A 122,516-nucleotide genomic window follows, 5' to 3' on the forward strand; every position below is an offset into this window, starting at 1 on the left:
CTGAGGGACGAGGCCTCGGATTCATCTTACCCTAACATCTGTCTCGGGTTCTGAAGCAGAAGCTTCTGAGACTGGTCCCCCGCCCCGCCCCACCCCCCTGGCCCCAGGAATAACCGAGAAATAAGGGTCTCCTGCCCTGTGTCTCCATGGTGCTCTGGACTCTTCCCATCCGGAGGGGGACCGGAGCCCCTCCCTTGACCTTTGTTCCTGCAGCTTCCACTCCCCTCTGTGGCCTCACTCCTGTCAAGCTGGTCCAGCTGCACTTTTGATAACTGAAGCTGCTTCCTCAGATGGCCCGTCTCGTCAGCCAGCCTGTGCGGAGCCAAAACTGTTTTCTGGCTCTGGGGCCTTCTCTTTTCTCTTCAGAATCTTCCGGATCTGTGGGGGGTATGACGCCAGTGAGTTCTGGGTCTCAAACTTAGTTTTAGGTCCACCTTCACCCCTCCCCCATGGGCCGTTCCAACCAGGAGATGGCTTTCCATGGAGGGTTCCGCACAGGCCTTGATCTATCTACCTGTGTCCCCTGGTTGTACCCCACCCTGTGCTGGGTCACCTTTCCAGCCTCCCATGTTCTCCCAGCATGAGGCTCCCCACCTACAATCACCACGTGGCCTTGGCACCTTTCCTGTCTCAAGCCCGCCTGATCACCAGCCAAGGGGGCCACCCTGACTGCTACCACCCACCGTGGCTTTAGGGCCCTCCCAGTGGGACCTGTTGCTGCTCCCTAAGGAAGACATCTCACCCGCTCTCTGACCTACTGCCTCTTCCACTGAGGAAGCTCTCTGGGATCTGTCCCAGAACAGACAGTCTGTTGGAGAACAAACAGATCCAACCTTCTAATCCCCTCTCTGCAGAGGTCAGGAGCGATCCGCCTCCTCCTCTCTCTTTCAGCTTTGTCTCCACATCCTTGATCTTTCTCTTAAGGACACCGGACACCCTTCCTCCCTCCAGCCCAATCACTGTGTCTTCCTTCATGTAGCTTTTTATTTTTCCATGGCTCTCGTCTTTTAAATTAGTCCCATTTTTTTCCCTTGAGCCTTTAAATAAAACTTTTTTTTTAAACGATTATAGTTATTTATCCATTTGAGAGAGAGAGAAAGAGTGTGCACAAGTGCAAGTAGGGGGGTGGGGCCGATGGGGACAGGGAGGGACAGACTCCTTGCTGTCCTTGCTGAGTGGAGCCCAATGAAGGCTCGATCCCATGACCCTGAAATCATGACCTGAGCCAAAATCCAGTGGTTGCTCTACCGACTGAGCCACCCAGGTGCTCCCGAATGAAATTTTTTTAAAAAGAACTTTTTGGGGGAGCACCTGGGTGGCTCAGTCGGTTGAGCCTCTGACTCCTGGTTTCAGCTCAGGTCATGATCTCAGGGTCATGGGATTGAGCCCCAAATTGGCTTCCACACTTAGCATGGAGTCTGGGACTCTCTCCACCTCTCTCTCTCTGCTCTGCCCCCCTCTTCCCTCGCTCTCAAATAAATAAATAAACCTTTAAAAAATAAATAAAAATAAAAGAACTTCTTATTTCTTAAATAGGTTCCATGCCCAACATGGAACCCAGTGCAGGGCTTGAACTCACAACCCTGAGCTCAAGACCTGAACTGAGATCGAGTCGGATGCTTAACCAGCTGAACCACCCAGGCGCCCCTTAAAAGAACATTTTGACTGAGGTATAGTGGAGACACAGTCACATGTGCAAAAGTTACAGAACTTAAGTATACAGCTCCGGGAATGTTCACCTGTGTACACATTCATGTAGCCTCCCCCACATCAAGTTAGAGAACATTCCCAGCATGCGGAGAGCTCCCTCCTGCTGTCTGCCAATACCCACCACCCTGGGAGCGAACCCTGTGCCGAGCTCTCCCACCTCGGACTGATTTCAGGCACACGGCATTTGAATTCCCTTTTAGTCTTCAGATTATGGACATTCCACTGAGTTTTCAGTCTCAAATTAATAAGAGACAACTTGTAACAACTTACGTCCTCTATACTCAGGGCTCTAATGCTTTTTTGTCTGATCATTATAAAGCCCTTTTCTACCCCTTTGCCGGTGAGATGTACGAGTAAGCACCTCGAGGGACCCTGAGACCAGTCCTTCCCATGGTAGGGGGCCAGCTCCTCCCAGCTTGCCCAGAACTCTGAGCAGCCCCCAGGCTCTCGGCATCCCCTCCATCCTGGGCAAACCGTGAGCAGGACCATCCCAAACCCTGTTCTCTCCTTGGCCCCAGCCATAGTTCAGGGTAGACATGAGGAGCAGAGTTCGAGGCTGTTGACCCAGCACCGTTCTCCTGGGCCTGACCTAACCATTTGAAGGCCCCCAAATGTCCCACTCATTCTTTGTAGCTTGCATGAAACTTGCCTGTCTTTGTATTTGAGAGCTTGGCCTCCAGTCCTGAAGGAGCGACAAGATGGGAGGAAGCGTGTTTTAATAAGGAGGAAAAATTCTTCCGGATTTGTTATTCCCTGCTCAGCATTCCAGAATGCCCCCCGCCCCGGCCCACCCAGGAAATCTCAGCTAGGACTCCCTCCAGCTCAGTGATGCTCAACCCAGACCCGTGCGTCAGAGCTGCCAGGCAGCCAGGTGATTCTAGCAGCAAGCAGGCGACACAACCCTGTGCCCATGGGGCTGAGAATAAAGCTGTCCGCATGGGCAGAGTCCTGGGGGGCCTTGCCTGACCCCAGGAAGTAGGTCTCCCTGCCTGGACAGGACGAGAGCCTAGACAAAGGCAGTCGTGACTCCCACAATTCATCTCTTTTCTGGCTAATCACGGCATCAGCCTTGTGCCTGTGAATCCAGCCGAAGCCACTCAGCACGTAGAGGCAAGGCCACATCTGTGGCCACGTACCAGCTGCTGAGGCCACGCAGACCAAGGGCCTTTTCTCTCTCCTTCAATGATCTCATTGACTCCCGTGGCTTTAGTGTCATTTATAGGCTGGTGACTTGCAAGTTTATGGTCCCCATCGCTCACAGCTGCAGACTCCTGCACATGCCCCCTCCCCTGACACTGCGGCAGCTCAGGGTCATGTCCGCATGGCAGCCTGAGCCTTGCAGGCTTTCCTACCTCTGGAAGGAAGGAAGGCGCCACTCTGTACCTGACACGGGCTGCACGACCCAGGGCCCGATGTCTTCGGGCTGAGACTGAACCAGCCTCCCCTACTCCCTCTGTCTACCCCTGCTCCCCTCGGTCCGTTCTCTACTCGGAAACCAGAAAAGTCTTAAAAACAAAAAACCAAAAAACCTCAGCTTTATCGGGACATAATGTTTGTGTCATAAAGCTCACCCACTAAAAGTGTACAATTTGTGTTTTGTAATGTACTCACAGATTTGTACAACCATCACCATAATGTCCTTTTAAAAACATTTATACCCCCGAAAGAAGCCTGTGCCCGTTAACAACCACTCCCTACCCCCATTCCAGAGCCAGGCAACCAGGAATCTACTTCCTGGCTCTGGACTGGCCTTACTGGACCTGCCACACTCATGGAATCCTACAGTAGGTGTGTGGTCTCTGTGCAGCTTCTTTGTTCCAGTGTGATGTCCCTGACACTTGTCCATGTCGTTGTAGGTCACAGGGCCTCGTTCTACCTTATTGCCCCGAAACCTCCACCATGTGGATCGGCCACATTCTGTTCATCCACTCGCCAGTGGAGACTGGGGGTTATCTCTCCTTTTTGGCTATTGGAAAGTTCTGTTTGAAGACACATCAGATAACTACACCGGAATTAAAATAAAAGCTTAATTTAAAAAAGTAATAAAAATAAAAACAAAGGACACATCCCTACCCTGTTTAAAAGCCTCCCATAGTTTCCATGGTATCCACTGGCAGCTTGTTGCGTGGCCTGCACCGTCCTTGGGACCCCGGCCCGCGCTCTCCCGCCGACCCTTCCGGTTCCTCCACACAGCCCGCCCTGCCGTCCTCACGTTTCCTGAACACATGGAGTTTGTTTCCTCTTCAGGACCTCTGTGCTGGCCCCTGGGCCTGGGAGGCCCTCCCTTCTGCTCTCCGGGAGCTGGCCTCTTCTTTGCTTTTCATCCCAGTGGCTGTGGACATGCTACATCCTCGGGAAGCTGCCTGACCCTCCCTGTCTCACCCCTTCACAGTCACCATTATCCGAAATCCATCTTCTTTGCAGGTATATCACCTCTCTCTTCCTGCTAGAATATTCAGCTCCAAAAGAGGAAGTACCTCGTCTGTCTTCACACTGTGTGCCAGGACCTTAGACTAGTTCCGGGCACACAGTAGGACCTGAGCTTGCAGGGAGACGCCCGTGGTCCAGGCAGCTAAAGCCTCCCCTTTCCCAAGTGACATTTTGCTCCCAAATGCTGGTCCTGTGATTGGGCAGCAACAGGTCATGGGTTGGGGTCTGGGAAAAAAACCCTCTACCTATCCAGGTTCCTAGAGCTGGAGGAAAAGCACAAAACCCAGCAGCAGTTGGCTTTTCTCCTCCTGTAACCCCAGGTCATTATCTTCCTAGAGCTGGAGTCGAAAACCCTAATTTGCGGGGCACCTGAGTGACTGAGGTCATGATCTCAGGATCCTGGGATCGAGCCCCGCATCGGGCTCTCTGCTTGGCAGGGAGCCTGCTTCCCTTCCTCTCTCTCTGCCTGCCTCTCTGCCTCCTTGTGATTTCTGTCAGTCAAATAAATAAATAAAATCTTTAAAAAAAAAAAAAAAAAGAGAAAAAAAGAAACCTTAATTTGCTCTTCTCCCTGGAGAGCAGCAGGGGCCCCTCCCCAGCAAGTCTGGCCCAGTGAAACAGCAAGAGGAAAAGAAGATGCTACTGGAGGGCAGGCAGGGGTGTGTGTGCACGTGTGTGTGTGTGTGTGTGTGTGTGTGTGTGTGTGAGTGAGAGAGAGAGAGAGAGAGAGAGAGAACAGGCGAGGGTGCGAGGCAGTGCCCCCGGCCCTGCCTTGTCTTCCTGCAGGTGGATGGAGCGCCCGGGGTGTCTGTCCCAGTGGCCGCTAGTGGACACAATAGGGAGGGGAAGGACCCACCTCCGTAGCCGGAAGGGCACCTCTGTGGCTAGATGTCCTGCTCTCCAGATGACTCTGTTGTCTTGAGGATAAAGTCCAAGCTTTCCACCAGTTGCCTGGAGTCCCAGCTTGTCTCTCCTGCCCCGTCTCCCTTCACATACCCTTGTGGCTCCCTGCTCAAACCCTCATCATGCCAGAGACGTGCCATTGATGTTCATGCCGCCAGGCCTTTGCCTCTGCTCTTCCTGCCCCTGGAATGAACCTCCCCTGGTGCTCTGACTGGCGACCTCCTGAACTCAGGCCTGGCTGGCCTTCCACTCTGAGGCCTCTTCTGGCCCCTCTAGACCCTCCCAGGCCCCCTCCTCTGCATACATCCCTCTCTCAGATCACTTACCTCTGGGGACAGTGGGGGTGGGGGAGTCATAGACCCCACCGACTTGTCTACAACAGCAGAGAGTCCATTTTTCTTCTCTGATGGACCCCATTGCCCAGAATCAACCATAGGAGACCCTCCATAAGTATGTGTTGAGCAGATGTAAGAATGATTTTCTGGCTCACCTGGGAGCCCCTCAAGGACATAGCCAGCATGCTACTTACCGTGATTCATTTCCATTTGCCGCTACCCCCGAATACCACCCTTGCCCACTCAGGGCTCAGAGACAAGGTGCCAAAAGGCCCTGCAGCGCCACCGCTGATGGGAGCGACCCTCCTGGCCCAATCTCTCAAGGCCTGGCCTTGCCCAAGGTTTTTGGAGTCAAGCCTCCTGGGAAGGATGCCACCGGAGGGACACCAAGTCCGGCTCCAATGCCAAAGCCCAGAGCTGTCTTCCCAGAGCTGGGTCCCAACAGGGATCCTTTTGCCGGAGGCTCACTGACTTAAGTCAAGTCTTGAAAACCCACGTTCCTCCAGCGCCCTCCCAATCCCAGCAACCCATCTCCCCAGCCCTGGACCACAGAGATCAGTGGGGTGTCTGTGTCTTTAATAAGAACTAAGTGTAATGAATAAGTGTTCTGGCAAAGAAAACTTCCCTCATTTATTTTCCAGGGGCCCTGGCTCATCAATCTTCCCCTCCTAACCTGCTTTGTGCTCTGTTAGCTTTGCTTCCTGATAGAGCAGAATTTGGTTTTCTAATAGCATCTGTTGTATGCAGGGTGTCCCCAAACATTAGCAGTAATGAGTTGGAAGTAGCACGGTCTGAAGCCTTCAGAAGCCAACAGCAGATGTCAGGCCCTCCGTGGGTCCCCTTGAGGCTTTGGGGCCAGAGCTCTGGGCAGAAGCTAGGTCCAGAGCCCACAAGTCTCAGTCCCTGGGAGTCATCCATCCAAAAGACATTGGAGTGCCTACCATGTGTCAGGTCCCGCGTGGGCTCTGGGAAGCTGGGGCCCCGCCCACAAGGGGCTGTCATGGCTGGTTATCCATGAAGGACAAAAGTGGTGGTAGAAGAAAGTCCTCTCCCCCAATCCTTCCGCTGGGCCATCTCCTGGGAGGCAGCTGGGCAGGAGTAACGGACTCAGACCTGGGTGGGCAAACAGTCCTCACCTCACCGGGTTGCTTGAGAACAAATAAGAGCATGAAGCTCCCAACACCAGGTCCAGCACACAGTGGTCCCTCCAACATCCGGGACCTGGCAGGTGCACATGGACTAGGGTTGGCAGGGGTCTCCAAGGATGGTGGCTGCTCCCCTGAGGCCAGGGTTGTCTAGAGAGAGGCTTAAGCGTTGCTGCCGTCTCCTGGGAAAGACAGGGCCATCCCCTAGCTCCTGGAGACCTTGGATTGATGGAAGAGGTCCCCAGGGGAACCAAGGCTTCTGGAGACAGGAACCAAATGTATTGGCAGATCCTAAAGTGTTTCTTCAAACTCCATCCACCCGCATCCCCAAGGTCCTCCTCCAGGCACGCCAAGAGTTGTTCTCTGGAGAAATCTCTCCTGCCATGGTGCCACTTCCAGCAGAGGAGAGGTAGCTGGTAAGTTACAGTCCGGCCTTGCCTGTGCCAAGGGGCTGCCAGCCCAGCCCCATCAACCCAGGCATTTCTTTCACACCACAATCCACAGGGAGGGCCTCTTTTGACACCCCCCCACCCCATAGGTGAGGACACTCTGGCCCCTCAGGTGAGGGGTTTCAGGGCCGCAGCACCTGCGTGTGGCCCTCAGGTAGCCGCCCCGCCCCCCACAAATGTGCAGTGGTCGCCGTCCAGCTGGACCCTGAAGGGAATGGACTAGGGGTAGAACTTTCTTTGTAAAGTTTTTATTTTCTGGAGGACTGAAGACGGTTTAGAAAGCAGGTGGGGTAAGGGTGGAGGGTGGGGTTCCCCCCCATGGCCTCCCTCACATCTGCCAACGAAGCCTGGTGGCCCTGAGTCCCCTCCCCCGCAAGCTTCGGAGGTGGCGGACAACTCCCCCACCCTCCCGTTCCTCTCCTCGCGCCCCGCCGCCTCCCAGGCCTCTGCGGGGCTGAACCGGACGCTGAGGCCCGCTCTTACTGCGAGCCGGGTTGCAGGAAGGGCTGGAGGGCGGGCGGCAGGGAGTCCCCGGCGCTCCTGCACGGACGCCCCGGGCGCCCCCGGAAACCTCCCAGCCCGCGCCCGCGCCCGCCCCGCGGCCGGGAGGCCGCCCCGCCCCGTCGCCGCCGCCGCCGCCGCCGCCGCCGCCAGTCCGCCGCTCTGCCGCCGCCATGGGCCGGGCCCCGCGGGGTGAACGCGAGCCGTCCGGCCCACGGCCCGGCCCTGACCCCGCCGCGGCGCCGCCCGCACCCCGCCGCGCCCGCGCCCTGGCGCTGCTCGGGGCCCTGCTCGCCGCCGCCGCCGCCGCCGCCGCTGCCCGAGCCTACGCCCGCCACAACGAGGCCCAGGCGGCCGCGCGGCAGGTCCGGCCCCGGGGTGGGAAGGGCGGGCGCGGGGCGCGCGGGGGGTCCTGGGCTCGGGGGGTGGGGGGGGGTCGGGTCCCAGGGTGGGCACTGGGAGGAGGCGGGGGAAGGGGTCCGGAGGGGGTGGGGGTGTCGGAGGGGGCGGTGGGGGGACTCCGAGGGAGGGGGGAGGGGACCGGGAGGCCGGGTTGGGGGAAGGGGCGGGATGGAAAGTAGGGAGCGATGGGCCGGGGAGGGTGGCATGAAAGGGCGGGACAAGGGGTGTCGAGCTGACTTGGGAGGACTGTGCAGAAAGGCCAGAACACTGGCCCAGCGTGAGGCAGGGCCTGGGACAGACCCGAGGGGCGGTCCCAGCAGTGGCTTGGACAGCGGGAGTGAAGCTGGGACTGGGGAGAGTCTGGCGGTGGCCCGGGCAATGCTGGGGGAACAGGGGAGGACACTGGTGGAAGAATGTGACAAGGGGACGGGGCAGATAGAAGGAGACTAGCACAGCCTTGGGCCTAGTGGATAGTGGATGAAGGAGCAGAGTGAAGCAAGGCCCAGCAGGGACCGGGAGGTGGCTGCGGCCCCGGGTCGGTGCAGAGGTGACATTAGGAAGGGTGGACTGGGAAGTGTTGGGAGAACTGAGGAAGATGGTGCTGGGCACTGCGTACTGCCCCCTCCGTCTATTTGGGACCCCAGCTGGGTATCCAAATGGTGCTCAATGGAGCCCCTTCCTCTGAAGCAGGAGTCCGCGCTGAAGGCCCTGGGGACAGAAGGCCTCTTTCTCTTTTCCTCCTTGGACACAGACCAGGATATGTACATCAGCCCCGAGGAGTTCAAGCCCATTGCTGAGAAGCTGACAGGTACCAGGAGGGGCTGGGCCCTGGGGAGGGGGGCACCTGAGTCATGGCCCTCAGCTTCTTGGCCACTGTGTCTGCTCTGAGCAGGAAGGCTACCTGGAAAGGGAGATGAGGGACCCTGGCAGCCCTGGGGTCCTCTCTGCTCTGACCCTTCCCAGCTGGTGGTTCAGGCGAGCTGCCCTGGCGCCACCTGAGCCCATCTCAAGGGCAAATACTAGTTAACACCCCCTGACCGCTTCTAGACGTGACCTGAAGCCCTTCACGTGAGTTCTCTCTTTAATCTTTGCAGTGTCCTGGGAAATAGCTACTGTCCTAATTCCCCTGTTTACAGCTGGGGAGACTGAGGCACAGGGAGGTGCAGAGCCGGGATTAGAACCGGGGCCATCTGGCTCCAGGTCTTGCACCAGTTCACAGGTTTGAGGATTAGAGAGAAAATGTGCAGAGTGACCAGTAGACAGTAGCTGCTCAGTAGACAGGAAGGAGCTCTTCCCAGTATTATTAATGACTAAACTCTTGCTTCAGTGTTGGATTTCTAGCCTGTCCCGGTGAAAACATTTTTATCTAGTTATAATCAGTGTTTGTTTGTTTGTTGTTTTTTTTTTAAAGATGAGGTGCTGAAATAATCTCACAAATTATTAAATGTTTCTCTCATGGTATCACCAACACCCCAACCTCTGTGTCCATTTCTCTCCAACGTCTTATGACATCTCTTGAATTTGGGATCTTGTTATCTGAGTAGCTGGGTGTAAGTAGGTCAATAGATGGGAAAGGCAAGGAGGAGATGCCCAGAGGCCAGTGATGGGCCTTCTGTGTCTCAGGGTGGGGGTTGGGTAGGTTGGCCACTTGTTGGTCCAGTGACCAGTCCCTGCCAGAAGAGGAGGCTCAGATGAAAAATGCAAATTTGCTGGAGCAGATGTGGGTCAGTGACTCTCAGTGGCATTGAGTTTGGCAGTGAAGGCAGATGGGCAGGTAAACAGGTCAGCCTCACGTGCCTTGGCCTTGACCTCTTATTCTGCAAACACTTCGTAGAACATCTACTCAGCCACCTCCTTGTCCTCTTTTGTGGACAGAGGGAGTGAGTTCCCTCAAAATGACATGTTGGCTCGAAGGCACTAGTAATTTTTTTCACATAAATCTTTGTTTCCCTCCCTTACCACCTCGGCCGCTAGGAGTACAAGACTGGACCAAGTTTTGAGAAAAGAAAACATAAAATAAAAAAGCCCAAAACTTCAAATCTATGTGGGAAACAGAAGCAGCTTGTCTGGTTGGCACAGTTATGAGTGTGTTTAATTTTCTTTCTATCTTAAAAGTTTTATGAATTGTCTGTGATGAGTTACTTAGAAGTCAGGAAATAAAACTTTATGAAAAAAACTAAAAGGCCATAACATGCTGGACATGGGTATTAATAATTATCTGTGATAAGAGTAAAATATTTGAAAAAGCAAGGCAGAAGAATAAGCTTGCACATTCTAACTGTTCCCTTCCTCTGAGGTTTCCAGATTGCTCTTTGGCAGGTTTTGCAACATCAGCTTACAAATGTAGAAATAACTGTGATTTCTTCAGAAAAGGGCTTTGCATGAGGAGCTGTTGGGGTGTGCTGACTAAAAGCACAGCTTCCTGACTCTAGCCCCTTAGGATTCTGACTCAGTAGGTTTGAGGAGGATTCTGGGCGTATGCAGTTTAGAAAGGCATCCCAAAGGATTCTGATGATTCCTATTTAAGAATCTTTCTGAATGCTCCCAGGGGGCCTGTCAGTCAGTTTGCCAGAAGATGGCAGGCAACATTTTTGTCCCACCGACCTGCCCGGGGACAGCAGCCATGACAAGCATTGCCACTATCTTGCCCCTTAGAGGTGTCTGGGTCTCTTCCCTCCCACCAGTCAGCCCTTGGGAAAGAGGCTTCTTTTCTCCCCAAACCTTCATCAGGACTCCCTCCACACTTCCTCCAAACTGGGCATACCTCGGGCCAGAAAAGGCCTGAGAAATCAAGGTCATCCCCTTCTTGATGGCGTTGCTGTCTCTCTCAGAGCTTAATAACACCAAGACAGTTCTGTTCCTTGCTTTCATTTGTTCTCTGTGGCTTTCTTCTCTTCAAGAGGCCCCCAGAACAGGGACGTGCAGGGCAGCATGGCCTTGATTGCCCATGTAGGAAAACCAGAGGGGCTGACGGATTTACCCCAGAAACGGAGCTGACCTCGGCCTGGAGCAGAGCAGATGAGGCCCAGCCTGTGCCTTCTCTTCTCCACACCCCAGGCAGTAGCTTCTCTTTGGCGCTGGGACCCCAGCCACTGGGAGAGGCAGCCGCCTTGCCCAGGTGCTGCCCTTGGTGGGCTCAGCACCAAGTTCATCTCGGACTCAGTTCATAGAACGTAGGGAACCGGGCCAACCAGCCAGCCTGGCCCGGGGTGAAGTCAGAAGAATTTGGTTTGAGCCCTGGCTCCACGGCCTCCTAACCCTGAATCCTCTGGTAGTAGTTGACACAGCTCAAGTTTATTATGGGTTCACTCTCTACCAAACCTGGTGCTAACAACATGCGGATTATCTCATCCAATCCTCGGAACAAGCCACTGGCCAAATCGCACAGCTGGTGAATGGCTGTGTCCCTCACAGGACCGAGATCATCTGGATCCTGAGCCTTTAAGGAAGCGGAGTCTCTGAGATCACAATGCCCTCAGAAGAGGGTCATGGTTGATCGTGGGTTTAGAGGAAAACAAGCCTGGGTTTGAATCCCGACCCCCCACCCCCACCCCACTCCCTAGCTGTGTGACCTTTGGGAAGTGACTTCACCTCTCTGAGCCTCCACTCTCTCATGTGTAAAACGGTCTTGGTAATGATGTTATTGTTTGCCTCTCGGGACTACTATGAAACTAAAATGTGATACTTACTGGTTGTTACTTTGGTCATCGTTACCCATTACTCCAGCTCTAAGCCTGCCTGGCTCCCTTAAATCACTTTCCGGTGCAGGTGGGGGCGGGAGGGTGGACTTCTGCAGAGAAGAGAGGGCCTGCAGCTGGAGGGCCGGACCCCTCTCCAGCAACTGTGCCTCCCAGGGTCAACGCCTGCGGCCAGCTATGAAGACGAGGAGCTGCCCCTTGACCCCAGCGAGGAGACGCTCACCATAGAAGCCCGATTCCAGCCTCTGATCCCGGAGTCCATGACCAAGAGCAAAGACGGGTTCCTGGGGGTGAGTGTGAGTGGGGGGCGGTGGAGGCTGCCCGCAGGTGGGACCGCAGACACAGGACCATCTGCGCGCCCTCACCTCCTGAGAATAGGCTCTGCTTCTCTTTGCCTCTTCCCTGCCTGCCTTTATTAGCTGCCCTCTGTGCCCCCAGTGTGCCAGACCCTGGGGGGTCCAGAAATGGTGTGATGCTGACCCTGGGGTTTGAGACACAGTCTGGTGCAGGAGGGATAAGCATGAGCCCCGGAAGAAGAGATCCCGACTGGCTTCCTGGAGGCAGTGCCATGTGGTAGAGACATGGCAGGAGGAGGGGGCCCGGGGAGGCAGAGGCAGAAGAGGAGGCAGCGCAGGCCCTGGAGGCAGGATTGAGGCAGGAGCCTCAAGTAGGGTCATTACTTTCCTCAAGTCGGTCTGGCCCCCACCCCAACCCCGCCCCAGGCTGTGAGTTTCTTGAGGGCGAGGCCTGTGACGCATAACCTCTGTGTTTCTGTGCTTCCTCAGCAACGCCCCCCCACAACCTGAAGGGGGCTATGCTGATCTCTGATGAACCAAACCAGAGGTTCAGCCCCAGCAGGGGGTCGTGGGATGGGGGAGGGTGCCTGACAAAAGCTCTCCTGAGTGGCTCTGCCCCCACCTGAGACCTCCTGGCCAAGGTCTCAAGCCCATCCTGGCCCCGAGGCACCCCACACCCTGCCTGCCTTCCCCGCCCTCCCCTCAGCTTGCTCCGTTCCAGCCCCTCCAGATGTCCAGGCTTTCTTCCAGCTGTGGGCCTTCTCGGATGCTGTTCCCTCTCCCAGGAGCAACTTTTCTGCTTAGTCCAGCCCACACCTACTCACTTTTGGTCTCCCGTGAAAGGCCACCTTGGCATGAGCAGAGATCTGGTGCCGGGCCAGTCGCCTGCGGACAGAGAACTGGTGCGGCTGGACCCAGAGCCCATGGGACACAGGCAGGGGCGTCCTGTCAGTGGGGCTGGACGAGAAGTCGCCAGACTGCAAAGGGCCTTCGTTGCCTGACTTTGGCCTTCATTCTGTAGCAGCAAATTACCAAAGCAGATTTTGAAATAGGAGGGCTCCCTCGTTAGCTGCTCGGATGCTCCGCAGCCTGGGGAGAAATGGGGGCAAGAAGACTGGTTCTCAGCGGGGAGGAGGAGGCAGTGGGGGGAGGCAGTGGTGATTCCTAGGATAGCCTAGAGGATGCTGGCAAAGGAAGGAAGACAGGGCATGGCTACTAATGGAAAGCAGGGGAGGGAAGTGGAGGGGGAACTCAGGCTTCTGGGATGGTGACCAAGCACAGGGTGGGCCATTTGCCCCATGGGGACCAGAGGAGGGAATGGGTCTGGTGGGGAGCGAATGAGCTCAGTCTGGACACACTGAAGTCGAGGCGCCTGGGGCTGTCCAGGGGGACAGTCCAGTAAGTGAGGTTGGAAACACAGGTTTGGTTTCCCACAGAGCATCTGGGGAGGGAAGGCTGGCAGGGAGACTTGGTGGTAGAAGTTGTCCGAATAGATGAGTCCCCCCCCCCCCCGCGCCCCACCAGAGCCGTGAGGACAGGGCGGGACTGGTGGGGTGCCAGGGCACAGCTGCACTTAGAGATGGGTCAGGAGCAGCTCTCCATAGAGCGCAGCCCCCCTTTGTGGGCAGCTCTCCTGTGGGGTGGCAGGATCCCATGGGTAAGGCGGCTCCCCCTGGTGCAGCACAGCCTGCCCAGCTTGGAGACCCCCCGCCTGTTCAGTCTTCTTGGGGGTAGCTCCAAGGACCTCCCTCCTCCAGGCCGGCCAGGCCCCCCACCACCATGAAGGCAGGGAAGGGAGAGGGAGCCTCATGCCCTCGGACACCTGGCAGCTCCCTGGTGGCGGAGCATCCCTGAAGGGGCCCAGAACATGCTGTCCTCCCGGCTGACGCCTTCGCCACCCCCGCCGGCATCCTGCCTGTGGCGGCAAGAGGTGCTGAAGGGGCAGCTGCCAGCTTAGGATGTGCCCTGGGACCTGCCTTGGTGGCCCAGAGGTGGGGACAGATGGGCCTGTCCCGCGCTTCAGCTCCCCTGATGGTGACGGGGCCTTCCTGACAGGGAAACAGCTGAGGGACGCCGGGCATGCCAGGTGCCCAGCCGCGTGGTACAGGGCACTCTCCAGGGGAGACCTTCCTTCCCCTTCTCGGCAGGCGCATCCTGTTCCTTATCCCACAGATTTTCCCCAAAAGGTGGTATCCACCTCACCCCTCAGACTTCTCTCCAAAGCCTCCTCAGTGGGATATGAGCCCCAGGAGGAGACTTGGAGAGAAGGCCAGGGAGAAGGCAAGGCTGTGGAGGGGGTGGCAGGCGGTGGCACTCAGGCCAGCTGGCACAGAGGCAGGAGGCAGGACCATGTGTCCGTGAGGCCTGGAACCGTGGGACTGGGCTTGACGAGGGAGGGAAGAGGCCAGCAGGACCCCTGCACAGAGCCTCCGCCTCCTGTGCCTCCCCCTACGCCAGTCCCAGCTGGCCCTGTCGCTCTGGCCTGGGCTGTGCCTGAGGCGGCCAAGGGGGTGCTGCTGGGGGCCGGGGAGCTGAGGGGAGCCAGGGCTCTGGCAGGACAGTGCCCGGCCTTTGGCCATCCCCAGGACGAAAGCATCCCTGGGTCTCACGCCTCCCTTCACTTGTGGGCTGGCTCAGGGCTTCAGGGAGACCGCCCGCATGCATGGTGCGGGGACCCCCCCCCCCCGTTGTGGTTCTCGGCACCCCAGAGCTCTGACTTTTCCCCACCCCAGGTCTCCCGCCTGGCCCTGTCCGGCCTCCGCAACTGGACGACTGCAGCCTTACCAAGTGCGGTGTTCGCCGCCCGCCACTTCCGGCCCTTCCTGCCCCCCCGGGGCCAGGTGGAGCTTGGGGAGCCCTGGTGGATCATCCCCAGCGAGCTGAGTGTCTTCACCGGCTACTTGTCCAATAACCGCTTCTACCCACCACCGCCCAAAGGCAAAGAGGTGAGGGCCGCCCACAGTGAGCCCTGGCGGGTGGGGGGTTCCCCCAATGCTGCAGCCCCAGCTAGGCACAACCCCCTCTGTCTCTGCCCCGCACCGGCTCAGCGCCTGGACCCCGGCCCCCTCTCAGGGCCCCTGGCCTGCAGGCCCAGAGCGCCCCTGGGGGATCCGGACCCAGCCAGCTGACACGGGTCTTCACTGCACCCCCCGCCCCCCAGGTCATCATCCACCGGCTCCTGAGCATGTTCCACCCGCGGCCTTTCGTGAAGACGCGCTTTGCCCCTCAGGGTGCCGTGGCCTGCCTGACGGCCATCAGCGACTTCTACTACACTGTGATGTTCCGGTGTGTAGCCCTTGGACACCCCTCCTGGCCTCTCAGCCAGGCTGGGGACCCCAGCGAAGCATGGAAGGGCAGGGCCCCGTGAGGGCAGGCCCCGTCCAGAAGTCCCCAGGGCCACCACGTCCCACACTCTGGCCTTGGGCAAGCGAAGTTGGCTCTCTGGGCCTCGGTTTCCTCATCTGTGGATGGGGGGGTGGCCTCCTCCTGGGGGCAGGGGAAAGCTTGGGACATGCTTAGCAGGAAGCTGGCAGCCCTGATTGTTATCCACCCAGAAGGGGGCATGTAGGCGCTGTGACACCCGCACGCACACAGCCTGGGAGCTGTGAGGCCTCAGAGGAGGGCTGGTCAAGTGAGGCCGGCGGGGAAGGCTGCGTGTGACCCGGTCCCTGAGGATGGGCAGCGCTTGGAAGGCCTCGTGGCTTCTCCCTGCCCCACACATTCTCCCTCCTACCCTGCCCAGCCCCGTCCTCCCCTGGAGAGTCTGGCCAAGGGCTCCCCAGCTTGGGCACCTAAGCAGCAAGGTGGGCCGTGGCTCAGCAGGGGCTGCTCCCAGCCAGGCTCCTTTACCCCCCAGGATCCACGCCGAGTTCCAGCTCAGCGAGCCGCCTGACTTCCCCTTCTGGTTCTCACCTGGCCAGTTCACGGGCCACATCATTCTCTCCAAAGATGCCACTCACATCCGAGACTTCCGGCTCTTCGTGCCCAACCACAGGTGGGAGCCTTGGCCCCAAACCAGCCCTGCACCCCACTGTAGTTGGCTCCACTCTCCCCCTCTCCCAGCTCCAGGAGCTCAGGTGCAGGGGCCCAGAGGCCCCCTCCGTCTCTTCCCTCGCTTTGCTTCCCAGAGGCACCTCTCTTGGAAGGGGCCTAGAGCTGACCCAGGAGCAGGCAGCTTGAGGCGAGGGGAGGTGGGTCATTCGGTCATCTGGCAACCATGTCCCAGTTGGCCTGGATGGCCTGGATGGCCAGCTCTGTGCCTGGGACCCAGTGCAGCAGACTGTCCCCCAAGCAGGAGCCTAACACCCTCACACTGGTGACAGACTTCCCACAGACCCATGACCACAGCCTGTGCACAGCCCCTGAGTGCTGGCAGCTGGGCAGGGACTAGAGTCCAGGAAGCCTTCCCAGAGGAAGAGACATGGAAGTAGAGACCTGGATGAGGCAGGAGAGGGGGGTGAGGAGGGTTTAGCCAGGCAACGGGAGCAGCGCATGTGGTCCTGGGGGCAGGCCCTGACTGCCTGCAGTTGCTCCCACAGGCCCCGGGGGTGGAGGGAAGGGCCTTTCGGGAGGGCTCCATGCCAGCCACCTGCCTGCGTGCCCTGCCGGCTTAGGGTCAGCCTCTTGTCCGGCGAGCATGGGACCAGAAGGCCTGGCTTCATGTCTTTCCAGATTCCTCCCTGATAGCAAGTGGCTGCCTAGTGGGTCTGAGTGACCCAGGACAGGGACAAGAGCTTGGCTGGGAGCTGAGAGCCCCAAAGTTAAGTCTCCACTGTGGCATGGCTGTGGGCAGGGCCCTGGCCTTCTCTGGGCCTGTTTCCTCATCTGCTAGATAGGAGAATGGCTCCTGGGCACGAATGAAGGGATTGTTGGCAGAGCCTGGGAAGAGAAAGTTACCCCCAGGAGCAGGAGTGGTTTCCTTCCCCTTCCTCAGCAAGCAAGTCCCCCTCCCCACCTCGACTGCACAGGCTCAGCCCGGAGGACATCTGCCTGCACCCCAGGAGTGGAGGTGGGGGTCCTGTTTTGATGAAACAGAGCAGGGGCAAATGACCAGCCCCAGGACCGGCTGCTCCTGAGCCTGTCTCCAGGACCACGCGGCTGCCGACCTCCTCCCGCACCTGCTCATCCCACCCCAGGAGGTCGGCTGTCGGTCCTGGGGCGCCCTCATGTGGCCAATCTGCAGATGGCATGTGGTGGGGCCAGACTTCAGCCCGGGAGGCCGGCTCAGGGAGGCAGGCACCAGGCTCTCATGCCTGACCCTCTGTGTGTCCTAGGGGAGACACTGATGATGTTTCCACTTCAAAAAGCCATAGGCAGCATGTGAGACACGGCTGTGAAAGCCCTTTGTGAACTTTAAGGGGTTGGGCCCGCTGAGCGTGGTGTGGCTACTGTGCTTCCAAAGAGGCAGCCCAGGGACAGAAGAAGGCCCAGGCTCTGCGGTCAGAGTCCCAATGGCCCCAAGACCTTGGGTTCATCTTATCAAGCCTCAGTGTTCTCATCTGTAAAATGGGGAGGGTTGTGTGCTCTCAGAGAAGGTTGACGTGGCCCTTGGTGATGAAGGTGTTCTTCCCCCTCCCCACCTCCCTGCCAGGTCTCTGAACGTGGACATGGAGTGGCTGTATGGGGCCAGTGAGAGCAGCAACATGGAGGTGGACATTGGCTACATCCCCCAGGTGAGCACACAAAGGGCCCTGACCCAGGTCCGCAGGGCTGGGGGCCACAGGCAGTCCGGGTAAAGGATAGAGCTCCTGCTGGGCTGAGGCCAGCTGTCCCCAAAGCAGGTTTCTGGGACTCCACCTGATCTACATGTTGGCACAGAAAAGCCAGCAGCTGCCATCAGCCCTCATGTGGCCTCATGCGGTCGAAGGAGCCCTGGACAGACCCTGAATCTGTCCCAGACTCACCGCAGCCCGGCGGCGGCCCTGCCCTGGGCCTCAGTTCCTCCACTTTTGCCTTAAGTGGGGTATCTTTGAGATGCCCTCACTGATGGCACCCTCTCCTGATCCGGGACCTAGATGGAGCTGGAGGCCCTGGGCCCGTCGGTGCCCTCCATGATCCTGGACGAGGATGGCAACATGATCGACAGCCGGCCGCCCTCAGGGGAGCCCCTCCAGTTTGTGTTTGAGGAGATCAAGTGGCAGCAGGAGCTGAGCTGGGAGGAGGCCGCCCGGCGCCTGGAGGTGGCCATGTACCCCTTCAAGAAGGTGGGCCTGGATGGGAGTGTGGCCGGAGCTGGGGGAACAGTGGGGGGGGCACCCCATTCCAGGCTGGGTACACGGCTTGCTGCTGGACCACCGCCCTGCCTGGCCCAGCCTGTACAGTGGCGCCTCTTTTTTGCCATTCCAGACTTGGCAGGAGGCGTCTCCTGGCCCAGCCCATTTCTTTCTCTCTCACTTTCACACACACATGCACACACACACACACATACACACAGAGTTTGTAGCACGCACAGTTATACACTCACACCACAAACACACATGTCCCACACAGCTCCTGAGGAGGAACCTAGCTGCACACAGTAGCTTCTCTGTGTTTCCCTTTGGCCCCAGGTCACCTATCTGCCATTCACTGAGGCCTTCGACCAAGCCAAGGCCAAGAACAAGCTGGTGCACTCCATTCTGCTGTGGGGGGCCCTGGATGACCAGTCCTGCTGAGGTGAGGGAGACCCCGCCAGGCTGAGAGAGTGGGGGAGACATCACACCTGGTAGGATACAGGAGGCTCCGAGACCAACGGGGCTGTCCCATCGGGGGATGGGGGCCTTGGGGACTACACAGGGCAGGGGTGTGGGGGTCTTCTGCGCTGAGCTCAGAAGAAGCGGCCATTCACAGTAGGAAGAGCCCCACTCAGCCATCTGCAGCGCAGAGACCTTGGCCGAGTGGTTTCCCCACCCTGAGCCTTAGTTTTCTAGAGCTAATACGCTTACCCCCCAGAGTTGTGAAAATGGGCATAAGAGCGCCTGTGCTCCGTGAAGTGTTGCACACAAATAAGAGAGAAAACAGTGCCAGAGGCTGGCCATGCGTTCACTTATTCAGAAGATGCACCCAAGAATCTATGGGATGCAGAGATTGGGGGTGTCTGACAGCGGGTACAAAGAAGAGTAAGACCGTGCCCCTGCCTGTATCCAGTCGGTCCACAAACACTCCAGGGACCCCCTGTGCCAGGCCCATCGGCTGGGTGCTAGGAGTCATGTCAGAAGTGGTCCCTGTCCTTGGAGAGCCATGTGTGTAGAAGATGGGTGTCGAATGAGGACAAGCGTGGTGAGCGTCACACGGGGCAAGGTCCAGGGTGGCACAAGACCGGGGAGGCGTCTCAGAGACAGTGACCGTAGCTGAGATTTCCGAGGAGGAGCAGAAGTTTATCAAGAGGCAGGAGGAAAGGAGTTTTAGGTAGAATAACCTAGGCAGAGGCCTTGGGTCCTAAAGTTTAGTGAATTTAAGAAGCTGTCACTGTCTGCAGGTCCCTGGGCTGAGGCTGCTGTCCGTCTGTCTGCCTCCCCTCAGTCCCCCCACCACCCCATCTCAGCCCAGGACGCCCCAATGTCGCTGACTGTAATCACAGCGACCCTCTACTTAGCACCTACCCTGCGGCAGGCTCTTTGAATCTGTTACTTTACTGGGACAGCCCTACAGCCCATGAGCGTTGTTGCTTTTGGAAAACCCAGTAAGGCCCATGGGATGGCCTCACCCTTCTGGCCTTGCTGTTCCCCTGAAAAGGTTCAGGGCGGACTCTCCGGGAGACTGTCCTGGAAAGTTCGCCCATCATCGCCCTCCTCAACGAGAGCTTCATCAGCACTTGGTCCCTGGTGAGGGAGCTGGAAGACCTGCAGGTCAGTGGCAGGGGGGTGGGAACAGCCCCACGGGAGCCCCGGGGACAGGGCCCGCAGCGGAAGCATCAGGAGTGTGCCACGTGTCCCCACAGGACAGCCAGGAGAACCCATCCCACAAGAAGCTAGCTGACCTGCACCTGGAGAAGTACAGCTTCCCTGTGGAAATGATGATCTGTCTGCCCAACGGCACCGTGGTAGGCCGCCCCCGGTACCTTCCCCCAGTCGGGCCAGGCCACGTGGGGCAGGGGAAGCCGCAAGCCAGTCAGGGACATGGACTTAGAGACTTCAGGCTTCCCGGCTGGCTCCCCCGCTTCCTGCTGTTCTAGCCGGTCTGAGCCTCCCTTGTGCCCACCTGTAAAATAGGAATTGTCACACCCACTCTGCCTGCCTCATACAGGGGTTGAGACACTGCCATGAGAAGGGGGACCTCTACAGCCCTTTGGGGACTGGGAAGCCAGGAGCACAGGCTAGCAGCAGAATGGATAGGAACGTGGCATGGGAGGGAAAGCTCACCCTGGACCACTGTGGCCAGCTCTGGGATGGAAGGACAGAGGGGCCAGGCCTCGTGACAAGCAGAGAGGACCAAGGGGCCCCAGGCTAAGCCAAGCCGCAAGACCCTACCTCTCCCCAGGGGCCCCGAGAAGCTCTCACACACAGCCTTTCACTGGGGTCTCATGCCGCTTTGGGAGAGGAAAGATCACAGGTGCCCATTTTACAAACAAGGAAACTGAGGCTCAAGAAGGTCCAGAGACTTGGTGGAAGTTGAACGTTTAAGAAGTGCAGCTGGTTTTGAAGCCGGGCCTGCATGTGAGCCTCAGTCTCCTGCCCCTTACCCTTTGAGTCCCGAGGGACAGTTAGTGTGGGACTGAAGGCCGTGCGAGGGTCATCAGCTTCCCCAGGCTCTCAACAGGGGGAGCAAGAGTTGAGGCTGGCCGGGAAGAGGGCCACTGGCTCACTGGCGCTCAGCCTGGTGGGGCCCGGCCCTGGCAGAGCCCCGGCATCATGGAGCCGGGCCGGACAGAACTCAGCCTGGGGACCGCGCTGTCCCGCTTGTCCACTTGTTTCTTGGCTCGTGTGCCGGGCACCTGCCCTTAAGGAGCTGGCCAGCCAGGGTGAGAGGCAGCGGGGGAAGCAGGCACACAGAGCAGGGGAATTTTGGCGGAAGGGAGTGTGGAGTTCAGGGTCACAGGAGCAGAGGAGAAGAGGGGGTGGGGGGTGGGGTGGGGGAAGGGGAGAGGTGTTAGGTTCTCGGCAGTAGAAGGGGTGTGGGAGAGCTTGCAGAGTTTGTGTGCCCAGATATGGCAGGGGGGAAGGGCCAGACCCCTCGCTCTCCTCACCCAGCCCCTCTCCCAGGTCCACCACATTAATGCCAACTACTTCTTGGACATCACCTCCATGAAGCCCGAGGATGTTGAGAACAACATCTTCAGCTTCTCGTCCACCTTTGAAGACCCGTCCACAGCCACCTATATGCAGTTCCTGAAGGAGGGCCTTCGGCGTGGCCTGCCCCTCCTCCAGCCCTAATGCGCCCTCAGGCCATGGAAGACCAGGCGGGAGAGCGGGGAGCTGATAGAAAGGCTTCCAGTGCTGAAGCCAGGCCCCTCCGGCCCGGAGCCCGTGGTCCTCGCACTCCCACCCCTGCCACTCCCAGGCTGTCCATGGGACCTGAGGTCAATGAAGGGGAGACAGGGGGGCGCCTGGGCTGACTGGACGGGTGAGCCTCTGGCTCCAGATGCCACCATTAGCCCTTTACTACCCTCATGGTTCCAGAAGCTGCTCAGGATACCGGAAACAGGGCCTTGGGTCATCTCCCTGGACATCACCCGCTTAGGCACATAGTCCAGGTCTTTGTGGGGTGAAGATCAGGGAGGAGTGGTGCTAGGAAGACTGGGCCACCTCTCTCTCCTTACAGCCCCCACCTCCCAGAAGAAACATCAGGGGACCCTGGCCTGGGGGCTAAGGAAAGTTTGCCCGGGAAGCACTCTTGTTTGGAGCCTCCTTCCTGGCTGTCTTCCTCTGCCTGGTGTCCCCCAGTGGGGTGAGTTTGAGTTGGAGACAGCCTTCTGGAGGTTCAGGGCAAAGCCATCCTTCAGAAGGAAAATCCGCTGTACCCAGGACCTCAGCTGCCCACACACTCAGTCCAACCTAATGATAGGAACCCAGCCCCTACTTTGGGACTTGCTGGAGGCCGGCTGTCTGGAGAGGGTCACTGTGAAGTAAGCTTCTGCTCTTAGCAAGGGAGGCCATTGAGGGGTTCCTGAGGCCCAGGGCCAAGGCACCCCCAAGTGCCTACCCCAGCAAGGGTCACAGTGGGACGATGGAGCCCGCATCCCGCCCCTCAGACTCTGGCTCCACAGAAGTATAGCTCAGCCAAAGAACACAGCCCACCCCACCCCCACCCCAGCTGGTGCTGCCCCAGCTGTCGGGGCAGCCCAGACCAGCCCAGACCAGCTTGTCCACCACCGAGTGGCCACTGACCCTCCTTGGCCTCTCTTAAGGACTTGGTCTACATCCCAACCAACTGACCACAGCCAGTCTTTTTTATATGTGCGGAAAAGTGTTTTTATGTGAAATTTCTCACAGTTTGTAGGTATTTTTGATAACCCCAATGCTGAGGAGAAAGAAGGGGGCCATGTCTTCCCGCAGCAGCAGCTCCATGATGGCTGGATCTGAAATCCTAGATGGGTCCAGCTTGATGTCTTTGCAGCTGCACCTCCAGGAAGAAACAGTCCTCTCTTCCTTTTCTTCCAGCTTTTTAAAAAAGGTCAATGTACCCCCCAACTCTATCCTTGTCCCCCATTCAGGCCCATGAGTGCTCCTTGGGCTTTCATTAAAGCCTTGGAGCCATGCCTCTCCCCAGCACGTGCCCCCACAGAGGCTCACTCTTAAACCTGGAAGAGGAAGGCAGACATCTCCTCAGACACACTCCCAGGCCTGCCCTCCGCTGAGTTCTCCCGTCTGCCCCCTGAAGTGTCCATTCCGGGCCTTCTCCAGCGGGGGCACTCTGTTAACATGACTCATGTTTTCTCATTTAATGCTCCCCAAAAAACTGTGAGGCAGATATTAATTGTTCCCCTGTTGCAGATGAAGAAACTGAGTCTCAGGGAAGTGAAGGGACGTGCCCAAGGTCACCGAGAGGAAGAGATGAGACTCAGCCTGTCTCGATTTTGGAGGGTTTTGTTTTGCACAGCAGCCAACCTCTCCCCCCTGCCCATCTTCACTGAGGTGAAAAAGAAAGCCTCTCAGACCAAAATGTCTCACTCCCCTCTGATCTCTAGACCCGAAGAGGCAGGAGCCAGCAAGCTCAACCAAGTTGTGTCCTTCCGGGAGGCAGTGCTCCCATGCCCCTTACAGGGAGGGGGGCACCGGAGTCTGTCTGCCAGCTTCCAGGCCTGGGTGGCATAACCAGGCCCATGAGCCACCCAGTGTCAGCAGAGACTCAGCCTCACCGCCCAGTAGGCTCTTCCCCTTGTGCGGGTCCAGGAGGGCCCGCCGCACACTGAGCAATCCTTGTCCCATATAAGGCACTGATTGCCTTGGCTTTTTGATCTTCATCTCAAGCCTCTTCCTGACACCCCCCGACCCCCACCGCCACCACAACTGTATCTTGAAGCTTATGGTAGGGGAGGGCCCCCAGCTCACTCCTGTCACCTGTCACTTCCCTCCCCTCCTCACACGTCCTATAATAAAATTGGAGAGACCAGGGTGGTTCTAAGTGCCTTTCCTTTCAATGGGATATTGGTCAGTTCTATCCTTGGTCTGACTCTTCTGTGGGGTTGGCTTGGCAGATGGGCAAGGGTACATGACTGAAATGCCTTTGGGGACTATCTTCTGTCACTGAACATCACTCAAGTGATGTTCTTAAAGTGAGTTTGTGATAGACCTAGTAGTAGAACTTAGTACTGTTTTTAGAATCTGATGAGAAAGATTCTGAAGTTAATTACCCATTTCTTAGAAACAGAGCCTAAGGTAGGCCTTAGGTAATTTTTTATTTTTATTTTTTAAAGGGAGTACGCTTCAGGAAAAAAAACCTGTATAAGAAGAGGTGAAAAAGGGGAGCCTAGCTGGCTCAGTTGCAGGAGCATGTGACTCTTGATCTCAAGCTTGTGAGTTCAAGACCCATGTTGGGTATAAAACTTACTTAAAAAAAAAAATCTCTTTTTAAAAAGCCTTAAATTTTTTTTTTTTTTTAATTAAAAGAAAGGAGTAATGAAGAATGGGGGAAGGAAAGATGCTAAGCAGGAATAGAGTCTCAAATCTTAGCCTGGGCATGATCACGGGGGAAGGGTTCTGGAATATAAGCCTCACCACAGAGTGCAACCTGTCTTTGGTACTCTGTGTCAGTCAGTCATTGACTTGGGAGGTGGAGTAAATTCCCAGGTTAGGGCCTATGGGCTCCCTGTTGTAAGTGCAATTTTCCAGAGAAGGGGGCAGCTGTGTGAAGCCCGCACAGCAGCCGGAAGGTGGGTTCGCTGGGAGGGTAGAGGTGATCTGGATGGATCACCAAGGCAGCATCTAGCACCCTCAGGAAAGGGTGATCTGCAAGATCCGCCTTGAGATCAAGAGTCACATGTTCCTGCAACTGAGGAGAATCAATGATTAAACAACAATTTGCCATCCTGGAAAGAAGGCTGGACCTGGAAGTCAGCCCGCGTCATTTGAAATATGGTAAGGATCAGGGTGGACCACTGAGGTCCCTGGCTAGGACAGCTATGTAATTTGCAGGATCTAGTGCAAACTGAAAACTGCAGGGCCCCTTGTTAATTTAGACACACACACATTAAAGAGGGCAACAGCAGAGTGTTAAAGCAAGTGCGGAGTTCTGAGCAAGAGGTCCTGTGTGGACTGCCCGACCCTGTCCCCGCTGTGAAGCCAGCCTGTCCGCCCGCAGCTGGGATTGCAGGCTTTGAGACCGGGAGCCAGGCACAGCCGTATGCAGAGGGCAGAGGAGAGCACGTGACCCAGGCCTGGAAGCCAGGGAGACCAGAATTAGGACCAGGACGGGGGTGGTGGGGGTGGGGGGCTGTTGTCTAAGCGGGAAGATGGAGTGGGTGAGTGAGCCTGGAAGGAATGTGGGTCTCTGTCCCAGTACCTCTGGCGTCTTGCCCATCGATCTACTATCTCACTGAATCTACCGTGTGTGTGTGTGAGAGAGAGAGAGAGAGCGAGCGAGAGAGCGAGCAAGCTGCGAAGAGCTAAAGGGCAGTAGTCACAGGGGAGAGAGGCTTCTTGTTGGACAGAAGACTGTAGAGGATCTTGACTGGGAAGCTAGAAGTGTGAAAAGCGGACAGGCGAGATGAGGCGAGGCAAGACGGAGGTCCGGAGGGCCTGGAACGCCAGAGGAAGGATTCTCAAGTGTGCCTAAGCGGAGGGACAGCAGACGCCACACAATTTCGGGTGCGGGCAGAGATGTAGCCAGGCCTCCGCCGCTAGAGGTCGGATCAGGACTACCCTAGAAGAAGAGCAAGGAGGCGGAGACCAGTGGCGGAAGCGGCCAATTAGGCCGCGGGGATCTCCAAGCGCCGTCAACTTTTCCCAAGGCCTGAGCCAGTGCAGGCGTGGTCTTGGGGGTGGGCGTGTCCCCTTCCTCGGGATTCCCGCGTGAGGCCGCCCGCAGCCCCGCCCCGCCCCCGCCGAAGCCTCTGTCCGCCTTCCGAGGGCGCGCGGGGCTCGCCGCTCGGTGCGCAGGCGCAATGGATCGCTTCCGGGGGCGGGTCAGCGGAAGTGAGGGCGGCTGAGGCTGGGCGGCCCGCTGAGGTAGGAGGGGCCGTGAGGTGAGTGAGTCCCGGAGCCGGAGTCTGAGGTGAGACTAGGTCCGAGTGCCGCTTCGGAGGCGGGAGCGCGGTCTCCCAGCCCGACTGTCGACGCGGCCTAGTGTGGAGCCCGCGGCTCCTCTTCCCGCGCCAGTTCTCGCGGGAGCCCGTGTTGTCCGCCTCGCTCGGCTGAGGGTGGGAGGACTCTGCCCTGGGGGTAGTTGCTCGCCCGAGTCACCCAGCTTCGCTGGCTGTGCTACAGCAGAAGCTTATCGTTTCGGCTGCGCTCCTCGGCCAGCCAGGCCATTTCGGCCTCCTCGCTTCTTCGGGACCCGGACCCGGACCCGGGCCCGTGGGTCCGAGGGCCACCAGGGCCGGCGGCGAGAACTTGGCCGACCTTGGCCCTTTGGGGTCGGACCGTTACGGAGGAGGGGAGGCGGGTCCCCCCGTGCAGCCGCTTGGGGCTCACGCGGACTGTCCCTCGCCAAGTTCTACCGAGTGCGGCGACCTCGGTGGTGTGCTTGGTGCCGGGGTGATGAGAGCAAACCCTGCCCCGGGGGAGCCCCAAGTCTAATGCGGGAGAGCGTGTGTGAACAGGCCATGACAGCGGCCTGGAAAGGGGTCGTGGGAACGTAGGGGTGCTGAGAACCAACCTGCGTTGCCAGCGAACTGGGGGAAGTCTTCTAGCGGATGACACTTGGGGCGGGGAGGGAGGTGAAGGCTAAGCCAGAGTTCTCCTTCGTTCGTGAGCGAACGTTGACGTGCTCACTGGGGACTAGGCAGGCACTGTGCTGTGCCTGGGGAAGCTCCTGCCCTGCGACAGACAGCTGATTACGCGGGCTCTAATTACTACTGTGAGAGAACTGGGAAGGAAACGTGGGGTGCTGGGGGAGGGGAGGTGATGCTTGAGCTCTGAAGAATGAGCTTGGTGAAGAAGATGCTGGTGTTTCTGGCAGATTGGATCTGTGGAGAGGAGCTGAGAGGTGGTCAGCATGGCTGAAGGGCAAGGGGAACATGGGAGGTGTGGCTGTCAAGTGTATAGGGGCCCAGTTGTAGGCCTTGGAGTTTGGTCTAGTTAGGTTGGGCCTGATTGTGGAGGACCCTGCAGGCCATCCCGTCTAGATGTTGGCTCTAGTGGGGCGGGGTGGGGAGTGGGGTTAAACATAGGAGCAATGTGTCCTAGAAAGATCCCTCTGGCCTGAGTCTTTGGAGGTAAGTTTGGAGAGGAAGTGGTTGTAATGTCTAGAGTGAGAAACACAGGGAAGCACTGTTGTGTGAAACTCGTGGCAGGCGGTGATATTTAGCACAGAGCCTGGCACACAGAGGAACTCTGATAAAAGGCTTGAACTGCATGGAGCTGAGCCCATGCAGAAGGCAGCAGAATCTGGATCAGACTTGAAGTGCTTTCTATTGGCATGGCCACTGAGTAACCTTAAGACACTTCCTCTCTCCAGCTTCCTTTCCGCATTTGTATTGTAATGTGAGTGACTACTCCTCTCCCACAGGTGAAGGAGAAATCCTGCAAGGGAGATTTCAGCCCATCCCCTGCTCAGAGCCTGTCCTTTGTTCCCCAGTGACTTCCCTGAGCATTCCCAGCCCTCATGACTTGACCCCCAGTATACCTGTGCTATTCTTTACGCCTCTCTCGCTGTCCTGTCCTGGACCTGTGCTTTTGTTGTTGTTTTTCATCCCTTCCTACCCTCTCTGAACTCACCATGAGGCCTTGGGGTCAGGGGCCTGCATTCACCTGGCCACCTGCTCAGTGTACCTTTCTTAAGAGTGATATTCAGCGTTTGCTAGACTTGGGTATTCAAGTCTTAATAGCTCTTCATATTGTGTGTTCCTTGAGAGCACGAATGTGTCCTACCCCTTCCGTAGCCCCTGCAGTGCCCAGCACAGGGCCTGACACAGAGCAGGTATTATTATGTTTGATGAACAAGGGAGTGAGTTCATTGATTGCATCTGCTCACCATGTCAGAGCAGCTGCGAAGAACACAATCAGGAGTGATTCCATCCATCTGTGTTGTGTTGTAACAGTTAATTCAGCACTTTAAAATCTTAACCTATTTCACTGATTGATCTTTAAGGTAATCTAGGATGGCTGCTCTTGTACTCTTTTTACATATGGAAAAAACCAACATTCAGAAAAGTTATGGGACTTTTCATAAGGCTACAAGACCAGTAGATGGCTAAACAGGATGAAAATTGTTAGCTCTCTTCCCTGTAGCCCAGTAGATGGGAGACTGACAAGAGCTGGTGTTTTATTCTTCTTTTGTTTACTTTACCTCTCCCCCTTGCCAAGACTCAGCAGTGCTAGGCTTCGTGGCACATGCTGGGGCTTTTACACCCTATCTTCAAGAATGAATGCTGGGTTTGAGCGGTACCTACAGTTTGGCTTTTAAACTACCGAGAAAGTTCTGTTTATATCTCTGTAAGTAATGCCTCAGGAAACCCAAGGGATCTGGAAGATCCCAGCGTTGGCCAAGCTCATGCCACAGGTCTGGGACAGAACCTTCAAGGGTCTGGATTTGGAGCCACTCTTTGGGGAGGGCAGCCTCTTGGGTTGTTTTTCTTCCCTGTGAAACATCAGAGAAACCTTGGTGTTGGTCATGGCTCTGCAAGGACCTGGTTTTTGTGGGGCTTGTGTGGTGGCCATTGAGTCTCCACTGTGGGGGTTGTTTCACAGGAAGGGAAATCTGGTGTTCCTTAAAGATGGCCTGATATGAAGAAATCACGCCTCCAGCCTCCCCAAGCCCCCAGAGCTGCCCTGTGGCTGCCTTGTCCTTCAAGTGCAGGAGCTGGTTGAAATGTCCGGGATGGAAGCCAATGTGGTAAGGGGCATTCCCAGGGCAGGGCTGTGGTAGGGAAGGGTTGAGCACTGGGTCTCCTGAAATTCTGTAGGAAATTCTGAGACTCTCCAGTTAATTCTTCCTTTCCCCTGGAGGCGACTCTTCCACATACCCCCACCGCCTGCTCCCAACAGGCAAAACTGAGTGTGGTCTTGGGGGCAGTTAAGAAGTCAATGTGTTTCTGCCTTTCTGGGTGGAGGGAAGGGAGGGAAACCTCTATGATTCCTACACTCAACTAATTCCTCTCACTTTCACTGGATCCTTTTACCATGCCTTGACAGCAGCAGATGTTCCCTTAAATGGCTGACAACTGGGGAACCTGCCCTCACTTATACTGAGACTTAACTCATACACAGTGCCCTGTCCCTGGGATTGGGGATTTCAGTCTCCCTTCTAAAAGGGAAGGGGTAGAATGGAACAGTAGTTGGACCTGACTCTCTGAGACTCATCTCTCTCCTTTAGACCATCCCAATCTGGCAAAACAAGCCACATGGGGCTGCTCGCAGTGTAGTGAGAAGAATTGGGACCAACCTGCCCCTGAAGCCATGTCCCCGGGCATCCTTCGAGGTAAGTGTACTGAAAGGGCAGGGTAAGTAGAGGCTCAGAGGCTATGGGAGAATGTTGCTGCTCTGTGCCCCACAGTTTGGTGCTGCTAAGGCAGGTGGCTTTCCTGATTACTTTTTCATTTTGTCAGGAAATATTTATTAAGTACATATAATGGATACTGGTCACTGTGCCTTCCTGATTGCACACAACACTCTGACCACAACAGACTTCCAGTCTGTTCATAAAAATCTTACATCTTTGGTGCCACTAAGTGACTAAGATCTCATCAGGCTCCTGCAATCCAGTTCATCAGCGTAGGCCAAAGGCCCTTGCCAAGCCACATTCCCAGAGTAGCCATGTCTCTGCCCTGAGGTGTTTGCCTGCAACCCTGGCAGGTCTCTCCGTGGGACACTGAGTGCAGTGTGACTGAGTCAGACTCTCTTTTCTTACCAGCCCCAAGACTTGACTGCTTAGCCACCTATTTTTATGTATCCCTGAGGCCATTACTCCCCATCCTTTTCTTTCTGGCTCAGTCTAGCCACTCCTTTACCAGAGCACTTAAGGCTTATCTCTGTGTCTAGGGCCATTAGCACCCACTCACAGCAGATTCTTGCTGGCACATGTCTGAGCCCTCCACCCACTTCTGCAGTGGAAAGCTAAGTAGCAGTTATTAGTCCCAGCTACCTCCCTCTAAGAACTAGTCATTAAGAACCAGCTGCAGGCTAGATGCTTAAGATGTGTTTGGGGAACTGGGACGCAAGAGAAGTACCAGCTTTCTGCCTACACAGAGGAAACAGAAATATATGCCTGAAAAAACATGGGCCCAGTGGAAACAAATGAAGGAGGCAGAGTATATCAGATGCTGAGCTGTGAAATCATAGAAACTCATCCTGGAGTCAGAAATGGTGTCAGGGCTGGTATCAGAATCAGGAATAGGGTTGGAAGTATGTGGTATGGGGTGGCTATGCTGTGACCCAGATTGCCAGTTATCTAGAATTTGCCTAAAGGGCATGGTGGGATGTGGTCCTTGCTGCCTCAAGCATCAGAAACAAAGGGAAGCACAGCTAGAAGTGTGAGGGACTTGATGGATGTTGCCCCCACGCTTGGCCATCACCTGTTCAGTCCTCTGGCCAGATGCTGCTGGGCAGGGACAGTAAGGGCAGGAGTATGCATGAATAGTATTAATAATGCTAGCTAACGCTTACTGAGCACATACTGTGTGCCAGGCACTGTGCTAAATCCCTTATATGTGTTAACTCATTTAATTTTCTATAGGGGAGCAACATTCTGAAAAGGAAAACAAATGGAGGCTTCCCCTAAATGACCCATTTCAGCAGTTAACTTCTGGGTCAGTGGAAGTCCTTTCCTGTGTAACCCTGGAGCATCACATTGCTCCTTTGAGACTCAGGTTCCCTGTCTAAAAACTATTAACTTTTGATCTACCTACCTGTCTATAGCAGAAACATCTGAATTTAACTCATGTGTAGATGGGTTTTTGAGAAATTGTCCCTGGATTTCTGTTGAAAATTAATTACCTTAATTATTTAAGGCAATCTTGCAGATTTTTTTTTAATTAACCCATATAAAAATACTAAATTATGAAAAGTGAAAAATAGGAAGTCATATATAATCATGTACTCATCACACAAAATAGTTAAGAATTTTTAAAATATTTTATTTATTTGAGAGAAAGAGCATGAGAGGGGAGAAGTCGGAGGCAGAAGCAGATTCCCCACTGAGCAGGGAGCCCAATGTGGGACTTGATCCTGGGACTTCAGGATCATGACCTGCACTGAAGGCAGTTGCTTAACTGAGTTGCCAACTCAGTTGCCAACTGAGCCACCCAGGTGCCTGTTAATATTTTGGTATAGTTACTTTCCATCTTTTTCTAAATGCATGTGGGTGTTTTTTGTTTTTGTTTTTTTACTTTATTACAATCATAGCATGATTGAATCTTCCTGATCTTTCATTTAACAGAAAGTCACTCAGCCTTGTCTGTTGCCTGGTTGTTTTGTTATCTAGTTTGAGAGGCTACTTTAAGGAATCCTCTTATTCTTTTGATATAATTAATCATCTTTTTACTTAAATCCAAATAATAAAATGATGAAGTTTGCTTAAAACAGCGTTGCTGTAACAGTGTAGATCCCAATTAGCTATGGAGGAGTTGTAAAGAGCTAGCCCAAGAAACTTTGCGTTGATGTCCTTGTACCTGTATTTTCATAGCTGGAGAAAACAAGGTGCTCTTAGTGGCCATCTCTGTTGAAAGGTAACTCTTACCAGTCCCACTGAAGACATCTTTATTCCAACCAGGGGTCAGCAAATGTTTTTAAGAGTCCAGATAGTAAATGTTTTGTGTGGGGGCCATAACTGCTGTTAAAACTACTCACTTCTGCAGCTGCAGCTTAAAAAATACCACAGACGATATAGAAATGAATGGGTGTAACTTTCCAATAAAACTTTATATGTAAAAAGAGGCCCCAATCCTGCTGTAGGCCACCATGTTTTGCTTGGAAGATATAACAGCCTCACAATGGATACCTTCACTCTTATGCAGGTTCCACACAGCAACCAGAGTAATCTTTCAAAATCTGATTCTTACTTAAAATCTTCCAGTAGCTTATTATTGGTCTTAGAATCAAAGTTTTTAATTCGCTTTCCTGCCTGTTGCAAACCACCCTGTACCCTCAGCTCTGTCTAGGTGTGCTGAACTACTTTTAATCTCTTCTGTCCTTCCAACCAGGAACTGTCTTCTCCCCTCTCTAGGAAGCCTTCCTGATACTTAGGTGCCCCTCCCATGTGTTTTGGAGTCTTTGATAGTCTCTTGATGTCAACAAATGTTTTTTGATGACTTGCTTCCCTGTAGACCCTGCCTAACATCTCTGATCTGTGTCTGAGGGATGTACCCCCAGTCCCTACTCTGGCTGACATCGCCTGGATTGCTGCAGATGAAGAGGAGACATATGCCCGGGTCAGGTAGCTGAGGCAGTAGCTGGTCTGGGAAAGGGGGAGCTCCTTCTCACATGAGGTGGCAGCCAGTAGGGGGAGTGCTTATGGAGGGCTGAGGGCAGTAGGAACAAAAGCTGTGGGCTGAGTTGGGAGCAGAAGTTTTAGAAGGAACGCAGTGGCAGGCTGTCTCTGACATACTTGTTTTCCCTGATCCAGAAGTGACACACGGCCCCTGAGGCATACCTGGAAACCCAGCCCTTTGATTGTCATGCAGCGCAATGCCTCAGTGCCCAACCTGCGTGGGTCCGAGGAGAGGCTTCTGGCCTTGAAGAAGCCAGCCCTGCCAGCCCTAACCCGCACCACAGAGCTGCAGGATGAGCTGAGCCACCTGCGCAGCCAGATTGCTAAGATAGTGGCAGCTGATGCAGGTAGGAGCCCCGGAGTCAGCGCCAGAATTTAGCAGGCTGTTCCTTTCTCCCTGGCTTTTGGTACAGGAGAAGGGTAGGAAAATGGTGGTCCTTGGTTCAGGGAGACAGGCCCGGGGCTCTGCAGTTGTCCCGAGGACTCGCTGGCCTATAGTACTCCTTGGATTGTTTCCATTAGCCATTTTAGGCTGACTGGTTTGATTAGGAACAAAATCTTGACTTAACCTGTGACAACACCCACCCGCCCCCCTCCCCTGCAGATTCCCTCCCTTGGCTACAAAAACCAATACTCTCTATCAGGTGTCTTTAAGATTACATCTTCCACGTGAGTCTTAAGCAGCTTCCTTTTTCAGTGAGAAATAAGGACCCCCCCCCCCCAATTAAGAGAGAGAGAGATCCCTTTAAGCTGTCTTCCTATCTACATATCTTCCCTTTCCTTGTTCTCCCAGAGACTGCCTCTCCATCCTTCTACCTGTCTGTCTGCAGTTAAGGCAGAACCACCACTAGAAATAGATGGGAGTCTGCCTTGACCCAGTACATGAAACAGGAACATTGGCTCTTTCCCAAGCTTCCTGTTCCTTCTATACATTCTCACTTTTTTGCTTCTTGTCAACTTAAAGTCATAGCTCCCAAATCTTACCTCTTGGTAAAAAACATGAAAATCATGGTGGTGTTTGCAGTTCTTATATATTTAATTCACTTATATGGCAGTTTAATAGAAGCATTGCACTTGAATTTTCCATTTATGTATTGGCTGCATTTTTGTCATCCTGAAAAATGAAACTAAGAATTTTTTGTTTTGGAAATTCTTTCAAGATTTGATAAACTAGGAGGACTATCACTATTTTATTTTTGCAGTTTCTTCTAGTCACAGATAGGAACACAGAAGCACTAGGCCAATTAGAGAACCTTGGTTCTGTCACTGTTGCTTTGGTAGACATAGGGCTATCCAAAGGCTCCTGCAGAATGGAGCTTTTAGAAGACTAAGCCTTTATGTGGTGGGTTTTTCCACACTCCCAAAAGACTGGACGTGCTCAGTGCTTTCCCATTTTTAGATCCTGAGAGGGGAGGGTAATGGAGGAATCCTCCACTAGCTTACAGATAGCATCCTGGGCTCTCCCAGAATGTGACGTCAAGCCCAGGAAATAAATGTCTGATAGGCACTGCTTGTGGGGAGAAGGTATTACTGCTGTATTCTAGTCCCAATGTCCATCCATGCCTATTGTTTTCTCTTTCAGCTTCGGCTTCATTAACGCCAGATTTCTTATCTCCAGGAAGTTCAAATGTCTCTTCTCCCTTACCTTGTTTTGGATCCTCATTCCACTCTACAACTTCCTTTGTCATTAGTGACATCACCGAGGAGACCGAGGTAGAGGTCCCTGAGCTTCCATCAGTCCCCCTGCTTTGTTCTGCCAGCCCTGAATGTTGCAAACCAGAACACAAAGCTACCTGCAGCTCGTCTGAAGAGGATGACTGTGTCTCTCTGTCCAAGGCCAGCAGCTTTGCAGATATGATGGGGATCCTAAAGGACTTTCACCGGATGAAACAGAGCCAAGATCTGTAAGTATGTGATAAGGAGGTCTGGTAGGGTGTTCACTGTTTAGGTCACTTGTGGCCAGTGATCTTATAGAAAGAATTTACAAAGTCCTCAGTAGTAGTTATGAACTACTTCATTCACAAAGCTTGCCTGCTTAATCACACCTGGGGCTCCAATTTGAGAAAAGAATATTTTACATTTGGTTTGTGTGATCTCAGCCAATCATCAGTAGAAGTTTTACAAGAAGCCTCATCTAATTTAACTTTTGTCCTGGGGCAAAGTCGGGGGGTTGCTTTACCACTTCAGTTCTTAAACTGCTAGTGACAAGTATTCCCATGTGCCACCCTTCAAAATGGGGTTACATGATAATTATTTTAGCATCTCAAAATGATACTTTTTTTTTGATGGAGAATTTCATAAAGTTGGGGTGTCTGCTTTAAAATACAGTGGTCCCTTATGCAAACCAACTCTCCAGATCCAGACATATTTAAGACTCTAAACCTGGCTGTTTAGCAGAATTGCTAAGATTTGTTATAAATACACCTTAAACTTACTAAAGCAGAACCCACAAAGGAGTGGAGCCTTATGTCTGGGGATCTTTTCTCCTTTGTTAATGGAAAGAGCTGGGTTGATGACTAAAAATGAGAAAGTAGCACCATCAGCAGAGATTCAGAAATGTGACAGATTGATCTTATCAATCACTAGAATTTAAAGCACCTATTTTCCAGATATCTAGGACACTCTTTTTTGATGTATTTATTAGATGACTCAAACCTATCCCAATCTGGAGTTAGTTTTGTTCCCATGATTCCCTTGTGATGTGAACGTTTTACTACGAATTCTAGATCTCTCATAAAAACCTCTGGAAAAAAATCTTAATAACAGATAAGTAATCTGCCTGATAAAGATAATTCAAAGTAAAGGTCATAAAGATGCTCACCAAACCAGGAAGAATGGATGAACAAAGAACTTCAAAAAAGAGATGGAAAATACACTGAAGTACTAAATAGAAGTCACGGAGCTGATGAACCCAATTAACCAAACTACAAAGTTCATCTATTTGCCCTGAACCCCTCTAGTGAAATAGAAGAAAGGATAAGTAAACTCAAACACAAAGCAGTAGAACTCCCCCAAACAGAGCAGCAAGTAGAAAAAATGGAACCCCCCCCCCCAAAAGTAAAGATAGCTTAAGGAACTTATAGGACAACATCAAATGGACTAATGTACTCATTATAGGGCTCCCAAAATAAGAGAAAGGTACAGAAATCTTATTTGAAAGTAGAATGGGCTGAGAGGCACCTGGGTGACTTAGTTAAGTGTCTGCCTTTGGCTCATGTCATGATCCCAGGGTCCTAGGATTGAGCCTTGCTGCTTTTCCCTCTGTCCCTCCCCCAACTTGTGCTTGCACTTTCTCTCACTCTTAAATAAATAAAATCTTTTCTCAAGAAAATAGAATGGTTGAAAATGTCCCTAATGTGGGGAAGCAAACAGACATCCAGATCCAGGAGGCCCAGAGAGTTGCAAATAAAACAAACCCAAAGAGACCCTAAACTAAAAGGAGCAAGTGAAAAATAACATATGTAAAAGGGAACCCCCATAAGACTGTCAGCATGTTTTTCTTTCTTTCTTTCTTCCTTTTTTTTTTTTTTAAGATTTTTATTTATTTGACAGAGATCACAAGTAGGCAGAAAGGCAGAGAGAGAGAGGGAGAGGAGGAAGCAGGCTCCCCACCGAGCAGAGAGCCCGATGCGGGGCTCGATCCCAGGACTCTGGGATCATGACCCGAGCCAAAGGCAGAGGCTTTAACCCACTGAGCCACCCAGGCACCCCTGTCAGCATGTTTTTCAACAGATACTTTGCAGGCCAGAAGGGAGTAACATAATATATTCAAGATGCTGAAAGAAGAAAACTTCTTATCTAGCAAAGTTACTCAGAACTAAAGAGTTTTCCAGATGGAAAATTCCAAAGGAATTTATCACCACTAAATCAGCTTTACCAGAAATGTTAAAATGACCTCTTTTTAAGCTGAAAAGAGCACTAGTCAGTAACAGGAACACATAACAAATAGTAAATCTCACTGGAAAGATAAATAATAAATAGTGGCTTCATCACTTATTGTTAAGGTTAAAAAGACAAAAGTAGTAAAAATAACTGATTACAATAATTAAGGGATACACAAGTTAAAAAGAAACAAAATGTGACATCAAAAACACGGGGGTAAAAATGAGCTTTAGAATGTGATTAATCTTAAATTGGCAACTATTTCATCTTAAAATAGATTAACAGATACAAGTTGTTATACTTAAAAGCTAATCTTATCCACAAAACAAAACCCTACAGTAAATATACAAAACATAAGAAGGAATATAAGCGTACCACTAGAGAATGTCATTAAACCACAAAGGAAGAGAGCAAAAGAAAGGAACAGAGAACTACAGAAATAGCCAGAAAACAACTAATGAAATGGCAATAAGATACTTAACAGTAATTCTACTTTAATATAAATGGACTAAATACTCTGATCAAAAGACAAGAGTGGCTAAATGAATTAAAAAACAAAACCTATATGCTGCCTACAAGAGACTCTCTTAGATGTAAAAACAAAGTGAAGGGATAGAAAAAAATACTCCGTATAAATAGAAACAAAAAGCAAGCTGGGGTGTCTATACTTTTATCAGAAAAAGTCAACTTGAAAACAAAGACTATAACAAGATAGCATTATATAATGCTAAAAGGGCCAATCCAACAAGAGATGATATAAGATTTGTAAATACTTATGAATCTATAAAGCAAATGAATCCCTAAGTTAGTAGAAGGAAGGCAGTAACATGGATTAGAGAAGAAATAAATGAAATAGAAAATAAAAAGCAATAGAAAAGATGAAAGTAATTGATGGGTCTTTGAAAAGGTAAACAAAATTGACAAACCTCTAGTTAGAATCACCAAAAAAAAAAAGCGGAGGGGGGAGGATCCAAAATCAGAAATGACATGCTATAGTACCACAGATATCATAGGATAAGAGACTAATGTGAAAATTATATATACGCCAACAAATGGACAACTTAAAAGAAATGGATAAATTCCTAGAAACATACAATCTACCAAGACTAAATCGTAAAGAAATATAAAATCTAAACAGACTAATTACTTATAGTAGGGAGATTAAATCAGTAATCAAAAACCTCCCAATGAATGAACAAAAATCTAGGACCATATAGATGGCTTCACTGGGTGAATTCTACCAAACATTCAAAGAATACCAGTACTTCCCAAACTTCCAAAAGCCAGTATTTCTCACACTCGTCCAAAAAAGAGAAGACGAGGGAACTTTTTCAAACTCATTTTACAAGGCCAACATCCTCACACCAAAACCATACAGTGACACTAGCAGAAAATAAAATTCTAGGCCAATATTCCTGATGAACATACATGCAAAAATCCTCAACAAAATATTAGCAGACTGAATTCAACAACACCTTAAAAGGATCATACACCATGATCAAGTGGGGTTTATTCAGGGATGCAAAGATAGTCCCAACATCTGCAAATGGATATGATACACCACATTAATAAAGGATAAGAGCCATATATTCATCTCAGTAGATGCAGAAAATATTCAAGAAAATAAAACATCCATTTGTGATAAAAACCTTCACACCTGGGTGGCTCAGTTGTTAAGCATCTGTGTTTGGCTTAGGTCATGGTCCCAGGGTCCTGGGATCGAGCCCCACATCGGGCTCCCTGCTTAGCGGGAAGACTGCTTCTCCCTTTCCCACTTACCCTGCTTATGTTCCCTTTCACACTGTCTCTCTGTCTGTCAAATAAATAAAATCTTAAAAAAAAATTTTTTTTTCAACAAGGCAAGTATAGAAAGAACATACCTCAACATAATAAAAAAGGCCAGATATGACAAACCCACAACTAACATAACACTCAGCAGTAAAAGCTGAAAGCTTTTCCTCTAGGATGAAGAATAAGAAAAAGATGCCCATTTACCACTTCAGTCAACATAATATTGGAAGTCCTAGCCTGAGCAATTAGACAAAAGGAAAAGAAAAAAAAAAAAGCAGGGCACCTGGGTGGCTCAGTGGGTTAAGCCGCTGCCTTCAGGTCATGATCTCAGGGTCCTGGGATCAAGTCCCACATCAGGCTCTCTGCTCAGCAGGGAGCCTGCTTCCTCCTCTCTCTCTGCCTGCCTCTCTGCCTACTTGTGATCTCTCTCTGTCAAATAAATAAAATCTTAAAAAAAAAAAAAAAAGCAAAAAACCACAAAGCATCCAAATTGGAAAGAAAGAAGTAAAACTCACTATTTGTGGATGACATATTATACCCTAATAGAATACCTTAATAGCCCTAAAAACTCAATTGTTAGAATAAACAAATTCAGTAATGTTGCAGGATACAAAATCAGAAGGAAAAATCTGTTGTGTTTCTATACACTAATGACAATCAGAGAAATTAGCAACCCAAATTAAAATTGCATCAAAAGAACAGAATACCTAGAATAAAAATTAATCAGGGAGGTGAAAGAGTTGTATACTGAAAACTACAAGACATCAAGGAAAGAAGGAAACACAAATGGGGAGCCTAGGTGGCTCAAGTCGTTGAGCATATGCCTTCAGTTCAGGTTGTGATCCCAGGATCTTGGGATCGAGCCCTTCATTGGGCTCCCTGCTTCCTCTCCCACTCCCCCTGCTTGTTTTCCCTCTCTCGCTATGTCTCTCTCTGTCAAATAAATTTTTTTTTTTTAAAAGGAAACAAATGCTTCCTGCTGATGGATTGTAATAATGTTAAAATATCGATACTACCCAAAGCAATCTACAGATTCAATGCAATTGCTATCACAAGTCCAATGGCATTCTTTACAGAACTAGAAGTATCCTAAAATTTGTATGGAAACCCAAAGACCCCAAATAGCCAAAGCAGTCTTGAGAAAGAACAACACTGAAGGCATCACGCTCCCTGATTTCAAACGCTATTACAAAACTGTAGTAATTAAAGTAATATGTTATTGGCCTAAAAACAAATCAGTGGAGAACAGACCCCAGAAATAAACCCACACATATATGGTCAATTTACAACACAGGACCCAGGAACATGGAATAGGGAAAAGACAGTCTTCCACAAATAGTGTGGGGAAGCAGGACAGCCACATACCAGTGAATGAAATTCAACCACTATTTTATACCATATGCAAAAATTAATTCAAAATATACTAAAGACTTGAATGTTTGGGCCTGAAACCATAAAACCCCTAGGAGAAAACACAAGCAGTAAGCTCCTTGACACAAGTCATGGCAATGATAGATTTTCAACCAGACACTAAAAGTAAAAGTAACAAAAGCAAAAATAAACAAGTGGGATTATATCAAAGTAAAAAGCTTCTGCAAAGCAAAGGAAACCAACAAAATGAAAAGGCAACCTATTGCATGGGAGAAAATATTTGTAAATCATATAATAAGGGTTAATATCCAAAATATATAAAGAACTCATACAACTCAATAGCAAGAAAGGAAAAGACAAGACCAAAAACACAGTCTGATTAAAAAATGGGCAGAGGACTCTAACACATTTTTTCAGAGAAGACGTATAGATGACCAATGGGCACATGAAAAGATGTTCAGCATCCCTAATTGTCAGAGAAATGCAAATCAAAACCCCAAATTTTACCTCACACCCGTTAGACTTATATCAAAAAGATATTGGCAAGGATGTGGAGAAAAGGGAACCCTTGTTAACTATAGGTAGGATGTAAATTGGTACACATGGGGCGTCTGGGTGGCTCAGTGGGTTAATGCCTCTGCCTTCGGCTCAGATCATGATCCCGGGGTCCTGGGATCGAGCCCCGCATTAGTCTCTCTGCTCGGCAGGGAGCTTGCTACCCTTCCTCTCTCTCTGCCTGCCTCTCTGCCTACTTGTGATCTCTGTCAAATAAATAAAACCTTAAAAAAAATTGGTACACACATTATGGAAAACAGTATGCAGAAAATTAAATAGAACTACCACATGGGGGTGCCTGGGTGGCTCAGTCAGTTAAGTGTCTCAGCTCTTGACTCTTGATTTCAGGTCAGGTCATGATTTCAGGGTCTTCAAATTGGGCATGAAGCCTGCTTAAGAATCTCTTTCTCCTTCTCACTAGTGCCCCCTCAAAACCTACCTAATGATCCAGCAATTCCACTTCTGGGTATTATTTAATTAAAAAAAAAAAACCACTTGAGAAGATGTATATGCACCCCCATATTCACTGCAACATTATTTACAATAGCTGGGATATGAAAAAAACTAAGTGTCCACCAGTGGATGAATGGATAAAGAAATTGTGGTATATATACAGATTGGAGTATTATTCAGCCTTTAAAAAAAGATTGAAATCTTGCCATTTGCCTCTCTCTCTCTCCCCCTCTCTAAAAAATATGGTGGCGGTGGGGGGTGCCTGGGTGGCTCAGTGGGTTAAGCGTATGACTCTTGATCTCAGCTCAGGTCATGATCTCAGGGTTGTGAGCCCTGTGTTGGGCTCTGTGCTGGGTATGGGGCCTGCCTGAGTCTCTCTCTTTCCCTTTCCCTCTGTCCTTTTCCCCCTATCTCTTAAAAAAAAAAAAAAAAAAAGGAAAAGAAAAAGAAATAAGGATCTTACCATCTGCAACAATTTAATGCCTTGAGGGCATTATGCTAAGCAAAACAAGCCAGACAGAAAACTATATGATCACGTATATGGGAATATAAATTAAAAATTAAAACCCAAAAAAACAAAAAAACCAAGACAAAGAACAGATTGGTGCTTGCCAGAGGCTCAGGGTAGGGACGGAAAAAATAGGTGAAGGGTGTCAAAGGTAAAAAAGAAATTGAAAACATTTTTTTAATTATAAAAAAATTATACCTATAGGTGACAGTAATGTATTATATACACTTAGAAGTTTGTTAAGAGGGTAGAAATCATGTTAAGTGTTCTTTCCAATTAAAAACATCTCAGTGTTCCCCTGGTGAGCAGGCAGGGTTATAGGAAATCCTCAGCACACCTTTCCCCCATAACTAATAAAGGTCAGAATAGTCAAGTCCGTAGTCACTTCCCCTGCTAACCGGGGGAAATGCTACTAAGAAAAGACAGCACCAGAAGGTGGGTGGAGAAGCTTTAGCCACCATAGGCCAACCCAACCAGTTGACAGTCATTTACTTTTGCCCACATTTTTATAGCCATTTCAGGAAATAGTAAAGCATTCTAGTTAAGAAACCAGTTAGCTTGGTTTCGGACTCTGGATTTGCTATTGCTACTTACTGGCTGAGTGCCTAGTGACTTTGGGCAGACTCTAGAACCCTTCTGTTTCAGTTTCCTCATCTGAAAAGACTTCTTTTTGTAAGATTGTTGTGAGAACTAAATGAGATAATGTATTCAAAGACACAAAACACTGCCTAAGACCAAGTACTTAATAAATATAAGCTGTTATTTCATCTCCAGGAACCGGAGTTTATTGAAGGAGGAAGACCCTGCTGTCCTTATCTCTGAGGTCCTAAGGAGGAAGTTTGCTCTGAAGGAAGAAGATATTAGTAGAAAAGGAAACTGACAGAACTCAGCTCTGCAAATTCAGTCTCATGCTCCTGGAATTCCTTCAATAGCTGCCTTCCTCACCACAGACCTTTATGCCTCTCAGTTAGAAATCTTTTGCAACAGTCTTGCCGAAAGCTAGAGCTTGGACTGAAAGAGAAGAGTTGGATCTTGCTTCCTTTGCTTTAAACCTTAGCAGAAGCTAAGGGCTGTTTTGCACCAAGACACTTGTTACAGGTAAATGTATAGTTCGGAATGTCTCAGTCTAAAGGGTGAGACGGAAGTTTGGTTTTTCCTTGCCTCTGTGTGAAAATAGGTCCTAAATGAATGGCTTACTTCACTGCATTAGACCCCATAACTGGTCTCCCCAGACACTTTGTGCCCAGCTGTCACTCTCAGCAGCTTCCTTGCAGCAGAGCAGGGCTGAGGGTGAGGGGCTATGAATGTTTGTATGTTTGACAGGGCAGGGAAAATCTTATGCTGCTCCATCATAAACGGACACCAGTGCCCAGCAATCACATTCTCCCTCTTTCCTGTCCCTAGATGTAGAGGTCGGACCTCTGGACCAGCTGACACTTGGGCTACTGCTGGGAGGCCTGGGTTGTTTTTTTCTTAAATATATTTTGTAATACTATACAACCAAATCTATCCTCCCAGGCCCTGGGACCTCATGGGTTCCACTGATTGAAAACCCTTTCTCTTCCATGGACTTTAGTTTAAGCCCAGTAGGAAAGAGAAATGGGAAGGAGAAACAGTACCATCCTTCTTCCAGGCCCTTGACTGCTCCTTTGCACTGGGCCAAGGTTTGTACCTACCACACCATGCATGACTCAGATGCCCTCAGGTCCCTTTCTCTATGGTATGTATCCTGTGTGTTTGGGTTGAAGCACTACCTGATATTAAATGAAGGATATGGAGAGATACTGCATGTGCTCTTTGTCTCTGTGTTGTAACCACCTGGTATCCCTCATGAGTATAGGATTCCTACTAATTTTAAGGGTATGTGAACTTTCATGAACAGGTTCCTGGCTTTCCCTCTTTCTTTACAAAGTCCTGCCTATATAGGAGAAAACTTCCATAGGGAGCCTCTTGTCCCCTTCTGTAGGGATTGACCCTAAACTCTTAAAGTAGTTCCATCTTAGAACTTGCACACTTGCCCTGTAGAGGGTGTTTAAGCCTCCTAAGGTAGCTAGCACACCTGTGACATGAGAAACCGCCACCTGGTGGATAACATCTTGGTTAGAACATGGGTGTTGAGATGGGATCCATGAAAATGATAGAACATATAACTATTAAAAGTTGCTTTTTCAGAAATAAAATGGTTATGTTTTAGTTACCATTAGAGTCAAGTTTGTAAACAGCTTTATTTGGATTCATAATTTTATAAAGGGAATTCTCTTATACCTTGTGTAGCAGAGTGATATCATTGCTATGTAGCCTCAGGCTTTTTTTAATAGCACAGGCTTCAAAATTTTTTATTTTTTAAAAGATTTTATTTATTTATTTGAGAGAGAAAGAAAGCAAAAGGTGGGGGGGGGGGGGTAAGTAGGGGCAGAGGGAGAGGGAGACTGTCCACTAAGCAGGGAGTCCGATGTGGGGCTTTATCCCAGGACCCAGAGATCATGAAGGCAGACGCTTAACTGACTGAGCCACCCAGGTGCCCCAGCACAGGCTTTTTTTAGAGAGATGTTTAAACATAGAATATAAAACTTTAAAATGCTATAAAGTCCCCACAAAAAAACAAAAACAAAAAACAAAAAGAAAAACTACCATTGGGGTGTTTGGGTGGCTCAGTCAGTTAAGCATCTGACTGGATCTCAGCTCAAGTCTTTAAGGTCATGAATTTAAGCCCTGTATTAGGCTACACACTGGGCGTGGAGCCTACTTTAAAACAAAAACACCCTACCATCATTCTACTATTTATCTCTCTATCCTCCCTGCCCCCATACCCCTGGACCCAGGAAATATGCCTTATAACTCAAAACGGTGTCAGGAATAATGGTCCCAAGGCTGCATGGGTAAGATAACAGCCAGAGATTAGAACACATTCGTAAGAAGCAATGTCCTAGTCAGGCATCTGAAAGGGCAAAGAGGGGGCTATGCAGGCTGAGTAAGGGCTCTTTTGTAGAAGGATAAGTACCTGCCCTACCTCCTCTCAGTGCTCATCACAGACTTGGCCAAGGTTACCAGCCACCTCTTCCCGGGGAGACGCACCACGCCAAACATACAGTCTCAACAAGTGGCACCACCTGGTTTATTTACACAAAGAAATGCTCAGTAACTTCATCCCTTGCCTCCCTCCGCTGCCCTCCCACCCAATATTTTCCTATAGCTCTGTCATTTCAAGGTACGTCTAGAACCAAACCATCATAGAGGTATTTAGACTTGGTGCCTGATAACTTGATTACCTTCAGAGTCCTGGGTAAAGAGCAAATCACGCTGCAGATTTAAATAAGTTGGCCTCTCCTGGCACTGAGCCCAAGAGCTATTGTGCAACTGCCCTAAGTCCCGATTCTGATTGTTCGTTACATCTCGGAAAGGAGCTCTAGAGTTGTGGGCAATGACCCGCTGGCCCTGAGAATCCTCAGTGAAAAGCTGACTCCAGGAGTCATTCTTTTCACTGTCCCAGGAAAACGCAGGGACAGGACTAGGGCTTTGTTTCACTAAGTCTGTGTTTTCTCCGTTCTGGAAATGTAATGTTTGAAGGAGGATGGGGTCCTGCCTGGTTTCTTGGGCAGACACCTTTCCCAATTTAATCTTGTTCAAGGAGTGAAGGCCCTTGCCCCAGGGTGGTTGAATGTGTCTCTCCACATCCTGATAGTTTTTTTCCTTAGATCCATGAAGCCATTCCCTTTTCCAGAAAGAGTCTTTATCTCCTTCCTTTTGGTCCAGCAAGTAAGAACTTTCCAAGTTCTGAGTGAAGGAACAAGAGAACGAGGCTTTGCTCTTTCCAGCACAGACCAAGGTGTCAGGCTGGGGCAAAGACAGCATAGTCAAAAATGGAGTTCCCATTCTGTGGTGGTCAGAAGCCTGGAGGGAATGAAGAGAAAGTCCAGCTTCCTGGGTATCTGCAGGGGTTGAAGTGGCTAATGGGGATGACATGCACTCGTCCTCCAAGCCCTGGAACACATGATCTAGATGGGCTGCATCTTTCTCAGACTCTTTGTTGATCTGACTTTCTATATGAGACGAAACACTCCTCTGGTCACCACCATTTGTCTTTCCTAGCAAAATAGATGTGAATAATTATTCTGCAGGAAATCTCTGCCCTGAGCAGGATTTAGCTGGCTTTTTCTGAAATCTGTATCGGCTACTATCATCATCTAGCACAGGGGTCTTAGTTAGACTCATCACACACATTTACAGCTGATCTTCCTGTTTTCTTTCTTTCTTTTTTTTTAAAAGGTTTTATTTATTTGAGAGAGAGAAAGAAATGGGAAGGGGGCAGAAAGGGAGAAGCAGACTCCCCACTCAGCAGGGAGCCCAACACGGGGCATCAGTCCCAGGATCCAGAGATCATGGCCTGAGCTGGAGTCAGACATTTAACCGACTGAGCCACCCAGGAACCCCATGATCTTCCTGCTTTTAATCTCTGCTTTCGCCAGAATGATCCTTCTAAACCTCAGACCTTATATTCCACTACTCAAATAGATGATGCTTCTAATGACCTACTCAAGTCAAACGTGGTAGGTATACTCAGACTACAGCCTACTGTGTTTTAGGATATGGGGTTTAACAGGGCACATGAGTTTTGCCTTTGTTTTTTATTTAATATGGTTTCTGTTAAATAGTGATCTTGGCCAAATACATATTCCTGGATATTATCCTTTGAGAAATATGCACTTAGATCACATTAACCATCCAACTCTAAACTTTCTGGTGACAGTACAAATAACATTAGGGCTTCTACTCTGCAAATATGGCTTGGGAAGGGGAATAAAGACAATTAGATGCTAAGTCAACCAGTTAGATGAACAATAATAAACGACTGCTAGTGTCCAGCTTGTCCATTTCATCAGGCATGGAATGGATACTGTTCTGTCTTAAGGATGAATAACATGGACTACCTTTCCCCTAAATTATACCAAGATCTAATTACAAAGCTGAATGATTTCCTTTTTCCTTCTCCAACAAGAATTATACTGCAGAAACTGTTTTGTGAAAGATTTCTCAACTTTGCCTAAAAATTCAAGAGATTATAAATATACCAGAATTCTGAAACACCGGGGGATGACTGGGAGGCTCAGACTATTAAGCATCCAGCTCTTGATCTCAGCTCAAGTCTTAATCTTGGGGTCGTAAGTTCAAGCCTCATGTTGGGCTCCATGCTGGGCATGGAACCTACTTAAAAATAATTAATTAATAAAAAAAAAAAAAAAGAAATCAGAGGTGTCCTTGAAAGAAATCTGCCCTTGTTACTTAAAGCCAAGGGTGCTTATTTTAAGTTTCTCTTTGGGGCAGGGACAGTGAATTTTGAAGATTTGTATAAAGCAATTCTGGGAATCACATCAGGAGTTAGAGCTCTCCTCTCAAAACCCTCCAATTGGCAGACACCCTGCTCTGAAGCAGCCCGTCACCTGGAAAGGGACATGTAAGCAAAAAACTCCCAAAGGATAATGAGACAACTTTATGCCAACCATTCTAAGAAAAAAAAGCATCTTTGAACTCTGAATGTTGAGAAGCATTATACAGAAATATCTGTTGTCAAGTAATCATATGTACACTGCTCATTATGGCCAATCCAAGACATTTACCTAACTAGGGCAGATCAGCTCCCCTGCACACCCCAACTCCCCAAGCATACCTTTCTCCTCGCTGCTCTGTCAGGGAATACAAATATTTAATATTAGACTGAGCACACAGAATGAGAAAATGTTAGTAAAAGCACATTTATAATGCTTAGCAGAAGGGATGCTTTGTTGTTTGATATATCCTCTTCTAATGAGTCAGCCAAGTTTAACACAATGCACTGGTGTTGCCACCTCTCCTAAATTTTCCAGCATGGAAAAACGCACACACTCCTTTTTGCTCCCCGGGTATTCCCAGGCGGGTCATCATACCTGGCTGCAGGGTGAGGAAGGAAGCAATGCTGGTCTGCCGAATGCCCGTAGGTGGAATTCTTTGAGTAAGAGAAATCTTAGCCTTTTTCTCTCCAGGAAAGGTTGTTAACATTTTGGTGTTTGGCTTCATTAAATGTGTCTGAGAAGGGGGAGAAAAAAAATAATAGAACCTATTAATACCAAAACAGCTGCCAGACAGGAGAGATTCAATAAATACCCGTGACCTTCATGGAACCACACTGGGCCCTTTGGACTCCACTATTCTGCTACTTTCTGCTTAGTTTTTGCTGTACATCATCATCTACTATTTCCTGTCACACTGATGATGTTTGGTTTTTTTAGGAAATCACATATTCCAACTATAGCCCAATCTTTCTGCTTCCCCACAGAACTCAGTCACACTGACTAAACAAGATTTACTGACGTGATTCCAAGAATGATACTCTCTCTTACACTTAAAGATAACTAATGATTCTACCTCAGCAGCAGTTGACACATTTTTAGTGGTTTTCAAATACTTACATACAGTTGAGAGCATGGCTCACACAGCTAGGGTTCAAGTCAATTCCAATTCTGCCACAGCTACTTAGTACTGTGTAACCCTATGCAAGTGCTTGATCTAGGTCTCATTTTCATGTGTGAAATGAGCACAGTGAAATACCTATCCCATAGGGCTGTTACAAAGATTTGGTGAGTTAATTCACATAAAAGGCTTACACAGTTTCTCAAGTTCAATACTAATTGGTTATTACTAGGAGGACAAGCAGGGAAACAGCCAGTCTTATACACTCTCAGCCCCTTTGTACGTTATAGTATCAATTTGTACCAGAAAGGGTTAGGGAAGTAAGTTTTGTCAACTAACTATAAATAAAACCTCATCTTTATTTAGTATGATTTGGTTTTGTTTCCACTTGCTTGTTATGGAATGCCTGAGAAGTAACCCTGAGAAGAGCATAATTTATATTCAATTCAGTTTGCATGAAAACCAAAGAAACAAGATTTGCCGATTTTCATGTTGTAAGCTGGAGATAGGTCTGAGATGAAATTAAATTATTATTTCTAGCCCAAAGTTGACTTCATTTTTACATTTGGAAACTAAAATGTACCTTAAGTGGATAAAAGAAGAATGAAATCCTTGGTGTAAAACTCATACTGTAACTTGCAATACTGGTGTGGAACTTTCCCCTCCAACATACAAAACTAGAAAACTGAATAAAATACATGAAACAACTGATAATAGATGGTGGACAAAAGGAATTGCATTGGACTGTGAGCTCCGAGAGAAGGAAAACAAATGAGGTGAGCCCTATGATGACTCTAGCTTTATGCCTGGAATCACTTGCCAGACCAAAATATATAAAGTACACAGGCACTGCATTCTGGATTAATTGAATACATTCAGACTGGAATTTGGAGAAGCTGCCACTCCTCAAGTTGCAAAGTTCATATTCCTTCACCTTGAACTTGGGAAGAATTTTGTGACTGACCAATAAAGTATGATAGAAATAACACTACATTTTTTCCAAAAATAGGTCATAAAAATGCCATGCACTCTGTCTTGCTGTCTTGAGATCCTCCCTCTTAGAACCTGGCTACCATGCTATGAGGAAGCCCAAAGAAGCACATGGCTCTCTAAATTTTATATCAGAAACATCCTAGATATGTGAAACTATGAGAGAGAGTATGCCAACAAGTGTTTTAGCACCTATATGCTAGTACTGGGAATATACTGAGGAATAAAACAGATTGTTTCTGCTCTGGTAAAGCTTAAACCTTACGGGAAAAGACAGACCAATAATATATAGTTATTTAAATAACTACAAGAATACTAAGTCCTACAACACAAATACAAAGGATTGTAAGGTAATGTTATGAAAAATTATATGCCAACAAATTGGACAACCTAGAAAAATGAATAAATTCCTAGAAACATATAACCTCCCAAAACTGAATCAGGAAAAAATAGAAAATATGAACAGACCGACTACCAGCAATGAAATTGAATCAGTAATTAAAAAAAAAAACAAACTCCCAACAATCAAAAGTCCAGGACAAAACAGCTTCACAGATTAATTCTACCAAATATTCCATCCCACAAAGTTGTAGCAATCAGAACAATATGGTACTCGCATAAATAGATACATAGATCAATGGAACAAAACAGAAAACTCAGAAATAAACCCACAATTATATGGTCAATTAATCTTCAACAAAGGAGGCAAGAATATGCAATGGGGAAAAGTCTCTTCAACAAATGGTGTCAGGAAAACTGGACAGCTACATGCAAAAGAATGAAGCCAGACCACTTGATTACACCATACACAAAAATAAACTCAAAATGGATTAAGGGCCAGGCACCCAGGTGGCTTAGTAGGTTAAGCATCTGCCTTTGGCTCAGGTAATGATCCCAGGGTCCTGGGATCAAGGCCCGAGTTGGGCTCCCTGCTCTGTGGGGAGTCTGCTTCTCCCCCTACTCTGACTCTCTCCACCCTACCTTCCTCCGGCCTTGTGTGCTCTCTCGTGTGCCCTCTTTTCTCTCTCAAATCAATAAAATCTTTTTTTAAAAGTGCTTTAAGGACCTAAATGTGAGACCTGAAATGGTAAAAATCCTAGGAGAGCACAGGCAGTAATTTCTCTGAAACGGGCCATTAACATTTTTCTAGATATGTCTCCTGAGACAGGGGAAACAAAAGCAAAAATAAACTATAGAGACATCAAAATAAAATATTCTTCATAGCAAAGGAAACTATCAACAAAACTAAAACACAGCCTACTGAAGAGGAGAAGATATTTGCAAATGATATATCTGATAAAGGATTAATAGACAAAAAATATAAAGAACTTCCACAATACAACAACAACCCCCCCCCCCAAATAATCCAAATAAAAAATGGGCAGAGACATGAACAGGGGTGCCTGAGTAGCTCAGTTGGTTAAATGTCCAACTCTTGATCTTGGCTCAGGTCTTGATCTCAGGGTCATGGGTTTATGCCCCACAATGGGCTCCATATTGTGTACCGAGCCTACTTTAAAAAAAAAAAAAAAAAAAAGACATAAACAGACGTATCTCCAAAGAAGACATACAAATGCCCAGCAGACCCAGGAAGATGCTCAACATCACTCATCATCAGGGAGATGCAAATCAAAACTACAATGTCATATCATTTCATACCTGTCAGATGACTAAAATCAAAAACACAAGAAACAATAGGTGTTGGCGAGGATGTGGAGAAAAACGAACCCTCATGCACTGTTAGCGGGAATGTAAACTGGTATAGCCACTGAGTTTCCTCAAAAAATTAAAAATAGAACTATCATATGATCCAATAATCACACTACTGGGTATTTACCCAAAGAGTACAAAAACACTAGAGGTGCCTGGGTGGCGCAGTCGGTTAAGCTTCTGAAACCTGGTTTTGGGTGGGACTGCAATCTCTGGGTCAGGAGATTGAGCCCCACATTGGGCTCTACACTTGGTGTGGAGTCTGCTTGAGATTTTTTTCCGTTCTCCCTCTGCCCCTCCTGCTTGTGCACTCTCTCTCTAATAAATAGATCTTTTAAAAAAAATACAAAAACATTAATTCAAAAAGGATATATGCACCCCTATCTTTATTACAGCATTATTTACAATAGCCAAATTATGGAAGCAGCCCAAGTGTCCATTGATAGACGAATGGATAAAGAAAATGTACTGTACTACACACACACACACTGTGGAATATTGTTCAGCCATAAAAAAGAATGAAATCGGGGCGCCTGGGTGGCTCAGTGGTTAAGCCGCTGCCTTCGGCTCAGGTCATGATCTCAGGGTCCTGGGATCGAGTCCCGCATCGGGCTCTCTGCTCAGCGGGGAGCCTGCTTCCTCCTCTCTCTCTCTGCCTGCCTCTCTGCTTACTTGTGATCTCTGTCAAATACATAAATAAATAAAATCTTTAAAAAAAAAAAAAAAAAAAAAAAAAAGAATGAAATCTTGCCATCTGCAACACGGATGGATCTAAAGAGTATAAAGCTAATAAGCAAAACAAGTCAGAAAAAGACAAATACCATAAGATTTCACTCATATGTGGGATCTAAGAAACCAAACAAATGAAAAAAAGAGACAAATGGGAAAACAGACTCAGACTCTTAATTATAGAGAACAGATGGTTACTAAAGGGGAGGCGGGTGGGTGATGAGTGAAAGAGGTGAAGGGGGTTAAGAGTATACTTATCTTAATGAGCACTGAGTAATATATGAAATGGTTAATCACTGAAACTAATTTAACACTGTATTTTAATTATATTGGACTTAAAATAAAATTTAAAAAACATACCAAGTCCTCTAAAAAGACTTATACATGGCACCTAGGTGCTCAGTCAGTTAATGTCTTCCTTAAGCTCAGATCATGATCTGAGAGTCCTGGGATCAAGCTCTGCACTGGGCTCTCTAGTCGGTGGGGATCTGCCTCTCCCTGTCCCTCTGTCCTCCCCCAAAAGCTCGAGCTCACTCTCTCTCAAAAAAATAAATAAAATCTTTAAAAAAAAAAAAGACATACAAACTAAATAATATCAGAAAACAGTAAGACCTCAGTTAATAGAACATCAGGAACAAAGTTTTTCACCAAGTTGGCCATCTTAGCCAAGAGTAAGATAATTCCTTACTTAGGTCAAAGCAGTGTCAAGAGTGATACTGCTTCTCAGTTATAGCTCCCTTAGAAGAGTTTAGCTTTAAGGAACTATGTTTATCTCAGTGGAATGTTTAGACTCTGAGTGAGAATAGGTCATCTGGAACTGAAGGGACCCAGGTAGTCCTTCAGCTAAATATTCTTACCTCAAAATAAAGGCAGCCTATGTGTGTGTATCACATAGTATAAGAAAGCCTGTCTAAAAAAACATAGGGTTCCTACAGGACAAAACACCTTGGTAAGCCACAGCCTAGGTACTAACAATTCTTACCCTGTAAGAATGCCTCAAAAAATCTACCTTCAAGAAATACATTCCCTCCAAACCAAAGAATCTCTAGTACCTCAGTATATCATATTCATGTTCCTATCAAGTTTTCTTCCTTCAGAATGGTAGAAGGAAAAACTGACTTCCTACAATCACGGTGCTCCTACTTTCTTGCTATCACAAGGATGACCTGTGGTGTATTCCTACAGAGAACAACACCTCTCATGGCTGCAAGTCACCCCAAGAGTCTGGCCCTTTCCTAAACACCACAACTCTATTATCAAAGCAGACCTGGGTTCATACAATTCACCCTTACTACTAGGAAATGTTTTCATGATTTCATGGCATTTAAATTCAGTTTAGCGGGCGCCTGGGTGGCTCAGTGGGTTAAGCCGCTGCCTTCGGCTCAGGTCATGATCTCGGGGTCCTGGGATCGAGTCCCGCATCGGGCTGTCTGCTCAGCAGGAGCCTGCTTCCTCCTCTCTCTCTCTCTCTGCCTGCCTCTCTGCCTACTTGTGATCTCTGTCAAATAAATAAATAAAATCTTAAAAAAAAAAAAAAAAAAACTATTAAAAAAAAAAAAAATAAATTCAGTTTAGCTCTCATTCTATCTTTATGTCTTCTGATAATTTACCTGCAAGTTTGTCTTAAATTTCTGCTTTCAACCCATTTTAATTCCCCTTTTTTATTATTCATATGGCCTTCAAGTCTAGCATATAATTTGATTCAACTTACTTTTCTGATTAGGGTCACTGGCCTTGAATTTATGAACGAAATCTCATTATCCTTACATATTGACATAGCTTCAGAAAACATAAGTGTATGTGTTTAATTTTTTTTGCTATGTTACTTCTTCTTTTATGCTTCTGAGGTCCCATACTCATCTCTTCCCACTTCTCCAACTCCCCACCTCCACTCTCATAGAAAACCTTTTCCAATCAGCCGCTATCATGCCTTATCAAGCCATGCTAAAAGGACACTACCTAATAAGGATACTCTAAGGAGGACTGTTTAAGAAGTCTGACCAAAAACAGCTGATGGAGGCATCTGGGTGGCTCAGTTGGTTAAGCATCTGTCTTTGGCTCAGGTCATGATCCTGGAGTCCCTAGATCGAGTCCCACATCAGGCTTCCTGCTCAGTGAGGAGCCTGCTTTTCCGTCTCCTTCTGCTCCTCCCCCACTCATGCTCACACCGCACTCTCTCAAATAAATAAAATTTAAAAAAAAAAAAAAAAGATCAGTCTATTCTGGACCTTTCACACATCACACAGTATCTGGTCTTTGTGACCAGCTTCTCTCACTGAGCACCTTTTGGAGGTCCATCCACACTGTAGCATGTCAGATACTTCAATCCCTTTTTATTGCCAAGTAACATTCCACTGTTTAGATATACTATTTTATCTACTCATTCATCATTTGGGGGCATTTTGGTTGTTTCCACTCTTTAGCTGTTATGAGAAATGCTGCTACAAACATTCAAACATTCGTTCACTGGTGTACAAGTTTTAGTGTGGACTATCTTTTCATATCTTGGGTCTATACTGAAAAAAAAGCAGAAGTGCTGGGTCATAGGATAAGCATGCTGAACATTTTGAGGAACTGCCAAACTGTTCCGCAAACTGTCTATACCACTGTATGCATGCACCATGTAATACAAGAGGTTTCCAATTTCTCCACATCCTTGCCAACACTTGGTATTATCTTCTTGATTATAACCATCCTAGTGGATGTGAAGTGGTATCTGCTTGTGGTTTGAATTTGCATTTCCCTAGTGACTAATAATGACATTCTTTCCATGAGTGTATCTGAATGGACTTATAACAAGAGATTAAATTAGCAATTTTAAAACTTCCTGCAAAGAAAAATCCACTGTGTACCACCTGAAGAAGCTGAGAATTTTCAAAACCAGCAAGTCTAGGTTCTTTTTTGTTTAACTGGCCTTCCTTCAGCTTCTCTCGATCCTCTGGCACTTTGCTATATCAGTGAGAAGAAACCGGTAGCCCTTCTGCCCTGCCTGTTAACCCCCTTAGCTACATCACATTGCCCAGTTCCTCAGGTACATTCTCTGTCTTCCACCTTACTACAACCAACAGGAGTTGAAGGCAACTTTCTGTGACCACATAACAAGGATTCCCTTTCCTCTAGTTTCCAGTAAACTAGTTTCCTTTAAACCCTTACCCACAAGTCTCCTCAAAGGCCATCCCAGTTCTAGAAATAGTTTCTTACAAGCTCTTCAAGCTTTCACTAGCACTCTCTCCAAAGTCCTTCCAGCTGCCACCCATTGCCCCATGCCAAAGCCACTCCCCCATTTTAGGTTTTCGTTAGGTGGTACTCCACTGCAAAAACCAAATCTGTATTATCTTTCTGTTGCTGCATTAACACATTGCCACAAAATTTAGCAGCTTAAAACAACATTTATTATCTCACAACTTCTATGCATCAGGAATTGAAAAGCAGCCTATCTGCATGGTTCTGGCTCACAGTCATTAGGTGGCATTTAAGGTATCAAGCAGTGTTGCAATATGCATTTTCAAGGAGGCTCACTCACACAACTGCTAGCAAATTCAATAAGGTTCCTCACCACATGGAGGTCTCCATAGAGCTGCCTGCATGTCTACACAACGTGAGAGCTGACTTCCCCTAAAGGCAGAAGAAGGCTGAAGCTGCAATGCTGTTTATGACCTAACCTCAGAACTCGAACACTTCCATCACCTTCTAGTCAACAGAGTCACTAAGTACGTCCCACACTTGGTGGGGGAAGAGGGGATTTAACATCCACCTGTTAAAGAGAGAGGTATCAAAGAATTTGTGGACATATTTTAAAACCACCAGCCCTCCACCTGTAATAAAACGTAATCTCTTCCTTCTCTAAATGCTTAGAATTTCCTTATGCCTCTAACTTACTGTCTTACTGTCTGTCTGACGGTTATTTGCGTTCCTACCATATTCCATGCTGCCAGGGTTAGAACTACCTTATTCATTATTCACCTTTTTATCATCTGAGGACACCTTATACATTATGGAAAAAAAAAAAACCCACATTGGAACAAGAGTCAGAAGACCTGGAATCAAGCCATAGAGCTGCACATACTCTGATGTGATCTGAAGCAAATCTCTATCTGAACTTCAATTTCTTCATTTGCAAGATGGAGATAATCTCACCTCCCTCACAAAGCTACTGAGGAAGTGGTGAAACAATACGTGTAAAAAAACGTTTACAAACCATAAGCCATTACATAAAGGTCATACTGATAAATATTTGTCAAGTTACATTCACAGATCCTTTTCAGTCTTACAGCACCGACCCCAACAGTGTTGCTACCACAGACTTCAGTATTATTATTAAGCTTATTCAGTTTCAATGACATACTTTCCTCCTCTATTTTTGTTTTTCTTTTTTCAGCATTTCAGTAAGTATCACAGAGGGTTTTTTTGTTGTTGTTAGGTCCACACTTTTTCTTTTTAAGATTTATTTATTTGAGAGTGGGGAGGCAGAGAGGAAGAGAGAATCTCAAGGCGGACTACCGTCTGCTGAGCACAGAGTCCAGTGCAGGGCTTCATCTCACGACCGTGAGATCATGACCTGAGCCGAAATGAAGACTCAAAGGCTCAACTAACCGAGAAACCCAGGTACTCCTGTTAAGTACACACTTTAACTGCCATTTTACTGGAGGCGTTCTCCCATCCATCTCTGCTCTAAAAAACTCAAAGTCCTCCTACTTATCTTCTCATCAGAGAAAGAAAGAATGAGCAACTATGACCATATCTAAAAGGTTTTCTGAAAGCAAAGCTCAGATGGATTGATTCGCTCATTCAGCAAATTTGTAGTGAGAACCTACCATGTGCCACTGTTTGAAGGACTGCCTAATGGAAATTTCATTCTAGTAGGGGAAGATCATAAATGAAAAGTAAATACACAGTATATAGTGTATCTAATGGTAAAGGGCTATGGAGATAAACAAAGCAAGACTAAGGTGTTAGGGAGTAGGGGATAAGGGAAAGGCGTTTTTATGGTTAAGAAATGGGACTCAATAAGCTGACAAACTAACAAATGAAAGAACATGTGGTATTTTAATCCCTATGCATTTCAAGGTGTACAAAACTCTCTGCAGAGGTATACTTGGCTTGAAGGCCAGCAAGAAGGCCCATATGACTACAACAGAGTCAGGCAGAGAAAAGAGTAGTAGATGAGGTCTAAAATGTAGGAGAAGGCAAACATACATGGCCAAGCCATGCCTTGTAGGCCCCTCAGAGATTCTGGGTTTTACCAGAAGATAGCAAACCACTAGATGGTTTTAAAATTAACAGTGAGCAAAAGGTCACAATCATACTGGATCAGGTAGCAGTGGTAGAAATAGTAGGAAATTATGAGATTCTGAACATATGAAGGCAGAGTCCAGAGAATTTGCTGATGGACTGAATGTTAGTGAAGCTACAGACTGTCACAGTGGCATTCCGTGTTCCACCAAGGCAGTCAGAAACCACTGATGACTCAGCCAAGATTTCTGTTATCTTCGCATTTCTGTCCCCTTCTTAGGCTCACTTCTCCTTCTCTGCTACATATATTTCAAGGGCAAGAAAGTATGCTGCATTACAGATGAAGAAGAATGAGAAAACACCTACAAGATAGCAAATATACAAAATACATACTAAATCTTTTTAACTCTTTATTGTGGGAGAAACCTTTCAGAAATATTTCTCCGTGTTTTAATAAAGAGGTAACAAAGTTAAAATACAAAATTTGAAAATCATGTAAATTTAAATGGCCTTTTGATGGGGCGTCTGGGTGGCTTAGTTGTTAAGCATCTGCCTTCAGCTCAGATCATGATCCTGGGGTCCTGGGATGGAGCCCCACAGTGGACTCCTGAGATCGAGTCTCACATTGGGCTCCCTGCTCAGCCGGAAGCCTGCTTCTCCCTCTCCCGCTTCCCCTGCTTGTATTCCCTCTCTCACGGTCTCTCTCTGTCAAATAAATAAATGAAATCTTTTAAAAAATAAAATAAAAAGTCCTTTTGAAAAATTCATACTAAAACTCATGTCTCACATGGAAAGTTCTCCATATATTTTGTGAAAGGTGAGTATGTTTGAAATAATCTCTTTTGTGGGGAAAACATATTTATACACATAGAAACTATCTCAAAGAATACCAATTGTTAAAAGCAGCTACCACCAGTGAAGTTTTGTTTTTTACTTAATTCTATACTGATTTTTTTTAACAAACATATATTACTTTCACAATAAAAAAAATGAAATGAAGACAAATACAGTATCCTCCATATCAAGGCCTAAGTAATGAGGCCAAGCTTATCATGCTTTTGTGGGACCAAGAGAGAAGCAAACTCACTCCAAACATAGGCATTTATTTTCTGGCAAAATTATGAACCACCCCATTAGTTGCCCCCAAATAGCAGTTTGTTGAGGGATCAGGTGGGAAGGAGCAGATTTTCTAAAACACTGGTCATGAGCAACTGTCTATTAATGACTGACATTAAAACTCAAACAAATGGGGACGCCTGGGTGGCTCAGTTGGTTAAGCAGCTGCCTTCGGCTCAGGTCATGATCCCAGGGTCCTGGGATCGAGTCCCACATCGGGCTCCTTGCTCAGCGGGGAGCCTGCTTCTCCCTCTGCCTCTGCCTGCCATTCTGTCTGCCTGTGCTCGCTCTCTCCCCCCCTTCTCTCTGATAAATAAATAAAATCTTTAAAGAAAAAAAAAAAGAATATTTAAAACTCAAACAAATGTATGCCTATTGATAGCTACTCTAGGAAAAGGCAGGTTTCTACATCCTGTGAAAGGGAATCTTTAGTACTCTGCTCTGGAGTGGAGGTCTTAAAAAGTCAAAGAACTAGTTTCTAACAAAGTTTAAAAAATTGTTTTTAAGATTTATTTATTCATTTGAGAGAGAAAGAGCATGAGTGGGAGAGGAAGAGGGAAAGAGAATCTCAAGCAGACTCTAAGTGAAGAGCCCGATATAGGGATCAATCTCACGACCCTGAAATCATGATCTGAGCTGAAACCGAGTCAGATGCTTAACCCATTGCGCCACTCAGGTGCCCACCCCCTAAATTTTTAACACATCTCTCACCACACACACATGTACCAACAAAAGTTCATCTGAGCACACGGGGAGAAGGCAGCTCACTGTCTGCAAGCCAAAAAGAAAGTCGTTACTGGAACTTGACCATGGCAGCACTCTGATCTTGGACTTCCAGTTTCCAGAACTGTGAGAAAATGAATTCTGTTGTTTAAGCCACCCAGTCTATACTATTTTGTTATTGTCAGCTTGAGTAGACCAAGGCAATACTATTGCATATAATGGATACTATTCCATATAATGGAATAGTATCAAGTCTTTAAAAAGAAGAAAGCAGCTACCTGCTCAGCAGGGGTAGGGGTGGGGGAGGCAGTTGTTGGTGTTTCTTTCTCCTCCTCTGCCTCTCTCTTCCACTTGTGTTCTAATAAACAAATGAAATCTTTTTTTTTTTTTTAAGAAAAAGAATAAAGCAGCTCTTGGTGGATGCATATGAAATGATACATAAGATGCAATAGGTGAGAAAAAGCAAGTTGCAGAACAATGTAGAACATGCTACTATTTACAAGAAAGAATAGATACTGTTTGCTTGTGCGTATATAGAATATGTGTAGAAGAATGTGCAAGAAAGTTGTGGCCTCTGAGATGGGCCAAGGATGGTTAAAAGTATTAGGGAGTTATTTCACTGCCTAACACTGCCATACGTTTTAAATTATGTACCAGATGAACATACCTACCTCATTTTTAAGAAAAAAAAAAAAAATTAAAGGAACAGGTGGTTCATTTGTTATTTCTCAAAAAATGACTTTAGTTGTATGATGCTTTTTAACAGCCCTTAATTTGTTCAGGAGACTGTAGCCACTGCAAGGGAGCAAAATTTGCCACCCCAAAATGTGTCTCTTTGGCATATGTACTATTTTAGGCTGATTATTTTTAAGGAACAGAAGGCTTAGGAATAATTGCTGACCTTCCCCCAACTATTTAAAAGAATTTAGAGGACCTGCCCCAGGAAGGGAGCTATTACCATAAACAGCTATTCAACTACGGGTGCATTTCTACACACTATAATGAGCTATCATGGAAATTAAGAAAATAATCCCATTTACAGCTGCATCAAAAAGAATAAAATATCTAGGAATAAATTTATCCAAACAGGTGCAAGACTTGTACTCTGAAGATTGCGGGACATGGAAGAAAGAAACTGACGATGATAAAAATAAATGGGAAGATATATTCTGCTCATGGACTGACAAATTAATATTGTTAAAATATTAGTACTTCCCAATGCAATCTACAAATTCAATACAATCCATCAAAATACAATTTTCCACAAAACTAGAAAAAAGTACTCCTAAAATCTGTATGGGACCACAAACAGACAAAGCAATCTTGATAAAGATCAAAGCTATAAATATCATGCTGATTTCAAACTATTCTACAAAGTTATAGTAATCAAAACAGTATGGCACTGACACAAAGACACACATAGATCAACAGAATAGAACAGAGAGCCCTTAAATAAACCTACATGTATATGGAAAATTAATCTACTACAAAGGAGAAAAGAATATACAATGGGGAAAAGAGAGTCTCTTCAATAAATGGTGCTAGGAAATCTGGACAAGCTACATGCAAAAGAATGAAACTAGACCACTATCTTACACCATATATAAAAATAAATTCAAAATGGATTAAAGACTTGAATGTTAAGACCTGAAGACATAAAACTCTTGGAAGAAAAAGAAAGATGGGCAGCAAGCTCTTTGACATCAGTCTCAGTAGGATTTCTTTGAACCAATCTCCTCAGACAAGGGCAACAAAAGCTAAAATAGCAAATAGGATTACATTAAACTAAAAAGCTTCTACAGAGCAAAGGAAACCATCAACAAAACAGAACTGCACCCTACTGAATGGGAGAAGGTATTTGCAAAACATACATCTGATAAAGGGTTAACATCCAAAATATAGAATTACACAACACTTAAAAAAAAAAAAAAAGATTAGGGGTACCTGGGTGGCTCAGTGGGTTAAGCCTCTGCCTTCATTCAGCTCAGGTCATGATCTCAGGGTCCTGGGATCAAGTCCCACATCCGGCTCTCTGCTAGGCAGGGAGCCTGCTTCCTCTTTCTCTGCCTGCCTCTCTGCCTACTTGTGATCTTTCTCTGTCGAATAAATAAATAAATTCTTTAAAAAAAAAAATTAAACAATGGGCAGAATTGCACAGCAAAGGAAACAGTTAACAAAACCAAAAGACAACTGACAGAATGGGAGAAGATATCAGATAAAGGGCTAGTATCCAAAATCTATAAAGAGCTTAGCAAACTCAACACCCAAAGATCAAATAACCCAATCAAGAAATGGGCAGAGGACATGAACAGACATTTCTGCAAAGAAGACATCCAGATGGCCAACAGAAACATGAAAAAGTGCTCCACATCACTCGGCATCAGGGGAATACAAATCAAAACCACAATGAGATACCACCTCACACCAGTCAGAATGGCTAAAATTAACAAGTCAGGAAATGACAGATGCTGGCAAGGATGCGGAGAAAGGGGAACCCTCCTACACTGTTGGTGGGAATGCAAGCTGGTGCAACCACTCTGGAAAACAGCATGGAGTTTCCTCAAAAAGTTGAAAATAGAGCTACCTTACGACCCAGCAATTGCACTACTGGGTATTTACCCTAAACATACAAACGTAGTGATCCGAAGGGGCATGTGCACCCGAATGTTTATGGCAGCAATGTCCGTAATAGCCAAACTTTGGAAGAACCTAGATGTCCATCAACAGATGAAAGGATAAAGAAGATGTGGTATATATATACAACGCAGCCATCAAAAGAAATGAAATCTTTCCATTTGCGACGACATGGATGGAACTAGAGGGTATTATGCTTAGCGAAATAAGTCAATAGGAGAAAGACAACCATCACATGATCTCCCTGATATGAGGAAGTGGAGATGCAATGTTGGGGGTTTGAGGGGGTAGGAAAAGAATAAATGAAACAAGATGGGATTGGGAGGGAGACAAACCATAAGAGACTCTTAATGTCACAAAACAAACTGAGGGGGCCGGGGGAAGGGGGGTAGAGAGAGGGTGGTAGGGTTATGGACACTGGTGGGGGGGTATGTGCTAAGGTGATTCCTGTGAAGTGTGTAAACCTGGCGATTCACAGACCTGTACCCCTGGGGCTAATAATACATTTTATTTAAAAAATCTTTAAAAAAGATAAAACAAAAAAATGTGCAGAAGACTTGAAAAGCCTATTGTCAAAGATTACACACAGATGCCCAACAGACACAAGAAAAGGTGCTCAACATCATTAATTAACCATCAGGAAAATGAAAATATGAGATATTACCTCAAACTTGTTAGAATAGCAATTATCAAAAAGACAAAAAAGAAAAAAGGACGAAAAAATAACAAGTGTTGGAGAGGATGCAGACAGTGTAGAGAGGTTGTGGAGAAAAGGGAACTTTCATGCACTGTTGCTGGGAATGTAAATTGGTGCAGCTACTTATGGAAAACAATATGGAAGAACCTTAAAAAATTAAAAGTAGAATTACAATCCAGTAATTCCAGTTCCGGGTATTCATCTGAAGAGAATGAAAACACCAAATGAAAGAAATATATGCACCCCTATAATCATTGCAGTATTATTTACAACAGCCAAGATATGGACACAACCCAAGCGTCCATCAATCGATAAATGGGTAAAGATGTGTCAAATATATACAATGAAGTATTACACAGCCACAAAGAATGAAATCTTGCCATTCTCGACAGCATGGAAGGACCTAGTATTATGGTATTATGCTAAGTGAACTAAGTTATACAGAGAATGACAAATATATACAACTTCTCCTGTATGTGGAATCTAAATAACAAAACAAAACAGAAACTGACTCACAGGTATAAGGAAACAAACTGTTAGTTACCAGAGGGGGGAGGGGTTGTGGAGCAGAAGGAAGAGGATTAAGAGGCACAAACTTCCAGTTATAAAATATATAAGTCATGGGGAGGTGAAGCACTGCCTAGGTTATATCGTTAATAATATTGTAGTAACTTTGTAATGGTGACCATGGCAACCAGACTTCTCCTGTGGCATTCTTTGTGTATAAAAATATCGAATAAGTATCACGTGCACCTGAAACTAACTAGATATTGAATGTCAAGTATAGTTCCATTAAAAAGCAGAAACAGGGGCACCTGAGTGGCTCAGTGGGTTAAGCCTCTGCCTTCGGCCCAGATCATGATCCCAGGGTCCTGGCATCGAGCCCCGCGTCGGGCTCTCTGCTCAGCAGGGAGCCTGCTTCCCTTCCTCTCTCTCTGCCTGCCTCTCTGCCTACTTGTGATCTCTGTCTGTCAAATAAATAAATAAAATCTTTTTTAAAAAAAACAAAACAGAAACAACAGTCCTCACAGCACATTTTCTCTCCACCCTCTCACCACACCTCGAAGCCTTATTTTCCCAGTCTCTTCCTCACCCACCCACAGCCTGCCTGCCTTCCGCCCCATTTCCTCTCCACTCTTCACAAACCCCGTTTTTCACCCTTCTGCAGGCTCCAATCCTTCTAGCCTCAGAATTCCCAAAGCTGTTTCTTTCTCGGACCCCGACTAGACTTCCACCGCCTCCCTTCTCCCTCAGGCTGGTCCAGGCCTCTCACCCCTCCTCCAACACCCTCTCACGCCCCCACATCCCACCTGCACTCTCCGCCGCTTCAGCGCGGCCGCGTCCAGCCACACACCGCAGGCCTCCTCCTCATGGCCTCTCCGCCTCATGGCCGCTGCCGACACCCAGCCAGCAGGACGCCCGACTCTGGCTCCAGCTGCCTCTCAGAATGGCTCTAACGGCCTCCACCGACGTTCGGATCTCGCGCCAACGCCGGGGGCGGAGCTACGCCGCAGCCGCCGACGCAAGCACCGCCCCAGCATCAGCCCCGCCCCGGCCCTAGCACCGCCCCTTTCTCTCCGCCCGGGGCTTCACAGGGTCGTCTGGTGGGTGGAGCGCTTTTCGGTTTACCAAGACCTTCGCGCGCTTTGTGATCTTTTAATTCGAGTTGCCTTCCTGCGACTGGGCTGCTTGAACGTGTTCGCGACATTGCACAAGGAATATGCATTTCTTTTCGCTAAATTAGTTGCCCTTTCTTGCGGTAAACATAACAACCCCGGGCTCAGGGTTTTCCAGTCTCAACAGCTGCATCCTCCTGGTCATCCCAAAAGGAAGGGTAGTGCCGAGGCTGCGGTCAGCCAGTTCCAAAGCCGGTGTCCCCGGCACTACCTTACGTGGTAACCACACACTCGAGTTTATGAATTACTTCTGAAATTTAAAAAAAAAAAATCCAAGCATAACTATGAAACCACATGGGAAAGGATCTAGAAAACATTAAAAAGGGGGCGCCTGGGTGGCTCAGTGGGTTAAGCCTCTGCCTTTGGAACTCAGGTCATGATCTCAGGGTCTTGGGATGGAGCCCTGCATTAAGCTCTCTGCTCAGCAGAGAGCCTGCTTCTCCCTCTCTCTCTGCCTACTTGTGATCTGTCAAATAAATAAATAAATAAATCTTTATTTAAAAGGAGTGGGGGCGCCTGGGTGGCTCAGCGGGTAAGAGTCTGCCTTCCGCTGGGCCATGATCCCAGGGTCCGGGAATCGAGCCCCAGCTCCGACTCTCTGCTCAGCGGGGGAATCTGTGTCTCCCTTTCTCTCTCTCTCTCTCAAATAAATAAAATTTTTTTAAACAGTGCGGTGAGGGGCAGCTGGGTGGCTCAGTGGGTTGGGGCCTCTGCCTTCAGCTTGGGTCGTGATCTTTAAAAAAAAAAGGGGGGTGGGTGGGGGCGCCTGGGTCATGATCTCAGGGTCCTGCAATGGAGCCCACCATTGGGCTCTCTGCTCGCCAGGGAGCCTGCTTCCCCATCTCTCTCTCTGCCTGTCTCTCTGCCTACTTGTGATCTCTGTCAAATAAATAAATAAAAATCTTTAAAAAAAAAAAAAAAGAGGGGTGTGGTGCCTGGGTGGCCCATTCGGTTAAGTGTCTGCCTTCAGCTCAGGTCATGATCCCTGGGTCCTGGGATCCATCCCTGTGTTGGGAATCCCTGCTCAGCAGGGACCTTGCTTCTTTCCCTCCCCTTGCAGCTCCCCCTGCTTGTGCTCTCGCTCAGTCAAAATCTTTTTTGAAAAAATGAAACTAAAAATATAAAAAATGAAAGCTAAAAATTTGGAGTCCCAGGCTTGTCAGCTCCAGAACTATCTCCTAGTCCTGCCTTTACAGCTTAAGGGTGACCTTGAGTTTTAAAGAGGATCAAGTGAGGTAATATTTGTGAAAGCACTTTGCAGATTGTGAAAGTTCCTCAGAAATTCAGAAGTGCTGGCATCCCACTCATTCTTCCATCCCTAACCAGTCCCCATAGACATTCTTTTTTTTTTTTTTTTAAAGATTTTATTTATTTATTTGTCAGAGAGCGCGAGCGAAAGCGAGCACAGGCAGACAGAGTGGAAGGCAGAGTCAGAGGGAGAAGCAGGCTCCCTGCGGAGCAAGGAGCCCGATGTGGGACTCGATCCCAGGATGCTGGGATCATGACCTGAGCCGAAGGCAGCTGCTTAACCAACTGAGCCACCCAGGCGTCCCCCCATAGACATTCTTTTATTTTATTTTATTTTATTTTATTTATTTGACAGAGATAGACACAGGGACAGGGGGAACACAAGCAGGGGGAGTGGGAGAGGAAGAAGCAGGCTTTCCACTGAGCAGAGAGCCGGATGAGGGGCTGGATCCCAGGACCCAGGGACCATGACCTGAGCCAAAGGCAGACTCTTAATGACTGAACCATCCAGGAGCCCCTAAACAGGATCTTTAAAAAAAAAAAAAAAAAAAAAAAAAAAAAAAAAGATTTATTTGAGAGAGAGAGAGAGAGAGTGGGAGAAGGAGCAGAGAGAGAATCTCAAGCAGACTCCCCGCTGAGCATGGAGTCCCATGTAGTGCGCAATCTTGCAACCCTGAGATCACAACCTGAGCCAAAATCAAGAGTCCAGGTGGCTCAGTTGGTTAAGCAGCTGCCTTTGGTTCAGGTCATGATCCCAGGGTCCTGGGATTGAGCCCCGCATGGGGCTCCCTGCTCAACCGAGACCCTGCTTCTCCCTCTCCCCTCTGTCTGCAGCTCTGCCTGCTGGTGCTCTCTCTCTCTGTCAAATAAATAAAATCTTTAAAAAAAAAAATCAAGAGTCCAACATGCTTAACTGAGCCACGCAGGCACCCCTATAAACAAGATACTTTAGCAATAGAGTGGTTTTTTAAAGATTTTACTTATTTGTCAGCAAGAGAAAGGGCACACAAGCAGGGGGAGCAGCAGGCTGAGGGAGGAACAACTCTCCGCTGAGCAGGCAGCCTGGTGTAGGACTCCATCCCAGGACCTGGGGATCATGACCTGAGCTGAAGGCAGACGCTTAACCAACTAAGCTACCCAGGCACCCAGCGGAGTGAAATTTTTTATTCACTTGGGCTTTTTTTTTTTTTTTTAAATCAGGACTTCCTAATTTTCCTTCACTGTGCTGTGGAAAACTATTATAAACTATATTTTTAGTTTACTCCTTTAGAAAAGGAGTATTATAAAAGTTAACATATAAAATCCTTCCTGATTGAAGGAAAGACCAAAAAATGAAATCTTTATCAAATTATTAAGTAGGATTATTTAAAACTTCACACATTCCTTTAACTTCTAAAACTTATTTAGTAATACAACTTCCCCCCTTCCCTGCCAAAAAGAAAGAGTTCATATATATAGCATAAAGGCCCCAATCACGCCTAGGCAAAGAAAAAAGCATCCACTACTTTTGTCTTCCCTGTTTCCACCCCTGGGGACCCCAGCCACTCCCTGGAAAACCTCTTCAACATGTTGGGCAGGTCCATGGGGGCCCCAGGGCCCCGTTCCCAAGACAGGAGGCAAAAAGCAAAGAGGCTGCTGTTATTGGTCACTTTATTGAATCCAGGACATATCAGAGTCCAGATCACCCCTACCTCCAGCTCCGCTGAACTCCCTTCAGTACCTCTTTGGTCTTTGTAGAGGCTTTACCCTCTGCCTGGAATGCCCTCCTTCATCTGCAAACTCCTATTCACCCCTCCCAACCCTTGACCTTGAGTGGGGCAGCAGACAGCACCGATTATTCCTCCCCGTGCTTCCCCTGACAGGTCACTCGCATATTAAAGCTCTCATCATCCTGCATGGATCCAAAGGACCCAGAGGTTGCCCAGGAAACGTTGAATGGATAACTGAATCATGAACAAGGAAACCAGGAGAAAGGCTGGGAACAGGATGTGTGGGTCACAGAGCTAAGAAAGGCTGGGGCTCACTGTAGGGGATGGTGACAAAGGATGTATGGGCCCTGGGTGGGATCCATTTCTACCTGCCACAATCTTCTACCTTTGGAGACTCTGTGGAACTCCAAAGCTCCAGGCCGGAGCTCAAGGAATGATAAGATCCTACATATATTCGGGGCCTGCTCCTTCCCTATCCACCAGTGAAATCTGCCTCTGGCCTAAATTCTATCTTCACCCCCCCTCAGATAATCTGGAAGCTCCCAACTGGGGTCCTGGCCCCAGCTGACCCCTGATCCTCACCCTTAGTGAGAGACAATGGAAAGAGGCAAGCCTGGTTGGCCCTCATCTTTATCTCTTTTCCTCTCCCAGGGCAAGGGGCTGGGGTAGGCCCAGGAGTGGACCCCCCAGCTGCTCCGGGCCAATCCCCAAATCTAAGGACAGGCCAGTACCGCCTTTGGCAGCTGAAGCGTTCACAGAAAGTCATCGCAGGCCAGACACAAACAACTTTACCAGGCCTTGTTCCCCTCTGGAGCCAAGCCCTGATCCCCGGGCTCTCACTCTACCTCCCTCCCTACCAGCCCCCATCCTCTTCCTCCCCCTCACTGGGTCTTCCGGTCAAGTTTGCGCCGAACCAGCTGGCTCAGGAGGAAGGCGGTCAGCACACTGCTGCCCACCGTGAGCAGGAAGAGGCCAGAGAAGTTGTGGGGCCAGAGGGTGTGCAGAGGCTCATAGATGGGCCGCCGGGCCTCATAGTCCAGGGCCACAGCCTCCAGCTGAGCCAGCGTGCACAGCACCAAGAACACGTGGAAGAGCTGGTGGCCTTGGCCGAAGAGGTGGCAGCTGCCGGGAAACCAGCGCTCCGGCATGAAGGCTGAGAAGAAAGCCGCGGCCAAAAGGAAGAAGACCACTTGGCACTTGTGGTAGAGAAGAGCGGGGTCATCTGCGGTCCGGTCGGGGGACACCAGGATGCGGTGCACCACGGGGCTGATGTCCAGCGCGTAGGCCAGCGCCGACGGCACCTCCTGGCAGGTGCGGCCCAGCAGGCCTGGCTTCTGGCTGTACTTGTTGTAGCAGGAGCCGGTGCAAGAAAGCCAGGCGAGAAAGGCGGCCGTGGGCAGGAAGATGGCCTGCACCCGGGCATGCCAGGCAGGCTCGATGGTGTAGTAGAAGTGCGCCAGGGCGCTGCCGAACTGGTACACGGCCACGCCCACGTAGTCCAGGAAGAAGAAGCTGTAGTGCCAGAACTCGGACTTGGCCTGCAGGAGGTGAGCCAAGGCGCTGAGGGACAGGTAGGTGAAGGAGGCAAGGATAATGATGAAGAGGGGCAGGGCATGGGGGTCTCCCCAGAAGTCCACGGTCCCCGCAAAGATGGCCAGCCGCAGCAGCAGCACTAGCGCCGCCAGCAGGTGGGTCCAGACGTTCACCGCCTCATTGTGCTGCTGGAACAGTGTGCGGAAGTAGAAGCGCCACGTCTGATGCAGCGGCCGGTAGCCCACGTAGATGTACGGCTTCCAGAAGAGGGGCGGCACCTCGGCTCGGTCCACCGTGAACACGGGCTCTGGCCGTCCGGATGGCTGCGGCTCCCGGTGGGCCTGCCGCAAAGTGGGCAGGAGATGGCTGAGCTTCTGGGCCACCATCGTGGCCATGGCTGTGGGCCAGGCAGCAAACTGGGAGAAGGGCAGAGCAGAGTCAGGGCACCCTGGCCCTCCATGAGCAGCAGCTGGGAGGCTCTGGAGCCGGGCTTTTATTCCCTCCTTCCCTTCCCCTTTATTCCTACTCTGAGTTTCTGAAGAGAGGAGTCATCCTAAGGAAGATCATGGCTCTGCCCCTACCACTGTTCTGGGCCCTGATGTATCCCAAGTACCTAGAACAGTGCCTGGTGTGCCATATGGGGCTCAGTCAATGCTTGAGAAATGAATGGAGGTGGCTCACTACCTCAGCCACTTCCATTCCAGTCCAGGTCCACACAGCAGCCCTTCTGCTTTCTCCTGTGTTCATGATGACATCTGTGTTCACCTGCTGGTGACAGTGACCTTGCTAACAACAGGCCCACAGTCTCTTCCTTTAGCCCCTTCAGAGTGGCAGGTCTCCCACTGACCCTCCATCAAATTCCATGATCTGGTCCCTGCTATCTTTTCCTGTCCTGTTGCTCAGCCACAATGTACTACCAACCCAGCTACAGCCTCACCACACCCCTGAGCCTGTTTCATGTGTCCAGAGGTTTACACAAGCTGTTCCCTCTGCCTGAGTTGTCTTCCTCATCTTGCCTACCTGATAAACTCCTACTCATCCCTCAAAACCCATATCTTCTGTGATACTTTCCCTGGCCCCCAGATCTCTGATGATGACCTCTCGAGTGTCTACCATAAGATACCCATCTTTTGACCATTTTAACATTTCTCATGGGTATTAAAATCATTAATGTGAGCTCACGAAGGGTAGGCAGTTAGCCTCATTGTTTTGTGAACCTGTGGGGCTTTGGAGGTAGCTGACACTTAGTGTTTGTTGAATCAAAGAGCGTAACAGCATCCTGGTAACACTTCATACCCTTAGTCCCCAACTCAAAAAGCCACTTTTTCCCCCTGAAAGTCCCCAGTTAAAAACTGATTCTATAGGGACGCCTGGGTGGCTCAGTCTGTTAAGCATCTGCTTTTGGCTCAAGTCATGATCCCAGGGTCCTGGGTTTGAGTCCTACATCGGGCTCCTTGCTCAGCAGGGAGCCTGCTTCTCCCTCTGCCTGCCACTCCCGCTGCTTGTGCTCTCTCCCTCTCTCTTTCTCTGACAAATGAAAAAATAAAAACTTAAAAAAAAAAATCTGATTCCCTTTCCCTTAGCCATAGTTCCACTCAAAAGGTCCTCCTCCTCCAGCCTTTCCACTCCCATCCACGGCTGCTAATTCTAAAGGGATCAAATCTAACCCTTCACCCTGCCATTCAAGACCCTGCTCCTACCCTTATTTCCCACCTAACCCAAATATCACACCCTGTGCCAACTTCCTTTCTTTCCACTAAAATCCATCAGGGCCAGTTCTACCTACCACCTCCAGGGGGCCTCCTTACTTCACCCCCCCCCTCGCCACCCCTCCCCATCTACTATTCCTGTGTCTGTTATATAATATACCATATAAAACATATTCACTCTTCATCTGGTCATTTAGCAAACAATTACTGAGTCCCTTCTCTGCCTCAGGTCCTGTGCTGGGTCCCAGGGAGGGCAGAGAGGAAAAAGATCTAATCCCTGCCCCCTGGGAACTTCACAGTATGTGGAGATTATCAAAAGGAAAATAAGTCATAGCAAATGCTTATACAGTACCCGCTTTGTGTCAGACACTGTTTTAAATACTTTATATATAATTGACTCCTTGATACTTCATAACATCCTGTGAGTAGGTACTATCATTAGTACCATTTTGCAGATAAGGAACTGAGGCAAGGAGACATGAAGGACCCTGCCCACACAACTAGCTAGGAGGTGGCAGAGGCACGGTCTGGACTCATTTTGCAATCGCAACCACTACCCTGAACTGCCCTTTGTAAGACAAGGTGGCAAGTGCCATTAATCATTTCATAGTTAAATATTCTCTTTATAGTTTGGCCTGAAACCAGTTGCTTAATTCAGGCTTATCTTCATTCGCTGTGTCAGTCATTAAGTCAAATATCTACTGAAACACTAGCACCTGCCCCACAACTCCCATCCCTCCGATGAGCTTATTGGACTCAGCGCCCTGGTCTTCTGTCCGTCTTTCATCACATATTTATTGCAACTACCTTTGCACCAGTCATTGTAAGAGGCAAGGAGATCCAGGTAGGATAAAGCTCTCATGTTTCTGCCACCAACAGCACCTCAATCACCCCCCAAAGCTCCCCAGTAATTAACACACAGTCCAATAAATGCAGGGAGCTTGCTATGTGAAGGCAGTATCAAGACAAGCCCCCAACCACCCTCCTCCTCACCCTAGCCTGACCTGCATCCCTAAGTGCCCCCTACATGACATGTCTCAAGTCAGCTCTGGTCACTGGCCTCTCCTAGTCCAGTGAGGAGGCAGGAGTTAAACAACTCACTACAATACTGCACAAGGGGTGCTTCTGACAGGGGAGCGCAGGACTCTCCCACTTCCCATTCCCCAGACAGCATGGCACAGGTCAGGTTTAGGAAGCCGACCTTGCTGGCCGCTTCCATCCATGAGAACCCCTTCCCAACTCCACCCCACGCTGGCCTGCCTTGCTAGTGGAGGAGCCAGCACTGGAGGCGGGTCTCCTCCCCAAGAGTCTGGGCTTCAGCCTCTACCCTTGTCTACCACTTTGGCTTTCCAACTCAGAACCTCAGGAAGCCCGAAAAGGCCTCTGAAAATGTCTTATGCAGCACCTTTGTTTTACACTGAGGAAACAAGAGCCCAGAGACAGGCAGGCTTTCCCCAGAGCTGCCCAATCCAGCCAAGTTTCCATTCCCCCACAAGGGAGAAGACCAAGAAATGATAATATCCGATGGAGGCCTAGTTCCTGGGTCCCTGTGATCCATTAAATCTAGTCCATGGCTCCATATCCCACTGAGAACTTTCTAAGTCATAACAGCCTATTAAAGGCTCTAAGAAGTCCTGCAGCATAGATGTCAGCTTTGCTTTGTTGAACCTCCATTTGTCAAGACTGCCTGACCAAAGATTCTTTTCCTAGTAATAATTACATTGTAGAGCCAGCTGAAATGTGTGCTTACTGCATTCTCACTCTTTATAACCTTGTTGCAGTTAATTCCCATAACTAGACTGGTGAGGTAGGTATTATGCCCATTTTCTTTCTTTTTTTTTTATAAAAAGATTTTATTTATTTATTTGACAGAGAGAGAGAGAGGTCACAAGTAGGCAGAGAGGCATGCAGAGAGAGAGGGTGGGGGGAAGCAGGCTCCCCGCTCAGCAGAGAGCCCGAGGCGGGGCTCGATCCCAGGACCCTGAGATCATGACCTGAGCTGAAGGCAGAGGCTTAACCCACTGAGCCACCCAGGCGCCCCCCCCCCCCCGCATTTTCTTTTTGAGGCTAGTGAAACTCAGAGAGGTTAGGAGCTCTTCCCCAAGTGCACATGCTCACATTCATACATGTGTGTACACACACACACACACAGAGGCTACCCTGCCTCCTGTCACTGTCAATCTGCATTCCACAGAACTACTTTATAAAATAATGGTCTAAAGCAGGTAGCCAAGGCCTTTCCCATAAATTATTTCCTTAGTCTGCTAGCAACTGACACGGATCCAGGGTCGTCCGTCCCCTCCCACCAGCCACCCATTGGCTCTACACCAGTGAAGCCCTAGCTCACAGCCACCTCCTCAGGTTGTCATAGCTCCCGCAGGGCCCTCTTCCTCCACCAGCCATGGTGGGGCCTAAGCATGGTGGGGCCTAACCCAGAGGTTACATACTAGGATAAAGAGATCTTGCTCCCTACTTCCTTTAGACCTCACCCACAGGCCCGATTCCAGCTGGATCTGTCTATTTTTAGAATTAGTTCCCATCTCCTGACTCCATGGAAAGGGGTCCCCACATCCAGGGGAAAGGTGCAGGAGCAGGGGTCTAGCATGAGTTGGAAGGAGGAGGGCAGGTATCCAGAGACCACCCTCAGAGAATCCTCAGAGTCATCTGCCCACCAGGCTGTCAAGACCTGCTTGTTTCGGGCCACCCTCCACCACCCTCCGCCAAAGCCTAGGTTACCTAGGGGTTTTCCTGGAGCCTGGGGGCCGATGGCTTCCGCTGTGGGACTGGGCAATTTCACCAGATGCCAGGCACTGGGTGGCACTTCCACAGGTGAGGGTCACTAGGGGCGGGGCTTCCAAGGACTGGAGGTGTCTTGTGTGATGTCACCAGAGGGTGGGGCTAAAGGAAACCTCCACCTCTCCCTTCCCCCAACCAACACCATGCCCACACTGGTCAAATCCCAGTTAAATGTAGCCCTCCTAGCCAGGCCTCAGCTGCAGAAAGAAAGTCAGCATCACCCTCCACATGAAATGTCTGGGGAAACCCAGGGCTAGCTAAAAAGTTGGGACTTACCCAAGATTCACACAGCAAGATGGGCAAAGCTGGGCTGAGACCAGGTAACCAGGGACTGGTCGATGGATGTCAGGCACACTTGACCAGCTTCTGTCCCCTACTCACCAGGAATCATAACAGAAAGAAGTTAGAAATAAAGGAGAAAGGAGACACCATAAAGGCTCATGAAGGAGATGGACTTCAGATTCAGAAAAAACAGGTTTGACGCCTGCTTCCATTACATACAAGCTGTGTGACTTAAGACAAGTGATTCGCCTTCTCTGAGCCTTAGCGCCCTCACAGGAATTATACTATTATCTCTAGCATAGATGGCTGTAAAGATTAAACTCATTAGAATAAAGTTGTAGCACAGTTGAGGGACTTAATAAATGATTGTTATTATTATTAATTATAAATAGTAGTAGTAACTCATTGTTATTAATAGTAGTATTATTTTAATTATCCCCAGCCTGAGTCGTAGTATTTGAAATATCCCCAGCCCTAGAGATTCGCTTGGCATCGTCTAAAAAAAACTGTCCTCTTTTAACCCTCTTTTTACCCAGAAGCAAAACAGATGACAAACTTGTAGGGATGGGGCAATAAATGGGCTTCAAAGTGGGAGAGCCCCAGGTTTTACCCATCCCACTGAATTCAGTGCACATGGCAGGCCAAAGGCTACAGGGCTGGGGCACAGGGTGAAGGAAGCATACAGACTCCCTGCCCAGACAGGGCTCTCCCACACAAATGAAATGCCTAGAGGCTGAGGAAAGTCCAACTGGAGAGAGGGCACGTGGGTGGTGACCGTGCAGCACTGGAGACAGCTGACTCTCCAAGGGAGGGTGTCTACCACTTGCCTCAGGCCAGCTATTTCAGAGAGAAGCCAGGTCCCTATTTTCACGTGAGAGTGGGATTTCAAATCTGACACTCATCGGCTGTGTAACTTCGCTTTTTAAGTCCTTACCCTCTCTAAACCTATTTTCTCATTCATAATCAAAGGATAGTAACAGCCACCCCTTGGGCTCTTGTGAAAGCAAAACAAAGTTATAGATGCAAGCTGTTGGCTCCAGCAAAGCCTGACTCTGTCTGCGCTTTTTGTTGGGTTTGAGTCCTGGCTCAGCCATTCAATCCCTATGGGATCCTGGACAAGTCCATTCCCCTCTCGGCCCCGTTTCTCCAAATGTCAAAGGAGAGAGTGAATTTACTGGTAACATCAAAGGGCGCTTCAGGCCCTGAGATGTTCCAATATTTGTTCCAAGCCGAGTGTGTGCCAGGGTCTAGAGATTCAGCGGTGAACAAAGCAGTTAAGACACTTTCCTCATGGAACCAACAGCCCTGCAAGTAACAGCTAAGGGCAAGAACTAAGGGTATTAATACCCTGCCCTCTTGGAGCTTAATAGCCTAACTAAAAAATGCCTATTACGAGTATTAATCAGTTATAACTCTACTTTCTCTCTCGCCTCCATCTTGGCATGCAAAATATTCATTGTTGCTTCTCTGGGACCTGATTATTCAGCACATTCCCTTAAAGACAGCTTTATCTTGCCATAGAAGACAAAGTCTAACCTCAGATAAAAAATAATAGAAAGGCAGGGGGGACGTCTGGCTGGCTCAGTAGGTAGAGCATGAGATTCTTGATCTGAGGGTCGTGAGTTCAAGCTGCGTGTTAGGCCTGGGCCCACTTAAATAATAATAAATAATAAATAATAAATTAATAAATTATTTTTATAATAATTATAAATAATAAAATAATAATAATAATAATAATTGTTATTTTATAATAATTTTAATTTATTAATAAATTAATAAATAATCATAATAATAATAGTAAGGTCTGGCCCATATTAACACAAGAGTTGTTAGAGGTAAATGTTCTTGAAGGGTCCTGACAAGCATGATTTATAAGAGCCCAAATATTATCAATAAGATTAGATGCTAACATTAATAATTACAGTGGCTTGCTGTTTACAAAGAACTTTCACATATATTTCAAGTCTCCCTCAAAGCAACTCTGGTCCTCCATGTAAGCTGCTGTCACAGCTCAGGAGGCAGGATGGCCGGGCACAACATCTGACTCCCAAACCAGTGCTCTTGACTTTCATCCACTGTAGTCAACTCCCAGGCATCCGGTGGGTGGCCACAGATTACACAAGCAAAGTTTTCGTCCCTGGCTGGCCTCCCGATCTCCCAGCAACTGGGTCACCTCCCTCAATGCAAACCAATTCCCCAACTCGGCAGAATGTGTTTAAGAAAAAGTCTTCCATTTCTTCCAAAACTGAACAAAAATCATTTTTTTGTTTTTTTGTAACCACACCTGGGCCACGATTTCTGATTAGAATAGAATAAGTAAGTCAAAGGAATTCTGTGGAACTCAGACTCACTAATGCTCTGAGGACAGGGAAGAACCTGTAGGAAGAAGGCAGGCTCAGAGAGGTTGGGTGAGCTGGCTATAGTCACCCAGCAAGGGATGGAAGAGGGACCCAACTTTCACCTCTGTCCAGCAAGGGCCCGTCTAGTCAGGGAAACTGAGGCTGGAGTGGGGCTGCCTCTTCCCAAGGGCTCTGAGGTGGCACAAACCCCTTGAAGTGAGGCTGGAACCCTCTCCCACAGGAGCTAAAACGTAAGGTCCTGGGCCATCCAATCAGGTGCAGCCAGGCTCTGGGACTCCATCAAACTCTCAAACTCTCCAGCTGTGGCCTAGCCAGGCCCCTCACTCAGGCCAGGCCGGCATGGGCTGCCCCAGGGAAACCTCCGGGGGTCTTCAAAGCCTGCATGCTTGGAGCAAATGCTATGGGGTGGTGTGGGGCTCCTTCCTCTTCCCCTCACTGGGTAGGGAAACCTCTATGCTTTCCTGACACCAAGACAGGCTTCCCCATCCCAACCAGCCTAGATGGCCCCCAAGTGCGACCCTCTCACATCATCATCCAGTTCCAGGTAGTCGCACCCCTTTTGCCCCTGGAGTCTCCCTACATTCTCCCGCGGGAGCAGCGAACCCCTGGCCTCTCCTCTTCCTGGCCACCGCGGCCGTGCCCACTCTCTCAGATGCGTCCATTCCAGCGGGTCCCCCAGCGTCCTCCCGCTCTCACCCTGGGGAGCCCCGGCTCCGGCTCCGCCCCCTGCGCGCGGGATCGCCGCCCCCGGGAGCAGCCCCTGCGCCAGCCGCCGGTCCCCCTCTCTCCAGCCCCGTACCTGCTGCGGGCCGGAGCTTGGCGGGGAGCCAGGTCGCCTAGGACCCGCGGCCCTCGGCGTCCCCGGCGACCTGCAGGCAGATAAAGGGGCGGCCGGTGGCCCCGCCCCGAGGCGGTCGGGGGGCGGGGCGGCGGCGGCGGGCGGGAGGGGAGCGGCGGCACCGCGGGCCTCCCCGCCCCCCGCCGCGCCCACTTGTTGCCCGCGGAGGCGGGGAGGCGGGGAGGGCTCCCCGACCCCGGCAACCACGGAGTCGTGGGTGTTCCTATGGCCATCGTGTAGAAAGATGGGTAGACACAGGCCCGGAGGGCAGAAGGGGTTGCCCAAGTCCCCCAGCTAGGCGGCGGCGCTGTGGAGGCTCCAGCCGAGCGGGTCCCGCTTCCGCCAACGGGAAGCACCAGCTCTGGAGTCTGGACGACCGACTGGCGGGCACCGGGCGAATTGTAGCAGGAGCGCGGACAGGTTTGCCAGCGAGAGCCCGCCGCCCAGCCCCGAAGCCACCAGGATCTCCACACTTGCCCCGCGCACTTCTGGTCTCGATGGGCCCGGCCTTCCCCATTTTCCTCTCTCTGCTCCGGGAGCCCCACACTGGCTCTGCACCCCTGTCTTACTCAAGATTCCACCTCAGCCCTCTCCGTGGGCCGCTTCCCCTGGGCGGCCGGCCCAAGGCATGGTATTTTAACCTCTGTTAAAACACCACTTCCTACCCTCTAGTGTAACATCTCCCCGCAGAAGTGGGAGCCCCCAAAGGGTGAGGGATCCCTGCATAGAGAAGGCCCTCAGCAAAGACTGACTCCTCTGGACCTGGACCAGACAGAGTGGGGAGACACCTCCACCCCCATCTGGGGGGCACACAGCCTGATGGATGCCGAGCTAAGAGGGGACAGTCTGAGAGGGGACACTGCTCCGCCCTTGGGGAGCTCCACCCTCGGGGAGTCCCACGTGTGGGGCATGGGCATGATGACTGGATTCAAGTCCTGGTGCTACCCCCAACTCACCATGTGACCTTGGGCAAGTCTTTTTCTGGGCCTCAAGTTTACTACCTGTGAAATGGAAGTAATAATACCTGACAGGTTGTTAGGAGGATTAATAAAACAGTGGGTATGAAGGTTCTTTGTCAACTGCAATGAATACTAGAGGAATGTATATTTCCTTGCTATATTATAACAAAACATGCATAATCGTAATCATAATAACCCTAAGAATTAGTTAAATCTCTATTATCCATGTGCATAGAAAAGGTGGCATAGAAGAGTCAATCATTTAGAGCAGGTACGGTATGGGAAATGAAAACCAGTAAGGACATTATGGAAATTATAGTCTATATGATGGAATATATTCTATCATAGTGAATACAAATTTAAAGCTTGGAAGGTGACTTAGACTCCTCTCGCAGTTTTTGAACACCCGCTCTGTAATGGACATGTTTTTAAAGCTACAGTTAAAAAATATAAAAATAAAAAAATTAAGTTACAGTCTTTTAAACTCTTGCTATGTGTACTAAATAGTTGTCAAGTTATCTCCTTTGAGCCAGACAACCCTATTAACCCCTTTACAAACTGGGAAACTAAGGATTAGAAAAGGGACATGGGACTGTTATATTATCTCATTTAACCTCATCTTTTCCTAGAAATTGAGTGTTAGGACCCCCATTTTACAGACAGAAAAACTGAGGCCAGGAGGGGAGAAATTATATATTCCAGGTCACGTAGCTCCCGATGTACTTAGGCTCTGAGAAATGGATCTAGAGGTGTGCCTAGCAGAGAGAAAAGTCACTTGAACCTGAAACTCGGCTATGGATATTTGGGAGCTGAATGATAAAAATTTTTAAAAGTAGGAATAGTGATCAGGTATGGAGCACTTGGCATGTGCCCGGCCTAAGGCAAAGCCCCTTCCTTGCACAGTAAGCCCATAAGGGTGTGGTTTCCTTGTCTCATTTCATGGATGGGGAAACTGGTTCCGAAAGATACTACTTGCCCAAGGCCACCCAGTTGGCTAGAGGCAGGCCTGGATCCCAGCCTTGCTCTTATCTGCTAGACAGTACTGGTAACAAGGAGTGAAGCTGTAGGGCCAGGACAATTCCTTCCCTACCCAGCTGTGCCCCATTTCATTTTCCAGCCCAGGGCTGCCCTTCCCCAGCTCAGACACCTGAGTGAGGCCAAGTGACTCCGTGGCTCCAAGAGCCCAGAGCTCTGAAATCCTTTGAGTCCAGACCCTAGAAGAGGAAGGAAGGTGGGTAACCTGTGCAGTAAGCTGTGTGTCATCCAGCTGCCCTCCCAGATGCTGGGTTCAGCTGTTGGAGGAACAGGGTCTCCAGGGAGACTAGATTCCTGGGAGGCCCTAAAGAGTCAAAAGGCCTCAGAAGTCAGGCTCTGAGCTAAGAGACTATCAGAAAGGGCTTCAGTGCACCTAAAGAAAGAAAATATGTGAGGCCTGACTGTCCTGAACACATTGTTTTATTTTCCCCCAAACAAGGGTATCCATTCATGGTGGGGGGGGGGCAGCAAAGCAGTGAAGCACATGAGTGCATTGTGCCTGGGTTCACACCTTAGCTCAGCCACTTACCCCAGGCAAGTTATGTAGCCTCTCTGGATATCTGGTTCATTCATCCTAAAACAGGTCAGCGCCCTCCATTTAGAGTTGGCATGAAGAGTAAAGGAAATCACATACAGTACTCATGGCACCAGATGTATCGTGCTATTGCTCTAGCTCGGTTCCTTTCTCCCCCTCTTTGCCAATAAGGGAGCAAAATAAAGGCTTTGTTGTCTGCCCCCAGTGTTAAGGTGGTTTGGTACACAGCATTATTGAAGCAATTCCTGACTCATACGCACAGCAGAGCCAGCATGCAAAGGCAGGGGTATGACCCAAGACCACAATTTCAGTTGTGTGTGGTGCAGGGGGGGGACATGGCGCTAGGGACACCGACTGCCGACAGAAATTCTCTGCCTGAGGTCCACTTGGAGTGAGCCTTACAGGATGAGGAAGGGTTCTCCGAGCCATGAGGAGGGAAAGAACTTTCCAGACAGTGGGAACAGTATGTGCAAATGTATGGAGGTGTGAATGGTGAAGTAGGTTTAGGGAAGGAGCCATCATGTTCTAGGGCTGGAGAAGAGGGAGCCTGGGGGCAGCAAGTGACATTAGAAAGGTAGGGAGAGGGGGCGCCTGGGTGGCTCAGTGGGTTAAGCCTCTGCCTTCGGCTCAGGTCATGATCCTAGGGTCCTGGGATTGAGCCCCGTACCGGGCTCTCTGCTCAGCAGCGACCCCGCTTCCCTCTCTCTCTCTCTCTCTGCCTGCCTCTCTGCCTACTTGTGATCTCTGTCTGTCAAATAAATAAATAAAATCTTAAAAGAAAGAAAGAAAGAAATGTAGGGAGAGGTTAGAAGGAAGAGAGTCTTGCCCAGGTGAGAGGGCTTTATCCTGAAGGCCATGCGGAGATTGGAGGCAGAGATTAGAGAGAGGAGTGGGAAGGGGTGAGGGGGCTTCAAGGAGAGCAGTCAGAAAGGTAGAGGTATCCTCTGGCACTCGTGGCTGGGTATCAGACTCTTGACCAAGAATCCCAAAGGGGAAGGGTTGGCAATAGCAGCAGACCACAGTGGTGGGAGGAGCGGACTGGGTTTGCAGGGATGCTGGCCGTAGGTGTGTGCTGCCCGCAGGTCGGGACTGTGTGGCAGGAGAGAGACAGACTTCGATCCTGCCCAAGAACATCTCCTGTGGGGGCTGGAAGGGTCCTGGGATTGGGGGAAGCCATCATAAACAGCTGGCCTTCCTTAAGGGACCCCCAGATGAGGGCCTCATGATGACTGTCCCCGGCAAGGCAAACACACGAGACTGGCCCATCAGATTACAGCTTCAGCAGGGGTGGGCAGCCCCACACATGCCTACCGCAGCCCCCCTCCAAGCTTCTGCCAGGCAGGCCTCCACTTTCCAGCCTCTGGGCTCTCCTGGAAGTTGTAGCTCAGCAGTTCAGGCACTTAGCGCCCTGACAACGGCCCAGCCCTCGTGGAAGCTGCTGGAGAAAGCCCCAGCCTCCTGTTCCGAATAAAACTCTGGGAGGCATTTGGTCTGCATTAGGCCTTCTGGAATCCAGGCTCCATCACCCAAAGCAGCAATCTGGAAGATACAATCCATCCTCCTTTGGGCTTTGCCTACTTCCTTGTCTCCCCACTCCCATCCTTCTGCTCTCCGGGGTTGTCTCCCAAACAAACTACTCACACCTAAGTCTCTGCCTCGGGCTCTGCTTTGGGGGAAAACCAAGCAAAGACTACTGGGACCCCTTCCTACACCCCCCAAGAAAGAGAGTCAGCTTTAAACACCTGCCAAGCCCAGAATGCTCAAGACAAGTAGGGGGTAAGGCAGAACTTTCCTGAACCTGAAACTTCACCACCTTTCCTGTTCCCTCCTGGGCAGCCCTGGAGAGGTCAGTGAGAAGCAGGGGAGGAGGCTCAAAGGGCAGAAATAGAGAACAAGCCAACCATGGACTTCCCTCCTACTCCAGACTTCAAGTTGACCTTTCCACTGGCTATGCCTTCTGCCTGGAACTCACTTTGCCCCAGATAGGACTGGCGTAATTTCTGAGGTCCTGTACAAAATGAGAATGCAAAGCTTTGTTCAAAAATTGAGAATTTCAATATAATGAGAACAGAACATGAAACCAAGCGCGGGGACCCTCCTGACCCAAGTTCCTATGTGACAGCATGGGTCACATGGCCAGGAAGCTGGTTGTGGCTCCCATCAGCAGAACTTCTGTCTGCTGTTCCACTGCCTTCAGATGCCTCTTTCAATGTCCCCTTACACAATGGGGCACCCGGATGGCTCAGTCAATAGAGTGTGTGACTCTTGATCTTGGGGTTGTAAGTTTGAGCCCCATATTGGGTGTAGAGATTACTTAAAAATAAAATCTTGGGGTGCCTGGGTGGCTCAGTCGGTTAAGCATCTGCCTTCGGCTCAGGTCATGATCCCAGTGTCCTGAGATCAAGCCCTGCATTGGGCTCCTTGCTCAGCAGGGACCCTGCTTCTTCCTCTGCCTCTGCCCTCCCCCTGCTTGTGTTCTCAATCTCTCTCTCTGACAAATAAATAAATAAAATCATTTAAAAAGAAAAAAGGCTTATGAATCACTGAACTCTACCTCTTAAAACAATAATACATGATATGTTAATTAATTACATTTAAATTAAATAAATACAACCATAAAGTGGGGGGAAAACATGCCTGTTTCCCTCAATAATGGACTGTGGTATCAAAGTTTTTGATTTTTGCCAATTGGGTGAAAAATGGAATCTCAGTCTTCTTTTCAAATTTCTCCTATTATGGGTGAGGCTGCATATTCACTAAAACACATTGTGTTGTTGTGATTTATTGTAAGAAATATATACTTGGTCTCCACCTCTGTGGCACACAGCTCCTGAAGCCTTGTAATTTTCTAAGTGGTACGAGCACTAAGAGCATCTGTTGTTCGGAAGCAACTTGGTGGGTTCCTGGGTGGCTCCTAGGTGGGGGCAAGCCACCAGAAATTCCAAACCATTAGAAGCTTGGAATTTTTAGCCCCCACCCCCTGCTTCTCCAGAGAGGGGAGAGAGCTAGAAATGGAGTTAATAATTGATCAAGACTACATGAAGTCTCCATAAAATCCCAATAGTATGGGGTTTGGAGTACTTTCAGTTGGATGAACCCAGCCACACCTGGAGGATGATGTACCCTAACTCCATGCGCAACGAAGCTCCCGGGTTCGGGACCTTCCCGCACCTTGCCCTGTGTATCTCTGTATCTGGGTGTTCATCTGTATCTTTCGATAAACTGCTAAATATAAGTAGGGGTTTCCCTGCATTCTGTGAGCCACTGAGAAATTAACCAAAGCGAAGGAAGGGGCCATTGGAGCCTCTGATCACTGGGCATCTGGTCAGAAGCAGGAATCATGACTGGGGTTTGTGACCAGTATCTGAAGTGGGGGAGGAAGCTGTCTCATTAGAACCTGTGAGATCTAATGCTCTCGCTCTGGGTCCATAGCAGGTTGAAGTCTCAACCGCCTGCAGATGTCTGAGAATTGTTTGGGCTTGTGGGGAAGTCCCTCCCACGCCCAGACACTGGAATCGGATCCAAGAACCCAAAAGAGCTGGTGGTGGTGAAGCGGAATTTGCTAGGACATCCCTGGATCGTAGAAAGATGTGATTTGGGAAGAGAAAGATGAAAATCTGGGGATGAAAAACCTTTGATTCCTGGGTGGCCACGTGGATCTGTATGATCGGGTTCCTGAGGAAGCTTTACTGGATGGATTGTGAATGTACCTAATCTCAGGGCAGCATCTGTGGCTTGAATGCTGCAGAGGGGAAGGGCATGTCGGGTTTATGCAGCCGCCTCAGCTCACTCTGGAACAATCACAGACGGCTATACGCAACCCAGACACACCAGGGGGTTGTTCCCGAGGGAAGGGCTAACAAGTGGACTGGGTACAAACTGCTGTAAGGTCTGTTTACCCTGAGGAGGGAGACTGTCCGTCTTCCCCCATAAATGTCTGTGAAACACCCTAGATGAAGCAGCTGCTGGCTTCATGTGCAAATCATTTGGGAACGGCTTATGACCACCTGGATATTTACCCACTGACCATGCCCATTACCCAAGTCACGGGGAACGCTGTGGCTAAGGGGGCTCCTTTCATATATATATGTATGTATATGTACGTATATATATATGTATGTATACATGCACACGCACGTGCACACACCCACACACACACACACACACACACATAACCTATATAACCTTATTGCTGAAAAACCAAAAAAACAGTTCATAAAACCTTATCACATTTGCTGTCTCAGCTTCCCCTCAGGGGTCTTCTGGATGCTAACAAAAACATTAGGTTATAAGAAGATGAGAAGAGCCAAAGGGAAAGTCAAGGGACTCTTCCCAACAAGATGGAAATTTTTAGACTTTTATTAAGAAATAAGGTGAATCAGAGCGCCTGGGTGGCTCAGTCAGTCAAACATCAGACTCTTGGTTTCAGCTCAGGTCATGATCTCAAGGTCCTGGGGCGAAGTCCTGAGTCAGGCACTGCACTCAGCGGGGAGTCGGCTTGAGATTCTCTCTCTCTCTCCCTCTACCCTTCTCCCCACTCACACTTTCTCTCTCTCAATAAACAAACAAATCTTTAAAAAAAGAAAGAAAGGAGTGAATAAAGTGAATATTGGTAGAAGCAAAATGAAGGGGAAACAGAGAGGGGAGAGTCACAAGACTTGTCCACGGGGTGGGAATCTCTGGACGGTTCTTAACAAATGGGGTGAATAAAATGGACACTGATGGGGTTGAAACAAAGCTTTTAGGTTGGGTGGGCCAAAGGACCTCTTACTGATCCCTCATTATTAAAGTACTTCGAGTCCAATCTATCCCAGTTTAGAAAAATATTAAAAGCTTGAAGGCAGAGATTATAGTGCCAGACCTGATGAGGAATCGTGTGTGCTTAGCAGCTGTAGCCAAGCAGATTAATCAAGTTAAAGATTAAAAAAAAAAAAAAAAAAAAGCTAAAGATTGACCAAAGGGCCAGGGTCCCCTGGCTCAATCCCTCATGAGGGACCCAAAGTCTTTTGCACAAAAAGTGGGCAAAATGCTCAGAGGGGTGGCGAAGAAAACTTATCAGGGCTCCTTGACACAGGAGCTCTACGCACTGTGGTATGGAAGCCGTGGCATGGGGTCTATTTTGGTTGAGAGACATAAAAATGGGAGAGCCAATAAAACTATGAAAATTGGAATGTTTAAAGGATTTAGGTAGAATGTCTTTCTCACCTGACTCTACTCTGGGGATGGGCACTGCGTCTGGCTGGGGCATATGTCCCTTACCTGATATTGTGAAACAGAAAGGCGTATAAATCTGCTCTTTGAGCAATATTCATTAGTTACGATAAATGAGAATCAGTAAGACCGCCTGAGCCCACATGGTGTAGAATGCTCCGGAATGCTCATAAGAACAAATTCTTTTTGTGATTGCCCTGTGTGGTGCCCCGCCTGGGACTTAGGTCCAAAGCTTGTGGGCACCTCCCAGCAATGACTACTGGGGACTTTGGATAAGAGAATTTTCATTTGAGGGATATTTACAACCTTGCTATCAATCATTAATTAAAGACCAAAGGACATCAATAATAAGATAATAGATAAGATAACCCTGAAACTTGAGACACCCATACTGTCTGGGTGATGTCGGGTCAGACAAACACTCTAAAAAGGAGACAGCGCCCAGAAGAATTCCGTAATAAAGTGGAAATGGTTTCTACAGGAGCATGCCAATGGGGGGATGCAAGGAGGCACACACTGCAGGTGCCAGGACATAGCCTCTTTTCCCCCAGGACCAACTTGGGAACCACCTTCCCGGAACCTGTTGCCACATGGACCCTACACTACAAACAGCTCTCGATTAAACAACGACATGTTGCTTGGCTTGTGGATGGCAGCTCCATGGAGAAAGCACAGCCTCCTGTTTGGAAGGCTGCGGCATTCAGACCAGCAGATAGAAAGACCCTGATGGAGGAAGGAATCAGCTCCATGGCCTGAACCACGTGCTATGGTCCCAGCAGTGAGGGAAGCATCGGGGAGATGAGCAGAGGAAAACCAGACTGCTGGGGGAATGCCCACAGCGGGGCAGCCCCATGTAAATCACTCTGGGAATTTACAAGGCCCCCCGAAGTAGGACATGTCGATACCCATCAGAAAAGCCCCCTTCCAGGTTCAAAAAGTGATTAGAAAAACCAAGTGGCTCTTTTGGTACATCCCCTTAAAGTGACCATCTGGATCCTTGATGTCAGTGGGCATGGGGGAGCTGGAGCAATGCAGAGACAGGCTCAGTCTCACACACTCCCTTTGCATCCTCTGAGGCACATGGTCTGTGTGCTGGTCTGTCCATGGACAAAAGAGACAGAGATGGCCGATGGCCACGCGGCGGACTCCCTGGGCTGGCAAGGGAGGCGCTGCCCAGAGCCTGGCTAGGGGCTGGAGCCGGGGGGGCTGCAAGTGGGTCCTGACAGGGGCTAGATGCTTCTGATGAGTGAGGCTTTGCTGACTGGAGGTAGATGCAAATGCTCAGAATACAGTAAAAGAACCGGAACAGAAGGCAGTGACCCCATTTGGTGGCAGATCACCATTTCTTCGGACCAAGGAACACACTTTACAGCGCATAATGTCCACCAAGAGGCAGAGAGAGATTCTCATCAGAGTTCCAGTTTGATAGAGAATTGGGATGGGCTGTTGCAAGATTGGTTATGAAATGGGGGCGGCTTCCATGAAGGGCTGGCTTACACACCCTCGTGAGTGTGTGCTCACACTCAATATGAGAGGGACCCACGGAGTGTCCGCACTGCATAGATGTCTCTGTTTTTCTGATGGGTCTGGGCAAGAGGGGGTGGGGAAGGAGCGGGTGTTCTTTTTCCCACATCACCTCCGCCGTTTTCTCCCCCTATTTGATGCAGTGGTCTGAGGACCAGGGCTGTGACTACTAGAGCCGGAAGGAGGGATGATTCCTAAGCGAGAAACTGACTGTGCTTCAAATCTGATGTCAGAATTCCTAAAGGCCTGAATGGGCAGGACACCCTTCACCCCATTTGCCAAATGCAGCCGAATCGCCATGTGGTTTCGAGCCTGGGAGACCTGAGTCTGTGTGAACGGGACCCAGCTGAGGGGATGCGTTCCCTAGACGAGTCTTGCTGTCCTGCATTTGGAACCTGACCAGATGGAACTGGAAGCCTGCGAACCTGAGTGGCATCACCCTGGGATACACTGTCATGTGATATGACAATGTACTGGGTCCAGGAGCCCAAAAGACACATTTAAAAGAGAAGTAAGGGACGCCTGGGTGGCTCAGTTGGTTGGACGACTGCCTTCGGCTCAGGTCATGATCCCGGAGTCCCGGGATCGAGTCCCACATCGGGCTCCCAGCTGCATGGGGAGTCTGCTTCTCCCTCTGACCTTCTCCTCGCTCATGCTCTCTCTCACTGTCTCTCTCTCAAATAAATAAATAAAATCTTAAAAAAAAATAAAATAAAAGAGAAGTAATTTGGGGTACCTGAGATCCACACTCAGTGAAGCCACCCAACTCTTAGCTTCTGCTCAGGTCATGATCTGGTGGTTGTGAGATGGAGTCCTGCATCGGTGGAATTTGCTTAAGATTCTGTCTCTCCCTCTCCCTCTGCCCCTCCCACTTGTGCTCTCTCTCTCTCTCTCAAATAAAAAAATAAATCTTAAAAAACAAAAAGGGTTTGGGGCATCTGGGGCTCAATCGTTAGATGTCTACCTTCTGCTCAGGTCATGATCTCACGGTCCTGGGATCGAGCCCCAAATTGGGCTCCCTGCTCAGTGGGAGGCCTGCTTCTCCCTCACCCACTCCCCATTGCTTCTGTTCCCTCTCTCACTGTCTCTTTCCCTGTCAAATAAATAAATAAAATCTTTTTTTAAAAGGTTAAAAGAGAAACAATTCACCCACAACCTCCTCTTCCCACACTCTAGCAGGCTTTAATTTCCTCAAATGTACAGCCCACGGGGTGCCTGGGTGGCTCAGTGGGTTAAGCCTCTGCCTTCAGCTCAGGTCATGATCTCAGGGTCCTGGGATCAAGCCCCACATCGGGCTCTCTGCTCAGCGGGGAGTCTGCTTCCTCCCCTCTCTCTCTGCTTGCCTCTCTGCCTACTTGCGATCTCTCTCTCTGTCAAATAGATAAAGTCTTTTAAAAATAATAATAAATAATAAAAAATAATTTTAAAATGTACAGCCCATATTCAGGCATTGTTTTCCATAGTTTCAATCAGAGAAGACAGAATTTCACGTTCTACTCTTTAGTTTCATTTATGCTTACACTAGTCAGAATGAGATTGGCCAGGTTATGCTACAGTAACAAACACCACCCATCTCTCAGGGGTTTAAATCCATTTGTAATTCACATTCACTGTACTTGTCATCCTAACTCCAGGCCCCACATGCCTGTAGCCACATCTGCCGGGGCTAAGAGGATGGGAGTTTGCACACAGGCTCCTACGGCTTCTGCTCAGGAGTGATGTTTCATTGGTTAAACAAGCCTTGGGGCCACAGCTCACTTCAAGGAGTGGAGAAGTACAGTGGGAGAAGGAACAAAGTATTCGGTGGCCAGCACTGAGAGCTATTTCATGGAGCACACAGTCTAGCTCAGCCATCTGCTCTCTCCTGGGAAAAGGGAGTTGATGTGATATTGTCCCTATCATCAACATTCTCCATGGTCCTACATGATCAGAGTGATCTTTCTGGGGGAAACACATAGCAATCACTTTTAAGAGCTCCAGAATATCCCATCAATGGAACAGATCACGCTTTGATAATTTCTCAAATGTTGCATATTCAGGATATTTTTATTTTTATTTTGTTCTCTTTTTTCCATATTAAAATAACATTGCAAAAGCCTATCATTGCACAGAATCACCTCAAAAGAAGTGAATACTGAGGAATTAGATCATAGAAGACTTTTATTTTTTTTAAAGATTTTATTTATTTATTTGACATTGATCACAAGTAGGCAGAGAGGCAGGCAGAGAGAGAGAGGAGGAAGGGCTCCCCGCGGAGCAGAGAGCCCGATGCAGGGCTCGGTCTCAGGACTCCGGGATCATGACCTGAGCCAAAGGCAGAGGCTTCAATCCACTGAGCCATCCATGTGTCCCCATAGAAGACTTTTAGAATAAAATTACCAAATATTACTGAAAGAAATTTTAAAAGGTGTAAGTATATGGAGAGACAGTCTATGTTCATGGATTGGAAGACTCAATATCATATATCTATTCAATTCCTATCAAACTCTTAAGAGACATTTTTTGTTAAAATTGACAATCTGATCCTAAAATGTATATGAAAATGCAAAGGAGCCAAAATAGTCAAAACAATTCTGAAAAAGAAGAACAAAGTAGAGGACTTCCTGATTTCAGAATATACTGTCAAACTATTCAAGCAAAACACTATGTTACTGGCATAAAAGTAGATACATAAATCAATGGACTAGAACCGAGGGTAAAGAAATAACCCTCACATTTATGATAAGTCAACTAAAAGAAAAACAAAAACAAAAAAAGATAAGTCAGACTGGGAGAAACTATTTGAAAATATATCTACTAAAGGATTTGAATTATCTAGGATATATAAAGAACTCACACTCAGTAAAATGATAATTCAATTTAAAAATGGGGCAAAAGATTTGTTTTTTAAGATTTATTTATGTTTTGAGAGAGAGAGAGCACATTCAAGCAGGAGGAGGGGCAGAGGGAGAGGGAGAGAGAATAACAAGCGGGCACCCCAGGGGGCAAAGGATTTGAACTAACATTCTGTCAAAGAGGATGTTGAAAAGGGGGCACTAGGGTGGCTCAGTCAGTTAAGCATGCAACTCTTGGTTTCCGCTCAGGTCATGATCTCAGGGGTATGGGATCAAGCCCTGCCTCTAGCTCTGCACTCAGCTTGGAGTCTGCTGAAGATTCTCTCCCTCCTCCTTTACCCCTCCCCCCAACTTCATGTGCTCTAATAAATAAATACATACATACATACATAAATAAATAATGGGGAGCCTGGGTGGCTCAGTGGGTTAAGCCTGTGCCTTTGGCTCAGGTCATGATCTCAGGGACCTGGGATCAAGCCCCTCATCGGGCTCTCTGCTCGGCGGGGAGCCTGCTTGCCCCCCTCTCTCTCTGCCTGCCTCTCTGCCTACTTGTGATCTGTCTGTCAAATAAATAAATAAATAAAATCTTTTTAAAAATAAATAAGTAAATAAACTGAAATATATATCTGCACAAAGAATTCTGCACAAATGTTTGTAGAAGCATTATTCATAATAAACCCCCAACTGTGGGAACAACCCTAACCTACATCAACAAGAAATAGATAGCTACAATGTGGTATATCCATTCAATAGCATAATCTTTGGCCATAAAAAAGAAGGAAGTATGATTCATGCTACACCATGGACGAACCTCAGAAACTATGCTCAGTGAAAGAAGCCAGATGCAAGAACCATAATGCATGGTTCTATTTACACGAGATGTCCGGAAAAGGGGAATCGCGAAGGCAGAAGGTAGCTTAGTGGTTGCCAGGAGCGGGGGTGGGAACAGGCATGAGAGATCTCTTTGGGATGATGGGATTTTCTCAGATTAGACTGTGGTGATGGTTATACAAGTCTGAAAACTCACTAAAAGTCACAGAATTGTATATGCAGAAGAGGTAAATTTTATAGTATGTAAACTATGTCTGCATGAAACTGTTAAGAATGACATTGCAATTCACATCTTTAAACAACAAATTCAAAAAACTTTTTATTTTCTCACCACACAGAGATCATTTTTTCAGGCTTGCTGCCTGATTTCAGACTCGTTGTCTGACTGGTCTCCTGAGGCCTATTAGAGCTTATTTCAGGCTTTGGGCTCAGGATGCATTTAATTTTCCCACTTGGAACCGAGAGACTACAGATCTTTTTACAGACCAAGAAATTCGGGAAGGGCCCTTGAAAAAGAGAGGCATTTCACAGATAGAAAAACTGAGGCCCAGAGAAAGGACCTTGTCAAGGCTGAATGGGCATTTGGCAGCAGCCCGGTCCATGCCCGGCACAGATGGGCTTCACCAGACAGCCTCCAGGGGAAGCAGTCATGGAACGAGCTAGACTTAGTGTGGCACAGGCAGCCCTTTGATTCTTTCTCCCCAGAGCTCTGTTGGATTCTCTGGAGACACTTGCTCCTGCCTGAGATGCTCCTGTGGCTTCTCCAACCTGGGGGTTCACAGGACAAGCACAGGCTCATCTTCCATGTATTAAAAAGTCTGGTCCTGGGGCACCTGGGTGGCTTAGTTGGTGAAGCGACTGCCTTTGGCTCAGGTCATGATCCTGGAGTCCCGGGATCAAATCCTGCATTGGGCTCCCTGCTCAGCAGGGAGTCTGCTTCTCCCTCTGACCTTCCCCGCCTCTCACGCTTTCTCTCATTCTCTCTCTCTCTCAAATAAATAAATAGATAAAATCTTAAAAAAAAAAAAAAAGTCTGGGGGCGCCTGGGTGGCTCAGTGGGTTAAAGCCTCTGCCTTCGGCTCAGGTCATGATCCCAGGGTCCTGGGATAGAGCCCCGCATCGGGCTCTCTGCTCCGCAGGGAGCCTGCTTCCTCCCCTCTCTCTCTGCCTGCCTCTCTGCCCACTTGTGATCTCTGTCTGTCAAATAAATAAATAAAATCTTAAAAAACAAAAAAATTCTGGTCCTGTTTGTTCTCAATGTTTGTGTTCTATTCAGTCTCAAGCTTCCCCTCCCTGAGAGCTCCGAGGAAGAGACAGGCGCAGGAGAATTCTTTGCTGGCGGGGCTGTAATTAGGACTTAGCACCTCTGGGCGTGGCAGACACCCAAATGCTGGTTCTGTCCCCACAGGGCACTTTGGTGGGTTCCCAAGGGAACCTCCCTCCAGGGACCTCACCCCACCCTCCCATGCAGGGTGGTGGTACTCCCTAGCTGATCTCTCCTGACCCCCATCCCTTAGCTTCCGTACCCCCGCCCATTCACTACTCTGCTGCAGTTGCCCTAGAAGACACCCCGTGGGCAAGGTCCTCATCAGAAGGCTCACAGCAACTTTCCTTCCTACCCATGGAAGCAGTCACCGTTCCCCAAGGTCAAGGCCAGAGCAGCCGGCTCCCAGAGAGGCTGGTTGGTGAGCTGCTGGGCCCTCTGCGACAAACTACAAGACAGGCATTTTCACCCACCTCCCTGCCCCATCTGCCTTCACAAATGAGAAAACCGAGGCCCAGACAGCAAGCAGAACTGGCTGGTATTAGAATCCAAGTTTTCCTGACCCCAAAGCCTTTTCCTTCTTTCATGCCAAGGATCCTCTTGGCCAGACTGAGGTCATTACCACCATTAACAGCAAATATTTAGTGAACACCTAGCGATGGCGAGGCAGGTCAGCTCAGGCAATCTAGGCAGCCTGGAGGCCCGGGTTTAGGCAAAGGGCCAGAGCAAGGAGGGACACAGGACTGCTAGTGGAACCCATGAATCTGAAGAGTAAACCTGGATCAGGGCAGGGGTAGGTAGAAAGAGGTTCTAGGTGGTCTGCAGCGGTGTAGCTGGGGACCCTGGTATCATTAATCAAGGCTAAAACAGAGGTTCCCCAACCCTGCTGCAAGTGAAAACTCCCAGGGGTCTATAAAATATACTAGTACCCGTACATCACCCCAAGACTTTCCGATCTCATCAGTACGGGGAGCAAAGTGGGCATCGTGAGCTGTAACGGTGTAGCAGGATCATGGCCAGGACGAGGTGAGGGGAAGCCAGCAGCTCTGATCATCTGATCCGAGTGGCACTGACCTGGTCTGATGGAGCCTAAGGCTGCAGGGCAGGGAGCTCGGGGCTGAGGGCAGCGGGCTGGCCCCAAGTGGCCCTGGGGCAAGGTTAGTTGGAGAACTGGGGGGGGGGGGGCAGGAGGGCAAGAATGGAAGAGAAGAAGAGAAGCCGCACCCCAGGCGGTGCCATGAGTGTGAGTCCTTTGTCTGTCACTAACTTTCTGTGTGACCAGGGACAAATTGCTTCCCCTCTCTGGGCCTCAGTACCTCCACCCGAAAAAAGGAGGGGATTGAACTTAATGATGGCTCGAGATCCTTCCGGCTCCAGGGTTGGAGGGTGGGCCAGACCAGGCCCTAGCAGGCGGGACCTCCTGGCGGGCAGTAAACCCAGATGGCCTTCCTGATCTGCACCTCTGGAAACAGACCGTGTGCGGCCCGTCCCCGGACTCCCAGGCCGCTTCATCATGCTGCCAAACACGGTTTGTGGAAATTTCCTCTCAGCCCAGCTGGGGAGGGCGGCTGTCCTTCCAGCTTCCGGTGGAAATTTCCACTCTCGCCCTGACAGCCGGAGGAAGAGCAGTGCCTCAGAGCAGAGGCAGGCAGAGCTCACAGCCATGGGGTGGGGGTGGGGGTGGGGGGGTGCCTAGTGACAGGGCACACGGTGTGGGGATTGGCAGGGATCTGGGGGTGCCGAGCACCTCACCTCCTGGGTGCTGGCCCCTATTCCAGGTGCCAGGGACTCAGGAGAAGAGGGTCTCTGGCCTTGGGAGGCTTGTCTCCTTGTGGGGAGAAGAGGTACACGTGAATGCTGTGGGTGCTAGGAGGCAGGGTGGGGACATAGGACGTGCTGGAGGCGGAGTGATCAGGGAAGGCCTGGCGGCAGGTGAGGCCACACTGTGTGGTTTCCACAGGTTACAGCAAGGACACTGGCCCTGAGCAGGGCCTCCGCGGGGCAGCTGAGGACAGCAGGGGGATGAGCCGAAGTCCTGAGATCAGAGTGTTTGGGGGTGCTTCTGATGGTCAGGACTTTGGATTTCATGCTTAGTGCCCTGGGAGCCCACAGCAGGTTTCTGAGCAGAGGCACTATCTGACTTATATTCTATTAGCTTGTTTGTGTGTTTGTTTTATTATTTTACAACCCAGGACTGATATTTACTTCACGATCAGAGGCACAAGTGCCTAAGCTGGACCAGGGCAGCTTCTTCCTGCGTTAGACACCATGCACTTACATCATCTAGAGCATCCAAGGTCAACTTCTGACAGCATTTAGGGACAGTGAGAAGCACAGGCTTGCTGCTCTGGGAACCCCTGTGAGTTTGATGTCTTTCTCACCGTTTCCTAGGCCTTGGGTAAGCTCCTCTTGGTCTGAGCTCTGCTCCTTTTGTGTTGAGCTCCTGAGCCAATCAGCTTTTGAGCCCAGGGTTCACGAGTCTGTCTGGACAGACAGGAGGCTCTAACACCATGTCAGTCCTTGGCCCTTGGTTCAGTCTGCAGTTCTCCAGTTGTGTGGAATCGCTTTCCCCAGTTCCAGTCCGCAGTCTCCATTTACTGGAGTCTGCTGGTTTCATCTAGACTGGGAATTGCGGGTAGCACATACAGGGCCTTCTGTTGGCCAGTCCACAGGAAGTTCTAAACCCCAGATTCCACTCTGGGAACTGCTGATGGCAGCTCTGGCTCTCCATTCACTGGGAACCAGTCCAACAGCCTCCATTCTTTGAGGTCTGCTGGCTCAATCCTTTCCCCAGTGCCCAGATCTCTGGTTACTGGCAGGGTCCACACTTCCATTCCCTGGGTTACTGTTGGTTTCCGTCAATGTGTGCATGGGGTAAGGGCTTAGCTAAAAGAAAAAGAAAAATAATAATAATAATATGCGATCTTTGAAGTCTAAAGAGTTAAACACACCACCTTCCAGCACACCTGTTTATTTCATAACCAAGATCTATGGTCCTGAAAGCTATACATATCTTGGAAGGGGAAAAAAAAAAGAGCAAAATATTACTAAGCTTGTTTTGTGTCCTGAAGAACTTGGTAACCATCAGGTTGGGAGCCCCAAAACACAGCCAGAAAGACAGGGGAGCTCCCCTCCCCCCATCTGTGGCTAGACATGGCAGGGCAGAAATATGGATTAAAGTCCATTTTTGGCTCAGGTTCTACCAAACTGCTATCAGCCCTCTGGGAACTTACAACCTAGAATTGCAATGGTCCTTATGAAGAGAGTTCCAGTTAAATAAGATCGCTAAGAAGTGCACTTAAAAGCAAAGGCCTCAAAGATTGCAAAAAGTTCAACTCCATTGAAAGTTTAACTGCAAAAAGCTGATGAAAAATTAAAAGACACAAGAGGGACCTTATACGTAGGATGGACATCCTTCTTACTGCTTCCTCCAACACTTCTGTGTTTGAACATCCATTCCGGTTGTCCTCTGTCTGAACTGCCTTTACACAAAAGTCTGCCAAGCTGATGATCTAACAGATACCCCCATATCATCCTTCAAAGAAGAACCCTTGGTGAGCCCTTCCCAGAGGTGATGAGACTAGAGGATTTTCTGGTAAAGTGCTATGTTATTTCTTGAAGCAGCTAAGGGAAAAAGTAAAAGTAAAAATAAAAAAAAAATTCCAACATAGATTAATTCTTTAATAGCGAGGCTATAGTCCAAATCTTTGAGGGATTAAAAGCAACTGTCCTTATCTTACAAATCTTTATAGAACCAGAAATGCGGTTCTAGGGGTGCCTAGGTGGCTCAGTGGGTTAAGCCTTTGCCTTCGGCTCAGGTCATGATCTCAGGGTCCTGGGATCGAGCCCCACTTTGGGGTCTCTGCTCAGCTGGGAGACTGCTTCCCTTCCTCTGTCTCTGCCTTCCTCTCTGCTTACTTGTGATCTCTCTCTGTGAGTCAAATAAATAAATAAAATCTTAAAAAAAAAAAAAAACAGAAATGTGGCTCTAGAGGCAATTCAGAGTTCACTTATCCTTCCACGAATCCCAAAACCTCCTCTATTTATCCCAAAAGCCTTGTAAATTATGAGTCTTATGAAACCTAAGTCTTTCTTGGAGAAAATGGCATTCTTAACCTATGTCTTTGAGATGAAAATATTTAAAGTAGGAACCCTTTATTAGAAGTAAATCATAAGGGGAAAAGGTCATTTGAAATTTAAACAAATGAGGATGCCTGGGTGGCTCAGATGGTTAAGTGTTTGCCTTTGGCTCAGGTTATGATCCCGGAGTCCTGGGATGGAGTCCTGCATTGGGTTCCCTACTCAGCAGGGAGCCTGTGTCTCCTTCTGTCTCTCTCTCACAAAAAAAATTTAAAAAATCTTAAAAAAAAAAAAAAACTTAAGAAAAAAAATAAATTTAGACAAATAAAAAAATCATTCGGGGGCACCTGGGTAGCTCAGTGGGTTAAAGCCTCTGCCTTTGGCTCAGGTCATGATCCCAGGGTCCTGGGATCCAGCCCCACATCGGGCTCTCTGCTCAGTGGGGAGCCTGCTTCCTCCTCTCTCTCTCCCTGCCTCTCTGCCTACTTGTGATCTCTGTCAAATAAATAAATAAAATCTTATAAAAAATAAATCATTAGTCTTCTCCACAGATACTAGTAGACAAAACTTTAGCCATCTGAGCAGGTAACTTTAACTCATTCCATTTCACAGAAAATCAGTTTGGATCCAACTGTTCTTTTATAAACTAGTGAGTTTTTTGCTTATCTCATGGCTAAAAAAAATTTTTTTTTAGATTTTTTTTTTAAAAGATTTTATTTATTTGACAGAGACAGTACAAGCAGGGGGAGCAGCAAGGAGAGGGAAAAGCAAGCTCCCACTGAGCAGAGAGCCCATGGCGGGCCCAATCCCAGGACCCTGGGATTATGACTTGAGCTGAAGGCAGATGCTTAACAGAATGAGCCACCCAGGCAACCCTATTCACTAAAGTTTCTGAACGCTCCAGACTGTGATCTGTGACCATGGCACACATGTATAAGTCCTCAAGTCCAAGTTTGGGACAAGGATAGCCAAATTATAAGGCAAAGCTAATTATGTTTAGTTGACTTGGGACTCCCACCTGTGTCCCTGGTCCATCAGCCCTGTGCCATCCTCAAGCGAGACCAGGGTGACATGGACAGCAGGATGAGAGGGTAACAGCTATAGAACCACAAGGTTATAGTAGAGAGAGAGGCCTCAAAACGCTCAGTGATTTGCCTTAGGTCACAGAACAAGCTAGTCACAGAGCTCAGACTGTCACTTATCCAGATTTTCCTTATTACATGTGGTCATAAAGCGTTTGCATAAATATTTAAAGATACAACCATTCGGTTTTTAGTTCATTAATTATAAGTCACAAAGAAAGCAAGTTTTTTTTTAATTTTTTGTTTTAAGATTATATTTATTTATTTGACAGAGATCACAAGTAGGCAGAGAGGCAGACAGAGAGAGAGAGGAGGAAGCAGGCTCCCCGCTGAGCAGAGAGCCCGATGCGGGGCTCGATCCCAGGACCCTGAGATCATGACCTGAGCCGAAGGCAGAGGCTTAACCCATTGAGCCACCCAGGCACCCCAAGAAAGCAAGTTTTAACATAAAACCAATTATTTAGATAACATATGCCCTAAATATAAGGATTTATCCCACTTAAATGGCAACAGAACTCTACTGACTTACTTCGATATACAAATCACAACAATAACAAACATTTGAGAAGTCACTATATGTCAGGCACTGTTCTAATCATCTGACAGGTGTTATTTCATTGAATCCTTGCCCCAGCCCCAGCCCCAGGAGAAGCTGTTATGATCCCCCTCCCAGAAATGAGAGTGTTGCAGAGTGGACACCCAGTCGGCTGTGTGCAGGGACTCAGATCTAGAGGTCTGGTGTCTGAGGCGGAGCTCTAACTCCTAGCTTAAACACGTCCACTCTAACAAAACGGATATTAAGCATATATATTAGCACTTGAAAGTAAATATCAGTTGTGTTGATTGCTAAACTATACAACTGTAACTTACTACTGTTTTCCATATTCCCTTTCACTTCCTCATGATCATTTTTTTATGATTACATATTCTTTTTTAATTTTTATTTTTAAAATTTTATTTTCAGAAAAAAAAATTTATTTTCAGTACCATTAACATAGCGTTATATTAGTTTCAGGTGTACGATATAGTGATTCAATAATTCTATACATTACTCAGTGCTCATCGTGGTAAGTGTACTCTTAATCCCCTTCACCTTTTTCACCCATCCCCCCACCCACCTTCCCTAACCACATTCTCCCTTTCTATTTTTTTTATTTTTTCAAAAGATTTTACTTATTGGGGCACCTGGGTGGCTCAGTGGGTTAAGGCCTCTGCCTTCGGCTCAGGTCATGATTCCAGTGTCCTGGAATCGAGCCCCGCATCTGGCTCTCTGCCCAGGGGGGAGCCTGCTTCCCGCCAGCCACCACCCCCTCCCGCCCCCCCGCGCCCGCCTCTCTGCCTATTTGTGATCTCTGCTTGTCAAACAAATAAATAAAATCTTTAGGGGCGCCTGGGTGGTTCAATTGGTTGAGCAACTGCCTTTGGCTCAGGTCATGATCCCGGAGTCCCAGGATGGAGTCCCACCTAGGGCTCCCCTGCTCAGCAGGCAGTCTGCTTCTCCAGGCAGTCTGCTTCTCCCGCTGACATTTCTCCTCTCATACTCTCTCTCTCTCTCTCTCAAATGAATAAAGAAAATCTTTTAAAAAAATTAAATAAGGGGCACCTGGGTGGCTCAGTGGGTTAAAGCCTCTGCCTTCGGCTCGGGTCATGATCCCGGAGTCCTGAGATCAAGCCCGGAGTCGGGCTCTCTGCTCAGCGGGGAGCCTGCTTCCCTCTCTCTCTCTGCTCTCTGCCTGCATCCCTGCCTACTTGTGATCTCTCTCTGTCAAATAAATAAATGAAATCTTTAAAAAAAAATTTAAATAAAATCTTTTTAAAAAGATTTTATTTATTTATCTGACAGAGAGATAGATCACGACCTAAGCAGAAGGCAGAGACCTTAACCCACTGAGTCATCCAGGCATTCCAAATTTTCCCTTTGCAGAACACATCTTTGCTCTATCAGTAAGCCTATTCAGCCAGATTTACATGACCTTATGAATTATGTCTAAAGAAATTTTGCTTACTATTGGGTACCTTTCATTTGCATTGAGATCTGCAGTAAGGTGAGAAATTACTGTCACCATGTGATATCCCACTTAAGGAAGTTTTTAAAAAAGTATTAAATTGGGGTGCCTGGGTGGCTCAGTGGGTTAAGCCTCTGCCTTCAGCTCACATCATGATCCCAGGGTCCTGGGATCGAGCTGTGCTCCGCAGGGAGCCTGCTTCCTCCTCTCTCTCTCTGCCTACTTGTGATCTCTGTCTGTCAAATAAATAAATAAAATCTTAAAAAAAAAAAGTATTACATTAAGGGGGAACCTGGATGGCTCAGCTGGTAGAGCTTGAGACTCTCCAAAAATTAAAATTAATTGGTAAAGAGCTCTATTTATTTAGCTTAAAGAAAATCAAGCACTTATATGAATTTAGTATTCATAAAAATTCTCAAAAATAAAAATTTAATTCAAATGAATTTCAGATTCAGGTAATCTGGGAAAATATTCTGTATCAAAACTAGTTTAAAAGTTGCCAGTTTACTTAAAATGGACATGTCTTAGAGTTATCGACATTGAATATAATGCAAACATACAACCTTTTATTTTACCTAGTTTTACTAATCAAATAAGTTCATGTTATGTTGCAAAATCTGCTAGCAAGAAAATAACAGAATAAGTTATTGTTATAAGTTATATAGTCTAATGTCTCACAAAGCTTTCCTGGATAATCTAAACATAACTGTTAAGAATAAGTAAATTTCAGGTGCCTGGGTGGCTCAGTCACTTGAGGGTCAGACTTTTGGTTTTGGCTGAGGTTGTGATCGCAGGTCAAGGGATTGAACCTGCAATCCAGCTTCCCGGTCACTATGGAGTTGTCGTAGACAGTTTATAGAGAAAGAATCTTTAAGAAGAAATTTTAGTGTGTAGTAAGTTGGCTAAGATTAAAATTCATTCAAGAATAAGCTTTAGGGGCACCTGAGTGGCTCAGTGGGTTAAGCATCTGCCTTCAGCTCAGGTCATGATCTCAGGGTCATGGGATGGAGCCCCACATGGGGCTACCTACTGAGCAGGAGCCTGCTTCCCCCTCTGCCCTTCCCCCTGCTTTTGCTCTCTCTCTCGAATAAATAAATAAAATCTTAAAAAAAAAAAAAGAAGAAGAAGAAGAAGAAGCTTTAGGGGCACCTGGTTGGCTCAGTTGTTAACTGTCTGCTACTGGCTCAGGTCATGATCCAGGGGTCCTGGGATCAAGGCCTGGTTGGGCTCCCTGCTCAGCCAGGATTCTGCTTCTCCCTCTCACTCTGCCCCTCCCCTAAAACCTCTCTAAAAAAAGAAACAAAAGAATAAGTTTTAATATCCAAAGTATTCTGGCATAAAATTAAGATTTGGCTTTTCTCTCTGTTAAAAGGACAAAGTTTGGCGCACCTAGGTATCTCCGTCAGTTGAGCATCTGACTCTTGGTTTTGGCTCAGGCCGTGATCTCCTGGTTGGTGATCCAGCCCCACCTCAGGCTTTGCAGCCAGTGGGGAGTCTGCTTGAAGATTCTCTCTCTCTCCTTCTCCCTCTGCTCTTCTCCTCTGTGCATGCAAGCACGTGCTCTCTCTCTAAATAAGTACATAAATCTTTAAAAAAAAGTAAAGGACAAAGTTTTCTCCTTTTTAAAAAGATTTTTTGGTAAATATTTTTAAAAAGATTTTATTTTTAAGTAATCTCTACACCCAAGTGTGGGACTCAAACTCACAACCTAGATAGAGGTCAAGAGTTGCATGCCCCACTCACTAAGCCAACCAGGTGCCCCAAGGACAAAGTTTTCTTAGATTATTCGTTTGCTCTTAATAAGAAACTGTAAACAAAGGTTTTTATTTACTTTTAATGTAATCTGCCCAGAAAGAAAAAGATTCTCTGTTTTGCCTTTATCAAGTCTGTAATTACATAGAATTTTTTAAAAGCTGAGTCTTTTCAAATTTTTTTTAAAGATTTTTTATTTATTTGACAGAGAGAGATAGTGAGAGAGGGAACACAAGCAGGGGGGAGAGGGAGAGAGAGAAGCAGGCTTCCCGCTGTGCATGGAGCCCTAATGTGGAGCTCTATCTAAGGACCCTAGGATCAGGACCTGAGCTGAAGGCAGATGCCTGACCCACCCAGGTGCCCCCTCAGTATTTTTTTTAAAAGCCTATTATTATTATTTTTTGAGTAATCTCTACACCCAACACGGAGTTCAAACTCCCAATACTGAGGTCAAGAGTCACATGTTCTTCCGACTGAGCCAGCCCCTGAGTCTTTTCAACTGTAAAAGATCGAGACTTTGTACAAATATTTAGCTTTCTGTATTTGCCTACAAATTGTCATTTTGGTTAAATGGATAACTAAGCATTATTTCACAGTGGCCTATGATCCTGTTTGACCAAGTGTTTTAAAAAACTTTTTTTTTAGGAGCGCCTGGGTGGCTCAGTGGGTTAAAGCCTCTGCCTTCGGCTCAGGTCATGATCCCAGGGTCCTGAGATCCAGCCCCGCATCGGGCTCTCTGCTCAGCAGGGAACCTGCTCCCCCCCACCCTCTACCTGCCTCTCTGCCTACTTATGATCTCTATCAAATAAATAAGATCTTAGGAAAAAAAAAACTTTTTTTTACTTTTTTATATTTGAATATAATTGACATACATTTTAAAACCTTTATATTTTTTAGTATTTTTCCTTTAGAATTATTTATTCTATAATCATAAATGTACAATGGCTTCTTAACTCTACACAGGCACTTTAATTGTTTACATTTTTTAAAGATTTAAAAGATTTAAAGATTTTATTTACTTTTTAAAGATCTATTTATTTATTTTAGAGAGAGAGAGAGAGCATGAGCCAGACAGCCGAAGGGGGAGGGAGTGAGAATCTCAAGCAGACACCAAGCTGAGCGGAGAGTCCAGTGTAGGGCTCAGTACCAGTACCCGGAGATCACGGCCTAAGCTGAAACCAAGAGACAGAGGCTTAAGCAAATGCCCCACCTAGGCACCCCATTTTTTTTACACTTTAATTTTAAATAATCTCTATCCCCAACATGGGGCTCAAACTTACAACCCCCGAGATCAAGAAACATAAGCTCCATGGACTGAGCCAGCCAGGCACCCCAGCACTTAAATCTTTTTCAAGGAAAAACATGTCTTATTATATCATGATCCTGGCTAATAGCTTTTCAAAATTTAAGAGAAAAATCTCTAAAAAAGTTTCATGGGGGGCGCCTGGGTGGCTCAGTGTGTTAAGCCGCTGCCTTCGGCTCAGGTCATGATCTCAGGGTCCTGGGATCAAGTCCCGCATCGGGCTCTCTGCTCAGCAGGGAGCCTGCTTCCTCCTCTCTCTCTCTCTGCCTGCCTCTCTGCCTACTTGTGATCTATCTCTGTCAAATAAATAAATAAAATCTTTAAAAAAAAAAAAAAAAAAAGTTTCATGGGTCACCCAAAGCATTATCCAAGAAGGAATGCTTCTACACTCTTATAGAGACCACTAGGAAAAAACAATAATTAAAAAGCTAAGAAACTGGGTGCCTGGGTGGCTCGGATGGTTGGGCATCTGCCTTTGGCTCGGGTCATGATCCTGAGGTCCTAGGATCAAGTCCCGCATCGGGCTCCCTGGGAGCCTGCTTCTCCCTCTGCCTGCTGCTCCCCCAGATTGTGCTCTCTCTCTCTCTCTCTTTCTGTGTCAAATAAATAGAACCTAAAAAAAAAAAAAAAAACAAGCTGAGAAACTGTCTCAAGGGCATTTGTTTAACAAATATCCCCAAAAAACAAACTCTAAATGAAGTCATTTTTATGTGTAGCTAATTTGGGGGATTTTTCCAGGAGCCCCTGAAACATCAAAGAGAGATTAAATTAATCAGACATATTTGGTACATTAAATTTCATGGGAAGCATTGCCAAGTAAATGAGGATCAACCTTTTTTGGTTATACTGCGTGAATAAATGTTATTTCTAAAAGTGTTCTAGAAATCACATAAAATTCCTATAATTCTGATTTGCCCTGGGAAAATGTTATGTTGTAATTTTAGTTAATATCTTAAAATGTGTGTCACAGAAATGACCGAATTTCATTGTCAGATTGTAATGAACTCTAATCAGGCCTTTAAGCGTGCCATTTAAAGTCTTTTGACATTTACAGATAGTTACTGTTATACTCAGATGTTTCTTCCTGCAAATGTGTTTTATCATCAGAGAAATTCATGGAAAGGAATCTGTGTGGAATGCAAATTTTTGATAACTTTCAGATTGTAAAACTAAACTGGGTATGAATTTCCAAAACTAGTGGAAAAATGGACTCAAACAGAGCGAGAAATAATAACATGGAGCCAGAGGAAGTGAAGAAGATCATTTTTATGACTCGTATTTAAAATATCACTTATTTAAAATAGCACCTGGGTAGCTCAATTGTTAAGCGTCTGCCTTTGCCTCAGGTCATGATCCCAAAGTCCTAGGATTGAGCCCTGCATCGGGTTCCCTGCTCTGCAGGAAGCCTGCTTTTCCCTCTCCCTCTGCTGCTCCCCTGCTTGTGTTCCCTCTCTCACTGAGTCTCTCTCTGTCAAATAAAATCTTAAAAAAAAATAAAATAAAATATCACTGGCTTTCTCATGTTCCGCTTTTCTAGATTTGGGAAAATCTTTGTCTCTTACACTATCAACAATTTGATAACGTGAACAAAGATGTGAACGAAGGTGAGATGTTTCTCTTTCCTCCCTACCTGATCTCTCCCAAATTCAAAAACTTTCGAGTATTCATATACATACATGTGAATATATACATACATATATGAAAGATTGTTGTATCTTTCCTCATTAATCCAGCTTGAAGGATAACATTCTCTTTTTAAAAAAATCTTTTAAAATTAACATACAGTGTATTATTTGTTTCAGGGGTACAGGTCTGTGATTCATCACTTGAGTATTCTTTTGATGGCAAAATAATTTTCATTAAGTTCAGCGAGAATCTGTTCTTGCAACAGGAGGCAATTAGAAACATTGGCTCTATTACCAAGGCTTTGACTGCAATATTACATTTGAAAGAGATTTGCCTAGACTCAGGTATGACCAGTCAGTTTTAAGAAACTGAGGCTGACTTTACAGAGCCGATAAAGTCCCTTAAAAAGGCTTAAACTGGTACCTTGCTCACAGTTCTCCAGGAAGGTAGTTTCTTGTTTTTGTTTGTTTCCACACCCAGTAAGGAGCCTAACGTGGTATTTGAACTTACCCTCAGATCAAGACCTGAGCTGAGGTCAGGAGACAGGTGTTTAACTGACTGAGCCACCCAGGCACCCCTACATGCAAGGCAGGTTTTTTTTTTTTTTTTTTAATTTTATTTATTTATTTGTCAGAGAAAGAGCGAGCGAGAGTGAGCACAGGCAGACAGAGTGGAAGGCAGAGTCAGAGGGTGAAGCAGGCTCCCTGCGGAGCAAGGATCCCGATGTGGGACTCGATCCCAGAATGCTGGGATCATGACCTGAGCCGAAGGCAGCTGCTTAACCAACTGAGCCACCCAGGCGTCCCGCAAGGCAGTTTTAAAAAGAGCTTATATATGGGGCACCTGGCTGGCTCAGTCTGAGCATAAAATTCTTAATCTCTGGGTCATGAATTTGAGCCCCACGTTGGATATAGAGATTCCTAAAAAATATATATATATATATATATAGAGAGAGAGAGAGATTTTATATGCTCAAGCATTATTCTTGCAAAACACATATAGATAATCAGGCAACATTTAATGCAAACAAATTAGTTTTACTATTAAAAATATGAAGGTAACTGCAGAGAGGAGAAATTATCATCTTTGTATTTGCGTCTTTGTATTAGGTTCTAATACTGTTAACTGTCTTTGAAGTTCTGTTATATACCTTATCAATTGGACTGGATCCTGAATTCCTCCAGTATTTTCAAAAATTGGGCTATGACTCTCCCAACTAATGTTTCCAATTTTCTCCTATCCTTTTTTTTTTTTTTTTTTAAGATTGATTGATTGATTGATTTGACAGACAGAGATCACAAGTAGGCGGAGAGGCAGGCAGAGAGAGAGAGGGAAGCAGGCTCCCTGCTGAGTAGAGAGCCCGATGTGGGGCTCGATCCCAGGACTCTGATCCGGGATCATGAACTGAGCCAAAGGCAGAGGCTTTAGCCTGCTGAGCCACCCAGGCGCCCCTCTTCTCCTACCCTTCTGATTTAGAACTGTTACGAACAAAATTGCCCTTGAATCTCCTTGGAAGGGACGATACCAAGTCCTCTTCACTACCCAGATGGCAGCCAAACTTCAGGGTCTTAAATCTTAGATACACATCTCACAGCTGGAAAAGGTCCCACTCGCCAGCTGGTTCTACACAAGCTCTGGAGACCTCCAAATCCTACTGCTGAGGAAGAGAAGCAGCTGACATCAAGGTGAACTGCTGCTTCCAAGACAACAGATCAGGACTTCATACTTTTAACACAAAACCCTTCCTTCTTTCCTTTCTTTCCTTTTCTCTGACCCTGGCTTGGAAAGACAACGACAAAGGGGATAAACTTTGCCTTTCAGACTGTGGATTAGTCAGCAAACATTCCTTTGTGAAACAGAGGTCATAACCTGTGAATATCACAAAAATTAAACAAAAATGTCATGGAATGCCTGGGTGGCTCAATCAGTTGGACGTCTGCCTTTGGCTCAGGTTATGATCCCGGGGTCCTGGTATCCAGTCCGGCTTCGGGCTCCCTGCTCAGAACAGAGTCTGCTTCTCCCTTTGCCTGCTGCTTCCCTTCTTGGGCTCTCTCTCTTTTTCTGGCAAATAAATAAAATCTTTACAAATAAATAAATAAAATAATAAAAAATGTCATGATCTGAAGAAAAAAAAAAAGTCACGCTCTCTGGATACTGCCCAGAAGGAGAAGATTCAAGAACTATGGAACATTAGCTGAGAGTTGCACTAATGTCTTAAATTTTGGTTGCATCTTTAGTTAAGCTGAGAGTCTGATCAAAGGGGAAGAACTATTTTAAAAAATGGCTCAAAATAGTGTCACTTATGTGAGGGCCCCACATCAGTAAGCCAAGACTTAATGCCTAACCTAACAACAGTTTCAACCTCCCAGAAATCCTTAACCCTTAACCAGCCCGACTGGAATTTCCTGGTTAACAGGAGGAAGTAGTCCCCCAGTAGAGCCCTACAGTTCCTCCTTGGGAGGGTGGCCTGGCCTAAAACAATGCATTCCTTGCTAATAAGTTCCTTTTTTCTGCCCCTCTCTTCTTGTATTGTTTTTTAGATTTATTTCAGAGAGAGAGAGCATGAGTAGGAGGGGAAGTGGGAGAGAGAATTCGAATCAGACTCCGCGCCCAGCACAGAGCCTGACATGGGGCTTGATCTCACACCCTTGAGATCATGACCTGAGCCAAAACCAAAAGTTAGACACCCCACCGACTGCACCACCCAGACACCCCTGCCCCTCTCTGCGTTCAAAAACCATTTTGTACAGTTACTTGGAGCTCCCCTCTACCCGCTAGAGGGGATGCTGACTGATTCATGAATTGCTTAATAAAACCAATTAGATTTTCAAATGTGCTAGGTAAAAAAAAAAAAAAAAAATTAACAGCCACAAGCCCAGGGAGAAGGGCTGGAGGAGAGGCTCTGGACATGTGGACCTCTTGTGGCCAAGGGTGACTCCGGACGATCAGAAGCTCACGGACGATCAGAAGCTCACAGCCCTCCTTCGGGCAGGGGGAGGCTGGGGACGATGCAGCAGGGCGTCCCCCTGCTCTAGGTCCCCAGAGAGGAGGCGCCACTCTGCTCCCAGCCGCAAGCCAGCTCCCTCTCAGAGGTGGGCACAGGCTGTACCCCTTGGGCCACGGAGATCCTAAATTTGACTTTTTCTCTCCATCCCATGGCCCTCACCCTCATCCAAGCCACCCTCATCTCTCCCACACGCCTGCTTCCCACAATGCACTCTTCTCACAGTGGCCGCAGGATCCTTTACACACATGACCCAATCATGTTGCTCCCTGCTTAAAGCTCCCAGATGTTTCACATCACTCATGAATGTCACTCGACCTCTCTTTCTGGCCCACAGGCCAGTATGCGCCCTGGCCCTGGACCCCCTGCCTCACCTAATCCAGCCACGAGGGCCTAGTTTACACTCCTTCCTCACACCTGCTGGTTCCTGCCTTTGCACGCTGTCCCATCTTTCGGGAGCATGCCATGCCCCGCGCACCTCACCTGCAGAGAACCCCACCCCTGCCATAATCACTGTCCCCACCAGCCCTTTTCATTCCCTCCACGGCACTCATCCTCTTTTCGTAATGTCTGTCTCCTCCACCAGAATGTACGCTCTTGAGGACCAGAGCTGACCTGCCTTGCACATTGCTGAACCCTCCAGGGCGGACGATGGTGACTGGCATGTGGGAGGACTATTTGTATTTGTTCAATAAATGAATGAATGAATAAGTGAATGGAAAGCCTTGCTTTGGGTACTCTCTTAGGGACATCTAAAGAAGGAGAGGAAGGAGATTGGGGGCAGAGGACCCGGTATCTGAGATACGAGTCAGAAACTGGAACCAGCCAGGGATCCTTTTCCCACCAGCAGCCAAACCCTCCTCCCGGACTGCCCCGGGTGAGCCTGCCAGCTGGAGCATCGCCGGGAGGGGAGTCAGAGCCTACCTGGGGAAAACAGGAGGGAGGAGGAGGGCACAGGCACACGCCAGATTGAACCCGCTGACTTCAGGCTGGGATAGGACCGGACCATCTGGGGAAGGTGCCGCGTGGGCCGGGTGCTGGCTCTGCCTCTGACCAGCTACGGGTCAGTGACGTAACTTCTCTGAACCTCAGTTTCTTGACTGGAAAATAGGCTAAGAATAGCACCGACTTCACCAGGATGCGTTTATGGATTTAGTAAGATGGGATCTGTGAAATGCTGATTGGCCACCGTGCATGGCAAATAACGAATGCTCTGGAAACCTTAGGCAGAAGACAGAAAGGAGGACTGGAGGAAGTGACAGAGCACAGAGAGAGGCAACACAAAAGTGCATGGCCAGTAACCCAGAGCAGCCTAGTCTAACATGCTGGGGTTTGTCCCAGAAAAGATACAGAAATGTAAATCATCCCACACTTTATAGCACCTCCTCCCCAAAATGGACTTTTGGGTTCTCTGGTTCAACTCCATTTTGCAAATGTTCTGAGTCCCAGAAAGGACAAAAATTTCTCTAAGATGTGCAAAGAGATGGCAGAAGAGCTGAGCCCAGAGCGGTGGCCAGGTGGGGAGGGAGATGCTCAGATGGGCCGATGCGGGAGATCATAAGCTCCCTGTTCTCCCTCTGGAGAGGGTGTGCCTTCCTCTGTCCTCACAGCTACGGTGAAGGGAAATGGCAGAGAAGACCCTGGAGTCTGCAGGAGGAACACTGGACCTGGAGGGACAGAGAGGGGGAGGAGACTGACCTTCCCATCAGCCGAGCCTTTCATTAAACCCAGCCCAGGCTCAATACTCGTCCAGCCTATGAGGGCTTAACCCTGTGTCCTATCTTACAGATGAAGGTGGGGATACCAAGGCCCAGGAGAACTCACGGAGCTGGGACTTCAGTCCTGTTCTTTGTGACTCTAGGAACCTCTGCCCTGCTTCTCTCTGGGAATTGAAAGGTCCACCTTTGGGACCACCACTGGTGGCTTGAAAACTGGGGCAAGTCTTTTCTTTCTGACCTCTGGCGCTTCCCCTGAACAAGGAGGGTAGACACAGAGGTCACTGAGGGCTTTCCCAGCTGGAACTGACTTTACTGGAATTCTAAACCAATGCACCTCCCCCGGCTGAGTCAGGAGGAAAGCCTGCTAGAAAGCCTGGTGGCCTTCCATCCGACTTTCTTGGTCCCCCTTCCTCCACCCGCACTCAGGGCAGCCCTGCCTGGGGAGAGCCCCACTTCACCCCTGCAACCCCCTGCCACACCCCACCAAAACCGCCTCTCCCTGCTAGACCTCGGCCCTCACCCTTCCCTGGGGGCAAACAGCAACTCACCAGTTTGGAGGAATGAAGCCAAAAAATGGGTCAAGCCATGTAATCAGGGGCCTCTCCCCGCACCCCCCCCCCCCCACGCTACCAACACCTTCAAGGCTTTGGTCAGGATTTAGTTTAGTTCTTCTCAAACTAAATCCAAAAAGAAATGTTTATCTGCAGAGAACTTTCACTTTTGGAAAATTAAGGAAATCCACTAGACAGTGGTGGTGGTTACACAACAGTGTGAACGTACTTAATGCCACTGCATCATGCACTTAAAAATGGTTCAAGTGGCATATTTTATGTTATATAGATTTTACTGTGAAAATTTTTTTAGCTAAAACGAATAAGAACGATGCAAAGTACCAGCCTAGACTTTAATAGTATTCAGCTGACCTTGTACGGTTGTTATAAAAGTTTCTAAACTCTTATTTTCAATTTCTGTGTTATCTCCCGGCAAGCCAACAGCAGCCCTGTGGCCTGGCAGGGGTCCGAGGAGCACTCTGATAGCATTCCCTGAGGCTGCAGAGAGGTGGGCTCTGTCTTTGGAGAGCCTGTCAGAGACTGACCAGAAGGAACAAGGCTCCTGGATCCCTGCGCTCCCCCACAACCCTGCCCCCAGCAGGTACTTCTGGATACCAAGCTACCTAACCCCAAGCTGTCCCCTAGGTCGATCTGACTTATGGCTGGACGACTCCTTTGCCCCGTGTTGGTCTCCCAGGGTCTTCTCCATGCACACGGTTATTAAGGTGTCCCTGCTGGTGGCTGCTGATACCCATAGGCAGCTGTGGGAGGCGGATGGGGGAGTGGTGAGTTGGGAGAGGGAAGGACAGGGTGGAAGCGTGCCTTCTTCTCTTCTAGTCCCTAGACCAAACTTGGCCCAGGCCTCACCTCCTACATGAATCTGTCCTGGGCCTGCAGTTGCATGGAGGAGCCCCCACCTGCCCACCCCCCCCCCAACCTGCCCACCCCCCCCTCCACGCCACATCACAGCACAGGTGTCCCTGTATTGAATGGCTGACATGGTAAATTCAGCATTGGTGCTGCTGCTCTGTGGCCTGGGAGGGCAGTGGACCATGGCTCGGAGTGTGAAGTATGGCCAGGGACACTCAGGCCTTTGCTGAGTGTCCCTGGGCAGGGCACAGTCCGTACAGCTAAGCAGTGGCCTTGACGGCCGGACTCTGGGCCTGTGTCTGCCAGACTTTGGGGGACTGGAGAGGGATAACTGTTTTAGGGATGTTACATCCTGAGCACAGAGATCTCTGCCTTGATGAGCAAGCGAAAACACTGTGGGCTCTAAAAAAATCCAGACACCTAGACTCCAGTTTTAGGAATTCTACCTCCAAAGGTTTGACGAGGGTCCCAGAGTCTATTTTGCAAAGCCCAGCTGGTGTCTGGCCCATCAGAGGTGACTGCCAGACTTTGGAGACTGTGCTCAAGGAAGTGTAGCCAGTCTGAGGGGGAGACAGGGACTGTGGCATCTGGGGAGGGAAGCTAGGGAGGGGACCACAGAGGAAAAGGAGTCACTTTTTATTGTATTTCCTTTCGTACTGATTGGACCTTTGACCTAAAAAGAAAAGTTTTGACTGACTGGTGGAGTTGCTGTCATCTGTGTCAGGGACTGCAAATTCAGGCCTATAGTTGCCCTTGACTTCAGTCAAGGCCAGAAATGGCCCCGCCAGGGAACAGAGAGCTGTAGAGCACACGTCACACCTCAAGGGGGCAGCAGCTGCCCAGAACCTGCTGATTGGGAGCTGGACCTAGCGCCCAGGGTTGTCAGATCTTCCAGGCTTTTTAAGACAATCCTGAAATCAGATTTTGAAGTGGAATTAATTGTCCACTCACTCAAAAATTTAAACAGCCTGGGTTGAACACAACCTGCCCACAGACCAACTCTGGCTACAGGCCACCAGCTGGTGCCTCTGGACCTGAAAGGATGTCATCAAGGGTTAAGGCAACTCTGAGGCCAATCTGCAAATTGGGGCAGAGCCATCCTCTGCTTCTAGAAAATCCAACTGACTTCCCATGGGGTCCACACAAAAAAAGGACAAAGAAGGTGACCCTAGTGGACCACAAGAGTCACCCACCCACTCATAATGATTTAATTCAGCACATATTGATTTATTTAAAGATTTATTTGAGAGAGAGCACAAGAGAGAATGGCAGAGGGCAAGGCGGAGAATCCCAAGCAAACCCCACACTGAGCACATAGCCTAGCATGGGGCTTGATCTCCAGACCATGAGATCACAACCTGAGCCAAAACCAAGTGTCAGATGCTCAACCGACTGCGCCACCAGGCGCCCCAACACGTGTTAACCTCCCACCTCATCCTGGTCTCAGAGCAGGAGATCCAGTGGTGAATGCGAAGGTACAGTCTCCATTGAGAATGTTCCTTCTAGCTGGGCAGACATACTTGAAACTAGTAATTGCGTAATCATTGTTATGTGATACGTAAGCAGCAGCAGTAGAGCTGGGGATTCAAAGTTAAGGTTTGAGTCCTGAGGGGCGCCTGGGTGGCTCAGTCAGTTAAGCATCTGCTTTCGGTTCAGGTTGTGATCCCAGAGTCCTGGGATTGAGACCTACATCAGTCTCCTTGCTCAGCAGGGAGCTTGCTTCTCCCTCTGCCTGATATTCTATTTGTGTACTTGTGTGCTCTCTCTGTTAGATAAATAAAAGTCTTTAAAAAAAAAAAAAAAAGGGTTTGAATCCTGACTCCACACTCCTAGGTATGTCACTTTGGGCAAAACGGAGTTTCACTTGCCTCCTCATTTCTTGCCTATAAAATGGGCACGATAACATCATAGGGTTGTTCCGGGGATTCACTGAGATCATGCAAATAGTAAGCTGCTGCACGTAAGAGGGGAGCTAGGGTCAGCAGTTACCCAGCAGGTACCCATGCCCCCCACCCCCATCCTAGTGATACTGGGGCCTCTTGCCAGCAAGGGGAGTGGAAGGCCCAGGCCAGAGGCCTCCTGTACCTACAGAGGCTTGGTCCCCCTGATCCTCTCAATTCTGTTGAGGTGGTGGTCATGGGCATCTGACTAATCTCCTGCTTCTTTTTCTTACCCCCTCCACCCACTTCATAGCTCATGTGCGCCCAGTAGGATTTGGTGCCCAATGACGGGAAAGGGACCACTCACAACCACGCTGGGAGAAGGCTGTGCCTTTCCAGCTATGCGCCAGACCCCTCCACTAATGTTGCGGCATTTTGAGCTCTTCAAGCCTTATGACAAAGCTTTAAAAATCTGGGTGCATGTATAAAACAAGCCAGAAAATCTTCCCTGGGCCCCTTGAGTACACAACACCAGCTCTGCTGATTGATACAGCCACAGAATTGTTAGGACCTTCCGTCAGACCTGGACCAAGAGGTAGGAGGCAGATGGCAAGAGACTGAAGCACTCAGTCGGGGAAACCTCAGTGGTCGAGACATGGTTCCTGGCCTCAGGGGTTTATGGTCTCAGCAGGTAGAGAAGACCCAGAACCAGTGTCTTGGATTTGAAAGGGAGCTTCTGGGGCACCTAATCCAACCTTCCACCCAAAGGGGAAATCACTCCTTTTAAGGAGCCCAGCTTTCATCTTCTTCTTGTTCCTAAATGAATTGTGTTGAATAGTGGTTCAGACAAACTGCATTAACAAACAGTAAGGTGGCCAAACCATTAGCTGAGAGGACAGACTTACTAGGAGCACTAAGACATCACTGGAAACCAGAACTTTCCACTGGGAGAATAATCTGCACAGTAAAAAGGGACTGTGGTGGTGGTGGTGGTGGTGACACCTCTCTTCCCCAGCATTACCAGAGATGGTCACCAACTGCCTTTCTGAAGAGGGTGGCATGGCTGAGTCTGGGGCTCCGGAAACTGTGGGGGACAACAGAGAGGTGAGTGGCCCGAGCAACCCCCTCTGCATGCAGGGCCTGGAGGCCGACTGCGCCTGGACACTTGCCAGCTCTGAGGCTTGGTCCAGTCAAACCTTCCTAACCTTGCTCACCTCCTCTGCACCACGGAACGATCTGTACTACCTCACAGGGCAGGACCCCAGGAGCCAACTTACATAAACACGCTTGAGATAACCCCTCAGTCAACAGCTCCTCATGAGGGACACTAATGCCCCTGTCAGCTGTGGAATGGCCTCCTTCTCCTCCTCCTGTTTCCCAGGTTCAGTGGCAGGTTTCCGGGAGTGCTCCCCTCCAGGTCAGACCCTCATCGCGGGATCCCTGTGCCGCTCCCGCGAATTCCCTCCAGTCTATCCTGTCCCACCTCCCCTTTCTCTCCCTCAGAAGGCCTATGTTTACTGAACACTACCATTCCCATGTTCTAAAGCCTCCAGCGGCTCTTCATTGCTTAGGACCAGAGAAATGGAGCTCTTTGTTGAGCTCCTGCCATGAACTAGTAACACTGGCGGGTCCCCGACTCACGTGCTTGTCCAGGGCTTCGTTCATTATTAAGTGCTAGGGTCCCTATCCGACCCCTCGGAGGACTGGCTCAAGACTTTCCTCCTCTTTTGGGCCTCCCAGGCCACCGAAGCCTGTGGTTATGCCTTCGCCAAACCACTAAAGCCCACTTGGTGAGTACGAGCTTCTGGCCGAGAGCAGTACTCTCGGCTAAGTGTTCTACAGCTCTCGTCCCCTTCCCCGTCAGCACATGCTGCACCGGGCCCCCATTTTCATCCCCAGCGGACAGCCCAGTGTGTAACACACTGCAGGTGCTTGGGATACATCCCAAGCAAGGGAATCTCTTTCCCACCAAGGCCAGTCAATCACCACATCTAAGTACAGGAGTCTCAGGAGGAAGGGACAGACCTCATCTTCCACTCAAGCCAGAAGGAACGGAGCGGGCTCCTTGACAACGGCCCCCAGGCTGAGGTCAGACCTCCTGGCCTTGCCAGGCTAGCTGTGCCTGCAGGGCTGTCGGGGGAGGCTGCCCCCCGCCCCCATCCCCCACGAGACATGCGCACTAGAGGCCAGGACAGAAAACACCAAGGCTGGGGAAGGACATGCACTCCCTGGAAGTCACGGGTGCCCACTATTCCTTTCCTCCAAGTTATATGCCAAGAGTAAAAACAAGTTAACTAACCTAGTTCAACCTTCTCCTTTTTGTCCAGGAGAAAATGGAGGCCCAGAACTAAGTGCCTCTCCAAAGATCAGAGGTAAAACAGCAAGCCGGGTTTCTGATGTCATGGGTAAGCCGTATCCACCATTCAGTTCCCTGTGACGCATCACTGTCACAAGGTGGGAACCCAGGACCCCTGTGATGTTAAGTCAGAGCCAGCAGGGGGTTGGGGGGAACCCACTGGGGTATCCTCCCCTCAGGCCACCTGGACTCTTCTTGCTCTTCCCAGAGTTCTGTTCCCTTCCCTACAGATCCTATATGAACAAGTCTACTGCCATCTCTAGGACACCCAGTAACATTACCGCAAGTTTCTATCTTCCCACGGACTTCACACCCCAGCTGCTCGAAACTGGCATCTAAAAGACCCCTGTGGGCATCAGGTCACCTATGCAAGCCTCCAACACCTGTGCCAGGAGCTGGGAATGAACGATGCTGAGCCCCTGCACAAAAGTCTCACTTTGTCCTTTCTTGTCTGAACTAGCATTCGACTAAACTACACTTGATCTTGTTCTTGTTTGCCCTGTGGGGCTGGACTCTGACATTCAGCTTTTTCCTATAACTATGATTGATCATCTCGGTTGAGGTAAATATGGAAGTCAATTCAAGGCACACAAAAAGCTGTGAGATCCTTTCCAACTTAAGAGGATAAACTTAGCTCACTCACTAGCCCCTGGTAATAGCTGTCATTTAGCTGCGTGCTAGATATAAAGCAGGGTTCTAACCATGCCTTCTAAACATACACACACACACACACACACTTTAATCCTAACAACATAGGAGTAAGATTGAGATGGTAAAACCCAAACCAAAGACAAAGCCGGAACTGAAGCAGTCTGTGCCCAGCACCCAGTAGACCCTCCCCTGGCGTTGTCACCCGGCACACTTTCTCACTGAGGTGCACGGCTTCCAAGAGCTTTTACGCAGATGTCTGAGAAGCAAATAATCATATGCAATTAAGGCTATTTCCCAAATAGCCTAGGAAAGCTGCCAAAGGTTTTCCCTGAATTGAAAGGCAATGCTCCGACAATGGTGAGTATTATAACCTCTGGATACAAGATGGAGGAGATGCCAATCCAAACCACCCAAATCACAGGCTACTCTGGAAAAGGCTTCTTTTAACCACTGCACCAAAGGTTGCTGCATGGGCCCAGAGAATGATAGCAAATATTCCGATTTTGGAGTCTTGGCTTCTGCGGCAGGAAAGTATGACAGATCCCATCCTACCCTGACCTGTACCAGGAAGCTGGGGAGCTGTCCAATACCTCTAACCAGCATCTCGAGACTTCCCCTAAACCCTTCCCAGAAACCCCGTGTGCCTACAATCTGCCTTTTTAATGGGGACACAGGAACAAAAATAAGCTTGTTTGCAAATAAACATCTGAAAGACTATCGTAGCAGCTGATCTGGGCCGAGGCATCAAAACAAAGTGACAATTGTGGGAGAAGACAATGCAAAGGACTCGGGAGCAAGAAACTCCAGGGCAGAGAACTTGCAGCGACGCGTGCGCTGGGTTATTTCTGGAGGCCGAAGGCCCCATCTGGAACGAACAGAAGCTAGGAGGGTCTCTGTCACTTCACAGTTTATTACCTGTACAGAAAGAAGTCACTGCCACCAACAGCACTGTGCAGTTTTATTAACCATTCAAGTACAGTAGCATCTGGTAAGATTGGGACAGAATTGGGATTTAAAAGTGAACAGATATTCAGCATCTAACAATTTGAAAGAAGCCACTACATACTCTTTTCACGAACATGTTTTCACAGAGCCAATACAGTACTAGCCGTTAACCCAGTACGCCAGGTGCACTGAAGTAGAAAAGATGCAACGAGAAAAAGTAGCTACATTAGAAAGACTTCAACACTTTAGAAAAAGAGTACAACACTTTCCGTTTCTCCCCTTTAGGCCCGAAAACAACATCATACAATCTGGATCTACCTATACAGTCCTACATCAGCTTCTAGATTTGTCAGGAGGGCAAAAATAAAATGACACTGGCCAGTACAGTCTTTGGATATTTGGGAAGGGGAAGGGGAGAAAGTCAGTTCTCAGAACAAATTAGTCAGCGTCAGTTTCATCAGCAGGGTCTTTGGATTCCTTGTTCTTCCGCACTTCTTCAATGTGCTTGTCCTAGAAAGAAACAGCATTTGTCGGTCAGTCAAATCACAAAGCCTGGCGAGCCATGCACCCCGCAACAGGCCCGACTGCGGCATCTGGGCGTATATCATATATTAGTGGGAAGCACACAGGGTTGTAAAACATTATCTTCAAATTTCCCTGGGTCACCCATGGACTCTGATGACTGAGCTTCCTTGGCTCTTTCAAAGAAGATACAATTTTTCTGGAAATCACTTAATACCCCACCTTATTCTTTCTTCAAGATTTTTTTTTTTTATGTCATCTCGGCTCCCAACGTGGGGCTCGAACTCACAACCCCAAGATCAAGAGTCGAGCGTTCTGCTGACAGAGCCTGCCAGGTGCCTCCGCTCCATCTTATTTATTTATTTTTTAAAGATTTTATTTAACAGAGATTTTTATTTAAAAACAGAGATCACAAGTAGGCAGAGAGGCGGGCGGAGAGAGAGAGGAGGAAGCAGGCTCCCTGCTGAGCAGAGAGCCTGATGCAGGGCTCGATCCCAGGACCCTGGGATCATGACCTGAGCCGAAGGCAGAGGCTTTAATGCACTGAGCCACCAGGTGCCCCTGCTCCATCTTATTTTAACATAAGATCCCTCTCCTTTAATGTGTTGAGCCCCGAAACTGGGGACAGAGACACCCAACGCCTCCATCAAGGCCATTAGTTCGAGCCACCTCACGGGTGGAGACTTCAAGCTCTCAACCCTCTCAAAGCAAAGCTGGGCCACCGACCTTCTCCCGCAAGCGCTCCAGTTTGGCGGCCATCTGGGCCTCTCGGTTCTCTTTGTTGGCCTCCATTTTGTGGGTCAGCTTTTCTTCCGCCATCTTACTGAAGTTGTTGTTCTCCTCTATGGCTTTCTGAAGCACCTCTTTCTCGTGCTCCCGCTTCTCAGCCAGCTGCTTCAAGACCTCGGCTTCATGGGACTGAAAAATGTTTAACAGGCTAGACCCTCTGAAGTTTACTGAGCATTACATTTTTGACCCCCCCCAAAAAAACTCCATTATTAACTGGGAGGACTGAAAAGAGGCAGAAATTAAGATCTCCTTAAATATAACCTAAGCCAGGGCCTGAATCGTCTGCTATCAAAATACTGTGAAAATCACCTTCTTTTCTAGTGTTCGTATTTACTTTGGAAAACTGCCCGGGTTTGTCCAGAGTATTTCCCAGTGTTCTCTAAGGGAATCCCTGTAAGCTTTACTGCTTAATGGTAACAAGCAGTTACCATTAAGCAGGCACATGGAGGAATGGAGCTATACTGTCAAGAACTGGTTACTGACCTTCAATGTCCACCTGAAGAAAGTTCGATTATAAAAAGTGTGAGCATATCAATAAAAAGAAAAAATGTGAATGATAGGGAATTTAAGACCAAGCCCCCAGATTACTATTTGAGCCAGGGGGAATTTCTGTGTCATAGAAAAGCATCATCGCTTCTCTCTCTGGAAGCTGCAGTCACTTCCAGACCACTGGAGCGGTTACTACAGTTCACCGCCTTCAACAGAACCAACACACAAGAGCGTGTTACCACACAGATTCCGACGTGCCTGGAAGCATCACTGAAGCAGGAAAACTACAGAGCACCTGCCACTGGTTCTGCTCACTCTCTTCTGCAGTAGCCCAGTCCCAAGTTCCACTATATAAAGCAAAGGTTAGTGACTACAGGGCCAGGGTGGATTCCTTAAAAATTTCTTTGTCCAGCCATTGGCTGCATTTCCTCATAAACTCAAAAGTCCACAAAACTCCATCATCCTCCGTAAGAGCTCAATTGGTGCAGAAGAGCAGGTAGCAGACAAAGCTCCCTTGCAAACTCTGCCGCCCTTCCTGGCGAAATGAATGGCAGTGCCAACGGCGGCTCTGCACAAATACGCACGTGGCACTGCAACATACAGGGCACATGTTACAGAAGCTTTAACAGGGGCATGAATGTGTGTGTGTGGTGAGATGTGTCAGACTTTACATTGCACTAACTGTGTTGGTCAGGGGCAGGTTACTACCTCACCTTCTTCATTTTATTTTATTAAAAACATTTTTTTTTTTTTAATTTAAACTCTATACACAGCATGGGGCTTGAACTCACAAACCCAAGATCCAAGAGCCACTTGTGCTATTGACTGAGCCAGCCAGGCGCCCCTCCCTAATTTTAAAATTAAACCCACTCACCTTAATCAGGGTTATTGGAAGGGAATAAATGAGAATTTATATAAAGCTCTTCATGAAAATAATACTGAATGGAAGGAAATGCACCAAAATGTTAACAATGGTTATTTCTGGGAAGTAGGATAATGAATACTTTTAATTTCCTATGTATAAACTTCTGATTCCCAATTTTTATACAATAAGCGTATTAATACTTGTTGATCTTTCTGATTTGGGTTGTTCTTTTTTTTAAGTAAGCTCCACACTCAGTGGAGGTTTGAACTTCAATGGGGTTTGAACTCAAGACTCTGAGATCAAGACCTGAGCTGAGATCAAGAGTCAGACACTTAACCAACTGAGCCACCCAGGCACCCCTTTTCTGATTTGTTTTTAAAAATGGGTATTTTATAGAATTGCTCAGATAAGAGACAAGCTGCCTCACTATCATTATGCCAGTTGAGCAACACAATCACATTACCAGCAATTTAAAATGTTTTTATTGTACAGCTCTTGGAAAAGAAACAAACCACGCAGGCACACACACAAACCAAACCAAATGGGGGGCAGCAGGGAGGGAAAGAAAAAACAATCATCCACCAACAAATCTATTTTTCAAAGAGAAAGCAAGAGAAGCCGGAACTTTGGTTTCAGACAGACCTAAGCTTGAATTCTGGCTCCAATGCTCATAGCTATAGGATTTGGGAAAATGACATTTCTGAGACTATTTTCTCATCTCAGTATCTCAGACATCTACTCTTTTAGGGTCATTGAGTTAAAGGAGAAAAACAAAATAAAGGACTTGGTACATAATAGGGAGCTCAGTGAACGATGCCTGGCATTTTCTCCTAGCTACTGGCATATGTAATTGTCACAATTATAATCCCATCTAGCTCCAATTCTGTTTTCCTCCTCTTACGGAAATAAAACTGATTCGCCACATTACATAAATAAATATCCTGTTTTCTGTGAATTGTGATGTTTACCTTGCGTCTTTCTTCTGCAGCTTCTAATTTCTTCTGAATTTCCTCCAGGGAAAGATCCTTCTTCTTTGGAGGGGAAAGGGGGAATTCTGGGACGGATTCTTTTGATCGAGGGCTGAGAATCAGCTCAAAAGCCTGGCCTGAAGCACGCTTCTCCAGTTCTTTCACCTGGATATCTGGATTTGATCATATTCATAATATATTCAGAAAAATGGGGTTTTCCTATTCTAATAAACTATCCTGTAATTTCCTATAAACCAAATCAATTTAATGAACAGAATTCAGGCTGATGAAGAAGCTGTGTTTGCAGGGAAGAGATTATCTAAATACTGCCTCCCATAAAACCAAAGCTCAATATTTTTGGATTAAAAAATACCATTCTGAGATATGTGTCTGACAATCACTTTCATAAACAAAAGAAGACTTGTGCAAAACTCCACGATTTTGCTCTAGACGAAGCCAAATCATTATATAATGAAACAATTAGGAGCTCTTCAGTACATTCATCAAGTGATAATTTTTCTTCTGATTTATATAATGGGTTTTTTGATAAGACCAAAATACAACTGCTCAATTAATGGCTTAAGACCTGAATCCATCTCCTATTATAAAATCCTAAACCCATCACAATTCAGCTTTTCCAAATAGATTACCTACCAGAAGAAGCCATGGTGAACAGAAGACAAGAGACTGGCAGTGTATTCTACACAATCCACTGGCAAGAAAAACCCTGAAAAGGATTTTCAAAAGCATGCGATCAATTTCTTTGCATTTCTAGGTCATTGATCCAAAGGGACCTCAAATCACATCCACATAAATCAGTGTCAGAAAAATCACCACCATGGAATTAAATAAGACATCATTACCTAGAAAATCATAAGAATCTAGAAAATACCAAAACATTGGTAAATTTGAACTGAATAGAACATTGGTTACAGAAAATCTAATCAACTGAGCTTGCCTGCTCAAAAAACATCTTGGATTTTAAAAATTAGACGACGTTAAGTCACAACATTTTTTTTTGCCCTAAAACCCCCAAAATTTCCCCTCCCAAACGGCGAAAAGATCTTCCAGATTCAACTCTACAGTGAGACCGGAGCCATCTTAATACTGCCTACAACTCATTGTGCAAATGAAATGCCCACCCTGCTTTGTCTGCGTCTGCCATGGTGGAAAACAAAACGCCCAAGCTAATATTAACCAGTATGTTGAACTCCTATTGTTCTAGGGGCTTAAGCTCCTTATTCAATCAACAGCGAGCAAAATTAATCAGTTTTATGAACCTCCAGGTTATAGGTTATAACATTTGCTGCCTTTTATCATGAAAAATTCTACGTCCCTCCTTGATTTCGTTTAAGGTCATTATCTTTGTACACCCCAGGCCAGTAAGAAAACCTAAGACTGCAGGTTCCAACAGCTGGAAATTAAAACCCTAAGCCGCGAAGCCGTCTCACCCCTGGAGAGCATGAGACGCAGCACCGGACCCAGGATGGGCGTGGCCCCGGTCCAAGCGAGGAAAAGCGGGTGGCCGCCCCCGGCCAATCAGAGCACGCCCTGTGCTCCGGCCCCTGGCCCCGCCCCCTTCCTCCCCGCGCCTTTTCGAATCTCCCAGAACTCACAACACCCCTGAGCCCGCGCGCGTGGGAAGGGGAGGGATAGGCGGGGCTAACGGTCCTATCTGGGTAACTCCGCCCTTCCCGGGCTCCCCGCACGCCAACGCCCCCCCAACTCCCGCCAAAAACATCTCGAGGCCCCCCCCACCCCCGGAGCAGCTCGGCGGATGGGGCAGGCCCGGGGAACCGGCCGTGGGGTAGCTCAGGCAACTGCCCGCCACTTCCTCCCTTCACTCCCACCCCCCCCGCCTCCACCCTAGCTGTCCGCGCCCCCCCCGCCGCGAGGACAGGATTGCTCTCGTGGGGTGTCAGCCTCGGGCTCAGCCCTAGTCACTGGGAGAAGGCGACAGAGGGGAAGGGGAGCGTCCCTAGCTGCCCGCAGTCTGACGCTAAGGCCGCTGCCCTCTGGAGGCGCCGCCCCGCCCCTTCAGACAATGGGGACCCCAGCGGGGCTGAGCCTGCGAGGGAAAGGAGGGAGGCAAACGAGGGCCCACGCCCCCTATTGTCTCCACGACGGCACCCGGGGCTAACGCCCGGGGCTTGCCCAGCTGGCCGCGCCCCCTCCCCACGGTAGCCGCGCCCCCAGGGAGCCGGGACAAAGCCGAGGCTCCGCCCGAGCCACACACAAAGCGGAACGACCCCCGCCCGCCGGTCCCACTTAGGGCCCGCGGCCACGCCCGCCGCCCTCCGGCAGGGGGCCGCTACCACGGCCCGGCCCCTCCCGCCCGCCGCATCCCTCTCGCTGGTCCCCAGCCTCCAGCCACCTCCTCCCTGAGCCCCGCACCCACCTGCTCGGTCCGAGCCGCCTGGCCACACTCTGAGCACCAACAGACTCGGGCGCGCACAAAAGCGCCAAACAGCGGCACGTGACCTCACTGCCAGGCTCTCCATTGGCTGAAACCCGCGGCACGTGCCGCCTCCTCCCCAGAGCCCATGTGCCCCGCCCCTCGGGACCCCCAAGCACCTCGGGAAGTGTAGTCCAGCCTGGCGGGGTAGGGGGACAATGCGAGGGATGGGGGGCATTTGGGGGTCTACCCGGATGTGAGTAGGAGGCCGGGGGGGTTGTCTGACCGCGGAAGAGGGCTATACTGTGGCCCCTAGCCTGGGTCTGAACCTGCTCTCCCCTCTCTAGGAAAAGGGCGGGGCGGGGCCGGCCGGGGCGGGGTCCCTCCCTTCCTCTCAAAGGGTGGCCCCCTGGACTCCTCCTCCGTTGCGCCACGTGCCCCGCATCGCCCCAAGGGCAACACTCGGACAGCGCCCTGTCCGGACAGTGCCTCACCCCTTGCTTCCACCTAAGACGTCCAAGCCCTCGTTACAGGACAATACCACTCTTTGCCCCTGTAAGGCCCCCCTGCAACCCGGCGCCCTACCTCGCCCCACGCCCGCGTGCAATCTGCATTGTGACATCATCGTCATTCCTTACCCACTCAGCCCTAACAGGTCACGGGCGTGGCCCTTCCCCACCGTGCGCGTTTTTGCTACCATACTCGGGTCCCGGAGCTGGTGACCAGAGAACCGTGGGGAGGAAAGTGTTGAGGCTCTGGAATTTGATCTTCTGTGGTCCAACAGTTACTCGGCTTAAATGCAGACTCCATCTGTTCTGCGTAGCCTTTTGCCTGATGATAGGGAAGGAAGAGCAACAGCAGTTCCAGACAACCCAGACTGCGGTGAAGTGTTGCTTTTGTTCTTGGAGCACGTGCTCTCCAGTGCAGTGCTGGTCCCTTTTAAAGAATCAAAACAAAAGGGAGAACCACAAGGTCACGGTTCCTCCTGGCCTGCTTTGAGGAGAAGCACATCAGAGGCACAAAGGACATTGGTCTAACCTGAGCCATCTTAGAATGCCTGGCCTCCTTACCACAGAAAGGCCAGAAGAGAAATAAACTGAACATGGTTTCCAGATCCCTCTTCCCATTCCCCAGACCAAGGCTGTGTCTCCCGTCTTCCGGTGGTAGGTGATTACTACACCAATGCACCTGCTCTGAGATCCTGCCTGGGTGGAAGGACACCTTCATTTTATTGACCACTGGGGTCCCCATACCAAGAAACAAATATGACTAACTCTGCGGAAACAACAGTCCTGATTGTGAAAGACTCTCCATGTCCAGCCAGTCACTGGGGATGTGCTAGAGATAAACACAATTACTGGGTGCCTGAGACAAGGAAAACCGGATCATAGAGGCAGCAGACACACCACACAAAGCAAACAATTAGCAATTCGCTGTTGCCTGAAATATGCTTGTTGTGGCATTTTCTCCAACAATCGCCCTTGTGTGGGGTCAGCCTCTCCCCCGCCCCCAATCGAAGTGGTTTTCCCTTAGCATGTGAGCAAGACCAGGAATAATTCAGATTCTGAGCCCTCAAAGCTTTCTTCCTCTGAGACCGAACCTAGCCACAAAACGGCCAGGTGTTTCCATCTGTCAGTTTTCTGAGCAAAATCTCAGTAATCGTTAGAAAGGCTGGAGAAGGGTAGGGATGAGAGCTCACCGGAAAGTGACAGATTGGCAGGCAACACAAACCAGCACCACACCGGAACCCAAGGCCAAGAGGTCTATTATCCCCGAACCAGCCTTTATCTTGAAGTCTTTGTACTTGAACTGGAGGTTTGCAGAGGAAGGTCCCACCCACTGGATGCGTACTTCTTTTAAATACAAGAAATTGCCCTGCAAAAATCTTAACATTTCTGACTATTCATGTTGTGACAGGAAAAAAAAATAAATCTTTCAAAACACTGATTATTTCAAAGCACTTACACCGCTTCCCCCCACCTTTCCTTTTTCCCTAGAGCAGATGTCTATTTCCATGGAAACCACAGCTAGGAATGAAGATGTTAGAACTCATGGAGATTTTTAATCTTTTGTAACGATGCTACTTAGCTGGCGGGTTTGTTGTTAGGTGCCTAGTCCTGCCACAAGGATTTCCTGAGCTGCTCACTGCTGCTGGAGGCATGAGGGGGGGTGGGGGTAAGACTGCCCCTTTACCAATCCTTTGCATAAAAAGGTGCGTGCGTGGTGAGGTGATCCCTGTTTCCTAGGTAGGGCTGCTGTTCTGAGAGCCAGACTACAGCTATTTATTGTCTACTCTGCCTATAAGGTGTTCCTACAGGGGCACGAGCCCTGGAGTAGGAAGGGCTTTCAACTCCAAGGCGAGAAAACAGCTTTGCCACTTCGCTTTGGAGAGGGGCAGAAGCTCCTTTCTGGGAAGCTGGCTGAAACTCCCTTCAAAAGCCACTCCCTCCTGAAGGGGCAGCAAGGAGTTAACGTTCCCATCCTGGAACTGCCTATCCTTGCCCGTGAGAATTATTTTTGCCTCTGCTCAGATGGTTTGCTGAGACTATGGATTAGCACAAAGCGACGTCAAGATATGGCAGCCCTCCGGCTTATTTGATCTGTGTAGACAGCTAAAGGAGAACACTTCAGTCTTCAAAGTCTAGAAGGGATGTCTACACTGATCAAACGAGCTGGACTGTTGTCAGATCGCCTCTGTTCTTACAGAGCACCGCAGCCTTTGTTCATTGTTGGTTCTGAGGCTGCTGGGGTTGTCACTCGCTTGGGCGCCACCGGGTTCCAGTGCTTACGGGGCCTGTCCTTGGCAAAAGGATATTGTGGGAGAGATTTTCTCCTTGTCCCCAGCCACTCTGTTCCCTTTGTCTCCTAATCCTCAGGCACTGTGCTCTAACACTCCCTTCCCTGTTTAAGCCCTGTCTGTGAATCTGTTTTACATGCCCAAGAGGGCAGGCCTTGTGCCTGGGTCTCTTCATCTCTCAGGACCACAATGGGGCTTGGTCGAGGACTGTGGGACCTGCATGATCTTGAGCGCCAGAGCCACTTCTGTCATCTTCCGTCTCCTCCTCTGTGATGCTAGACACCTGTGCCAAAGAAAGGTGGTGAGGACTAAATGAGATGTTGTCCAGGAGAGCACTTAGCACGATGCCTGGCAAGTTTTAGCTCTGATTACCTAGGTTATGGAATGAATGAATGGATTATTGAATGAATGAATGAATGAATTTCCACACTTTGATAGGAATCAGAGTCACTGGATTAACTCTTCATATTTGATGTTTTTAAAAATGCAGTTAATTTAACATTTTGTATAACCCATTCATGTGGTTTAGAGATAAGTATAAGTAGGGCTCCTGGGTGGCTCAGCTGGTTAAGCATCTGTCTGCCTTTGGCTCAGTTCGTGATCCCAGGATCCCCGGATGGAGTCCTGCATGGGGCTCCCTGCTCAGCAGGGAGTCTGCTTCTCCCTCTGCTCCTCCCCACTGCTCTTTCTCTCTCATGTTTTCTCTCTTTTTTAAAAAAATAAAATCTTAAAAATTAAAAAAAAAAGAAGGAATAAAAAGTCCTCTTCCCTTTTCTGTCCCATCTGCCAGATCCACCAAGCCTCCCCGACCATAACCA

The 122,516-nt window shown here is 48.3% G+C and overlaps 5 protein-coding genes across 19 annotated transcripts; 2 read left to right on the forward strand and 3 right to left on the reverse strand.

The window, feature by feature from the left end:
- The first annotated feature begins 7,382 nt into the window (after positions 1–7,382).
- On the forward strand, positions 7,383–23,398 carry SELENON (selenoprotein N). Of its 6 annotated transcripts, none has more exons than XM_082686322.1 (12): positions 7,383–7,838; positions 8,563–8,683; positions 11,730–11,863; positions 14,602–14,814; positions 15,030–15,154; positions 15,726–15,863; positions 17,460–17,541; positions 17,884–18,072; positions 18,418–18,523; positions 19,583–19,695; positions 19,788–19,889; positions 21,037–23,398. In XM_082686322.1, the coding sequence occupies exons 1-12, from the start codon at positions 7,647–7,649 to the stop codon at positions 21,217–21,219; spliced, it is 1,698 nt and encodes a 565-aa protein (XP_082542448.1). In that variant the 5' UTR covers positions 7,383–7,646; the 3' UTR covers positions 21,220–23,398. The 6 variants fall into 6 exon arrangements, with proteins under 6 accessions (XP_082542448.1, XP_082542452.1, XP_082542449.1 ...); XM_082686326.1 differs by having other exon boundaries at positions 7,384–7,838; positions 21,608–23,398; XM_082686323.1 differs by having other exon boundaries at positions 7,384–7,838; positions 8,566–8,683.
- Positions 23,399–25,362: 1,964 nt separating this feature from the next.
- On the forward strand, positions 25,363–42,214 carry MTFR1L (mitochondrial fission regulator 1 like). 5 transcript variants are annotated; one of them, XM_082684718.1, is made up of 7 exons: positions 25,363–25,469; positions 28,135–28,279; positions 28,760–28,864; positions 31,707–31,816; positions 32,006–32,217; positions 33,489–33,774; positions 41,205–42,214. In XM_082684718.1, the coding sequence occupies exons 2-7, from the start codon at positions 28,256–28,258 to the stop codon at positions 41,308–41,310; spliced, it is 843 nt and encodes a 280-aa protein (XP_082540844.1). In that variant the 5' UTR covers positions 25,363–25,469; positions 28,135–28,255; the 3' UTR covers positions 41,311–42,214. The 5 variants fall into 5 exon arrangements, with proteins under 5 accessions (XP_082540844.1, XP_082540840.1, XP_082540841.1 ...); XM_082684714.1 differs by having other exon boundaries at positions 25,364–25,469; positions 33,453–33,774; XM_082684715.1 differs by having other exon boundaries at positions 25,393–25,498; positions 33,453–33,774.
- On the reverse strand, positions 41,420–62,425 carry AUNIP (aurora kinase A and ninein interacting protein). Its single transcript, XM_082684711.1, is given in 4 exon segments — positions 41,420–43,778; positions 43,781–44,515; positions 46,352–46,490; positions 62,016–62,425. Coding segments are annotated over 4 exon segments (1,005 nt in total). The 5' UTR covers positions 62,094–62,425; the 3' UTR covers positions 41,420–43,725.
- Positions 62,426–63,947: 1,522 nt separating this feature from the next.
- PAQR7 (progestin and adipoQ receptor family member 7) lies at positions 63,948–75,394 on the reverse strand. Of its 5 annotated transcripts, none has more exons than XR_014299199.1 (3): positions 74,818–74,942; positions 71,653–71,749; positions 63,948–64,157 (listed from the first exon to the last, which is right to left on the reverse strand). XR_014299199.1 is itself a non-coding variant. In XM_082684707.1 (3 exons), the coding sequence occupies exon 3, from the start codon at positions 67,264–67,266 to the stop codon at positions 66,220–66,222; it is 1,047 nt and encodes a 348-aa protein (XP_082540833.1). In that variant the 5' UTR covers positions 67,267–67,287; positions 71,653–71,749; positions 74,818–75,394; the 3' UTR covers positions 65,263–66,219. The 5 variants fall into 5 exon arrangements, 4 of the variants coding, with proteins under 4 accessions (XP_082540833.1, XP_082540834.1, XP_082540835.1 ...); XM_082684707.1 differs by lacking the exon at positions 63,948–64,157 and adding an exon at positions 65,263–67,287 and having other exon boundaries at positions 74,818–75,394; XM_082684708.1 differs by lacking the exon at positions 63,948–64,157 and adding an exon at positions 65,263–67,287 and having other exon boundaries at positions 74,715–74,888.
- Positions 75,395–112,869: 37,475 nt separating this feature from the next.
- Positions 112,870–119,021, reverse strand: STMN1 (stathmin 1). Of its 2 annotated transcripts, none has more exons than XM_082684725.1 (5): positions 118,905–119,021; positions 117,161–117,233; positions 116,507–116,679; positions 114,122–114,313; positions 112,870–113,383 (listed from the first exon to the last, which is right to left on the reverse strand). In XM_082684725.1, exons 2-5 carry the CDS (start codon positions 117,171–117,173, stop codon positions 113,312–113,314), a joined length of 450 nt encoding a protein of 149 aa, XP_082540851.1. In that variant the 5' UTR covers positions 117,174–117,233; positions 118,905–119,021; the 3' UTR covers positions 112,870–113,311. The 2 variants fall into 2 exon arrangements, with proteins under 2 accessions (XP_082540851.1, XP_082540852.1); XM_082684726.1 differs by lacking the exon at positions 118,905–119,021 and adding an exon at positions 117,958–118,020.
- Positions 119,022–122,516: the final 3,495 nt, after the last annotated feature.

The sequence above is a fragment of the Mustela nivalis genome (assembly GCF_964662115.1).
Source record: "Mustela nivalis genome assembly, chromosome: 10".
Taxonomy (NCBI): Eukaryota; Metazoa; Chordata; class Mammalia; order Carnivora; family Mustelidae; genus Mustela; species Mustela nivalis.

Coding starts and splice junctions, on each gene's coding strand:
- PAQR7 (XM_082684707.1), bottom strand. CDS start 67,266: ATGGCCACGATGGTGGCCCAGAAGCTCAGCCATCTCCTGCCCACTTTG.
- STMN1 (XM_082684725.1), bottom strand. Junction 114,314..116,506: donor CTGCAGAAGAAAGACGCAAG/GTAAACATCACA, acceptor AACATTTTTCAG/TCCCATGAAGCCGAGGTCTT. Junction 113,384..114,121: donor TGGAGCGCTTGCGGGAGAAG/GTCGGTGGCCCA, acceptor GTTTCTTTCTAG/GACAAGCACATTGAAGAAGT.
- MTFR1L (XM_082684714.1), top strand. CDS start 28,256: ATGTCCGGGATGGAAGCCAATGTG. Junction 28,280..28,759: donor CCGGGATGGAAGCCAATGTG/GTAAGGGGCATT, acceptor TCTCTCCTTTAG/ACCATCCCAATCTGGCAAAA. Junction 31,817..32,005: donor GAGACATATGCCCGGGTCAG/GTAGCTGAGGCA, acceptor TCCCTGATCCAG/AAGTGACACACGGCCCCTGA.